Source organism: Pelodiscus sinensis, chromosome 7 (assembly GCF_049634645.1).
Source record: "Pelodiscus sinensis isolate JC-2024 chromosome 7, ASM4963464v1, whole genome shotgun sequence".
Taxonomy (NCBI): Eukaryota; Metazoa; Chordata; order Testudines; family Trionychidae; genus Pelodiscus; species Pelodiscus sinensis.
Window position 1 is genome coordinate 65,890,667 of NC_134717.1, and position 144,179 is coordinate 66,034,845.

Genomic DNA, 144,179 nt, shown 5'->3' on the forward strand with positions numbered 1-144,179 from the left:
GAAGATGGGATATATAGGAGGGCAAAGCCTCAGTGAAGGGCTGGGGCAGGGGCAGGGCTTTGGCAAAGGAACAGGGCAGGGGTATTTGAGTCTGAGGTAGATCCTCAACTGACTTAAATTAAAAAAACTTTTAAAACTATGAATAGTCAGGTATCATCTTAAAGACTAACAAAACCTGTAGAGGAGCTTCATGAGGTAGCCAAGTTAATCTGATACAGGAAAAAAACAGCAAGCAAATGGTCTGGTAGCACTTCATAGGCTAACAAAACATGTAGATGGTACCATGTGCTTTCGTGGGCAAAACCCACTTGTTTTGTTAGTCTTTAAGGTGCTACTAGACTATTTGTTGTTTTTTTTATATTTTTCCTGTTAGACTAACTTGGCTACCTCTCTGAGGTTATGTCTAGATTGCATCCCTCTGTCCATAGAGGGATGCAAATCAAGCACTTCGAAATTGCTAATGAAGCCGGGATTTAAATATCCTGTGCCTCATTAGTATAAACATGGCTTTTTTCTGAAAGGGAGTTTTTTTTTTTTTTTTTTTTTTTTTAAAGGCAGTTTAGATGCGGATCTGTTGAAAATAAAGTCTGGTTTACAGGATCTGTCAAAAAAGGCTTTATTTTTGACAGAGCCGCGTCTAGACTGCCATTTAAAAAAAACAAAACAACCCACTGGTTTTGAAAAAAGTGGTGGCCATGTTTATGCTAATGAGGCATGGGATATTTAAATCTCGGTTTCATTAGCAATTACGATGTGCCTAATCTATATCTTTCTGTCGACAGAGAGGTGTAGTCCAGACACACCCTAAGTTTTTAAATTCAAAAAGTGATGTTGTGTTGAAAAAGGTTGGACACCACTGACTTAAATGTCCCTTGCAAATGCCCAAATAGTCCCTGCACCCCACACATGTTGCTGCACATGGTCAGGAGGCCACATCTCCACTTGCCAAGCCAGAGACTGATCTTCTGGTGTTTGATTTAGTGGGTCTAGTTCAGGATACTGGTGGAGGGAGGGGGCCAAGTGAGAACTTTTAGAATCATAGTACCATATAATCATAGAATCCAATGGTTAGAAGAGACCTCAGGAGGTCATGAAGTCCAGCCCCTTGCCTGAAGCAGGACCAGCCCTAACTAAATCATCCCAGCCAGGACTTTGTCAATCTGGGAATTAAAATCCTTTTAGGGATGGAGATTCTACCACCTCCCTAGGTGACCCATTCCAGTATTTCACCACCCTTCTAGGGCAACAGTTTTCTTAATATCCAACCTAAACTTCCCCCCACTGTAACTTGAGACCATCGCTCCTTGTTCTGCCATCTGTCACCACTGAGCACATCTTTGCTCTATTTTTTCTGTAACCTCCCTTCAGGATGTTGAAGGCTGCTATCAAATCCTCCCACATTATTCTCTTCTTCAGACTACATAAGCCCAAAACCCTCAGCCTCTCCTAGTAGGTCATGTGCTCCATCCCCCTAATCATTTTGGTTGCCCTCTGGAGGACCCTCTCCAGTGCATCCACATCCTTTCTATAGTGAGGGGTCCAGAACTGCACGCAATATTCCAGATGTGGGCTCACCAGAGCCGAATGAAGGGGAATAATTACTTCTCTAGATCTGTTGGCAGTGCTCTTTCTAATTCATCCCAATATGCCATTAGCTTTCTTGGCTATAAGGGCACACTGTTGACTGACTCATATCCAGCTTCACATCCACTGTAATTCCCAGGTTCTTTTCTGCTGAACTGCTACCTTAGCCAGTCGGTCCCCAGCCTGTAACAGTGTTTGGGATGCTTCCGTCCCAAGTGCAGGGCTCTGTACTTTTCCTTGTTGAACCTCTTCAGATTTCTTTTGGCCCAATCCGCCAATTTGCTTGGGTCACTCTGGACCCTATCCCTGCCCTCCACTGTATCTATCGCTCCCCCTAGCGTAGTATCATCTGCAAACTTGCTGGGGTTGCAATCCATTCCCTCATCCAGGTCATTAATAAAGATGTTGAACAAAACCAGCCTTAGAACAGATTCCTGGGGCACTCTACTTGAAACTATCCTCCACTCAAACATCAAGCTGTTGATCACTACCCGTTGAGCCCGACAATTTAGCCAACTTTCCAGCCACTGTAAAGTCGTCCATTTATCCAATCCATACTTCCTTAACTTGCTTGCAAGAATATTGTGGGAGACCATATCAAAAGCTCTACTAAAGTCAAGGTATATCATATCCACTGACTTCCCCATGTCCACAGAGCCAGTTACCTCGCCATAGAAGCTAATCAGATTTTTCAGGCATGACTTACCCTTGGTGAATCCATGTTGACTATTCCTGATCACTTTCCCCTCTTCCAAGTTTCTCAAAATGGATTCTTTGAGGATCCCCTCGACTTTTCGAGGGACTGAGGTGAGTATGACTGGTCTGTAGTTCCCTCCATTGTCCTTCTTCCCTTTTTTTAAAGATGGGCACTACATTTGCCTTTTTCCAATCACAGAATCATACAACACTAGAACTGAAAGGGACCTTGAGAGGTCATCGAGTCCAGTCCCCTACCCTAACAGCAGGACCAAGCATCATCTCCAGACCATCTTTGACAGGTATCTATCTAACCTGCTCTTAAATATCTCCAAAGATGGAGATTCCACAATCCCCCTAGGCAATGTATTCCAGTGTTTCACCACCCTGACAGGTAGAAAGTTTTTCCTAATGTCCAACCTAAACCTCCCTTGTTGCAGTTTAAGCCCATTGCTTTTTGTCCTACCATCAGAGGCCAAGGAGAACAATTTTTCTCCCTCCTCATGACACCCTTTTAGCTACTGGGACCTCTCCTGATCTCCACAAGTTTTCAAAGATAATGGCCAAAGGCTCTGTAATGACATTTGCCAACTCCTTCAGTACCCTCAGATCCATTAAATCTGGACCCATGGATTTATGTATGTCTAACTTTTCTAAATGGTTTGTAACCTGTTCTTTCTCCACCGACGGCTACCCACCTCCTTCCCATACTGTGTTGCCTAGTGCAGAAGTCTGGACCTTGACCTTGTCTGTGAAGACAGAGGCAAAAAAAGCATTGAGTACTTCAGCGTTTCCCACCTCAACAGTAGGTCACCTCCCTCATCTAGCTCGGGGACAAAGGCAGCAGGAGCCAGCTCCCTCTGAGCACCGGCTCCCAAGGAGCTGCCTTCCCGACTTCATGTGAATTTTTCAGCGGGTGCACCTTTACCAAGATAAACTAATTTGAATATCCCTAGTAGCAACCCAATTCTGAACCACAGCCTCCAGAGATCAACTGCTTTGGGTGCCCAAAAGTAAATGAAACTGAGTTCAAGTGGCTTATTTTAGAAACTTACACTAGGACTTTTTCAGGTTTACCTGAGCTGCCTGCAGCTGAATCACTGCCATCTGCTCGCAGCAGGAAGGAGCCCCATTTGTGGTGCAGCAGGGGACACTCCCAACACAGGTGCTCTGCTCTAGGCAACCCAAGTTTCATTTTTTCCCTTGGCAGGCTACCAAAGCAGCATGAGAGAATTTGCTACACTTATCTTCTGCACACCTGCAATGCCCACCAATCCCATCTCCATGGAAACTGTACTCCAGTTCATCACTATAGCGTAGTTGAACATGCTCTTTAGTATAAGGCACTCAAATGGTGTTAAACTTTAATTTGCTGTTGAAGATTAAGATTCAAAATAAAGGCGAGTAAAAGAGTTTGGAAACATTAGGTTATTACAGTAACCCTTCTCCACATAAGATGGAAACTATAGCCTATAATTAATAAGTTACTGTCCAATCCAAGAAAGTATTACTTACCCAATGGTTAAACCTTCCTGTGCTTGTCTAGCACAGAAAGATGAGATCTACTTTTCATGACACACCCCTGTTGACAGAGCAGTCTGTCCTATCATGGATTCTTTGGCCATTTTTTCTGCTCTTACACAGTCATAAACTATTGTCCGTTAGCTCAAGGAGTCCAGCTATTCAGAGTTTCCTGAAGGTCATTTTTCCTTGAGTATGTTAAAGGTTGCATCTTCCCCAGGCACTAAATGTAAGCTGGCTTTAGGGATGCTCAGTGTTATGTTCCTTGTATCACCTCTCCGACTCCTGTCCTCGGGTGATTGGTTTTACTCCTAACAAACAGATTTAGAACGTAACATATACATTCCATAACTCTCAAACTTCTTCCTGTACAGACATCTCAGAATAACCATGACAATCAGCTAGTTCTTACCTTTCAGCAAAGATTACACACAACTCCTATCACGTAACTGGATTTTAAAGGGAGCAGCCAGATCATTGCTGCACCCACAGGGTGGGGAAGTGTTTGCCCCAAAGACTGTACAAAGGGGGCTGTGTGAGGTTCTCCTTAACAACCCTACTCTCATTCTTTTCTTTCTTTTAGTAATAAATCTTTAGATTTGAAATTCTAAAGGATTGGCCCAATGTACTCTTGTGGGTAAGATCCAAAGTGTAAATTGACCGGGTATTTGTGGCTGGTTCTTTGGGACTGGAAAGACCCGTTCGGGGTAGGTGAAATTGGATTCTGTGAACCCTCACCTGTGTGCAGGACCAGGGCTGATTGTGGCACAGGGAGAGCTAGGCTGTCAAGAGTGCTTTTGCTTGTGAGGCTTTCAGCAGCTGAAGCACTTGGTGTGACTGGTTTGTGGCCTATTTAGGAAGGGCCTCTAGTCAGGGGCTGTAAGGCGCCCTGTTTTTGAGCAGTTCGCCCTGAGCGGATGCCTTCAGCGGTGCCCAGACCTGACCTGGTCTGTCACAACCCCCTTCAGGGTACTATCAAGGAAAAGATAGGACACAGATATAATAGATCCCTCAGGACATGCTTATACATGTCTGTGTCACGTGCATCACGTTTTTGGAAGATTTCTCCCCTTACATGTGAGACAGGTTAGTGTTATTCTGAACAGGGTCGGGAGTATAGCAGGGGTGGACAATAATTTTGGATGGGGAGCCACTCTAAGAATTTGTAAAGTGGTCAAGGACTGCATTCTTCCATGATATTAATGGAGGAGGTACAGGGTCTGGGATGGAGGTTGGGTGCAGAAGGAGCTTGGGATAAGAGAGGGAATTAAGTGAAGGAGGCAGTTATGACCTGGGGCACTGGACTGGGGTGGTGGGGGTTGGATTGTGACCTAGGGCAAGGAATTGGGGTGCAGGGATTTGGGTTGTGAGCATAGGGCGGGGGAGGGGGGGACTGTGATCTGGGGTAGCGGACTGGGGTGCCGGATCTGAAAAGGGATATGGGTACAGGAGAAGTCAGAGGATTTGGGTATGTGGGAGGGACTTGGGTGCTAGAGGTAGGTTCTGCCAGACTTACTAGCCAGCAGTGGATCCTGAATATGCTGCCCTTCCCTGCCCCCGCCTGCAGCCATGTGCTCTGGAACCCCTTGTGCTTATTAAAACAGGCAGCTCCCATTGGCCAGTTTCTGGCCAGAAACTGGCCAATGGGATTGTGCTGGGGGCAGAAGCAACTCCTAAAGCTTCCCCACTCCCCTCTGGACTTTGTTTTTAAAAAGAAACTACCCCATAGCTGCATTTCTGAGTGGCGTCTGGGTGGGGCGAGGCAAGCAGAGAGCCTGCCTGGGTTCCCTGCGGCATCCACAGGCCAGATCTGGTGGCTTGGCATGTCGGATCCAGCCCATGGGCCATATTTTGCCCATGCCTGATCTATGGATATGCTTTGAAAACCATCCACATCTCAAAGATTTGGTACGTGAAGATAGAAACACTTTCCCAGGTGTGAGTTAGTACGTTAGATTTTACTGTTGTGAAAAATAAATATTCGAAGAGGGTACATGCAACAGTGCTACTTCCTGCAAAATTAGGACCACAGTGCGGTATCTTATCTTATCATGGTAACTAGGACATTATTCCATAAAGAGTCCTACTGCAGTTAATGGACTACTTATGGATAAGGATGCAAGGTGCTTTATACTTTGAATAATATTATCTGATTATTGGCCCTAAATAAGTTAACATACGTACGTGAGGTGAAGAAAAAAATATTGTAGAGGTCTACAGCAACTCATACATAAAATAATTATTTAAATCATTGTTGTTATTATATGTGTACATCAACGTCAAAGGAAGACTCACTAGCTAGCATTCTTTTTATCTTAAATCTTTTCTGAAACAAGCTTCAGAGATTGTACACATGACTATATTTGGCCAATTTAAATTAGTTGAAACTGACAGCATTTTTCTACCCTCTTTCCCACTAAAGACATGATGATAGGAGAGCAGCATAAAAGAGTAAGTTCTGTAGTTTTCAACTGTTTCTATGGGTCTTCTGTAGAGATTTTAACACATATTTGTGTTGTTTTATGTTGGACTCTGTTACATGTTACCTTCACAACTGCACTCTGCTTGAAAGATAAGCTCTTTGGCTGAATTTTATTACGCATTACAATGTAAGGCATGCTACTGACACTACATGAAGTTTATATAAATATTTTAAACAAATCACTGTTAACACTTAAGTTACTTGTATCCATGCTGCTTGGTAGAATGAGGATCTATTTTTCTGGGTCCTCTTCCTTTTTCTTGTGATGTGATCAGAAGAGGTTTTTAGTCAGAGGCTGGAGGTTTGTACCAGTGATTCCATTTAGCGCCTCAAGAATTTGTTTTTCCTTTTGATACATCTATGAGAGTGGTGGGCAAAAAAATCAGTAAGTATGCTCATTTTCCCTTCATGTACAAAATTTATCATTTTAAGCATTAGACACTAAAGTGCTGTTCTAATCTGAAAAATAAAGACTACATAAAAATGGCAAATTTTTGCTCAACGGATCTGCTCATCTGTGAATTAAAAGTCGTATCAGATGTGTTATGGACAAAAGTAACTATGGTGCTAATACAGTTAAGATAGTACAAAAACCGGATTCTCTTCATGCAACTGGATTGCATCGATGTCATGTAGGACATAATTTCACTGGCAGAAAATAAAGTACTGCTTATGACCGAGTGAGAGAGCCCAACTTAATAAGTCTCCAGTGCTGGCGGGTAGGAAACCATGTCTTTTCTTGACCTCTACCCAGACAGCTGATACAGAATCAGTGAGACACAGTAAATGTAGAATGGATAAACATTTATGGGATTGGGTTTTTAGACTATCCTTACACAGACCCTTTCAGTCAAGGATTTCAAACCTCGTCTAGTGCTCAGACCTTCCAGATATACAGTACCCTTTTGCACTGCTGACTGTCCGTAGCTCCCACTGATTGCACTCACATCTAGCTGTGATTCATTAAGAAAACTGGAGATATGCTTGCAGGCATGCTACTTGTGCCTATGATCTTATCACGTCTCTCAAACCAGGCTAGGTTGAGGTTGGTCAGTCATCATATGAAACCAAAGGAAACCCAGGCAGTCACAGCTGCTTCTGCTGCAACAGGCAATTGTTCCCTCTGAGTAAATATCGAACTAATCCCCAACCTGGAGTTAGGGCACTGGGCGGTTGGAGGACCCAATTTTCAGAAAAGAGGACTAGATGGTCGTTAAGCATCTCGAAAGGATTTTTCCACAAGAAAAATATTACTCCTGATGTTCTGGCAAGATTGCAATGTGGTTATATACACCTGCTTTTGGAGTTAGTGTACATATTTCAGTAGTAAGAAGAGGGAACTGGCCTACCTAGGTTCTGTTCTCCACTCTAAGTAGTCCTGTGTGGGAATGTGCACAAATAGTTAAAACTCTTTGTCTCAGTTTTTACATCTGAGAGAGGAGGATAACACCTTTGAGATGCTTTGATGGAAGGCTATATGTAATAGCACAGGACTGTTTTCTAAAATTCTATCTATTGTTTCAATTAGATATTTTTAAACCACGTCCTTTCCTAAAGTATTGTAGCCTTGCAGAGTTGATTACTGCCCCCACGGAGGCACAGTTTGTCTCCACAGTGAAAGCTGAAAGTGTTCATACTTACCCCTGTTTATGAACCTGTTCTAATTTTAAACATGTAGTTCTTGAAAGGCACTATTGCAACTTTGCACTATTACTTTCATGGTCTGAATGTGTGTATGATGAAGATCTGAATGTGTGTATGAATGACTGGCTGCAAAGTGCTCCTGAGAGCACCAGGATTACAAGGTTATACCATAATATGTATCAATAATCAGGAAAATGTCTCTGCTTTTACAAGAAGGTTTTGATTTGATATACCATCACTGATGTAATTTGGGCATTTTTAATATATCTATCTCAGCTTTGTCAAGGACACCCCTTTACCTGCTTCCACTCTGCTTCTGTGTTGTGCTGGTATCCCAGCAAATGGCATAGCCCATGAGCTGCAGTCACCTGTCCAAAGAAGCAAATGGATGTATTATTTTATAAATCTCTAAATATTTATTATACATGTGTGCATCACTACAGTATATAGGTGCTGTCTTGTAATATTTAGCATAGCTCTTCTCTAATAAAGTGTATCACTTTTACTAGACAGCACACCAAGATCAGTCATCTAAAGCACACAGAGTATTCCTGTAGCAAATGCACTAGTACTAAATAGGTAAAATAACTTCGACTCCTATGAGAGACCCGTATTTATGCATCCAATATTACATTAGTCCTTTTGCCAGTGTCACACTAGCAGTTGATGTTAAAATCACTAACCCCCAAGCTCCCTATCTTTTTTTAAAGTCACTGCTTTGCCAGACAGAGTCCTTTACTTCATAAACATAACCAAAATTCTTTGTCCTTGGATAATTTTACTCCTGAATTTAGCAAAAATTAATGATGTGCATGCAGAATTTCCTTTCCTTGACAGAAACTTCCTGCAATGCTGCTGTTTGCCACTAGAGGCTGCTGCAGCAGACAAAGCCCAACTCACATTTAGAGGCTTCAGGGGGTAGCCAGTTAATCTGTGCAGGAGCAGGTCTCTCCCTGACCAGGGCAGCTCCATGCACGGCAGCTCCCCTTTGCACTCAACTTCCATCCCAGACTCTGCATCTCCTCCATTAATATAATGTAAGAGTGTGGCCCTCAACCACTTCCCAAAATCTTGCAGTGGCTCCCCATAAAAAATTATTGCCCACCCCTGCTGTAGACTAATTCCCAGCCCTCAATGGAGCCAGGGTGAGTAAGTTTTCTTTTTGACTAAGTTCAGTGGACCTAATGATTATTGAGAAAAGTATTATTCTACCACTCAGTGTATCCTCCAAAGTTGTAACTGTGCTGAATATCAGACACACCCTAGCTGCATTTAAGAAAAAACTGCAGTTGGAAATGTCTTTTAGCATGACTTCATACTTTCTGGGTGTATATAAATTTAAATTCTTGAACATTATAGGTTTTTTATTCAGGACATTATAAAGATTCAGCTACAGAAAAATTTCCATAAACTGGCAAAACATCCCTCCCACTAGTGAACATTACCAGGGCTCGACAAACTATAAAATCTACTCACCCGTGGTGAGTAGATATCAGCCGCGCACCCCATTCATTCGCGGCATGCACATGCGCAATATGGCTCTTGCGCATGCGCAGTATGGGGCTGGCGAGCAGTTTTTGCCGTCATTTGTCAAGCCCTGAACATTACTATTATTTCAACCATGGTTCCTAAATCAAGTCTGTGATGAGAAATATGTATTACTAAGCAAACACTCACAGTAAGAATGTTGTTGTAATCCTCTCCATTTTCTTGGCACTGCTGATAGATATATTCTACTCCTAGGAATATGTCACCGAGATTATATTCATCTCGGAAACTAGGCTGCGGCAGCTCACCTGCTTTCAGATTCTGAAATACATAAGTCCTTCCAAAAGTTAACATGGGTGAGAAACTGGTTATATAGAGTACTTTTTATTCTTAAGGCAGTGGTTTCCAATATGGGATCTGTGAGGACACTGCATGGGATCCACAAAGTTTTTAAAAGTAAGGATTGGGCCAACCACAGTGGGCCTGATCCTTGCTTTTCTTTTCCTTTTTTCTCTTCCCCCCCACCCCCCACCCTAGAGCGCAAGGGGGCAGCAGCCATGCACACCAGGACGACTTGCTTTTCATCCCATTCTCCAGAAGCTAAGGGAGTGTGGGGAAAGTGCTTGCATGCTGTGCATGCCTCTCAAACCTGGCTGATGTGAGAGGCATGCCTGGGATGCAAGCACTTTCCCCTCGCTCTCTTAGCATCCAGGGAACAGGATCAAAAGCAAGCCATGTCCTCGCATGCATGGCTGCTGTCCCTCTCCTCCCCCTCCATGCTCTTGAAGTTCCATCCCGTATCCTCCCGAAGTTCCACCCTTGAGGAGCTGGCAGCTCCAGTGCTCCCTTTGGCCACAAGAGCCCCATACTCCATGGATGGGCAGGGGATAGAGGGGACAGGAGCTGAGGAAGCAGCATGTGTGAACAGCAGCCAATGGGACTCAAGAAGCTGTGCCCTGCAGTCTGCATGTCACTCAGCCCACCCTGAAGCTGACAAGCTGTGACTGCACTCTGGGGTCAGCATATAAACAGGTCAGTCACATTGTACCATTTTTCTCTCTTATTTGAATACGTCACCCCACTCTAAGCATTCAAAAGCTATTAGAGTGGCAGGAAGGGTTTGTTGGGCCCCTAGCAAAAATGGATGGTGGATCCAATAAAATTTTATTCAATAAAAATATTTGGCACCTCAAAGTTGTTACATTTCAATGTGGACATGCTGTATTATATCTCAATGCTACTATATTGGTTTTGATAACATGAACTATTATACATTCCAAATGATTATCAAGAAATGGAATAATAGAATCCTAGTATACTAGGACTGGAAGGGACCTCTAGAGGTCATCGAGTGCAGTCCCCTGCCCTGATGGCAGGACCCAGTACTGTCTAGACCAGTGGTTCTCAGCCATGGGCCATATGGATCCCCAGGAGCCACGCCCTACCTCTAGGGGGCCACATGGAAAAAACGGAACATTAGGTAAATTATGTACCTTTTTTTCCAACTAACAGCGGCTATGAGAGAGGCCGCAGAGGTAAACGAGGCTCAGAAGGGGGCCATGAGCAAAAAAAGTTGAGAAACACTGGTCTTAGACCATCCCTGATAGACATTTATCTAACCTACTCTTAAATATCTCCAGAGATGGAGATTCAACAACCTCCCGCAGCAATTTATTCCAGTGTTTAACCACCCTGACAGGAACTTTTTCTTAATGTCCAACCTAAACCTTCCTTGCTGCAGCTTAAGCCCATTGCTTCTTTTTCTATCCTCAGAAGCCAGGAAGAACAATTTTTCTTCCTCCTCCTTGTGACAACCTTTTAGATACCAGAAAACCGCTATCATGTCCCCTCTCAATCTTCTCTCTTCCAAACTAAACAAGCCCAATTCTTTCAGTCTTCCTTCATACGTCATGTTCTCTAGACCTTTAATCATTCTCGTTGCTCTTCTCTGGAACTTCTCCGATTTCTCCACATCTTCCTTGAAATGCAGTGCCTAGAACTGGTCACAATACTCCAACTGAGGCCTAATCAGCGCAGAGGAGAGCGGAGGAATGACTCTTTGTGTCTTCTTCACAACACATCTGTTAATGCATCCTAGAATTATGTTTGCTTATTTTGCAACAGGGTCATACTGTTGACTCATGTTTAGTTTGTGGTCCACTATAACCCCTTTCTGCCATATTCTTTCCTAGACAGTCACTTCCCATCCTTTATGTGTGAAACAGATTGTTTCTTCCTAAGAGGAGCACTTTGCATTTGTCCTTATTAAACTTCATCCTGTTTACCTCAGACCATTTCTCCAATTTGGCCAGATCATTCTGAATTATGACCCTAACCTCCAAAGCAGTTGCAACCCCTCCCAGCTTGGTATCATCTGCAAACTTATTAAGTGTACTCTCTATGCCGATATCTAAATGGTTGATGAAAATATTAAATGGAACTGGTCCCAAACAGACCTCTGCAGAACCCCACTTGTTATGCCTTTCCAGCAGGATTGTGAACTGTTAATAACTACTCTCTGAGAATGGTGATCCAACCAGTTATGCACCCACCTTATAGTATCCCCATCTAAGTTGTATTTGTCTAGTTTATTGATAAGAACATCATGCGAGACCGTATCAAATGCCTTACTAAAGTCTAAGTATACCAAATCCATCGCTTCTCCCTTATCCACAAGACTCCTTATCCTATCAAAGAAAGCTATCAGATTGGTTTGACATGATTTGTTCTTTACAAATCTATGCTGGCTGTTCCCTATCACCTTATTATCTTCCAGATGTTTGCAGATGATTTCCTTAATTCCTTGCTCCATTATCTTTCCTGGCACAGAAGTTAAACTGACTGGTCTGTAGTTTCCTGGGTTGTTCTTATTTCCCTTTTATAGATGGGCACTATATTTGCCCTTTTCCAGTCTTCTGGGAATCAATCCTGTCTTCCATAATTTTCCAAAAATGACAGTTAAAGGTTCAGACACCTCCTCTATCAGCTCCCTGAATATTGTAGGATGCATTTCATCAGGCCCAGGTGACTCAGACATCCTATCAGAATGTTTAATTCATAACTCCCATTTGCTTTTGCCCCCATGACCCACTTTTGAACAAAGCCCATCAGCTTGTGAGCAAACTCCACATATGTACACTCACTGAACATTTTAAAGCTTCTAAATTTCACCCGGTGAGATTCAGAGGTAACCCTGAACTGTTTAAGTGCATAGTCTTTAAACTGCCCATAGTCTAATGCTTCCTCCTCTCCCAGATCATTTAAATACCTCCTTACCTTGCCAGTCTGTCTTACCATCAGGTCAGGCATGCGCTGGTGTCACGTTACTGGAATTTGAGGGAAGCAGCCAGATCATGGCTGCACCCATAGGTGGGGATGCTGGCCCCAAAAATGATATAAAAGGGGGCCCTGTGGGGTGTTGAGTGGGAGCTGTTTGCTGATCCTGTGTATGCTATTTATGTGAGTGTATAATGTCTGTGTGTGTAGGTAGGAATCTGTAATCTGTGCGGAAGCTGAATATTTCTCTGAATGTGGTTGAGCATTGGGCAGAGCCTGGCCTATGGACATGCTAATTAGCGAGGCCCTGTTGGACAATGGCACTCGATGGGCCAAGGACATACCTAAAGCATGAGGGCGGAGACCTAAGAGCTGCCAGGAGAGAGAGGCTGAGGGCCAGGTAACCAGCTGCAGACAAGAAGAGGCCAGGAAGGAGGTATAAAGAGGCCATGTGGGGGATTCCTTTTTGTCTTCAGCTCAGCACTTCATCCCAGAGGCAGCATTGCAGGGATTGAAGAGCCCGAAGGACCTGTGGACCCATCCTGATTCTAGGATGCGCAACAAGAACTTTTAAACCAGAAGCGGTAACATCTCTGCTACAGCCTGCATCGAGAACTGGGAGATTCGGTGCATGTAATGTATTATTCCTTTAACAGCCTCTCTCTCAGGCTTTTCTTTCTTGTGATAATAAACCTTTAGTTGTTAGATGCTAAAGGATTGGCCCAGCGTGATTTGTGGGTAAGGTCCAAAGGGTAAATTGGCCAGGGATCTGTGGCTGGTTTCTTGGGACCGGACAGAACTTGTTCGGAGTAGATGGGATTGGGTGCTAGGACCCCCCACCTGTGTATGAGGCCCGGGGCCATCTGAGGCACGGATATTGCTGGGATGTCAGAGGGGTTTTGCTTGTGAGGCTTCAGGCAGGCTGCTGAAGCTCTTTGTGGGACTGGTTTATGGCCTGTTCAGAGAGGTCACCAGTCTGGGGGCTGTAAGGAGCCCCGGATTTGAGCAATTCGCCCTGAGCAGACGCCCTCAGCTGTGCCCAGACTCGGCCCGGTCTGTCACAGCTGGTCATCTGGGATCCGGTTCACATGGCCAAAAACTCCTCAATATCCTCATTATTGTTGTAGATGGGACAGATCCTTTCCCAACTCTTGTTCGAAAGTGGGGGTGAGCTTTCTGGTTGTAGTATCTTTTGTTGCTCTTCCAGTATTCGGAGTCGCTTGTAACTCTCCTCTGCCGCCAGCTCTTGCTTTCGCGTGCGTGGTCTGCCTCTTTTTCTTCCATTCGCCATGCATGGGCCACTCTCTCCTCTTCCGCTGATGCCTCCTTCTCCTTTCGACGTATCTCGGCCAGGGCCCTCTCATGTTCCAGCTCCATTTTCTTCAATGCCTGCTGCTTTCTAATTTCTTCTGCAACAGCATCCGTGGCATTGGGTGGGAGCCGCTCTATTGCCCGCTGGTCCTTCTGCAGTAGCAAGATGTCAGCTGCTGCTTAGTAGCTTTCTTCCTAAAGTCAATGCCTCTCTCTGAGCACAAATCCTTCAGAGCCTCTCTGTTCAGACTTTCATACCGTTGCTGACTCATTGCAGTTGCTCTTTAACCAACCAAACTCTTAACACCAAAAATCCACTTTAGACAGCGTGGGGTCCTGATCCAAAGCTCAGTTGACCAAGATCTGTGGATCCTGCCGACTACGCCACTGTGACGGACCGGGCTGGGTCTGAGCACAGGTGAGGGCATCAGCTCAGGGCCAATTGCTCAAATTCGGGGCTCCTTACAACCCCTGACTGGAGGTCCTTCCCAAAGAGAACACAAACCAGTCCCACAGAGCACTTCAGCTCATGAGCAAAACCCCTCTGACACCCCAGCTCTCTCCGTGCCCCAAACAGCGCTTGGCCTAACACACAGGTGAGGGGTTATAGGACCCAATCTCACCTTCCCCGAATGGGTTCTCCAGTCCCAAGAAACCAGCCACAGTTCCCAGATCAATTTATACTCTGGATCTTACCCACAAAATCATGCTGAGTCAACCCTTTAGAATCTAAAATATTATTATTAAAAGAAAGAAAAGCATGAGAGTAAGGTTGTTAAAGGATAATACATTACATGCAACGAATCACCCAGTTCTCGATACAGGCTCATAGCCAGGGCTCGCCAAGCGGTGGAGAGCCCTGCTCACCAGCTGCACAGTTCTGCAAGCTGCGCATGCGCAGATCGCGTGGCGTCGGCTATGCCGTCTTGTAATCTACTCGCCACGGGCAAGTAGATTACATGATTTGTCGAGCCCTGCTCACAGCAGAGATGTTATAACTGCTGGCTTAAAAGTCTTTGGTGTACATCCTAGTAAGGATGAGTTCACAGTTCTTTCTGGCTTGTGGTTCCCTGCAAGGCTGCCTCGTGGGTCGAGAGCTGAGCTGAAGACCAAGATGGAGGGTGCCACATGGCACTTATAACCCTCTCCTGGCATCTTCTTGGCTGCAGCAGGTCACCTCGTCCGTGGCCTATCCCTGTGTTCCATGCTGGTAGCCCTTAGGTATCAGTCACATTCCTGAGATGTGTATTTGCACCTAGAGATTCATTGTCTCCTTGCTAATTAGCATAGCCATAGGCTGAGATTTCCTTGCAGAGTACATGTTTATAACTCCACATACAGATATTATACAAGTACCTGAATAGCATACACAGGATCAGTAGAACACAAGCTTTCATGTAACATCTCACATGGCCCCCTTTGTATAGACTTTTGGGGCAAACACCTCTCCAGGGGGCAGCAGTTATCTAGCTGCTTCCCTTAAAATCCAGTAACATGACAGATGGGCACAGAACTTCTTAAGCAAAATGTATTTAAGTGTGAAAATACAAAATTGTGAGATGGAAATTCCGTGTCCACTGTGCTTGGAAACTGTTGCTTGGATGGGAATTTGAATGTGTCCCACTTTCCTAGGTTTCAGAGCCTCCACATAAACCACAACTTCAAAGCACCACCTTTAGGCTATGTCTACACTCACGGCTTCTTGTGCAAGAACTCTTGCTCAAGAAAACGTCCACACTGCCATGTGCGAGCTGTGCTTTTGCACAAGAGCACCCATGGCAGTGTGGACGCTTTCTTGCGTAAGAAAGCTCTGATGGCCATTTTAGCCATAGGGCTTCCTTGCGCAAGAAATCCCTGTTAAGCGTCCACACTGCCCTCTAGCGCAAGAGCTCCTGCGCAAGACGGCTTACACCTGTCAAAAAAGAGCATAGCTCTTGCTCAAGGAGCCCCCTCTTACCACGCCGTACTGTAAATTTACTTGCGCAAGAGGCAGCAGGCACTGTGGATGCTCTGCAGATTCTTGCGCAAGAACGGCCGTACTTGCGCAAGAAGCTGCGAGTGTAGACATAGACTTAAGAGTGTTAGCACAGGCTCTGCTAACCCATGTCTGTTAAATCTGACTGAAATACTACCTTTCACAGGCTGAGTAAAAACACCATCAGAGGCCAAATTTTGCTACAAACAAAAAAATCACCTTTACATCACCAAAACAGCACAAGTACTAAAAACTGTAACTAAATGTAGCAAAAAAGGAGAATTCTTTAGCTAATTATTGATTACTTAGAAAATCTTTTTTTCCACTACTAGGAAACACGGTGTGCAATTATATGGCTGTCTTGTCAGCAGAAATGAAAGGGGAGCCATAAGTGAACTTTAAATGTGGACATTGGTTGTAAAAGTTATATTTCCAAAGCCTTCTTTTCCTATACCTATTACCTGACACTAGCTGAATGGTAGCCTAGACCTTTTTCTTTCTAGAAGTCTTCCATAAGAGAGAGACAGAAAGAAACTGAGTTACCACCAACCAGTTACCTACTCATTACTTTGATATACAGGCAGTCCCCGAGTTACGTACAAGATAGGGACTGCAGGTTTGTTCTTAAGTTGAATCTGTATGTAAGTTGGAACTGGCGTCCAGATTCAGCCGCTGCTGAAACTGATCAGTTTCAACAGCGGCTGAATCTGAATGCCAGTTCTGACTTGCATACAGATTCAACTTAAGAACCCCAGGCGTCCCCAAGTCAGCTGCTGCTGAAACTGATCAGCGGCTGATTCCAAGAAGCCGGGGGCAGAGCAACTCTGCTTCGGGCTTCCTGTAGTCAGCCACTGGTCAGTTTCAGCAGCGGCTGACTTGGGGAAAGCCTGGGGCAGAGCAGCTGGGGTGCTGCTGGGTTGCTCCAGTAGCGCCTCTCCTCGGCGCTACTGGAGCAACCCAGCAGCACCCCAGCTGCTCTGCCCCCTGCGTCCTGATTCAGCCGCTACTGAAACTGACCAGCAGTGGCTGAATCAGGACACCTGGGGCAGAGCAGCTGGGGTGCTGCCAGGTTGGTCCAGTAGCGCCGAGGAGCGGCGCTGCGGGACCAACCCAGCAGCGCCCCAGCTGCTCTATCCCAGGCGTCGTGGGAGAAAAGCCTGGTCTGCTAGGGGGGAGAGGGCACTAGCTGCGCCCCAGCCCCCCCCCCACAGCAGACCAGGGAGACGCGGAGCAAAGCCACGGAGGACGCCCGCAGCGGGACAGCCCAGGCGTGCTGCGGACGTCCTCCGAGGCTTTGCTCCCCGTCTCCCTGGTCTGACCAGCAGACCAGGGAGATGGGGAGCAGCTTTTCTCGCCCCGGAGGACGCGGGCAGCGGGACCGCGGCTCATCTGGGCATCCCGCCGCTCCCATTCTCTGGGGTGAGAAAAGCCCCGTTCGTAACTGCGGATCCAACATAAGTCGGATCCACGTAACTCGGGGACTGCCTGTACTTAAATATAACTACAAAAATTAAAAAAAAGACAAAAAAAGCAGGAACATAAGAACCACCAGCGTGGTCAGACCAATGATCCATCTAACCAAGTATGCTGCCAATAGAGGTCAATGTCAGGTGCTTTAGAAAGAATGATGAGAACTATCAAACTACCCTTCCGCTGCTGTCACTCTCAGGTTCCCAGGAGTGATACTAGCTGCCTTATGGAAGTACAATTTCTGAACTGGACAACAGGCACGAGTATGTATAAACTAAGTCATGGCTTTGTTTTCATGCCTTTTATGAGGCCATGCAAGAAAGAACATAAAAAACTCTCTGAAAGCCCTAAAACACATCCCAGCTCATTATGAATTTCCCAAAACATCTAGGATACTCTGAAGCACCACTGTATCCTCATATATCACCACACAAGGCCATGATAGTGAAATATATTAAACTGCATCTGGATTTAATAAGAGTTATGGTGCATTATAGAAGAGCATGCAAAGAAGTCACTTGTATTATGCAAACCAAGCAAGTAGCTGCAGAAAGAAAGGGGGAAAATTTACCTCATAAAAGGGAAAGGATAGCACATCAGTGGGAACATTTTTTTGGCTGTAGGTGCTGTTGAGTAGTTGAATGTTTTTATTGTTGACACAGATAACAGCCAGATCAAACTGTTGCACATTCAAAATCTTCTGAAGGGTTTCTATACTTCTGCGAAGTGGGATGCGCCTGAGGGGTATGATTTTCTGCAGATTGCGAATGATTAAACTCATTTTACTGGAAGCTATTCAAAAGGTGGTTTGAGGGGGCCCTGCCACTTAATGTGAAATATTAGGCACTGATCGTAACTAACAATCCAGTAGCAGATACCAGACACTACTGTTGCTTGACGGTCCGGGCAAACGTAGATACACACATGACGGAGAGCAGCGGCACGGTAAGGTAAGGAACTTGTACACCCTAGCGCCAGTCCGCTGAAGCGTTCAACCCCCTGGCACCACTGCAAGCCGGGATCCCGACAGCGCGAGGAGCCCCGCCCCGCGTGCGCCCACTGACGGTCGTTACAGCCGGTAGCGCGCGCAGGCAGCTGTCGGGCCTCCCGGGGCGAGCTCCGCAAGGACGCTCGATGTTAACGCTGGAGCCTGAAACACCCTCTGGCGCGCGGCGGCGGCGGCGCCTCCCCTACCCGCTGCAAGCACGTGCGCGGGCCGCGTGAGGCCGGGGCCCGTCTGTCCGGGCGGCAGCTCTCGGCCGCGGAGGAGCCGGGGGCCGTTACAAAGCGCTACATGGCGGGCTGGACGCTCGTGCCGCTGCCGCTCGCCCCGCGCGCTGTGACCGGAAAGGGACGGACGCGCCTGGGAGCGCGCGCAGGGCGGAGCTTCCGGCGGGCGGTGCCTCCCGAGCGGCACAGACCGGAAACGGCTGAGACCGCCCCGCCCATCGGGTGCGCGCGCGCGGAAGGAGAGGACGGTTTCTCCCCGCGAGCGCGATGGCGGCTCCGCTCGTGACCTGGACCGGTGAGAGCGGGGGCGGGGCCTGGCCCACTGGTACCGAGCCCGGAGCTCGCCCGTTTCCCGGGCAACGCCCTGCGGCCCTTGCCCCCCGGCCCCTCTCAACCCCTGCCCCCCCAGACGCCCCCTGGCCCCCCCTCTCCTGTTCGCTGCCCCCGGGCACCCCCCCTGCTCCCCTTTCCTGCCCCTGGACACCCCTGCATTTCCCTCTTCTGTCTCCTGCCCCTGCTCCCCCTCTCCTGTTCCCCTCCCACTCCTGTTCCCCGGGCACCCCCCATCTCCCCTCCCACTCCTGTTCTCTGCCCCCTAGCACCTGTCACTCCTGTTCCCAGACCCCTACCCCTGAGCACTCCCTTTGCCCCCTGCCTCCGAGCACCTCCCTCAGAACCTGTTTCCTGCCCCCCCCATTCCCCAACCCTGCCCCCGAGCACTGCCCTGCGGCCCTTATTCCTGATTCTCCCAGTCCTTCTCCTTGCCCCGGGCTCACACTTGGCCCCCTTGTGTGTTACCACTATTCTTGGTTCACTTTATATTAGAAATGTACAATTCTGGTTAATTGGCTAACCTGCTAAACCTGTTGTTTAACTGGTTAACTGATTACAATGGATGAGCAGGGGGCTGGTACAGCCTGGCTGGAACATCTCCCCGCCCCTGCCACAAGTAAGGGCTGCTCCAACCATGCCAGAACAGCCCCTGTCTGACTTGTGCCCCAGAGTAATGGTGTGCAAGCCATGAGAGGGTGGCGGATGTCTTCCCAGGAGGTCGTGGCACTTTGATGCTGCTGGCCGGGGGCTGGACCCGGCCTTTGGGAGCTGCGCTGTGCAGCGCTTAGATCTGGCCGGCTGGGTGCAGCCATGCAGCATGGCAATTAGATCCGGCTGGCCAGGGGCTGGACCTGGCAGTTGGCGGCCCCAGCAGCGCAGGGGATCGCAGACCAAAAAAGGCTGAGTACCATTGCACCAGAGGGCTGCAACAGCCTCTGCCAGTGGTTGGTGGGGAGCTGCTCCAGCCTCCGCCAGTTAACTGGTTAAACCTTCAGGCTGTGTCTAGACTGGCAAGTTTTTCCGCAAAATCATCTGCTTTTGCGGAAAAACTTGCCAGCTGTCTACACTGCCGCTTGAATTTCTGCAAAAGCACTGCCGATCTCATGTAAGATTGTCAGTGCTTTTGTGGAAATACTAGGCTGCTCCCATTCGGGCACAAGTCTTTTTTCGAAAAACTTTTGCGCAAAAGGGCCAGTGTAGACAGCAGAGATTTGTTTTCCGCAAAAAAGCCCCGATTGCGAAAATGGCGACTGGGGCTTTTTTGCGGAAAAGCGTGTTTAGATTGGCCACGGACACTTTTCCGCAAAAAGTGCTTTTGCGGAAAAGCGTCCTGCCAATCTAGACGCGCTTTTCCGAAAATGCTTTTAACAGAAAACTTTTCCGTTAAAAGCATTTCCAGAAAATCATGCCAGTGTAGACGTAGCCTCACATTCTTACATTTACCTTCTGTTTCTGAACAGCTGTTCCCATTAAAATTGGGTGGGATGCACGGAAATGAAAGTGTAGGTTAGGCTATGCGGTCAGGACTACAGGTGTTCCTTTGTGCTTTGAATTATGGCTTCTGTAGTATATTCAATCAGCAGGAATTTATGGAAAATTATTTTAAGCCCCCCAAGTTCAGGTGTGCCCCCCTTTTGGGACTATCTCTGTTCCACATGGAAACATGAGTTTCAGAATAAGGGTATTGGTTGTGGCCCAACTGTAGCCTGGCTGCTTCTTGGAGTGAGTAGTTACGGTATATTATTCTGGGAAAACTTAGGCTCTGCCTTAATTTCCTTTTTCCTGTGCAGCAGTCTCTTGAAAATAGCATACAGTAAATGGTTTAAAAAGTAGCTAAGCAGTTAAGTATCAGTAAATGCAGTAAAATTAATCATAACATTTTCAGGGAAAGGGTAGTACCTAAAACACTGCAGTAGATTTTTTTTTTTTTAAAGGCAGCTAGTCATAAAGCCTTTAAAGTTAAAAGTGAAAAAATATCCTTAGCGTTGATGTTAACAAATTAGGGCCTTACCATGCATCTGATCTGTATGGGCATACAGCCGCTCCCCGAGTTGCGCGTTTGCACTTATGACCAAAGCTCCCATGGAGCGGTCGTAAAGGCAGTCCCCGACTTACAAATGTGACCCACGCTTACGAACAGTGCAGTCACGTGTAACTCAGTGGGGTCTGAGTTACAAACGGATTGTTACGGCGAAGTGTTTGGTCCATAACTCGTTTGTAACTTGGAGAGAGGGTATACTTTTATACCCACTCAGAACCTTTTCATTGATGAAAGTGCCTGCAGGTGCAGGATCCAGGCCTTCATTGTCACGGTCACATGTATAGTAGGTAATTCCTACTTTATGGTTTAAGAAGGCTGAGGGATTTAGAGAAGCAGTTGGAAAATGAGCAAAACAAACAATTGTTCAGGATAAACTTAAGAAACAACAAATAATCTGGTAGCACTGACTAACAAAACATGTGGTGGTATGAGCTTTCTGGTCTATCAGAACTAGGAATCCTCTAAAGAAATTAATGGTGCACTAGACTACCAGGGACTGAAAGACATTAGGGATGTGAAAGACTAGTCGACTATCTGATAAGCAAAAGCTTATTGATAGTCCATACTAGTCGACTAGCCACCCTCCCCCCCCCCCCTTTGCCTCTATCAGAAAGAGGCAGCAAAGGGCTGGGGGAGGGGAAGTGGCTGGGTGTTGCTCCTTTAAAATGCTGTATGGAGCTCTATGCTGCGCTGCCACTTTGAAACTTAAGCAGTCCGCCGCTGGCCCAGAGCTCCCTGCATCGCTTTCGTCTTTGAGGTGTAGCTCCAGCACTTCAGAGGCAAGGCTCCCTTATAGACTAATCAAATAGTTGATGCAAATTGCATTGACTATTCGATTAACCTATTAATCTAAATTTAACATCCCTAAAGGATACTGCAGAGAAGCTAAATAATTTTAGTATTCACAACAGAGGGTGTTAGGGAGCTAGCTATCCTGACCTACACTTTTCAGATAATAAAGAACAAGGCATTGTCAGAGACTTAGTTGTCAAAAGAATAAGGTTTGGAACAAACTGATTAAATAGCATCAAGTCATAAAGACTGTATGGTACATCCAGGAGTTTTGAAGAAAGTTAGTAAAGTAACTGAATTGCTAGCAAAGCAATGCAATCTATTATACTATTCAACTACTGTGTGTCTACATTGTCCCGTTCAGCTACTTATCTTTAAAAAGAGCAATAGAAGCAATCCTAGTATATGCTACTATGGTTCTAGGTTAAATAGTTGAACAATAATTACAGATAATTTTAATGGGCCTATGAATATGATATAGAAGGGATGAAATGGTATGCCTTCTGTAAAGGGAAGTTCTCTTTCCTCAGTATATTCAAATTGTTTGAGGTTATCAGCAAAATAATGAGTAAAAAATTGGTACATTAGAACTTTTAAAAAGTCCTTCACAGGACTGTTAAGAAAAATAATTAATCATGGGATGAAGGAGAAAGTTAGAGTAATAGTGTTTAAGGCCTGAAGGGAGCGCAAGGAAATGTACTCTTACCTGTACAGTAGAGACCACCACAAATCCAACAACAGGATAACCTTGGATGCTTAAATGAAAGGGAAAGGAGTCCAGGAGAGCTGGCAGTATTTTAAAGAAACCTTATTAAAGGTACAGGAAGAAACCATCCCGATGTGCAGCAAGAAAAGCAAATATGTTAGGCGATCAGATTGGCTTACCGGGGACATCCTTGGTGAGCTTAAACACAAAAAGGAAGCTCACAAGAAGTAGAAACTTGGACAGATGACTAGGGAGGAGTATAAATATATTGCTCGAGAATGTAGGGGAGTTATCAGGAAGGCGAAGCGCAATTGGAATTGCAGCTAGCAAGGGATGTGAAGGATAACAAGAAAAATTTCTACAGACATGTTACCAATAACAGAGTGATCAGAGAGGGTGTGGGGCCCTTACTGGATAAGGGAGGTAACCTAGTGACAGATGATGTGGGAAAAGCTGAAGTACTCAATGCTTTCTTTGCCACTGTCTTCATGGACAAGGTCAGCTCCCAGACAAATGTACTAGGCAACGCAGTATGGGAAGGAGGGTGGGCAGTCCTTGGTAGGGAGAGAACAAGTTAGGAACTATTTAGAAAAGCTAAACATACACAAATCCATGGGTCCGGATTTAATGCATCTGAGGGTACTGAGGGAGCTGGCAAGTGTCATTGCGGAGCCTTTGGCCATTATCTTTGAAAACTTGTGAAGATTGGGGGAGATCCCTGATTACTGGAAAAAGGCAAATGTAGTGCCTATTTTTAAAAAAGGGAAGAAGGACAATCGAGGGAACTACAGACCATTCAGCCTTACCTCAGTCCCTGGAAAAATCATGGGGGGGAATCCTCAAGGAATCCATTTTGAGGCACTTGAAAGAGAGGAAAGTGATCAGGAATAGTCAACATGGATTCACCAAGGGTAAGTCATGCCTGAAAAATCTGCTTAGCTTCTATGGAGAGGTAACTGGCTCTGTAGATACGGGAAAGTCAGTGATGTGATATACCTTGAAATTAGTAGAGCTTTTGATACAATCTCCCACAATTTTCTTGCCAGCGAGTTAAGGGAATATGGATTGGATAAATGGACTAAGATGGATAGAAAGCTGGCTAGACTGTCAGACCCAACGGGTAGTGATCAATGGGTCGATGTCAGGTTGGTGATTGGTTTCTAGCAGAGTACCCCAAGAATCTGTTCTTGGACTGGTTTTGTTCAACATTTTTATTAATGACCTGGATGAGGGGATGGATTGCGCCCTCAGCAAATTTGCAGATGACACTAAGATAGGGGGAGAGCTAGATACGCCAGAGGGCAGGGATAGGGTCCAGAGTGACCTGGACAGATTGGAAGATTGGGCCAAAAGAAATCTGGTGAGGTTCAACAAGGACAAGTATAGAGTCCTGCACTTGGGACGGAAGAATCCAAAGCATTGTTAGAGACTGGGGACTGACTGGCTCAGTAGCAGTTCTGCAGAAAAGGACCTGGGGATTACAGTGGCTGCGAAGCTGGATGACAGTCAACAGTGTGCCCTTGTAGCCAAGAAGGCTAATGGCATATTGGGATGCATTAGGAGGAGCATTGCCAGCAGATCCAGAGAAGTGATTATTCCCCTTTATTTGGCTCTGGTGAGGCCACATCTTGAACATTGTGTCCAGTTCTGGCCCCCCCACTATAGAAAGGATGTGGACACATTGGAGGGGAGACAGCGGCAGGGGACCAAAATGATTAGGGGTTGGAGCGCATGACTTATCAAAAGAGACTGAAGGATTTGTGTTTATTTAGTCTGCAGAAGAGAAGAGTGAGGGGGGGGTTTGTTATTCCAAAAATATTCTCACTGGAGACCACCCAGGGTTACACTAGTATGGGTTTATTTCCACTAGGTAAGACTAAAGAGGAGAAAGCAGCCACCAAAAATTTAAACTAAAGAAGATAGATCGATCTCTCTCTCTCCATTCATTCACTCATTCACATCCATGCATTCCTGCCCTCAGGCACTCACATACTTACACAGACATATGGGTTGCAGAAGGAGCCAAGGCATGTGGATCCTGGAGGGTTTGTCTGATCATCATGGCTGGGGAAGCTGGTCAGGAGGGGAGACCATTGTGCTCCGTCTCTTTATATAGTGTCTGAATGTCTCCTGTGACTCATTCACCTTGCCATCAGGGAGCATGCCCAGACTCCCCTTTATCCAGCAGAGAGCATGCCCAGACTGCAATGACTCATTGAAATGTGCTCCATTGTTCCCAGTCTTCTTCAAACACACTCACACTCTCTCTCCATTCACCCAGGGGGGGAGAATGCACTTTAGGGAAAGTTACAAGCAAGGTGGCTGAGAGTTAAAAAGATTACAAAGTTGCACCTTCAGTAAATTTCTGAGAGTTACACAGATTACAAAGTTTGACAAAGATCACAATGAGTTGCAGTTTAAAACCTTAGATCTTATAATTTGGTGTAGTTTCAGAAAATCCATGTATTTAAATCAAGTAAGCTCAGGCGAAGGCTTTTTTATGCAACAGATTTGATAGCAGCCTTCAACTTCCTGAAGGGAAGTTCCAAAGAGGATGGAGAAAGGCTGTTTACAGTAGTGATGGATGGCAGAACAAGGAGCAGTGGTCTCAAGTTACAGGGGGAGAGGTCTAGATTGGATATTAGGAAAAACTATTTCCCTAGGGAGGGTGGTAAAGCACTGGAATGGGTTAACTAGGGAGATGGTGGAATCTCCATCCTTAGAGGTTTTTAAGTCTTGGCCTGACAAAACTCTGGCTGGGTTGATTTAGTTGGGATTGGGCCTGCCTTGGGCACGGGGCTGGATTTGATGACTTCCTGAGGTCTCTTCCAGCTCTGATTCTATAACAGTCATTTCTTGGATTGGAAACCACAGAAGAGAGAGAACAAGATGCAAGCATATTTTTTAAACATAGTAAAATGTTATTAGGATGTTGCAAAGATATAGGATAAAGCTGTTGTTAATTTGCTTGGTTGAACTTCCCTGTTATAAATGGAAATCAATTAGAAAATTTAATTTAATGTACACATTTGTGTTTCAGATTGCTAGAATGGCTGGCTGGAAGGTGAAAGTAAATGGATGTTCGAGGCATGAACTCTCGTTGGAAGATACTTGCTAATTTTTATTTTTGAAGATGAACCCTAACAGTCCTTTTCGTGGACAGCAGCCTGCTGTTTTCCAAGCACCTTCTAATAGTTCTGTCGGAATATTTCAAGCTCAAACACCATTTCGATTTGGTCAGCCATCACTGTTTGGACAGAGCAGTGGAGGACCTGTACAGAACCTTGGGTTTGCCCAGCCATCCAGCTTTACTCAGCCTTCAGGATTAAGCCAGGCCACTTCAGGGCAAGCTGTGGGATTTGGGCTACCCTCTGGGTTTACACAGGCTTATGGTCTTAGACAGCCTACTTCTTTTGTGACTACTTCTCCATCACCTAACTCTTCTATTGTTGGAAACCAAGGATTCAGTTTTAAACCACCTACTAATCTTGGAACTTTTCAGAATGGTTCTAATTTTGGAGTTGCTCCTGGAGAAGTTTCAAGTAGTGGCTTTGTGGGATCAGAATTCAGTTTTAAAACTCCAGAAAATGCAGTGTTTAAACCAATCTTTGGTGCTGGTTCTGAGCCAGAAAAAACACAAAGCCAGCGCATGCCAACATCTTTTACATTTTCCCATCCGGTTAGTAGTGGGCCTGGAATACTGGCCCCTTTTGGACTTTCCCAAGACACTAGTAGCTCTAGCACTAGTACAAACTTCAGTTTTTCAAAACCAGCTAGCAGCAGTAATTTTTCATCTTCCTTTGCCTCTTCTGTACTAAGCAGAACTGTTGAGGATGACCATAAAGGAACAAAGACACTCTTTGGAAGTCCTAGCAGCAGCTTCACTACTTTTCCTAGCTCATCTTCTGGGTCCTTAGATTTGGGAGGAAACTTCCAACTCAGTACAGCAACTAAATCAGAACATGATGACGCTCAGAGTGAGCCACTTGACAGCCATGTTAAAGGAATGAAAAGAAAAGAAGAACGAGATCGTTCCCCAAGAGGACGGGATTATGATGTTGCAGAGGAGTCAGAGATTGCATCTAGGAATGATTATCCTCCCGATAAGCGGCCTGTTCGGTTAAACCGGCCACGTGGAGGAGGAGGCTTGTTTAGTCGAACGTTGCAGGATGTGCTGAAAAGCAATAAAGACAGTGGACGTGTTAAAAAAGAGCCAAAAAAGGAAAGATTATCCATAGAATCTGGAGAAAATGAACAGGTGTTGGGCACAAGTCCATCTGTGTTTGCAGGACCACGGCTTTCGACCCCATTAAAGGAGGAAGAAGTGACAGAGCAAATTGAAGAGAAAACTAAGCAAGGTAAGTGCTAGAAATCAGTGCTACTCAGTAAATCAGGTATTGGAAATGAAGGCTACTGAGAGCTGAAGTTAGCAGGACAGGCTTGCTCTCTTTAAAGTTTTGTGTTTCATAGGAATTCTTTGTTTTCCTCTCTGAAGGCCTACTGCTTTCTTATGTCCTACCCTGGAGGAGCCCTTTCCAATTGTTGTTCCCAACTGTGATTGTTGCTGTTGTGATTAAGGACTGAACAGCACATACTTTTGAATACATTGGTGTTGCTTCTCATTAGAGATACTTCTTCCTTTGGTTAGTCAAAAATCACAGTATAATAGAGACTTACCTCAGTGGCATTAATCAAAAGTTAATTACTCTTCTCAGGGATTGGAATTTACTGACAAATAGTAGACGTTGTGGACCAGTAAGGAAAACGTACAAGTTGGGCATTGAGGAATGTATAGAACACACATCTCTTTTCTCAGTTCCTTTTGTGGTTGCTATTGTATTTATGTTTTGTTATGCTTAGTTTATTTCAAGTGATACATAATTGTGCTGCTCTTCAGGCAGAAATTTCTGTAAAATGTACTCGGTGTTTGATTTTTGTTTTGCAGGGTGGATTGTTTCTCAGAGTTCCTTCTTATATTCCCTTTTCTTGTCTTCCATTCTCCTTTATGTACTTTTTATCTCATCTTCCTCTTCTCCCTTTACCTTCCATGCCACTCATCATGGTTCTGTACATGCCATTCCCTCATTCTGGAGTTTCAGGAATACGAAAACTGAATTCTTACTAATCCATTGATACATACTTTTTAACAAAAAAGAACCTGTTTACATCTCACCTTATTTAGTGTCATTTCATAACCAACTATTTGTGGTGGTGTAGTTCATAGTCCATTTTCATGCCGCCACATAACTGAACCATATTTTAAAATTACATAACTGCACTAAGGATGTTAAATTGCAGTTAATTGACTAGTCGAGGGAATTGCCATCCATTACTTGACTAGTCGATAGGCACTTCCACATTTCTCCTTGGAAATGTACAGGAGCCCCTGCTGGAACTCTTGTACGTTCCCAAAGAAGAATGCGGAACTCTGCGTGCAGCCTGGGGCCAGCGGGAAGACACGCTGATTCTGGGCTGCATGTGGTGTGCCAGCTTTGAAATGTACGAGCATCCCCAGCGGGGGCTTTTGTGCATTTCAAAGACGCAGCACAGCATGGAGCCTGGGGTCAGCACTGACCCCAGGCTCCATGCTGTGCTGCCAATTTGAAATGGCGTGTGGTTTTTGGGTCTTTTGGGGATTCCCCAGCTGATCCCTGGCTCCCCGTGGCATTTCAGTGGAACCCAGGATCAGATGGGGACTCCCAGTACTCCACAGCTGACCCCGGGTTCTGCAGAAATCTCGGAGCCCGGGATGAGCTGGGGAGTCCCCAGCTCAGCCCAGGTTCCACAGAGCCACTTTGAAACGCTGCCTCAGGCTCAGCTGTGTGGGGCTGCCCCCTTGAAATGCCAAGGTGGAGTTCGAAGGGCAGCACTGCATGGCTGAGCCGGCAATAGAGGCAGCAAGGAGGGGAAATCGACTAGTTGATTAACTATCCGATGAGTTTTTGCTTATTGGATAGTTGACTAATCCTTAACTTCCTTAAACTGTATACTAGCAATTGCATAGTTTGCCGGTTGTAATAAAGGATTCTTAATTATAGGGATTGGTTAAAGTTGCCATGAAAACTTTTAATGTCCTTGTTTTAATTGAGAATTTCATTAGTTAATGAAAACACTCTGATAATTCAATCTGCAATGTAAATAAGTGCTGCAGGTGTCAGTATTCCTGCTTAATACAAATTTCTGATTTAATATAAAAATTTCTGAGATCCAAAATAAGAAGGCACAGTTTTAGAGCCTGATTTGGGGATTCTTTCAACACTTTCAGATTCTGCTATAGTGACCCCTTCACGTCGAAATCGAAGCAGTGAGAGTGTGGACAGCCTTGGTGGCTTGTCACCAAGTGAACTCACAGCAATCCAGTGCAAAAATATCCCTGACTACCTTAATGACAGGAATGTTCTTGAGAAGCATTTTGGACGGTCAAAAGTCCGGCGCATCTTTACCAGGCGCAACAAAAAGCTCGCTATTATTCATTTTTTTGATCATGTGAGTATTTAATGTAAATTTAAAAATATATGTGTAGTATCTAAATATTTGTCCTTGATGTATACAGCCAATCACAGTAGTGAAGTAAATGGATTTCTGCTGTAACCAGTCAATTGTCTAGACGCCAGACTATATTCATAGAACACCAGAACTGGAAGGGACCTTGAGAGATCAAGTCCAGTCCCCTGCTCTCTTGGCAGGATCAAGCATGGTCTATATCAGTGGTCTCCAACCTTTTTATACCCACGATCACTTTTTAAATGACAGAACAAGCCAAGATCTACCACCCCGCCTCTTCCTTGAAGCCCCGCCCCTTCCTCTCTATTCTCCTCATCTCCATCACTTGCTATCCCCAACCCTTATACTGCTGCTTTTTTCCCCCAGTTCTTCTGTAGGAAGAGGTTTTTCCAACATTTGGCCTGTCTAGACTGGACCAAATGTCAGAAAAACCCCTGATTCCTTGTGGAAAGAGGAATAGAGGGATTACTGAAAGAGCACGTTTGCTCTTGCACTAAAAAAAGCGGAAGAAGAAACACATCCCTGGATGCTGAAGTGTTTTTCTGGGATATCTCCAGAATCCTGAAAAACTCCTACAGTCTAGCCTTACCCGCTCTGGGTTGAGGCAGGATGTGTAGGCTCTGGGGTGGGAATGAGGGATTTGGGTGTGGGAAGGGGTGAGAGATGCAAGCTCTGGGAGGAAATCTGGATGCAGGAGGAGGTAGAGAAGGGGACGCTGGGTCAGGGAGGGGGCTTCAGGCCGGGCACTGTTGGGCCCATTACTTCTTGTCTTCTTAGAGGCCAAGGAGAACAATTTTTCCTCCCTACTCCCAGCGACACCCTTTTAGATACCTGAAAACTGCTATCAGGTCCCCTCTCAGTCTTCTTTTTTCCAAACTAAAGTCCAGTTACTTCAGCTGTGCCTCATAGATCATGTTTTCTAGACCTTTAATCATTTTTGTTGCTCTTTTCTGGACCTCGTCCAATTTCTCCACATGTTTCGTGAAATGAGGTGCCCAGAACTGGACACAATACTCCAACTGAGGCCTAATCAGCGCATAGTAGAGCGGAAGAATGACTTCCCATGTCTTGTTCACAACACACCTGTTAATGCATCCTAGAATCATGTTTGCTTTTTTTTTGCAACAGTGTCACGCTATTGACTCGTATTTAGCTTGTGGTCCACTATGACTCCCTAGATCCCTTTCTGCAGTGCTCCTTCCTAGATAGTTGCTTGCCATTCTGTATGTGTGAAACGGATTGTTCTTTCCTAACTCATGAGATCCGGGTCAGTATATTGATGGAAAAAGCATGGGACCTCTGTTGCTAACATGTGCTCGATCTGTTCTGTGGTTGAAGAGACCTTCAGTCTTGCACTATCAGCCTGATACAGTACTTAAATAGGGCACCACAGAATTCAGTTCTGTGTAACTACCAAGCAATCTTTTGTTAGGAAGGTCTGCTTGCTCTTTGTTATTTGAGCTTTTATAGACATGTAGGAGATTGCTGAACTCCCAGTGCAACAAACACATTTTTATACAAGCTGTGTAGGCTTCTTTACCTCTTGTTCTGATGCTAATTGTACCTGGTATTTCATGCTGTTTTTCAGGCCAGTGCTGCTCAGGCAAGAAAGAGGGCAAAAGGGTTACACAAAGACATAGTAACGTTTTGGCACAAGAAGAAAACAAGTAAGCCTTTATGTTCTATGTTTCTTCTAGGCATGATGTCAGAGGGAGGTGATCAGTTGATTTCAGTGAAGTAGCACTTTGTTTGCACCAACTTGGAATTGAGCTCCAGAAGTAAAACACTGTTTCTGTGGCTGTTTCTCCTTTTGTGATGATGGTGGTGAAGTGATGATGATTTTCTTCCAAGGACCTGTATATATCTAATCTGATGTCCTCTCACTTCATTTTTTTCTTTAAGAATTAAATTTAGGTCTTGAATTTAACTGTCTCATGTAAAAGGACATCAACTTTGGAGCCTGATTATGAAAAGAGTATCATCTTAAATGATTTCACTTCTGATCATTTTACCAGAACAATCTGTCTAACATACCAGACGTGTGCTGCTGCCAAAGAGCATGGACATGGCCCCAGCTTTCCACAGAATTTAGATATAATTTGTGAGGCCACGTGCAGCCGAGAATGAGTCTATGCAGGTGAACCTGTTTATACAAATGTCTTGAGAGACATACAGAACACTTAGATAAACACAGTGTAAGATAAAATTCATATATGAACATATCATAACATGTCTGCTTTAAGAGACATCCAAAATCTGGGAAATCCAAAATTGAGACAGTCAAGATTTACATTTGCTGACAATCAGCCAAACTAATACTGGTATTGCAAAATAAACCTTTTGTTGTTTCCATGTTAGATTATGTAACTATGTCGATTGTAGTGTGTCGTTCTTTCCATCTGCAACAGAATCAATAAGCTTCATAGTTCTACACTGTGGAATTGGATTTGTGCATGATACATCCTCTAATGCAAAATAGCTTGCAAACACTGTTTAAATTCATAGGACTGTGGTTTCTAAAAGCACAAGGAAATAAAATTGAAACCTTTTTTCAAGAAGTAAATTTAAAAATGTACGTTATATGATTTGGCAGATATCTGACCTCATTTGGTATGTATATTATTTAGATCATGGTAAGGGAGAATTTTTGTCTAAGGAGAAGAAGGCAGATGAAGATGAAGGAAGACAAAGCAATGAAGAACAAAACTATCAGCATTCCCCTCTTCGCAAATCTTTAATAAGATCCTCTACCAGTAGCAACCTACCTAGTAAAAGGTATGTTTGTTTCTCTAGGAGTCTGGCTGGTAGAGACTTTTTCCATGACAAGCATTTCCCATCGGAGTGTATGTCTAGTAATGACAATAATTTTGAGTATACAAGGGAAAAAAAATGTTCCTATTTATTCATGGAAGTGTTGTTTGTAGTTTCTGATATGTTCCTTTACGTGTGTGTGTGTGTGTGTGTGTGTGTGTGTGTGTGTGTGTGTGTGTGTATATATATATATTTTTTACTTTCTCATTTGTTCATTCCAGGTGAAATCTGAGTGTATGTAGAAAACTCTTGATTGTGTTTAAAATTTGAAAGTTGAGCTATGTGATGATCAGATCGTTTTTCTATATGTGGAGAAAAGTCTCTGGATATTAAGATGCCTTCTTTATTAACTAGAAGATTTACCCAGTGTTGCTTGGGTCCTTAGCTCAATTCATTTTTGCTTTTTGGAAAACAAAATTAAAATGTATGTGGTTCATTTAAATCATTGTTCTGGGCTAAGTCTGGGGATGAGAGGTTCAGTATGCAGGCTGCCCCAGAGGAGAGAAGACTACTCCCATCCTCTCTTACTGCAGCAGTTTGGGGCAAGGTGAGATATTCCTCTCCGTGGTTGCTGCAGCTCGGGCAGGCACAGTCAGGAGAGGAGTGCATGTTGCCCTGGCTGGGGCAGGTCCAGATTTGTCTGCCACCTGTGTCCTCAGCCAGAGTGAGGAATACAGCAAACTCTGCACTTTCCCCTTGCTCCCTAACCAAGGGAAACAGCCAACAATGTTCCTGTAGGAATCAGGAGAGGGAAAGGAAATTCAGCCCCTGTTGCCTACACTAAAGGGCGCCAGAAGGGTGGGAAGCTCGGGACTGGGGCCATCCCAGAAGGGGGGGGGGGGGCATGTACCTAGTGATTCTGTCTTTTTTGTGTGATGTTATGGGACACAGTCCCTTTCCAGACACATCCCATTGTCTTGGCCCAGCCAAGCCCTTATGGGGCTGTGAATAAAGATGTAACATCCTGTTTAATCACTTAACCAGATAAACATGCTTAAATGGCATGGATGGGGTGCTGCTTCAGTCCAGTTAGGCTGGAGCACCCTCCCAATCCCTGCCCACCATGGTTGGGCTGGAGCATCTCCCCCTCCTCCCACTCCCCACAGGCAAGGACTATGCTGGCTAGGTTGGAGCATCCATTCCCATGGTGCACTGCTCACTGTGGCCAGGCTTGCTGTGGACACGGGCTGGAGTGCTCCTGCTCTTGGTGTGCCAGGCTCGGCCCCCGTGGTGGACCCTTCTGGGCTCAAGTAGACTCCTGCCTGCAGCATTTGGGGGGCTGTTCCAGCCCTTGACAGTTTATCATAACCAGTAAGCATCATCCTGTAAGGGTGATGCTTACTGGTTAATCAGTTGATCATTCACATCCATAGCTTTGTGTTATATGAGAAAACTGTATACTGAATTTGGCTATCCTGGCCCTTACCATTTAGGACAGAGGTAGAGACCCTAAGGCCTGGGAGCTGGATGTGGCCCCCAGCTTGTCTGGATCCAGCCTCCAAAGCTCTGGGCTCCCCTTCAGCATTGCAGAGCCCATGCTGATACTCCAGCCCTCCACCCTACCCCCCCTGTGGAGCTAGAGCACATAAAATCTGCTAGCTGAGCCCTCATAGGCTCTGATATGCAAGGGGAATTTGGACAGAGTCTTTCTCTTCACACGGGACATGTCACTGAAGGTTATTTTTTTTGTTGCTTCCTGCCTGTGTGCGGCCCCTGACCCTAAAAGGGTTCCCCTCCCCTGATTTAGGAGTTCTTGAGCAGACAGACACGTGGGTAGACACACAAACTCTTTCAAATATCTAGTGTATTTTCCTGTTAAGTTATATAATTGTGGCTTTTTTTCCTTAATGTTATCTCACATTGCTTTGACTATAAGACCAAAGCGCTGCTGTTCTTCTGTTCTTTTCATTGCAAGGGTCTTGGATAAAAACCACTATAGTTAAGATTTCAAACCGTTATAGTCTGTGTTTTGAGAGATTCTTTGCTTGCTGAAGTTTTCCAAGCGTGTTGTCTTGCCAAAGGTGAATTTTATTTAACTAATTGAGCAAAATCTCTTCAGCCACTTCTGTTTTGTGGGGTGAAAAAAATAAAATGTACATTATATTATTGTGACAGTTTGTTTTGCTCAGTTGCATTTTAAAATAAAATGTTACCTGTCCGCCTATCCCCAACCTAGCCCCTTGTTCTCCAGTGCCAAACACCCTTTAATCCCCCTACAGCCCATGGCAACACCCTCTTGCCTTGTGACCCCACCATGCCCTCACCCAACACCCCTTTGCCTCCACTCCACACTCCTCCGAGCAAGGCTGCCCCCTCAGGGAGTATTGCTGTTACTGTCGCGTGGGCAGGGAGAGTAGCCATTGGAGACATGCACTCTGTCCTCCTTCGTGCACTCCCCATCCCCAAGTCCGTCTTGAGCCCCCATGGGTGGAGGTGGGGGGGTGCGTGGAGGTAAGCTGGGCCACTAGCTTATTTAGGTGGGAGGGGGCGAGGAGGGAAGGAGGCGCCTCCTGTTCCGCCTCCTCCAGCTGCTGCCTCAGCCCCAGTGCTGCTGCTGGGCACAAATCAGCCACCGCGATTGCTGGAACTGAGCCACTGTGAACAGCCAGCTTCAGCTCTGGTAGCCTCTGCAGCCTGGCAGCCAGCAATTAGCGGATTGCATTCGTAACTCAGGAACCGGCTTATGAACGCTTAATGGGAGGTTTGGTCATAAGTACGAATGGTCGTAAATCGACCGTTCGTAAGTCGGGGACCAGCTGTATGTGTTAAGAGGACAAATCCAGACAAAACTTCTCTTAGGCTTGTAATCCCTTTTATTTTCACCATGTACAGTAGCATATCACTGATAAAATCTGTTGTGTTTTTTCTAGTTCTCCAGCCAAGAAATCTGCTCTTACAAAGTCGTTGCAATTTGAGGCAGACCCATTTGATTCTGGATCTGAAGGGCAGAACTCTGAGAGTTTGGTAGTATCACCATCCTCTCTCAGTAACCTGATTGGTTCAGTGGCAGAGACCTCTGAAGACAAATATCGCCTTCTGGACCAAAGGGATAAAATCATGCGACAAGGTAACATTTGTAATTATGCATGTGTTGATGAGGATAATCAAAATTAATGCTCATTGTTTTAGGAAGTAGCAAGGAATTCTTTCTCTGTCAAAATGTAGCCTTTTTCTATGGCATACAGTATTGGCCACTACCAGAAATAGGATGCGATGAACCAATGGTTTGAATCTGCCATGACAAATCTTTTGTCCTACTTTTCACTCTGGAGACTACAAGTTTAAAATAAGACACAACAAATCTAGAAATTCAACATCAATTAAGGTGCATCTTGAGGCGAGCCAGCTCAACTATCCAAATGACAGTAAAATAGCTCATATCCCAAAAGACTAAACTTACCTTATTTTGCGAATATTTTTTAATATTTAATAAAACTAGTTTGATAATAAAAATGACATCACTTCTGAAACGTAATGTTGTTTTATAATTTTGTAGAGCTTTTACCATTGGTACATTTATATAGCTAGATTCTTTTTAGGCTTGTCTGCTGAGATTAACACACTATCTACTTGTGAGAAAAATTAGGCAATAAGGCAAAGTATTATGAAATTTGCTTACATTATTTAAAATCTCTGGAAAGGGTCTCTTCAGTCAGGTAAATGAGTATAGTGTCTGCTTATGAAATCAAGGAGGTTTAGTCTCTGGATGCTCAGATATAATGATTATGTGTGTGCTGTAAGATTCTACATAGAACAGCCTATAAAATAGAATGGTTTTCTCTTCCTGTCAGGGGAACTGATATGTTTAGGTAGACTTGTTTCACATGGTCCTTACAATGATCTGTGCTTAATTGCACATGAATATCTGTTGTTATCAGTATGTATCAGATTGTGTCTGTCAAAATAATGTTTATGCAGTTTATTGACATGTACAGTGTAAAAAAAAGCATTATTTTAGGAAATTTTTCTCATTTGTCAAAACACAGAATTGTATGGGAAATAACTTTTTAAGTGCAGCTACAGTGCAGAGGAGTAAAGATATGCATTACACAGATTAGAAATCGTAAAAGCATGCATTCTTAAAAACCAATCTTTCATATATCAGAAGGAATCAGGGGATTCCTGAGGGAACTATCTAGAGACTACATTAATAGATTCATATTAAACTTGTTTGACTACTGTACTTGTTTGATGTTATTAGAACATAAGACTTATCAAATAGGCACTAGGTTTTTTGTTTGGCCTGGAAATCTTACATTGGTAAGCATGACTGAATAGTGAGCACGTAGGTTTATAGTGATATGAGTCTAAATTTAATTGGAAGCCATGCATCAAAATCCCTGTACACAGCAACGCATATTTACCTGTTACGGATTGACTGCTTTATGGTTCTGGTGGCTCCATTAATTTCTGCAAGATATAAAGAAAAAATAATATGCATGTTTTTATTTACTAAGAGATGCTTTTGAAAGTGCATACCTAGGGCTGTAGTGTGATGTGATTATCTCTGGGTGATGTACATCAGTTGGAAACAAATGAACAGGACAATTAACAGTATTTTTTGTTTAACACTTGTTTAGCTCGAGTGAAAAGGACCCATCTGGGCAAAGCTAAAACATTTGTTGGCACATGCCCAGACATGTGTCCTGAAAAAGAACGCTACCTGAGGGAAACAAGGAACCAGCTTAGTATCTTTGAAGTAGTCCCTGGAACTGACAAGGTACCAGACTCTCTATACTGACTGCTGCTGTTGTGACTGTTGATTTGCTGTCATTGAATTGTTAGTTAATGTGTCAGTACTTTGCGATAAATCTCTGGTTTGATTCTGATCAAAACTTCCAGGGATCAACAACTAAATATGAACTGGGGTTTTTACTAAGAAATTCCATATTTGTTTGTAGAAGCAGATAGTAACACACTTTGAAAGGCTGCAATATAGGTATATAACATTTCCCATTACAAGGGGAAAGCTGTCTTTTAACTTGATAATAGGCTATTGTAACAATTACAGAATCATAGTGTTAGGAGAACCATAAGGGTCGTCTAGTCCAAGTCTTTTATCTTGGCAGGGGATTGTGTCTAAACCATCCAATACAGATGGCCATTCAGCCTCTTTTTGCAAACTCGAATAAAGGAGTTTCTATAGCCTCACTAGATAGTCTGTTCCATTGTCCTACTGTTCTTATGTTTAGGATTGTTTCCTGAGATTTAATCTAAATCTGTTATGCTGTAGTTTGAACCCATTGCCTCTTATCCTGCTCTCTGTAGCAAGAAAAAACATTGTTTTACTTCATTTTTTTATGGCAGTCTTTCAAGTATTTGAAGACTTTTCTCATGTCCTCAGTTAATCTCCTCGGGTATGTCTACACTAGCCCCCTAGTTCGAACTAAGGAGGCTAATGAGGGTGATGGCAGACTTGGGGAAGCCATGGGGCAGAGCAGCTGGGGTGCTGCCAAGTTGGTCCCGCAGCACCGCTCAGGTGAGGGGTGGCACTGCGGGACCAACCCAGCAGCACCCCAGCTGCTCTGCCCCGCTGCTTTCCCAAGTCGCCACTGCCACTTGCAGCCCCAGCTGGTCTGTCGCCAGCAGCTGCGCAGGGCTTCCCCCCTCCTCCCTGCAAAACGACGTAGGGTTCGCCCCATGTCGCGCCGTTCCCTGCCAGTCCCGCCCCTGCCCCCCTGCCGGAGTACCTCCTGATACTCCGGCATATCCGATAATCCGGCACCCCCAGGTCCCAAAGGTGCTGGATTATAGGCAGTCTACTGTAGCTCCAATTTACAGGGTAATAGCTCAGGTGTTACACAATGCCCCACACCTGCCATAAATAAAGAAAACATTGAAACCTTTTGTGTTGGACATAAATTAACATTTTGCTTCAGTTAAATAAGTTTGATAAACTAACATGAAAAAGTTAAAATGCTTAATTTGTTTAATAATTTGAATTGAACCATTCTCCCTAGCTGCAGCACTAGCAAAATGGGTTGGGCATATTGAATTAATGGTCAGTTTCCATTAGCAACAACTCATGGTCTGGGGAAAGGTTCACATTGAGCCAGGTAGTCCATGGGCCAAAAAACTTGAGAACCACTGTGACAGAGGGATCTCAAAATCATGAATGGTATGAGAAAGTCAATGGGGATAGTGTTTGTTTATCTTTTCAGTTATCTTGGGGTCACCCAATGAAATTAATAGACAGCAAATTTAAAACAAATGGGGAAGTACTTCTTCACACAATGTCTAGTCAACCTGTGGAACTCATTGCCAGAGGATGCTGAGAAGGCTAAAAGTACCTCTGAGTTCAAAAAAAGGTCCATGAGTGGCTGTTAGCAAAGTGGCAGCCCAGATGTCTGCCAGAAGCTGGGACTGGTTGACAAGGGTGGATCTCTGTAAATTTCTCTGTTATGATAATTTCTTCTGAAGCATCTGGAGCTGGTCACTGTCCGATACAGATGGGGTAGGTGGATTGTGGTTTTGACCCAACATGGCTGTTCTTATGTAAAAGATGCTGTCCTCCACAGCAAGGGTTGATAGTGATTTGGCCACTAATGTGGACAATTTCATACTCCCCCCCCCCCCCCCCCCCAATTGCCTACTCTGTTCTGAACCTAGGTATTGGCAATGGTTAAGTAAGCACAGTCAATTTAGTACTAAGGATTTTAATGTACATTCCATATTTATTTTCATTGCTTTCTTCCTGTTCTTTCAGGTGGATCATGCTGCTGCAATAAAGGAATACAGCAGGTCTTCAGCAGACCAGGAGGAGCCTTTGCCCCATGAACTGAGACCTTCAGAGGTGTTGAGCATGACCATGGACTATTTAGTTACCCAGATCATGGACCAAGGGGAAGGGAATTACCGAGAGTGGTATGATTTTGTTTGGAATAGGACACGTGGAATAAGAAAGGTAACCAATGACACTTGGACCCACTTGACAGCTAGCATGCAAAATACACCTGTGGCAATTTAAAAACTAAACAAAATGTAGAAAAAGAAAAAAAATTGTGATCCTTTCTAAATTAAAATGCTTTCTATACAACAGTTGTGTGAAAATAGAATGTCTACCTGGATGGACTTCAAAATGATTTATTTAATTGACTTTGTTAGTAACTATTGCTAAATTTACAAATGTTTTGGTTTTTGTTTTGGTCAGGATATAACACAGCAACATCTGTGCGACCCTCTAACTGTATCCTTGATTGAGAAGTGCACTCGCTTTCATGTTCATTGTGCCCATCACTTGTGTGAGGAGCCCATGATCTCCTTTGATGCCAAGATCAACAATGAGAACATGACGAAATGTTTGCAGAGCCTGAAGGAGATGTACCAAGACCTGGCTACTAAGGATATTTTCTGCAAGAGTGAAGCAGAGTTCAGAGGCTACAATGTGCTGCTGAATCTCAACAAGGGGGATATTCTCAGGTGAATTGTTACCTTGTAGCACCTACCTCATTTTTTTCCTCCTGAACATTAGTATAGTATAGAATTCATATTCAGGAGCTCTTAAGTGAAGGCTTTGCTGTTAACTTTTAGAAATACAAAAACTTGCCTCTCCCTGGTAAGAAACAGCTTATGCTCTAATCTTTCTAGCCTTTGAGCCATTCCCATTAAGTTGGTTTTCCCCTCTCTGAGGAGGGTGAGGATCCAATTTAATTTTCCCTCTAAATTGTGCACTTGCACAAGAATCAGTGAAGTCTTGTGCACTTGATAGCAGAGCTGCACATGTCTGATGACTTGTGTTGGTAGAATAAAGTAAAACATTCGGAAATGTGGCTAGTCCCACGGAGGCACAGAAACAGGCAAACTATTACTAAATATCTTTTAAACTTTTATTAAAGGACTTCTACATATAAATTATTATTTTATCAATTTTGTACATACGTAGGCACCAAATAATTATTAGAATGACTAATAAGCAAAATGCATTACAGTAAAGAAAATTCTCTGAGGTTTTTCTAAATCCCAATAGTTGTTAACAAGGGACCAGGGATTAACAGTTACATTTACATCAGTCTTACTTATAAGACTAATCATTTATCTAAAACTCTTAACACTACTACTTAACAATACCTCTGAACAATTGCAGATAACAATAGTTACATTTAACAGACACACAAACTACAACAATAAGAACAACATATTTGGTATACGTTACGCTCTACAGGAACTTGTTTGGTTTGGTGAGCGGGAGGTGGCCCTCAGGTGATCAGTCCTCGGACCTGGCTCATATTCTGCCTTCCAATGTTTATATGGGATTCCTCAATTTGATACAAGAGGGGAAGCTGTTAGAGAGAGAGCTTTTGCACGCTTTTTGTGATAGGCTAGCAGACCCTGTCTGTTAAGTGACAGGAGTAAGGGGGTGAGATGGTTTCCTGTTTTTCCTTTTCTGCCTTATCGGGCATGGCACAGTCAGCACAACCAGCACGAACTTTACATGAACTTTTCAGGTCTGGTTTTTGTTCCTGTTCTTTGCTGATCTTTAAGTTACATAGTGTAAGGGTTTTTCATCAAGGGGAAATTGACCTTTTGCTTGGTGGCAATATGCACGAGAGGCCTGGCCAGCAAAGAGCCTGCTTTCACAGTGTTCAGGTGCCCTTTCCCCCCTCTGCCAAGCTTGCTGCTTCTGCCCTCTGCCTCAGAGTCCCTGTCCAGCTGCTTTCTGTGCAGATCATGGGGACAAAGTGGGTGATGTTGTGCAGTCCCCTTAGGGTTATGGGCGCACAGCTCAGGAGTTAGATGCAGCTGCTGCAATGAATGCTGCTGAATGAGCCTTCAGACTGGTGAGTTGAGCTGTGCTTTAAGAGGGAGTTCACAATTTGTCATACACTTTCCCAGCAGCCAGCTGACAGACATGTGTGCACTCTGACCCTGTCCTCCATTCACTCTGCCTTACACATACACAGACGCACTCTGTTTCACTCACTTCCCAACATGTATTTGTGTTATTACCTCTTGGTCCTTCCTGCAATGGACATAAATTCTCTGTAATTTTAATATTTCAAAGTGTGTTATTTTTAGTGTTCTTAATTGGTCTATGCATTTTAAAGTCTATTTATCATGCTTATATTTTTTGGAGTACTGAGTTGTAAACTGCCTAACCTGTTCTGCCTAGAGTATATCCCTGTGGTAACTTTTAAAAAATATATATTATGTTTAGGTTTTTTGTTTTTACTGGTGGCACACACCTGCACATTACCTCAATACTGCTGCTAGTAACAAAATTAATTCTGCACTTGGATGGAAAAAATTAGAGAACATTGGTCACATTCACACCTTTACTGGGAACAGTTGGACAGGAGGCAGTTTTCTCTGTCTGGGTTGGCAGGGTAGCATCACAATTAATTTATATTGTTAAGGCTGTGTTGTTGCCAATGAAAACTAGGTTTGTATTGGTTAGCTTAGAATTTACTGACTATGGCAGAATGGAACAAAAATGGCAGAAGTACTCCAAAACTGCTGTCTCACTGCAATTTTTGTAATTTGCATTTTTGCTGATGTTAAGACACTAGTCATCAGTAAGTTGTGGAGCTATTTTCCTCTATATGTTCCAATGCAAACCTCATGCATCCTGACAAAAGCAATGCAGGGTGGCTGGGCGAAATTTGTAGAGATATCATAAAAGGGGCAGGACTTCCTTACTCTGCAGATCCTCCGTGAAGATGCTCACATTATTTTTTAGTTACATAAAATATACTAATTTAAAATGTCAAACTACAGCCATTTTTCCTGGAGTATGTCTCAGTGTTAGCTTATTTTAGTAATTTTTTTTACCCACTCCCAAATAGGGATGTACAAACAGGTTAACCAATATGCTCATGTGCCAGCTGCTCCATGCTACAGGCTCTGCCAGCCCTACTATTGGGGCACCAGCCAGCACAGGGCAGCAATTGGCTCCTGAGGAGTGGAGCTGGTGCATGCTTGCAGAGCCCACAGTGCAGGGAGGTGGCCAGCTCCCCCAAGAGCATGACCAGTGCCCCACAGATGAGGCGGGTAGGGCCTTCAGCACAGGGCAACAGCCAGTTCCCTGGGAGCAATGCTGTCCTGTGCTTGCAGAGCCTGTAGCGCAAGGCAGCCAGTTCCCTGGGAGCAGAGCCCACAGCTTGGGGCATCCAGTGTCCCAGAAGTGGCGTCGGGGCACGGAACATTACAAGAGCAGCCACGGGGGCAACCCTCCACCGTCCTCCTTTCCCTTCCTATTCCATCAGTACATCCCCAGATAAAACAGTTAACCATGTAACCAATAGAATTTTTAACGGTTACACAGTTACTGGGGAGGAAGGGGGGGGTTAGATTTTTTTTTTACATCCCTACTCCCAAATAGGATGGATGGAATTTATTAAAATGTTTTTCCCAGAAAAAAACCTAACTTTTTGAATATAAACATTTGAATAAATATTATTTTTTAATATGTAATTGCTGAAATAAACACAGGCATATTTTAAATGCATTAGAAAAACATTACATTTTAAGTGCCTCAGTGCTGTCTTTAATTTAACCATGTGTATGTAATTCAAAACTCATTGTTTGGGCTGAAAAAAACATGAAACTTTAGTTACAGGGGATTCTTTTTTCAGAAAGCATTTACATAAAATTTTAAAATGAATTTGTTTTCCCAGATGCCATAATAATATCTTTGTTAATGATAATTGAATTATTACATAAGAACATAAATGATCAAAATGTATTACTACTAATTTAATTTACATGCATTAAAGTTTGCCATCAATACTAACTTGAATTGTATGAGTGTTTTTAAAAGTGGCCATTAAAAAAAAAAAAAAACCACTCACAGAGATTGCTGTTAAGCTATGGTCATTAATGTGTAGATGAAAAACTCCCATCTTTCTTGTTTCAACAGAGAAGTGCAACAGTTTCATCCTGCTGTTCGAAATTCAGCTGAGGTTAGATTTGCAGTTCAAGCCTTTGCTGCATTAAACAGCAATAATTTTGTAAGGTTTTTCAAGTTGGTGCGAATAGCTTCCTATCTAAATGCCTGTATCTTACACTGTTACTTTAACCAGGTAAGAAAAAGGAGATTTTATGTTCTGTTCCACTATGTAATAATAATAAAGTGTGTGGTAGGGAGGTGGAGAGGGGTTTCAAAGAGCTCCAAATGTGGCAGGTATCTATTAAACACTCATGTTTCTCCCTGCTGTATTCTTTAAGAAAAAATGCAGGTTTACAAAGGAAACAACCAAAAAGCTTTTCCACCGAAATACAAAATAGAAAAGCATGTAAAATACAAGATTTGTTTGCTGAGTGCATAACTTTTAAAAAACTTGATATTCTTACATCCCACAAAATATCCAACATATACTTTCTGATTTTTTTTTTAACTGGGGAGGGGTCCTCATTTTTCTTATTATTTATATTGTCTTAGGGTGTGTCTAGACTACATGCCTCCTTCGACGGAGGCATGTAGATTAGCCAGATCGGAAGAGGGAAATGAAGCCGCGATTAAAATAATCGCGGCTTCATTTAAATTTAAATGGCTGCCCCGATCTGCCGATCAGCTGTTTGTCGGCAGATCGGCGGAGTCTGGACGCGATGCCCCGACAAAGAAGCCTTTCTTCATCGACACAGGTAAGCCTGGTTTCACGAGGCTTACCTGTGTCGATGAAGAAAGGCTTCTTTGTCGGGGCATCGCGTCCAGACTCCCCCGATCTGCCGACAAACAGCTGATCGGCAGATCGGGGCAGCCATTTAAATTTAAATGAAGCCGCGATTATTTTAATCGCGGCTTCATTTCCCTCTTCCGATCTGGCTAATCTACATGCCTCCGTTGAAGGAGGCATGTACTCTAGACACACCCTTAGTGTGTAGAAGTCCAGGTCACAGATCAGGGTCCCCATTGTGGTAGGTGCAATGCAGATTGTTCTTGACTTGTTTGGGAAAATGTCAGTGCTTTAATGTTGGAAATCCTTAGGCTCTTGGGCTAATGCAGGACAAACAAAAGAAAACACGCGTAAGAGGGCAGGCTTGATTCACTATCCATAATGAGCAAAAGCTAAAAAGCAACCAGTGTGTAAAATGAAAAGAAAAACAAACATAATTCTTTCTTTTTGAATGATTGAAGATGGTGTTAATTGTATAATTTTTCAATACTGATTTTCTTATTGACTGTGCCCACTTAATTTTCTAGGTGTAAAGAACAGCTCTGTCTGATCCATATTTTATGAAGTCTGACTGAAGTTCAATAGCTATTTGGCTTTTTTTTTCCTCCTTAGATTCGCAGAGATGCACTAAAGTCTCTTAATATTGCCTATACTGTCAGCACGCAGAGATCCACTGTCTTTCCTCTGGATAACTTGGTTCGCATGCTGCTGTTCAGAGACTGCGAAGAAGCAACTGATTTTATAAGTTATTACGGCTTGAGTGTATCTGATGGGTAAGAGGCAACGAGAATTTATATTTTGTTAGTGCCCAGAACCTTCATGCAGGGCACTGTTGTGCTCACTGCTGTAAAACACATCTGTGATCCAATATGAGAGCTGCAGCTTGGTACAAGGAGAGAAACATGAATTAAATCATGACTGGATTTTTTTAAAGACTTGTTCAGTTTTAAAAGAATTGCTTTGGGGGGAGTTATATAGCCTTTGTTATACAGGCAATCAGACAACCTGATCACATTGTAGTCTCTTCCTGTTGTGAACTCTAACCCTCTGGTGATGCTGCTGCCATTTAAGTCAGAGAGAGTTTTGCCATTGACTTAAATGGAAAATAAGTTAAGCCAATGCCGAGCACTTTGTGAAATTCAACCTTTCATATAATGACATTGGGGCATTAACTCCACAGTTGTTTAGTGCATTTGTTGTTATAACTTATAAATATGTGCATTTGGGGTTCTCCTTTTGAAGCACCATGTGCTGTGAGTGCTGTGAAGGCAGCATGCTTAGCCTAGGGAGAGAGTGCCTTTCATAAATCTCCTCCACAAATCTAAGGGCTGATCTAGTGTGAGTTAGGCAAGGGGGAGAGAGCTCTGCCTTGAAGCTGGAGGACATATGGCACAAATAGAAAGCTCTAAATTAGTGTTTTAATGTAGTTTAGTTTACATCTGTAAATTACTGAATTAAGCGTTAAACACATCTACTTTGCACGTTTGCATCAGTTTAACTAGATAGGGAAACATCCACTCTGTGCAGCAGCAGTCAAAAAAGCAAATAGAATGTTAGGAATAATTAAAGGGATAGAGAATGAGAGAGAAAATATCTTATTGCCTCTGTATAAAACTATGGTACACCGACATCTTGAATACTGCATACAGAAAAGGGCAACAAAAATGATTAGGGGTTTGGAATGGGTCCCATATGTAGAGAGATTAAAAAGATTTGGACTTTTCAGCTTAAGAGAGGAGACTACGGGTATGTCTACACTGCATTCCTCTTTCGAGAGAGGAATGCAAATGAAGTGCAGATTTGAATTTCCCATGCTTCATTTGCGTAATTGCATCCAGCCGCTTTTTTGAAATAACCTATTTTGAAATAAAAAACGCTGCGTAGACGCGGTTATTTAAAAAACAAACCCTTCTTTCGAAATAATCCTTACTCCTTATAAAATGAGGTTTAATGGTTATTTTGAAAGAAGGGTTTGTTTTTGAAATAACTGCGTCTATGCAGTATTTTTTATTTCGGGAAATTCAAATCCATGCTTCATTTGCCATTTCGCTCTGCTGCATTTGCATTCCTCTCCCGAAAGAGGAATGCAGTGTAGACGTACCCTGTTAGGTGGGGGGAGATAGGATAGCGGTCTATAAAATCGTGACTGGTGTAGAAAAAGTGAGTAAGGAAAAATTATTTACTTATTCCTACAATATAAGAACCAGGGGGTCACAAAATGAAATTAATAGGCAGCAGGTTTAAAACAAACAAAAGGAAGTTTTTCTTCACTCAGCACACAGTCAACCTTTGCATCTCCTTGCCAGAGGATGAGGTGAAGGCTAGGACTTTAACAGAGTTCAAAAAAAGAGCTAGATAGATTCCTGGGGGTTAGGTCCATCAATGGCTATTAGCCAGGCTGGGTAGGAATGGTGTCCTCAGGCTCTGTTTGTCTGGAAATGGGTGACAGGGGAGGGATCTCGTGAGGATTTCCCTGTTGTGTTCCCTCCATTTGGGGCATCTGGTATTGGCCACTGCTGGCAGACAGGATACTGGGCTAGATGGACAGTTGGTCTGACCCAGGGTGGCTGTTCTAATGTTCTTAGCTCAAATTCAAGTGGATTTGTAGTGCAACTTTTGTAATATATACAACACCATGAGAACTAGAGTTTTGTTTTCTAAAGAAAGCTGAGATTGACTTCTTATTTCCCACAATCTTAAAAAAAAAAAAAAAAACAGAAGTGGAGTATGAAGAGAACTAAATTGCCAACCTGATACAACCCTGCTCCATCTGAGCCCTGCTTTCACTGAGTTAGAATTTGGAAATTGTCACAGCGTTGCATATGCTTTGTTTTTTTCATTTTAAAGCCCTCTTTGAGCTGCGATAAGGGAAAGACATTTCATGTGGCATGTAGTACAATTCAAACACTGTGTTTGGGCCAAGTAATAAGTGTATAGCCTCGTAGAAAAGTTTCTTTGACTTTTTTAGTCTTTTCTGAGACTAGATCTCCTCTAATGGGAAAAATGAAGTTGCAGTCAATATCTGCTGTAATAAATGCAAAAAGTACTTTTATATTCTGAGAGTGGAAGGCTTTCATTAAAACGACTTGTTTTATGTTTATCATCCTATGTCATATTTTAAGCTTTTTAAGAGAAACAAAACAGAAATAATCTTCAGAGAAGTTAATTGTATTTTTTATAATTGTTATGGAATTAGGTGGGTGGAAAGAAGAGCAGAATAATAAAAAATCTGAATGCTTTATCTCATTCCCTGTCTCTTGGGTTTGTATGGGATACTCGTTGATTGTGTGTTTGGTTTTTTTTTCACTAGATATGTGGAGCTGAATCGCTTAGCTTTCCTGGAATCTGAAGGATTGCCCAAACCAAGAAAATCATTGTTTATTAAGCAGAAGCTAACTGCATCTGTTGGAGAAATTGTAAATGGAGGAGCATTACCTCCAGTAACTTGCCATGTACCTATCTGTAGCTTCAGTGGGCAGAACAGGTACATAGGAGCGAGTATTGCTGGGGAGCCAGCCAGCAGTATCCAGAAAGCCCATGCGAACGTGCTAGGTAAGAGCATGTGGACAAGGCCAGCATCTGAAATGCTGCCCAGAAAGTTCATGTCTTCTCAAGTTTGTTGCTTTTTCCCATTTTGTGAGAATTTTGCATAGATGTTAAATGAAATAGAAACCACAACTTGCTTCAGGGGTCTCCATTCCACCTGTATTCTAGCAAACAAAATTTGTGTCCTCAAAACAGCAAATGTATTAATGGAAATCAAATTTTGGGCTACCCACCATGAGCATTTGTAGTGAAACCTGATCTAAAATGTTTCACTCAGCCAGTTATTGAGTAGGAACCACACCTTGTTTCCATTCAGAAACAAACCAACAAAAGTAGAACCTTCAGTCCTGAACATGTGCAGCAAAATGTTTGTGAATCATTTATAAACTGAGATTTGGTTCAAGAATAAAATGAACTCCTTGCAGACAAGTTGCACGTAGAAAGTGAGGCCCAGTTAAATAAATGTTATAATTATTTGCCCATTTCTAAAGTGAATGCATTTTGTTTCAAATATTTTGAGTTTACACCTCTGCTGTGTTGGACAAAATGCAAATATTGATTAACACTTAAAACAAGCTGTGTGTTTAGTGCGCATACAGCACACTAGAGTGCACATGGAATTCTCAAGCTCATTCCTTCCTAGTCTTTAAAATAGTCTTTGTATCCTAAATAAATTGTCAGTTAGTAGAGCATGTAATCTGATGCAAACTCCAATGTTTACTATTTATTACAGTGCACTGGGCCATCATAAGAGCTCATTTTTCTGATTTAATGCAGTTTATCAAGTATGCCAACTTTTGAGAGAAAATACTGCAGTCAGTTAAGTTACGCAGACTGATGCTGTTTGGTTTTGATGTTTTCCTGTAGAAGGAAGGACGGAAGAGAAGGGCATGGAGCCTGATGGGACAGTGATGCAAGTCCAACCTCCAGCTCACCCTTTGCCTCCACTGTTCCCTCGTCCTCCAGCATCTTTGCCTGCTGCTGTACAGTCCCCCTTTCAGCCTGTTGTGCAGCCTGAGCTTCCACCTTCAGACCCTCTGCCTAGGTACACAGACATGGTAAGAGACATTGCTCCTAAAAACAACCAGCTCTGGAAAAATGCATATTGACTGTATAATTTCAGTTGTCCTTTTGTGACATAATTGTTGATACTGGAATCGGATAATGTCTTCACTGTTTGTGAATCTTTGTATTAAGATAAGAGACCAGAGAAAGTTACTGGTCCAGAGATCTAGGTGGTTAAATGAATTATTATCCTGCACTTTCGTAGAGAGAAACTTGGGTTCAGTTTCATTGTGCCATTTGGGGAAATTTGGTTCCAGTTAATAATGGCAGCTGAATATCTGATGAGTCATGCAGAAAATGTTACCTCCTACTATGACTGTCAAATATCTAAGGCTAACCACGATTGTGTATGGCTAATGTTTAGATGGGAAACCTCTAATGTAAACTTGCAGTGGTGCAAAAACTATTGATTGTTTTTCAGAGTAGGAATGTAAAATTTTGATTATTTAGCTAATCAAATAGTCAATGTAATTTGCATTGATTATTCGATAAGGGCACTTCCACCTTGGAAGTGTATCAACAGCCCAAGGCTGTTGATATACTTCAAAGGTGAAAGGCCTGCGGGGACCACAGGGCTAGTGGGGGACTCAAGCAGTCCCCCCTGGCTCCATGCTCCCCGTGGCATTACAAAGTGGCAGTGCTGCTTTGAAATGCTGTGGAGAGAAGCACCCCTTTCTCTTCCCCCACACTTGCTTGCTGCCTCTTTCTGCTAGGAGCAGCAAGTACTGTTTCAGAGGTGGCACTTTATTTTAGTGAATCAATTACTAAATCAGTCCCCAGAACAGCAGCATGTCCCTTTTTGGATGAGACCTATGACAGGGGGGTCCTTTTCACAAGGATATTGGTGTTGACTTGCAGTCATGGACATACAGCAGTTTGGGTGATTATAAACTATTTGCCGTCATATCCTCTTGCAGTTTTAATTGGATTTGGTGATGTTCTTCAATGAGTATCTTAAACTGTTGTGTAGTACTGCATGGTATAGTCCTATTGCCCTGTTCTTCCTCAGATGTGGTTGCATGGATACAAATTTCTATTCATTGATGTGGATATCTGCTGATAGAAATGAGTATCCTCTGATCCATGGGGCTCCTCTCTTAAGAGCCACAGCAGTTAAATGAGACTATCGTGCGTCTGCTCCTAGGAGCCAGCATCTCATGCCATCAGCGCCTTCCAGCCATGCTTCTATTCTGCCCCTAGCCTTATCCCAAACCATGTCTCCTGCTTGCGGTCAGTACAGCTAAATGGCCAGGAGGAGCTGCCAATATGGGGCACTGGCTCCTGTGAGTGGCAGCATCATGTTATTCTCATTTAGACATTGTGTTTCTCGAGAGTAGAGCCCTGCAGATCTGTGGATACTAATTTTTCTATCTGTGGATATCTGCATCTGCGGAGAGAATTGTATATCCACGCAGGGCTCTATGCATTGAGATGACAATTGCTATTTAATTAAATAAGATTGATTTTATTAATGTTACCACTGAAACTAACCCTTGAATGAAAAATTATACTTGAAAATATTAAACATTTGAGATACTAAGAAAAATCAGGGTTTTTTTCCCGATTTAATTTGGGAATTGCTTTTCTTTTTTTGGTGGAGTTAATGTTTTGCACTTCCATTATATTGAAAGAAACTAAAAAAAGGCCGAAGTGGAGTTCCATATTGTCTTGACTTCCATATTGTTTCCTTTCTTTAGAAGTACAAAGATAGGTTTTCTAACTATGTATTTGTGAACATATAAGTTCACAAATTCTAAAGATTCCTGCCTCAAAATTACACATGTGTGCAATCCTGTGTAAATATCAAACATTGTTTCTCAATATTTTCTCCTATGTGTGTATTTTAAGGACATTGCAGAAGTGTTGGAAAGTCTGGTGCATGAAGTTCTCAAAGGAGAGTGCAAAGAAATTGTCAAGGCAGGAGCAGCATATGCAACTGCAGCTGTGTGGTAAAGGCAATTATTATTACTATTATTGACAATTTAAGGGGCCTGTACCCATCTCCGTGTCACTGTGCATTACTAATAAGTAGCATGAAGACTTCAAGCTTTCATTTATTTTATGGAGGGGGAAGTGTCCCAAGTAGCTGGATATTTTCATTCTATTTTTATTAAAAGCAACAATGTCAGGATTGATAGGGCCAGTATTGGCTCCCTCCCCATGCTTGAAAATTACACTTTCTCTCCTGAAATGTATCCTGGATGTATATTTAACAATAAAAAAGCACCTTTATAGGCCTTCCAAACTGTGCAGTATGATGGTTTTAAGGTCCAAGTGATTAGGCTGACTGAAAAACCATGGTTTTCATATGCAGTCTCTTATGCGCTACTCTGGAAAAGACTATTGAGTTAATTCCATCCATTCAAGGTAACAGAGGTATATCACTGATCAAAATTCTTGGTTGCTGAACAACTTTCATATATTGTCTAGGCTACTGTGTTTCCATTCCAGTCTGCTCTTTCTGTGGTCCTGCCATGGGGGCAGGGGACTGGACTCAATGACCTCTCGCGGTCCCTTCCAGTCCTAGTATTCTGTGAAATAGCTGTTGGTTCTGTTTTGATCTGTTAGTGAAGGGCCCTTAGGGAATTCTTTAGCACTTGTCCCGTTCTTTCACTACTTGTCCTCCTTTCTGTTGCCTCATGGTCTCTAGGAGCCATGGGAAGTAGGGAAAGAAGTTTGGCGGGGTCAAGCTACAACCCCAGGGCAAACTAGTAATAGGCCCCAGTGTTTACCTCTGTAGCTGCAGGGGAACTGTGTTTTCCACTATTGTCCCCTCAAAAATATGTTGCTGGAAGGGAAGATGCCCGGTTTCCCCCCATTTACAGTTCTGTTACGTCCATGCTGCTTAGTGAGCAAATGTCTCTTTGGTGCACCCTTATTTGTTGAGGAAGCACAGAAGAACTACACTTTTTGAAAACTCAAGTCTTCTTGCAGGATCTCTTCATCAAACTGGGTTTTCAAAACCAGTGTTTGAATGTTCTCGTGTTGGAATAGTGAACTATATTAGGGGTTCAGTCTTGCTTGCCGAAAGTGGCAGCTGGCGCTATGCACTAAATTCTGCGTGGGTGAGATTAGCTTGGGGAGGGTCAAAGTGGCATTTGAATCACCAGCTGTGGACAAAAAGATTATCAGAAGCAGGTGATTTTGTAAACATGCCTTTTTGGGGAGGTTGTAGTGACAATCTGCTGGGGTTCCCAGAAATGAGATATGGATCATCCCCCTTAGCCTCAGAAAGCGAGAGTTTTGCCTCTATGGAGTGATGTGTTGGCCCCCTGACACACTAACCTCTTGAATTGCCAGTCAGCTCTTCAGCCTGTCCAAACTATGTATAGCAGGTAGCCACCGGTAACGCCCAATTTTTGAGTTCCTTAGAGGTATCTCCCAGCAATATTTAGCCTTTCTATATTGTAGTACCCACAAAACCCTGTCAAACTGGCTGCTCCTTTAAGGAGACACTCCAAAGCATCTTATTATCTCAGCTAGCATGAACACTCTCTGCTTCAGTTAAAGCACAGAGTTGGTTCATAGTAAAAGTAAAATAAATTTATTAATAACAGAACAGTTGGAGTGGTATCAGGTAGAAGGAATAAAGATAGAAATTATTACAAATAAACAAAAATAATAATAAACTTCTCAGACTTCTCTATAACCTAACAAATTAGTTGTTTATTCACAGAAGTTTTCTCTCACCACTTTTCTTCCAGTATGGCTAACTATTTAGCTACGACCCTTCACAGACCTGTGTGCTTAGTTCATTTGTTTCCTTAGGTGAAAGTTAAATTAGGGGTTCTCTTCCTCTCTACAGACCAATAAACTTCTGAAAGGCCTCCCAGGAAAAGTTCTTTTTCCCTGCTGGGTGTAAATGAGGGATGTAAAATCCTGGTTAATAAGTTAACCATATAAATGGAATGTTAAATGTTCAGTCTCACTGGTTAAGTGGGATCCCACAGATGGGGGACCGCTCCCCTCTGCAGCATGGCACAGTGAACCCAGCCAGGTTGGAGCAGGGCCCGCCCCCCCCCCCCAAGGTGTGGTGTAATGGGACTGGCTTGGTTGAAGCAGCCCCCCTGCTGTGGTGTAGCGGGTCCAGCAGGGTTGGGGTGTCCCATGGCACGGCGTGGCAGATCCAGCCAGGCTGGAGCAGTCTTGTATGCATGTTGGGCAGGAGGCTGCTCTAGGCCACTGGTTAACAGCTTACCCAGAAGCATTACCTGGTAAGGGTGATGCTTACCATGTAATGAGTTAACCGGTTACCCGTTAACTTCCCTAGAGTAGATTCTTTGCTGTGTGGTATAGGCGCCAGGCTGGATCCTCCACTGCTGGTGAGATTTGGCGAATAACTTTTCTGCAGCCTCTGATTACAAACGAATAGCCCATTGAATTTGGCCATTCTTGGTTTGAGATAGTGGCCTCTTTCCTTTGGAGAAAATGTGTCTCAATCCCCCCGACATGCTTTATTGAAACACATTTTAGTTACATCTCCAGCTTATCTGTGAAGCTCTATGTGGGTTAACTGTCCCTACATCGTGCAAGTATATTGATGATTAGTTTCTCAGTGATATTTCAGTGCCGCTTCTGGATAAATATCATAAGAGTATGCCATCTCTCACTGCGGTGTTCTTAGGGTCATAGCAGTATGATAGGAATACCTTGCTCACATTATTTCAAAATTTGGACCACTAGGTCTACCCTGTATTTTAATGAGGCACAGCATAATTCAAGACAATCGAAATTAGCATGTGGGTTTTAGAGCATTTACAGTAGTTGTCTTTTAAACATTGACACAGTCTTAGTTAAGACAGAACTTAAGTTCCACCATCACGAAATCCTTAAGGGTGAAAGAGACGTTTTCTTACCATAAATCATTTTATTACGGAAAATCCACTAGTCTTTATCAGAGTTACCTCTAATCATCTCCATCCATGTTCAGAATAATAGTTTATGTGCACCAAGGCATATGCAAATGTACCCCACCAATAGAAACCAAAAACCTAGTTGTGGGTGCTCTGCTAATCAGCCGAGCAGCATTTGAATTTCTCCTGAGTGGCCGCACAAGTTCACAGCTTAGAAGGAACACTGATCCTTACTTCTTGCCACCCTTGTTATTGTAGGCTGTCAAGTCATAAATTGCAGCTGATATATAGTAGCCAAGAATGTGGATCACTGAGTTGCCTCTTGGATGGAGAGTCATTGAGTGGATTGTCTTTGATATGCCTGATATAAATAGATTTAGGGAGTAAGAATGGGTTTGAGCTGAAGTATGTTATTAATAGAAATGAAAAACACAAAACCTGCTGCCTTTCTTTATGTAGTGCCTCTGATGCCACCATGGAGGAGCTCTTGACTGAAGTGATGATGGAGATTCTCAGGCAAGTCGCAGCAGATGTGGTCAGTGTAGAAAGAGAGCGAGTCAAAGAGGAAAAACGCAGAGCAGAAGAAGAGAAGTGAGTAGTCTTGGTTCTTATCAATGAATTATATGTAAGATGAACAGGTGAAAACTTGAGGGACTGGATTTTTCAATGAACTGGTAATAGGTAGGGATGCAATAGTGCAGACAATTAAACGGTGAACCAATAAGCAAAAGCAAATTTTTTTAGAGGGCTGCATGGTTCAGTCCTGGTTAGCGCCTGGTTCCTGGAGCTATCCCTTCTGTGGCTTTGCAGGGGAAGTAATTTTGGAGCCAGGTGGGCAGGCAGCCTTGCTTAGTCCCGGTTTGTGTCGTGTCCCAGAAGCTACCCTCGCTGTAGCTCTGCAAAAAACGTACTTTAGGAGCCAGGCAACCTGCCCACTTGGCTCCTAAATTACTTTCAGTGCACAGCTGCAGCATGAGTAGTTGACGGAGCCAGGACTGAGTGTTAGCCCGTATCAATTAATTGTGTAGTCAACACAATTTTTCTTCTTAACATCCCTAGTAATAGGCGTACCGGTTGTACCTCCCTAAACTGAGACTCTCTGGTCTGGCAACATCCAGATGACAGATGTTGCTGGACCACTGAGCCCAGGGATAGGGAAGTCTGGCAGCAAAGCTGGGAGTGCATCGGGGGACCAGCAACTTGGTGGGAGCCCCTTGGCAGGCAGTTCAGTGTGAGCCCCATGCCAGGGGGCAGGCGGCACAGCAGGGAGCTTTGGCCCCAGCGGTCAGGGAGCTCTGGCCCTAGGGAGCCCCTGCTGGGCTGGTGGCAGGGGGGCTGGTGCTGGAGACTGAGTTCAGGACCATTGGGGCCAGCTAGAGGTTGGAAGCAGCCAGCATTAGGGAGGTGTGGGAGGCATGGGAGGTCAATAACGGAGGCCCTCCCCTGGTCTGGCAAAGCCCCTCATTCTGGACCAGGAAGGTCCAACCTGTACTTGCCCTTACTTTCAGGTTGTTAGCATGAATCAAGTCGCAGGATGGTTGGTACTCAGATGGCTTCTTTATGTTAAAAGGCCTAAATTTACCTAGGAGTGTGTATTTTTCTCTTTAAGTATTCTCTAATATATTCATATATTTCAGTTGTAAATTGTAAAATCTTTTTTTATAAGGTTATTATATTATATTTATTTAAAACTGATTGAATTAGAGTGATACTTAATAATGACACCCAAAGTTAAGAATATGGCTACCAAGGCACAGGGTGAGCTGTACCTTTGCCCTCTCATTATGACATTCCATGTGCAACGCTTCCAAGTGACAGGGCTAAGCACGGTACCCCACACCTCACCCCAGTCTGAGACTGGGTCTGAAGGACACAACATCTCCGCCCCATGTGAGTTCCCTGAGCAGATCCAGCTATATTTGTAACCTATAACTGACTTTCTGGTGAGCCTGTGACTACTATGGAATGGAATAAACAGAGAGGATGAGGTTAAAGAACAGAAACCCTATCTGCATATTCCTTAAACCTTCCTTGAAAATTTAGTTGGGTCCTGATTGTCCTAGTCATTTCTTCAGCCTTACGACAGGACAGAGCAACCTAATGTGTACTCCTGCAACCTCTTCCTCTCAGTCTGAGCCTCAGTCACTGCCTTGATTTGAATTCACAGGCAGTCGTTATCTATTTCAAAGGTTATTTATTTGACTAGGACCCCTGAGCATCTTACTGGGCAAGGAGGTTGCACATAGACTTCCAGCAGTAGTGTCACTGTCTTGTCTGTTAAATACTGTCAGTGATCTTTCTTCTTGGAGTGTTACCTGCGCAAATTTCTCTATCCCTTCCACACTTTAGGAACACACACCTTTACCCAGTTCCTAGGGCTCAGGGTGTAACTCTGTTAATTTACACACCCACCCTTACCCAATTCCTAAGGCTCAGGGCGTAACTTCTTGACGGTTTGCAGGATATTTTGCCACTGGAGGAGCCTTACACAGTAATATTCTTATTCTCTATTTATTGACAATTCCCAAGCAAACAGAATACACATGCTAAGCACACTATGTCATGCTCACGAATTCTGATAAAGGCAGGCAGACTTCTCCTACTGGCCAGGCAAGATAAGTCTCTCTAGATCTTAGCTGCTCCACATCACGGTTGTGCAGAGGAGTCTGGCTGCTCTGGTCTTAGGCTGTGTCTTGGAGGTGAGTAGTTCTTCTATGTCTTCCCTCTTCCTTCTTAGTGTTCCTTTTTCTTTCCTTTTCCTTCTTTCTTTTGCTTTTTCCTTCTTTCACTTCTGCTTGCTTGTCTTCTTCTTGGACTATGTCTAGATTACATCCCTCTGTCGACAGAGGGATGTAAATGAGGCACTTCCAAAGTGCAAATGAAGTGGGGATTTCAGTATCCTGTACTTCATTTGTATAATCGCGGCATGGCGCTCTTTTGAACAAGCGCCATTTCTGAAGTAAAACCACAGTCTAGAGGAGTACAGGATCTTTTGAAAAAGCCTGCCATTTTCGAAAGAACCGCGTCTAGACTGTGGTTTTACTTTTGAAATGGCACTTGTTCAAAAGAGCGCCATGATGTGATTATGCAAATGAAGCGCAGGATATTTAAATCCCTGCGTCATTTGCACTTTCAAAGTGCCTCATTTATATTCCTCTGTCGACAGAGGGATATAATCTAGATATAGCTTTGGACTCCAGTTTATATAGCAAAACTTGAGTCCTGCTTAGCTATACTATAACTAATTATTTTAGTATAATTTTACCAACCAATCATAACATATTGTAACAGAATTACCTAGCCCATCAGACCCAACCACCTTAGTTGATTTACACCTAACAAAATTAATTATACAGTGGACAGAAACAGTTACAAACCAGAGTGAGATATCACAGACAAACAATAAGAAAGTGAGGACAATAATCATATAATGAGGATTCCACAACTATTGATAAGCAGTTTTTCCAGATGAAATGCTGTTAGCTAATTAACATTTCTTTACCCATTTTGATTTCTTTATCTGGTGACAGTAGGGGCCGTTAGGACAAGATCCCCTTCTCAGAGCCTAGTTTCACACTATTTTAATGCAATTTAGATGGAATATGAGTATGCGACTCTGGGCTTTACAGCTAATGACTGCTGCTCTTCAGTCTGGCTGCAGAGGAAGGCTTTAGTTTAGGCCTTCCAATATGGCTACATGCTTTCCAATATGGCTACAGAAAAACTATATTGTTACAGATGTGTAAAATTTCCCAGGATTGTGTTAGCTCTTTCTCTGCTATGTAGCAAAGAGCGTGAGAAGAATTGTGTAGGTAGAATCTCTTGGTGCCAGCTGCTGCTTCTCCTAGCACTATGAACCCCATGTTCATCACCCGGCAAGGGTGATGCTTATTGGGTATCGAGTTAACTTGTTTACTCATTCACATCCCTATTCGGGACCTTCACATCTTTCTATCCTTGACAAAAATAACAGAGCAACGGTCTTGCCAAGTACGTTGGGATGTACTGGCACTCCTTTTCTGGTTAACGTATCTATAGTTACCTCTTAATTATTTTGTTTTATACATTTGTAGAATAAACATTCCCATAAAGAAACCAGCCTACAGTAATTCATAGAACAGTACAGACAATTTTCATCTTGTCCATATATTATATGTCTTCTCCCTCTAGAACACACTGGGTGGATATGCAGCAGGAGTTGTCCCCTGCCTCCACATGCCACTGAGTGTGAAACTGGACCCTGAAAACTGGGCTGCACCTTCCTCCTCCTTTCTGGCTTGTAGGGGCTGAAAAGGATTGCAACCCCTTATCTCTCACACTGCCAACTGTCCTATCAGTAGCTTAGCAGTCATCTCCCGTGAAGTATTGTAAGAGGCAGTCTCTTGATCAGTCGGTAGGGGAGAATAGGTCTCACTCCCGCAAAGCTGGTCATGCTGCAGAAGGTTTGCCTTCTGCTTACAGAAAGTAAATCATGAAAAATTCAACTAAACAACATGGAGGTTAATTCTGTGTCTCAATCATCAGTGGTGTAGATGTGGCACGTACGTGTTACAGATCATCAAACAGGTTTCGCCAGTCCTTACTTGTGTGTAATTTGTTTTCATCCTTTAGACAGAAGCAGGAAAGAGAACAGTTGATAAAACAGTTGAGCCAATCACTGGGTGCGGAGCTGACAGAAGAAGTACTAAAGGAAGGTATTCAAGAAATTTCGGCTAGTGAATTAAAGTAAGTGTGATATTAGCTATGTAGAATGAACAGTATGGTGTATAACACAATGCCTGCATAATACACCTTCTTTCCTGAGAAAGCAAGACTCTGGCAAGCAGTGGCGGACATCTCGCTGCTCTTTTTGTTGGACCCAATACATGGTGAATTGTAAAAGACATCAGTTGGTTAAATTTTCAAACAATTCACTGTGCACAATTTAGTTCATCAGTAGGTTCTAAAAAAATAATAAAAAAAAATCTATTGTATGTTTAAATATCTGCAAAGGGATATGGAAAACATGAAGGCTCATCCTTTTTACTTTTTAGTGACATATTGGGAAGTTTGGAATTTTTAAAAATATTATATATCGTTAACTCTCAAATCTTTAACTGGGGGCTAGGATGTCAAATCTTTGATACAGACTTCCTGGATCAATTAACATTCAGGAGAAAGGAAGATTGAGCCTCTTAGATCTGCAAGGGAAGGCACTGTCCCTTACTGCTGCAGCACTGATTCTTTCTTCTTTGCTACTGGAATTGATCCAGAAAGAACTTGGCTGCCATTGGCTTGCTTTCCCTTGTGATTGTTCAATAGCAGTCTCAAAGGAAACGTTAGAGGTAGTTTATGCAACTCCAGACTGGAGCTCAGTTAGGGTATGTCTACACTGTGCCACCCTAGTTCAAACTAGGCTGGCTAATGTAGGCATTTGAACTTGCAAATGAACCCCGGGATTTGGGCTTCATTTGCATGTTCCCAGGCAGGCGCCATTTTTAAATGCCCGTAGTTCGAACTATCTGCCCGCGGCTACACCCGGCACGGACTAGGTAGTTTGAATTAAAGCTCCTAATTCGAACTACTGTTAAACCTCCTTGCAGGAGGAATAACGGTAGTTCAAATTAAGAGCTTTAATTCGAACTACCTAGTCCATGCCGCGTGTAGCCATGGGCAGGTAGTTCGAACTACGGGCATTTAAAAATGGCGCCTGCCTGGGAACATGCAAATGAAGCCCGGGATATTTAAATCCCGGGCTTCATTTCCAAGTTCAAATGCCTACATTAGCCACCTTAGTTCGAACTAGGGTGGCAGTGTAGACATACCCTAAGTGCCTTTGGTCTGTATCTTTGTGGTGTGTATGTAATTACATCTGAAGCTAGACTTCTGTAGAAAGCAAGTGCAGGGTGAGGGCAAAGGGTGGCCATGTACCAGAGGAAAATGCATGTTCAGCTTCTAGTAAATTTTGAATGTTTTGTATCTGTCAGTAGCAATCTCTCTATCCAATAAAGAAGCTAACTTTCGCTAGATGTAATTAATGATGATGATGGACTTAGCCGTTGATAAATGGATCTCATCTTCTATGATGCTGTTGGTGAGCAACTAAGCCAATCCTAGATTGGCAAATCTGATTGCAGATGTGTCATAAAAATCTGCCATCTGTGGATGTTGTGCATTCTTTATGAATCATATGTTGTGCATTCGTTATGAATCATATGCTTTTTACTTGTAACATCTGGATACATCGAATCTTGAATCCACTTTTGTCGACAAAACCCTGTAGTCTAGACACACACCCTAGATAAGAGAGACTTATGCTTTTGTTTTCAAAGGAAAAACTTAGAAGTATAGTGGTTTAGAAATCTTGTGGCTGTCATATTTAAAATGATTACTTACCTGTGCTGTAAATATCTACCTTGTATACTAGAACTGTTTTTAGCATTTACTCAAGTGTGTTGCTTAGTGGGCATTTCTGCCTTGGAATCTCATTTTGTTTCATTCTGTATCAGGTATGCTTTGGAAAGAGACCGTAAAGCCCGCATTGCCCGTTGTTCAGAGGAAGTCTGTGCTAATGTAATGCAGCTGTTTATGGAAGAGGAGATTTTCCAGAGTGCTAAGGAGACCCTCCAAGAGCTCCAGTGTTTCTGCAAATATCTGCAGCGGTGAGTTGTCAAACCATACTATGCACCCTGTTTTTGATAAGACCATTAAGTGGCCTCTAACAAGATCAGTAGTGACATTTGCTAATAAAAATACATAGTGTTCGTTTCTGGTAGTCCCTACTAAGTGCTTTCTAGACAGAGAAGATGGAACAGTTCCTTTAGTCCTTGTAGAGTGTATAATTCCTTAAAAATAGTTAAAGGCTTTTACTTTCCTGGTAATGTTTATAAGACTCTTTTCATCAAGATGGAAGATGGTTGATAATCCAGAGAAAAGCAATTAAATGGATTATATACGAAATGGTACACAAACACAAGAGTAAATTTAAGGGGAATATTTATCTAAAGGTACAATCTGATTAGAAATGGGAGGCACAACTGATGAATCATTCACAGGATTAATCAGGACAAATCCAAGATCATTATTATAGTGTCCACATGGCTCAGCGAAACATGTTTTCAGTACTTGTCGGATGGCAGTGAAACTGCCTCAGACCCTTCTCTTAGTACTTCACCTTCTGTCACAAGATGCAAGAACTGTCCATCACAGCAGCCTCACCGTACTCCACCTTAAGGCCTGGTTACTCCATGTCTGACTGGGGGTCAAGAACGCCTGGTTTGAGGAAGTAAAAGATATATTACGGAACAATTGGAGAATAAGTACAGGAAAGACTTATATATCCATAAGATGCAAATGATTTTGTATCTGGTGTCAAGATCAACACATCTTGTCAGAGTTGTCCTCCCTACTGAGGATGCTAGACTATGTACGAGGACTTAGCCCCGATTTTTTTTATCTACAAACTCCATCAGAGTACACTTGGCTGCTATTACCTCGTTCCATGACAAGGGGGATGGAGTTACTGTATTTGCTGATTTGACAACTAAACACTTGCTTAAAGGTGCTGAAAACACTTTTCCCATATTAAAAAACCTTACACCAATGTAGAGCTTAAACCTTGTTCTATGCAGATGCAAGGGAAAGCTGTTTGAAAATCTTGCAACTCAATCTTTGTTGTACTTACCCAAGAAGGTGGTGTTCCTCATTGTCATCAGATCCACTGGATGGTGGGAGAATTAGGTGCCCTAATGGCACACTCACCTTACACAACATTCTTTAAAGATAAAGTAACCCTACGACCACATCCCAAGTTCATACCCAGAGTCACTTTCCCCTTTCTTTTAAACCAACTTATTTACTTACCTATAAGCCACGTGCAGATGGGAAGGAGCTCTCGCTCCCCATATTGGATGTTTGTAGAGCATTAGCTTTCTATATTGAAAGAACAGAAACATTTAGAAAATCACCTAGACTATGCAGAATGTTCAATGGGAGATTATGCAAATACACATCAAGGTGTATCCATTAGAGCTACCAAAACAACTTTCTCCAACCTTCACTGGGAGTTTGCACGCGCTCTTCCGGAGCATTGGCAGCATCTGTGACCCAGCACTGATATTTGCAGAGTAGCTACTTGGTAGCTACAAAGTAGTCCCTGCTTTCACTAAACACTATGCTTTAAAACAAGGCTACCCAATATGCAGCCCGTGGGCCACATGTGGCCCATAGCCCATTTGTTTGAGGCCCATGGTATGGTTTGGGTTTACGTGGGGCTCAACATGCGGCCCGCAGCTGGGATCATTTGAACATGGCCTCCACTGAGAATACGGCCCCCACGGAGGGGGAGCCGGGGCATTGTGGGAAGTGCTTTGTATTCAGGCCCGTCGGTGTAAAAGAAGCTATTTGCATATACACTTTCATGTCTATGGAACCACATTTAAGTTGCGGCCCTCGGCATGTGCTGTGAGTATCATTCTGGCCCCCGGGGCTTCCAAAGTCGAGTAGCCCTGCTTTAGAACATCGGTCAGCATCAGATGCTCTCTTCGGACTTATGGTGTTATCTGTTGTCACTAGTCCAACTTCTAAGCCCTCCCCTCCATATAGAGGCACTGCTCAACAGTCACCTAAAGTAGAGTACCCTAGGGGACATTTTCAAAGAAGAGGAGACCGTTACCTTGTACAATAACTGAGATTCTTCCAGATGGTTGTCCCTGTGAGTGCTCCACTGCCCTCCCCCCTTACCTCTACTTCGGAATTTCTGAAGGAACAGGGAAATGGTTGGCTGCAAACTGCTATGTAACCAGCAGAGCAGCGCAAGATGGCTACAGCATGTGCACTACTACCACAAATTGATTACATGTGCATGAAAATGTTAGTGCTTACATGTTTACATGGTGGGAGGGTGACTCCCGGGAAGCTGCCTGCCATGCTTCCCCCCAACAGCAACAGCACGGTGGGGAGGGCAGATGTCTCCCCAGGAACCAGTGCCCATGGGGAACTGGCTTAAAAGCCTGCTTCCCATGCACAGAATCTCCTGCTTCTCCTCCTTCTCCTATGTCATGCTGCTACTTCTGATACAGGTGTGGGAGGAGGGGCCCTGTGTGTACACTTCTATGCCCCTATATTCCACTGGAGGAAGTGCAGGACAAGCAGCGTCCACTTGTGGACATTTCTCACTCCTTGGTGTAATGGGCAGTGTTGTCCTCAGATCAGCAATGCTATTCTTCATCCAGCTTGAACATTTTGGTATACCCTAGCTGTTTGCACACCTCCCTGTCCCCAGATGATGAAAAGAGAAGCTTTGTACTAGCCCAGAGGTAGGAGGGTTTTGGTTTTTTTTCCACACCCTCTGCCCAATTCTGTCTTGATGCAGGCTGCAGCAGAGCCCTTCAGACAGCAAAACCCTCAATCTACTCTCATAGATAAGGAAATAAAGCACTTGGATCTTCTGTGCCGTAAGGTCTTTTCTTCTGAAAGTTTCTAATTCTGATTTTTAAATTACCAGGTCTCATTGGCCACATATGAATTCATAAACTATGGCTTATGAGAGGACTTTGCTGACAAACTGCCTTGGCAGTATCAGGCTTGTTTCCAGTCTTTGTTGGATGAGGGCAAGCTGGTGGCTAGAACAGTTCTTCAATTGGTCAGTGGCATAGGAGTTGCCATGCAACAAGATTTGTGATGACTTATCTCTTTTTTCCTGAGAAGCGTAGGATGCCATTAAAGATCTTTTCAGTGAGCCACACCTGTTTAATCAGAAAACCAATGCATCCAGCCAGTCCCTCAAGAACTCCAGGGCCATACTGAGATCACTGGGTATCAATGCATCAGCACCCCAGTGAATGTTCTACTGCCATCTGCTGGTGTGGTGATTCAGCACTCGCTAGTTCTTCCAGCAGAGGCCATACAAGCCTCTTTGTAAGTGCCAGAAAACCCCACAATTCTGCCTCCTGGCCTGCCTTCACAGTCTTCATCTTCTCACTTGTCGTGCTCTCCGAAGCAATATTTCTGAGTGCCACTAGAGAGGATTCAATCATTTTGATTCCTGCTGTATATCCAGTCCACCATCTTTGGAGGGGAACCAAGCACTCCTTTTCTCAGCTTGGGGTGTGGTTATGGAAAAGTGAGTCTTGAATGTCATTCAGCATGGCTATACAAGCAAGTTCATGAAGCTGCATCATCCACCTCACCTGTCCCAATCCTAACTCAGGGACCACTCTGAAGACAGCATTCTCAGCCTAGAGGTGGACTCCCTACCAAGGTTCCCTCTAATTTTTTCTATCCATGTGCAGAATTAATTTTGTTACATGCAGCATCAATATCAAGGTGATGTGCACCACCAGTACAAACAAAAAACCTAGGTGATTCTCTATATTTTAGAGAGTTTGTGTATGTCTGCCTTTGAGTGCGTCCATCTGTTCAATAATTCCTAAACAGTAAGAGCTAGGACCACCAAATTTGTTAAGCAGCTTCCTCTTAACATAAATCAAAGCAAGGCCAGAGTTTGGTTGTGTCAGGAAAGTGGGAAGTGCCTGGAATGGGACTGTTTTCCATAACATGGAAAGGGAGGGGGCTGATCAGAGGACAGTGATACTGCTGAGTGACCATTGGGGGCATCAAGCATGCAGGACAGCTGTTCTGCAGAGTGACGACCGGTGCAAGCCGCACCAGCAGGAAAGTGGCCAGCTGGAAATGGGATTCCATGTGGCTGGCCACTGGACCAAGTAAGGGTCCCCCTCTGCCCCAAGAAGTGCCAGATGGGGTGGAGGAGAGGCCTGCTAGTTGGGGGCTCTCCCCGGACCACACCCAAGCCAGGCAACATGCTATGGCTCCCCTCATAGAGAGTCTGGGGCGGGGAACTCTGCCCCCTCCTGAGGAGACACCTGGACCTAGACAGCTGCAGGCGAGAGGCAACTGGAGCTGGCTCCCAGAGTCCTGCCACCCAGATCAACTGCAGGGCAAGGGGGCTGCTGTCGCTCCTCACCCTCCAAGACCAACTGCAAGGTGATGGGGGTAGCTAGAGGCCAGGGTCAGCCCCTGGAGCCCTGCCCCTCTCAAACTAGCTGCAGGGCATGAGTAGAGCTGAAGTCTGGGGCCAGACTTGGCCCCCCGGGGGGAGCCACCAACTTGGGAGTGCAGCCCCAGCAATTCAGGAAGAGCTAATGGCTGAACAGTGCAGCCCCAGTCCCCTGGGGGAGCTGCTGCCAGAGTAGCACCAGCCTTGCCGTCATGGGCGGCCCTGGTAAACTCCTCCCCCCAGCGGCCTCCCAGTCCCCTGCCCTTGAGTCTTGCACTTCCCACACCCTGTCCTGACTGTAGCACCTCACCCCCTGCTCTGACTCTGGCCCCTCCACATCCTGATTGGTGCACTCCCACTTCTTACACTTTGCAGTCTCCAACCAAGAGCTCACAGGCACATGGGGCAAACATCTCGAACTCAGAGTACTGTAAGGTAAGTGATCTCTCCTTTCCTGACTGCTAAAGTAAGGCCCCAAAGTAGCTGCAGGAAGTTAAAAATGAAGAATAATTCTGAATATGAAATCTGTGAAAATGTGAGAGTTAACTAATATAACATACATGAATTTTATCTTTTCAAGATGGAGGGAAGTGGTAGCGGCGCGGAAGAAGCTGAAGCATCAAATGAGGGCGTTTCCAGCAGCTCCCTGTTGTGTGGATCCAAAAAACAAACTGAAAGCATTATCCCCCAGTGCAGAGTGTCCTATTGCTAAGGAGAACCTAACTAAGAGAATTGTAAACTTGGGACATGCAGGACAACTAGGAATCTCTTGCACCAGGTATGAGTGTTCTCACCTCTAAGCTGAAGTCTAGTCAGTTTCAAAAGATAAGTTAAAAATAATTTCACATGATCATAGTTTTCTGACAACATAAATTTTGTTTTAAACACACATTTTCTTATACCCTTTGTCCAATGAAGAACCTTCACAAAAAAGACACTGTCAGTACACATTGTACTCAGATATGTACAAGAAACAAAGTGAAACCCAGAAAGAATTTTACTTTGCTCTTCCATTATAGTAGGTCTTCTAAGTGTTTGTCTGGCTTGCTTGGTGCTCAGATGAGCACCCATAGCTGTTGCAGACCTACATGTGTGATATGGGGGATTCACCCTGACCAGACTTTCTTTGTTTCCAGGTTAAGGTGGCTAAGAAACAGGACAAAGCATCAAATGAGAGTTCAGTACTTTTACCAGCAGTTGTTATGGTAAGTTAGGGGGTTTCATTAAAGCTACCTTTGCACCAAGATGCTGATTGCTCATGAAATGTTGGTGCAGGGTGGTGTATTGAACTCCAACAGCCTTTTCAGACTAATGCCTATGAATATGTCACTTAGCCTAAGTGAAGGGTGGATCCTCCAAAAAGTGAGAACCATGATCTTCTGCACCTATTGACTGCAGTGTCTGACTAGTACTGGGAAAGTGTTGAGTGGCACATGGGACAGAATCTAGTGTGGCTCATATGCAGAGAACATTAAGTGAGATATGATCTATGGCCTGTAACGTAAGTGCAGAAGATGATCAGATCTTTGTCTTCAGTGGGCTCAGACTGTAGTTTAAATGCTAGACTTCTCTGTGAGAGAATAGTGATCTCAAGACCATAGCTGAAGGTCAAACAGTAATGAGGATTGTAGAGGAGGTGGACAGAATTTCCCGAGTTTTATGAGGCCACTTCTTCTTGAGTTTGGTGTCTAGAAACCTGGTGTCACTGGAGACAATACTGCTCAGAGCAGAGAGAAACCAACAAAAAAGAGAGCACTTACAAGTGTGAAACCATGATCCCTGTGGGTCTGTGTGGAAATTTTAAGTAGTCATCAGTGTGCAGACATCTGTAACTTCGATGTATATAAAGTAGGATTCATGAACTCTGTGATGTGTCCCTCTCGTTGATAAAAGATAATTCAGTAATTCCCAAACTAATTGAAGAAAGTGGACAAAAATAAAAGCTTTCATCCTTGTTGAGGGGGACAGAATGAATCAAGTTGGAGTTTGTAAGCAGATCTGAGACATGGCAAAAAAGCTAGGAAACTTTTGCTAATTAGTAAATGACATTTTGAACAATCACAAAATCTTGTCCAGTTAGCACCACAACTTATCAAAAAAAATTTTCTTTTGCAAATAAATCACTCATGAAATTTCAGGCAATTTGATGTGTCGAAATCTGAAATGTTCTGAGGAATTGACAAATGATAAATACAAAATTTTGGTAGGATGCTCAAAAGTTGGATCAGTGAGTTTAAAGGCTGCTTAGCTTATTCCTGGAAACATGCCATAAATTAACATCCAGTTTGCTCAATGTTGTCTAAAAATATGTCAAAAGAATCTAATTTATTATATTATCTAAACCTGCACAGCCTTCTCATGAACGTCAATCCCTGACCTCTACAAAACCAGAGTAGTCAGGCAGATGAGGGAGAGAGAAGGAATGTGCATGTGATCCCACAAACCAAGACACATCTCTCAGGCCAGATCCTCTGCCAGTGTAAATCAGTGTAGCTCTTGAAGTCAGCTGAGCTATGGCAATTTACATCGGCTTCATATCTAGTCCTGTAGGTCTAACTTTAGACTTCCTATTTTTGACTCTACATTTAACTCCTTGTGGAAAGCTAAAAGTTTTAAGAAATCATTTACATTAGCTCTTGACAAATCAGACTTACTGCATTCATTGATTCAAAGTCTGTTGTCTGTGTTCACAGCTTCAAAATGTTGCTTGCTTTAGCATGCAGGTGCACAGACAGCCACTCTGACCTTTCCAGAACATGAGAATAGCCATATGTGGTCAGATTGATGGTTTTGCTCAGTGCCGTGTGTTCCAAAAGTGGCTGATGCCAAGAGTTTCCAAGGGAATAAACAGAATAAAACAAAAATCTTTTTTTAAACCTAGGTTAGGGTGAAAAGAAAGACTGATTTAAAAAGTTAAAGATATTGACTGGTACTTATTTTTCATAAACTTTTCACTCTCTTTTAAGTGATGCAGCATGGACTCCCCTGGATCTACCTTCACTGATCATTGAAAATATTCCATTTCAGCGAGAACACATATTTTGGAAGGTGCTCTTGGTGTTGCCAAGTTATGAAGGAAGTCCAACAGAGGATTCCAGCAGGTAAACAAAGGAACCAATCAGCATTCCTGTGCATGTCATACAGACAGTATGAAAGAGTTGGAAATGTCACTGAAATCCAAGTCTCCATGTCCTTGTGTCCTGGGTAGAAAGAAAGGCAATGAATGACCGAGCAAATGGGTGAAAGAGATAGAGGTGAGAGGCTATGTTCAGTCAGTGCAGTAAAGTATACAGAATTATCAGCAGCCAGGGAAGGCACCTGGTTCCCAGACGAGCACACTTTGCTCTAGGTCTAAGGTGGTAGAGAGCAGTGCTGCTGAGCCTGTGCCCCTTCTTGACCACTAGCTGTGCACTTCCCATTGAGGAGAATGAGTGGAGCTTATGAGGATGCTCATTGAAGCTGGTGCGGGGTTGGAGTACGCTTATTGTGGAAGGAACACTTGGAGATTTTAGTAGCAAGCTTCCAAAAACGTCAACTGGTCATCTCCAAATGGCATTTTCCAGAGGGTTATAACTGAGATCAATCTGAATGGATTTTCCTGGGGACCCCCAGAACTATCTCTTGGCTAAACTTAAAGTTGGCAAAACTACCCATTTTCCCTTATTTTCATTCACAGAAACAAGCCATTTTGCTTGCAGGAATGAACAAACAATGTAAGGCAGACATCTAGCATAGAAAGCTTTAGCTGAAATAGTTAAACTTTGGCAACGTTCTAAACAATTTTAAATTGGGGTTTATAATGGAACATAATCGCTTAACAATAACCTTTGCTGACAGTGCCACCTATAATATCAAATGAAAAAGATGGTTCCTTTTTTGTTCACAGAGTACTAGCAGACTGGTTGAAAACCAAATTTATGGGAGATAAAAGATCAGAAGATATGATTTCCAACCCAGAGCAGAGAGTCCAGACACTTTCATTGTTGAACTCTGTTGGTATGCAAGGAGATCGAGCTGTTTGTGTCAACGTGTGTATAAAGGTACATAAGGGTAGTCTGTTAGCTGTGCATTGCTCCCCAGTCTCATCTCTGATGCTAAGGAATGTTTTGCCAAGGCTATCTCTGTGTGGTGTCGTCTGCAAGTTCATCACCGTTGACAAATTTGTACCAGTCAGTGGTCTCAAAATTTAATTATTTTAACTGTATTCAAACCTTTAGAGTCCATCTTAGCAAAAGTCAGTTTTTATTTTTTCTTTTGACATACCCTGAGGGTATGTCTCCACAGCAGCGTTATTCTGGAATAACATCAGTTATTCTGAAATAACGAAGAGCACGTCTACACTGCAAGCCATTATTTCGAAATAATGGCGAGCTGGAGGACTTCTTACTCTGACTCCTGTAACCCTCATTTTATGAGGAGTTGGGGAAATCGAAGGAAGAGTGTTTTCCCCCCATCTTCTTGCTGTGTAGACAGCACCAAAAGATTAATTAAGTTTGATTTAAGCTACGCAATTGACATAGCTACACAACTTGAGCTTCATTTGACTTTTGTCCTGCTGTGTAGGAATGCCTTTAGATGGATAATATCAATGTTTATTTTTAAGTTTTTTAAAAAGTTTCATCTCTTTAAATCTTCACAGTTGTCATGTGGAGGTTGAACAGAAAATAATTATGTAATGACTGTAGACATTGAGACTTAAAACATTATAATTACTGAAATGTAAGATGTTGGCATCTTATTTAAAAATGTAGCCTTAAATCAAATTCTAGTAAGTTCTCAGCATTTTTCTTTCATGTCTGTCTGTATATTTTGATTATCGATAGATATATTTTCCCATCAGCTTATGAGTGTGTGTACATGGAAATCATTTTTATCAACATTTATTCATAAAAATCTTTTTCTAAATTATTTTTTGCAAAGAATGGTTTGAAATTGATTTATTTTTAATTTTTGTCTTCCCTATTTTTTTCCTTTTCTTTGCCTCTTTTTTTCCTTTCTGTTGTAATTTTTCTTGATTTTTTTTTTAAGTCCTTTTCAAGAATTTAAAATTACAGTGTGAGGGTGCCAAATTAAGGTAGCAGCTTTACTCCTAGAGTTACCTAGCTTTTGATTGCTTGACATGGCAACCTAAATACAATTAATTTTATGAAGTTTTTATGAGATATGTGCATGCATATATGTTCATGAAGTGCCTGTATTCAATGTCTCGCTCATTTTTCTCTTCCTGTCCCTACAAGCTTTTTTTGTTTCTTCTCTCCCCTAAAGTTACCAGGAAGAAGCCTCCTGTCATTGCTAGCTTGATCTACAGCATTCAGCATGTTCTTCTTTGGGCAATGTCCCTGTGGGTGCTGTGTTGCTGATGGGTGGCCCCTGAAGCTGCAGATGAGTCTTTTGAAGTAGTTATTGGTTGGGCCACACATGCGTGAGAGGCACCTTGTGCAATCGCACGTGGCCCAACATCCCCTTCAGTTCCTCGCTTACCGCCCTCAGTTGTGGACGGAACTCGTCTCTTGCCTCAAGTGTTTGCTCCTCACGCAGTCAGCGCAGTGTTGTTTCTTCTCAGATAGTCATTTAGCAGTTACTGTTATTGTTTGCGTTATCTGTTTAAACAAACAAACACACACAAGGTTTTTCATTTGAGAGGACCGCGGGGCCTCCTGGTGGGAAAGTCCAGCTACTTGACTTCCCATCCTCCTATGTGGTGTTTAAAAAAAAAAAAAAAAAGAGAGACAGAGAAAAGAAAAAACAAGAATGAAGGAGACAGGAAAGGCATGCTAGGCTCGCCAGGGTTTAAAAAGTGCGATTCATGTTGTGAACCCTTGCCTGTGTCAGAGGGTTGGTTATGCATCCTGTATTCGCTGCTTGGGAGAGGCTTGCATACCTCAAAATGTGAACATTGCTATAGGCTCATGGCCCATGCCAGGAAGGACAGCGAGTTTGGGCTCTTCATGATTTTATTTGAAAAGGCCATGCAGCCCATGGATGGATCACAGTTCCCTCAGCTGGAGACAGTGAAGAAAAGATCTGCCTCACCCTTGCTACTTAAGGCCTCGAAGAAGAGAGCTTCTCCAGCTAAATCTCTTTCTCCGACCCAATCTCCCAGAGTTAGCTGGGGAGGTGAACCTCTGGTACCACAGTGCCAAGATCATCTACTGGCACTGCTTCCTCTGGGGCTTGCGCCTCCTTGGTGCTGACCCAAACATGCTTGGTACCGGAGGCCACACAAAGACAATCCTCGGAAACACCAAGAACTGGTGCCGATAAAGCCACCAGCACCGCAGACTGAACACACCCCTCATAGGTCATTCATTTCTGCCATCAAATCACATGGCAATGGCTACAGTACTGGCACCGGCATCTGCACCGCTGCAGGCCTGCCACATGGTGAGCCATCAGCACCATGAAGGTACGTCTCTGAATCACCGGTGTTGATTGGACATGGCGCTCGGCATGCTTCCTTTCCGCCATACAGGGATCATTTGCTGGTGCTGTTCTCCCCCTATGCTTCTCTCTGGTCCATCAGATCACCAGTGCTGTCTGAAGCTCTGCCTTCCCAGATGATGACCAGAGGACTGTCTTCTCCTCGCAGCACTCTTATCCTACAATGTCCAGCAATTACTAGAGTCACCAAGAGAGAAAGCACCACCCTTCTTCTTATGCTCACAGGCCAGATGGTCTTGCTGCAATATCCACCTCACTGGGCCCCATGGGAGCATTGGGTTGCAGGTAGACACCGTTCCCCAGCAGCATCCACCCAAGCTAGGAGGCCTTCACCAACTTCACCTTCTCGCCCACTCCGGACTACAGCCGATTTGGAGGAAGAGGAGGGCCAAATTCAAGATGAGGAGTCTAACACGCATGCTTCCAGTGATTCACCTACTGATAAGTCATCTTCATCACCAGATGAGGCTGTGATCCAGGAGGATGCATGTCCTTCTGACAACTCGAAGCAATTTCAAGAACTTTTAAAAAGGCTGGCTACTAGCCAAGAGGTTAAACTTCAGGAGGTTAAAGAAAAGCAGCACTGCCTTCTTAAGAATATCTGTCCTACCTCTCAGGCTAAGATTGCATTACCCATTGATGAGACGATATGGAGGTATTGGATGAGATATGGCAAACCCCTGCTTCAATCCAATCGATATGCAAAAAAGTGTACAGAAAATACTTTGTCCCTCCTAAGGACCTAGACTTTCTCTTTTCCCACCCACAGCCAAACTCCCTGGTTGTGGATGAGGCAAATCACTGGGCCAAAACTCTGCAATTCAGATCAATGCCTAATGATAAGGCACATAAGAAACTGAACCTATTTGAAAGAAAAATACATTCCTCTGCCACTCTCCAGCTTTCCATCACAAATTATTCAGTGCTCCTAGCCAATCATGACTTTGATAACTCCTCTAAGTTGGCTGACCTAATGAAGCACTTACCAGATTCCAAAAGACCTGTCCTTCGGTCTGTGATCCATGAAGGACATACTATACTATTGCGCACACAACCTTACAGTCCTTGCTTGATGTAGTGGACGCAGCTGCCAGGGCAACTGCTACGGCTGTCTAATGCGCAGAGTGTCTTGGCTCCAACCAGCTGGGGTACCCAAGGATTTCCAGTTGAGGTGGAGGACCTCTCCTTCGATAAGTTAAAGCTCTTTGCTGCCAAGATGATGAGGTCCTACACAGTAGTAAGGACTCAGAATCCACACTACATAACTTGGGCACCGTACCGATGGAAACACTACACCCCTTACAATAAGAACAAGGACAGTTACTACAACTAGCCTCAACAGAGGTCCTACGACTATAACTGACCCAGGCAATGGGCTCAGAGGAGGCATCCACTTCAGTCATGCTCCTCCACTTCTGAGGTGTCAAAACAACAAATCTGAGCATTTGGTCAAGGGCCAATCCAATGCCAGTAAATCACAACCATCTTTTTGCCCACAGACTACATCACTTTTTCCTACAATGGGACTCCATAACATCAGACCAGAGAATCTTGGAGACTATCAGTACAGGATACCCCATTCCCTTGATCTCGCTTCCCCCTACCCTTCCCTCCACCCTGTCCCTTTTCAGAGACCCCTCCCACAAGACTCTTCTCAGAAAAGAAGTTGACTGCCGCTTTCTCCTAGGGGCGATAGAGAGGGTTCTGGATGCATATTGAGGGACATTTTTTTCCTAATTATTTCCTGATCCAAAAAAGTATGGGCAGCTGGAGACCGATTTTTAGGTATCTGCAAATGAAACAAGTTCCTACGCAAAGAGTGATTAAAGATGGTCACGTTGGAATCAGTCATCCCAGTACTGGATAAAGGGGACTAGTTTGCAACTCTTGATCTACAGGACACACATTTTCACGTCACCTTACACCCGGCCCACAGACAATATCTAAGGTACCTGTGGGCGAGGACCCTTTTCAATTCAGGGTCCTCCCCTTTGGCCTATCATCCGCCTCCCGCATTTTTTCAAAAGTCCTTGCAGTGGTGACAGAACACCTTTAGCAACATGGGGTAGTGATATTTCCTTATTTGGACGATTGACTTATAAAAGGTCAGTCATACGCAGAGGTCGCCAACATGGTCTGCAAGACCAGACTTGTGTTTCAGTTTCTAGGGCTCCTAAGAAACTAACAGAAATCAACTCTAGTTCCCGTTCAGGACGTAGAGTTCATTGGGGCTCGCCTCAACTCTGTTACTGCCCAAGCTTATCTACCAAAACTCAACGCTTGTCAGCCATACAAGATCTCAGCCTTGTTAGCCGTAACTCCTTCCACTATGGTTCATACCTGTTTTCAGCTGATGGGTCACATGGCAGCCACCACATACGTCATGTAGTTTGGGTGCCTGCACTTTGGCACTCTGTAGCATTGGCTGGGGTCAGTCTCCACACCCTCCCACCATCCACTTCACAAACCGGTCTCCATTCCAAAGAAAGTATTGGATTCTCTCAAGTGGAGGACATCATCCAACAACCTCCTAGTAGGTGTTCCTTTCCATCAGCCCAAGCCAACGGTGCAAATCACTACTGACACCTCCCATCTGAGCTGGGGAGTACACCTCCATCAACCTACGTCTCAGGGCAAGTGGCTGCCCCACAAAACCACAATCCATACCAATCTAATCACACTCAGGGCTGTAAGGAATGTATGTGCACACTTTGCACACATTACCAACTCCGCTGTCTGAATACTTACAGACAATATGACCACTATGTTCTATATAAACAGGCAGGGGGGTTCCTGTTCCTGAACCCTTTGTACGGAGGCCATCCATCTACGGAATTGGTGCATTTGTCATGGGGGACACCTTAAAAGCAGCATACCTTCCGGGGGTGAACAGTGTCACAGCGGATACCCTGAGCAGCAATTTCTTCACCGACTACAAGTGGGAGTTAGATCCCACGGAGCTTGCCGCAGAGCTGGGGCTATCCTTCCATAGACCTCTTCACCACTCGGCATAATGCCAAGTGCCCTTGCTTCTGCTTCAGGCCAGTCTTGGCCAAGGCTCGTTGGGAGATGCTTTCCTGATACACTGGGACCAACCACTGTACTACATATTTCCACCAATTCTGCTCATCCCCAGAGTCCTGCTCAAGATTCACTCCGACGGTGCCCGGGTTATCTTGATAGTCCCATCGTGGTCCAGGCAAACATGATTCCAGTATCTCCACTGCATGTTGCTAGAGCTGCCACACCAGTTTCCTCACCGTCACAACCTCCTCTCTCAGAACCAGGGGAAACTACTTCTCCCTCAGCCTCGTACTCTTCACCTACACGCGTGGCTCCTCTCTGGTTCCACGAAGCTGAGTCCCAGTGTTCTGAGCACGTCAAGTCTATTCTCTTTCACAGTAGGAGGCCATCTACCAGATATACTTATTCCAGAAATTGAAGCGTTTTCCCTTTTGGTGTCAACAAGCTCACCTTGATTCCCACACTGCTCAGCTTCCCTGTGTCCTAGACTACATTTTACGTTTAAAGGTGGGAAGAGGGGTCTATCCCTTTCTTCCAGCAAGATACAGTTGGCATCAAAAGCAGCCTTTCACAAACAAATAGAAGGGTCACCTGTCTTTGTATTCCCTTCTATGAGATTTCTTTGAGGTCTTCTGAATCTCTGCCTCCTGCATAGGCCCCTGGCACCCTCATGGGACTTGAATTTGGTGCTCCTTTGTATTATGCGACCCCCATTCGAACCTATGGCCACATGCCCTCTTCCTTTCTTTATCATGAAAGTGCTGTTCCTGTTAGCTATTACTTCGGCCAGAAAGGTCAGCGAGATAGAAGCATTGATGGCCAATACACCCCTATACAGTCTTCTCAAAGGACAGGGTGATTTTACAACCACATCCTGCATTTCTGCCGAAAACTGGTACCTCATTCCACATTAATGAGCCCATACTTTTGCCCACTCTTTACCCAAAACTGCATACATTCCCCCAGGGATGCAATGCTTTATTGTTGGGACATTTGATTGGCATTAGTCTTCTTCATAGACAGGACTCATGCTTTTCGTAAATCTCTGCGCTTCTTTATTTCCATCACAGAGTGATCCAACGACACACCGATCTCAACCCAGTGGATCTCCAAAAAGATCTCGTCCTGCATAGTACGATGTTACTCTATCTGAAACAAGTTGCTCATCTCTTCACCAAGAATAAACTACACTTGTGCGATGGCCACCTCTACGGCCATCTTGAACAATGTACCCCTCAATGACATCTACCAGGCAGCCACTTGGTCATCTGACCATTCCTTTGCCAAAATAGCTGTGCTATTTTCTGCTTCCAAGCAGTGACTCTGAGTCCCACCATCCACATTGACTACTACATTGTAGTCACCAATAGAGGAGCACCAATGGGGATATCACCTGAAGAAGGAAAGGAAGTTACTCACTCTGTGCAGTAACTACTGTACTTGGAGGTGTATCTCTCTCTGTGGGTGCTCCACGACCCTCCCTCCCTCTGCTTTACTCGGCGCCCAGCTCTCTTGGGTGTACATGAGGAACTGAAGCGGGGGTTGGGCTGTGCATGTGAGGTACCAAGGTGCAAATGGCATGAGGTGCCTTTCATGCATTCCTGGTGCAACTGATAACTGCTTCAAAAGACTCTGATCTCCAGCTCCGGGGGCCACCTGTCATCAACAGTGGAGCACCCACGAGGAGAAACACGCCTCAAAGAACAGTTGTTACTGCGCAGGGTGAGTAAATTTCTTTTTGAGCCCATGTTTGCTGTAACTGAATGGTCTGCTTTGTACTTGTGCAGGTGGCCCATGGTACCCTCAGCGATTTGCAGCTTGATGTGGCTGAGGCACAGAAGGATCTGCTTGGAACTAGTGGTCTAGTTCTCCTGTTGCCCCCTCGAGTGAGAAGTGAAGATGTGGCTGAGGAGGATGTTTACTGGCTTTCGGCTTTGCTGCAATTGAAACAACTCCTTCAGGCGAAGCCTTTCCATCCAATTGTACCTCTGATGGTTCTCGTCCCTACGCGGGGAGAAGAAGCCACGGAGAAGGAAGTAGAAGAGGGTGTGTCATTTTGTGTTTGAAATAACTATTGATATTTAGGATTATTGCTCATTCTGTTTTAGGCATAAAGGCAGCATTTAGCTACAAGCTATAGATGTGAGATGAAAGGCTCCTTTGATCTATAACAGGAATCCAGAGAGCCTTAGGAAACACTGTAAACTGAAAAGAGAAACCAAATACAGGCAGTCCCCGACTTACGCGGATCCGACTTATGTCGGATCCGCAGTTACGAACGTGGCTTTTCTCGCCCCGGAGGACACTGACTGCGGGACCTCGCAGTCCTGCCGCCCGTGTACTCCAGGGCGAGAAAAGCTGCTCTCCGTCTCCCTGGTCTGCAGACCAGGAAGACGCGGAGCAAAGCCGCGGAGAGGCTCGGGCAGACCAGGGAGACGGGGAGCAAAGCCGCAGAGCACGCCCGCAGGGGGACAGCTCAAGCGCGCCCGGGCTGTCCCGCTGCGGGCGTGCTCCAAGGCTTTGCTCCCCGTCTCCATGGTCTGACCAGCAGACCAGAGAGATGGGGAGCAAAGCCTCGGAGCACGCCAGCAGTGGCACAGCCGCGGCGCGCCTGGACTGTCCCGCTGCCCGCGAGCTCTGCGGCTTTGCTCCGTGTCTCCCAGGTTAGCAGACCATGGAGACGAAGCAAAGCCATGGAGGACTTGGGCATCCCCACCCCCGTCTCCCTGGTCTGCTGGGGAGGGGGTGCAGCTAGTGCCCCCCCCCCCCCAGCAGACCAGGCTTTTCTTGCCTACCCCTGGGGTAGAGCAGCTGGGGGCTGCCGGGTTGGTCCCGCAGCGCTGCTCCGGACCAACCCGGCAGCACCCCAGCTGCTCTGCCCCAGGAGTCCTGATTCAGCCGCTGCTGGTCAGTTTCAGCAGCGGCTGAATCAGGACGCCTGAGGCAGAGCAGCTGGGGTGCTGCTGGGTTGCTCCAGTCGTGCCGAGGAGCCGCGCTACTGGAGCAACCCAGCAGCACCCCAGCTGCTCTGCCCCAGGCGTCCCCAAGTCAGCCGCTGCTGAAACTGACCAGCGGCTGACTACAGGAAGCCCGAGGCAGAGTTGCTCTGCCCCAGGCTTCCTGGAATCAGCCGCTGATCAGTTTCAGCAGCAGCTGACTTGGGGACGCCTGGGTTTCTTAAGTTGAATCTGTATGTAAGTCAGAACTGGCGTCCAGATTCAGCCGCGGTTGAAACTGATCGGTTTCAGCAGCGGCTGACGCCAGTTCCGACTTACATACAGATTCAACTTAAGAACAAACCTACAGTCCCTATCTTGTACGTAACCCGGGAACTGCCTGTAGTAGGATTTTCTTTTCAATGATTTCAGTTTTACTTTGCATGTAATATTTTGTTGTTAGAGAAGTAGTAAATCTCTGTTGTCAGTGGGATTAGGTTGAATAGGAGAATTTCATTTTTTTTATACTGTCTGTGAATAATGAAAAATCATGCTATTTCAGCTATTGCTTTTCCTGTAAAGGTTTGATGCTGCAGGACTTGATTTCAGCTCAGCTCATTTCAGACTACATTATTGTTGAGATTCCAGATTCTATTAGTGACTTGCAAGGCACCAACAGGGTAAGAGCAGTAGTTTCAAAATTAAATATTTAGAAACTTATCACTAACATCTCTACTACCTTAACGGTTCACATCTGATGGGGAATGTTCTTCACATTATAAATAGCTCTTCATTTTAAGATGCTACTCTGAGTTTTGTGAGTTGTTTTTCCCATTGCTAAAACTGAACTTTCTCATAGTTTATGTCCAGAAGACTTAGGTCCTACTAAAGCAACTTTTGGCCAGAGCGGAACTTTGCTAGAGTAGTTTCAGAAGATACTGTTCTTTAAAATATTAGTAAAATAGCACAAGCATTTTCAGCTAAGTCTCCACTCTCAACTTCAATTCTGCCCTGCATTTTGGCCATCCACCATTATTCCTGCTGCTTTTCTGTTTGGTCTGGAGACCCACACCATTAATTGTACAAAATCTGCCCTGTCTGGTATTTAAGCTATAGCACTGTTGTCTTCAGTGGCAGGATAATATAATCTATAACTGTCTCTAGCTTATATTGGCTAACGGGGATGTCTCTGCTATTTAAGCAAGCAATGTTACAGTGGATTCAGGGCAAACATTTCTAACATAGAACTATAGTAGTGAAAGGGACTTGCAAAGGTCATCTAGGCCAGAACCCTAATACCTGTCCTCGTGGCTAAGTATTATCTCTAGACCATTCTTTACTGGTGTTTGTTTAACCTGCTCTTATAAACCTCCAATGATGATGATTAAACAACTTTCCTGTGCAATTTATTCTAGTGCTTAATTACTCTACCAGGAAGTTTTTCCTAAACTAAACCTCTCTTGCTGCAATTTAAGCCCATTGCTTCCTGTCCTAACTTCAGAGGTTAACGAGCTATTTTTGTCCTTTCTACTTGCAACATTTTATGTACTTGGAAATTGTCAGATCGTTAGGATCTGGGTCCTGAGCTGGAAAGGATCCTGTACGTCAGAATGTCGTGCTCAGTTGATTGCTTTGCATACTCTATCCACCTCCCAATATCCTGTACCTTGAATTGGAGAAGAGCTTTGGTCCTTCCCACACATGGGAAAGGGGAACTAGTGTACTGTTAGGTCTTTGTTTGGCAACTTCCATGAGAGGGTCTGAAAGGATCAGAATGTACCCAGTATATTTCCTGTTCTTCCAGTTGCATTTTATATAGAAAAAATAGATTCTGGGCGTAAAAGGACCATTAGAATCATCTCATCTAATGCCTTTGGTAACACAAGCCAGAGGAAACCACCCAGTGGTTCTTGCATGAAGCCCAGGAACTTGGGTGGAGCTAGAGAGTATCTTTAGAAAACACACTCCATCAAGTTTTAAAGACTCCAAGTGACAGAGGATCCCCGACATGTTGTTATAATCGGTTCCAGGGGCTAAATTACCTTTTCTTTACATCCGTACCTTTATTTCTGTTGTGACCTTGGCTGAGTTCAGATTTCAGCAATGGGATCTCAGAATGCTCTTGTCTTCTAGAGCCCTTTGCTGTCAGCTTCTTTCTGTTTGGGGAATTGCAGATGAATCCAGTCACCACGGCCAAGGCTCGGGGTGGAGCCACGCTGCCTGAAAAGCAGAATTCAAAACCCTATTCTGGAAAACAATTGGGAACAGTCACCAATGGATTCTGTGCCAACACCCGTTTTCATTTCTGACTGTGATATGGTTGTGTGGGCTGGGAAATAAGGTGGTTTCATGGAGATAGAGTAAATTGATGATGCCACAAAATAAAAGCATAAGAACGGCCATATTGGATCAGACCAAACGTCCATCTAGCCCAGTATCCTGTCTTCCCACACTGGCCAATATCATGTGCCCTACAGCAGTGTTTCCCAATTTTATTTGGCCACGGAACCCTTTTCAGCTTAAAAGAATTTCAAGGAGACCCTGGGGTTGCCAGGGTAAAATTTGTCAAGCAAAAAAAACCCCCGCCAAGTAGACTCTGCCTATTGAAGAGGGGGTGGGGGAGTGCCGCATTCTCGCGGAATGCTTACTTTGGCTTCGCAGAAGCCCGGGGTTCCGCGGAGCACCAGTTGGGAAACACTGCCCTACAGGGAATGAACAGAATGGGCAATCACCAAGTGGTCCATTGCATCATCCAAAATTGAGCAGTTGCTTCTGTGAAAGTCGCAGTTGTTGCTGTGGTATCTGTTTGCAGTGTGTCATGGACTTATTCAGGGGCTGCTCTGTGAAACCAGTGGAATTGCAGGATCGAGTCCTCAGTGTCATTAGTTAATATTGAGCAGAGCTTCTGAAATGTCCTGGCTGAAATAACTGTGTCAATGTTTGTATCGTAGCTCTCCGAGGCAGTGCGATGGCTGCTCTCCCAGTGCCCCAGCTCTGCAGAGCTCAGCTGCCAGACCCTCCAGCAATTCATTGAGGATGGGCTTAGCCGTGAGTTCAGCGGGCGCTTCTACCATGACCAAAAGGAGAGACGTTCGGCCGGCCTGGCCTCCCAAGATCCCAGTGCTATCATTGAGCTGTACAACAGTGTACTTCAATTCCTGTCTGGTGTGGTTTCCTCAGAACAGCTCTGTGACCAGTCCTGGCCTGTCACTGAGTTCGTGGAGTCAGGAGGCAACAAGCTGCTTCCTCACCTCATGTGGAACACACTGGAACACCTGGGCTGGCTAAGGAAGGCAGTGCTGTCCTTCCAGATCCCACACATGGACCTTCCTCCTCAAGGGGGTATGTAGTTCACAGTGGGCAGAACAACAGCTGCATCTCATGAGGCTTGTGTAGGGATACAAAGTCTGTCCATCTACCAACAGATCTCTTCTCCGCCTTTAATACTCTTCAGCCTTTTTGTATCAAGATCTATCTGTAAATCTCAGTTTGTTCTGCAGCCTGAGTGAATGTGTTTCCTGCATTATTCACATTAGCTTGATCATGATCTTTGCTCAGACTAGGCCCTGCCCTGGAGAGAAGGGATTGTAGCAGGTTCAGGCTGAGGTGTATCAGCAGAGCTGAGTTTGGTGACCCCTCCCCCAGAGTGTGGTGGACTAGGCATTGCTGCTCCTTCCTGATTGTAGTATCCATTGCTGGACACAGTCGCTCAATGGAGAAGATGCTAACCAGTTGCATATGCTGTTTTTGTCCAGCTCCCTGGCATCCTGTCTGCTCCATGATTTTCCAGTATGTTTCCCAGATCGCCAGCTCTCCCCAGACCAAGCCGATACTTCAGTCTCAAGTGGAGAATTTGCTGAGCAGAACCTATTGCAAATGGCAGAGAAGTCTGTTGGCAAGCTCAGGAGATGAGGGACCTGCAGTTGACGAGATCCCCTGGGATGAGATCTTTGCACTGTGCATTGATCATAAGCTCAGAGACTGGAAACGCCCCCGGCTGCCCGTCATACCAGGTATTCAATCTGCACTTTGTTGCAATCTGTCCATGGTCTCTAGAGGCAGTTTATACCATTAAAATGGCAAATTGTCTGGGATGATCATGAGTGTGTTGGCATTTTCTGCACAGCCATTGACCAGCCATAGCACTCATTCTTCCTGAGCCCATGGCGGGTTAGAACTCTCTGAAGCATTGCTCCTTGTGCTTGCATGAAAGAACATGTCCAGAATCTCTCCGATCTAGTGAAAATTCAGTTAAGGTATAAACCCATTTTGGCTTTACACAAATACATTTAGTTCATTCAGATTAGCAGAGGTTCCATGCACCTGTCTGAATGCAGAATTTGGCCCCACTGTTGAAATGACCAGGCATTATTTTGCCCAGTGACATTGTCCAGTTCTTGTTCAGACTTGTTGCCAGTGATCATGTATCATGCTTCCCTGCATCTAATTCCTGGGTTCAGGGTTTGAGGATGTTCACTGAGAATTAATTATGGATATCCAATATTAGCACAGTCTTAGAACTAGTGATTAATATTACTGTTTTGTCATATTCCTGAAATCAGAAATAAGGCCAGAATGTGGGTGATGATTCAATGAGATAAGCAAAAGGCAGAAATAATGATTCATTACTGTTACTGTGGTGAGCATAGATATGACTCTCCTCTCAGGCTTGAGATGGTTGATGATTACTTTGCGGGGTATTTGAGAGCACACTGTGGACACATCTCAGACTAAGGGTTAAAGCAGGTGGGTAAACTCTAGCAACTAGTTAGCTCTAGATAAACCAGTAAAACCTGCTGCTATGTATATGCATTGCTGGCAAGAGGAGCGAGGTACAAATCTCTTTGGGCCGACTTACTTCCAAAGAAATTATAGATGGATTCAGTGTTTTCTGCATGAGAAACAACAGTCTTCATTTCTAAATTGAGCATTGATGCATTGCATGGTGTGTGGTTTGGTGCATGTTAAAAGTAAAAATAAATCAGTTAGGTATGTTAAAGGTTAACCAGTTAATGGGTGATGCTCCACCCCATAGGGCCTGCTGTGGGCAGCAGTGGTCCCTGGGGGGCAGAGAGCACAGGCAGGAGGGGCTGGAGCAGCCCCTACCTGCAGGAGAGGGGTGTAGCAATGTAAAGGACTGGTTGACTAGTTGCTCTTTTCCCACCTCCCCCCCCCCGTCTCCTCCCTGCTGCCTCTATCAGATGGAGGCAGCAAGTGGGGGGACAGAAGAAGGGGGTATTTAAAAGCATCCAGCTGCCACTTTGAATGCCTCGAGGATCCCGGCATCAGGCTGCTTGTGGCATTTCAAAACGGCAGTGCCACGTGGAGCCCGGGATCAGCTGGGGACTCTGTGCGGTGTTTCTAAGCGGCAGCACTGCGTGGAGTCTGGGATCTACAGCGCTGCCGCTTTGAAATGCTGGATGGAGCCTGGGATCAGCTGACCCCGGGTTCCACAAATGTACAAGAGTCCCCAGTGGCCACTCTTGTGCATTTCAAAGAGGAAGCGCAGGATGGAGCCTGGGGCCAGTGTAGGAGCTGACCCCAGGCTCCATGAGGTGTTTCTGCTTTGAAATGCACAAGAGCCCCCACTGGAGACTCTTGTGCATTTCAAAGCGGAAATGCCTGTGTGGAGTCTGGAGTCAGCAGGACTTCCCATTGGCCCTGGGCTCCTCACGGCGTTCAAACTTGGAAATACACAAGAGGTGCCCCTGCCCCCCGCTAGTAAATTAATTGCTACTTAATATTCCTAGAGGGCTGGCCCTCCAGTCCAGCCAGGCTGGAGCAGGGCCCTCTCCCACCTCCACTTTAATCGCTTACGTGGTTAAACACTATATTTAACTAGTTGACCAATTAAACAGGATTTCACAGTAACCCCCAACAATTCGATCTGGAATTTGCGGGATATTAGATCAGTCCTAAAAATTACGGTGCTGCAGTTGTCTTTTCAACAGATGTAACTCCTTACAATCTTCAAAACTTGTATTTTTCTTGAAGCTGAAAGCCTGTTTTGATCCAGACTTGTTCTTTCTTTGTTTATAGAAGCAGTGAGTGAAGATGGCCAGATATATGTCTATTTCTTTAAGGAACATTTAAAAACTTTCACTCTTCCTTTTTCCTGGGAGCAAGCCAGAGTGCAAACTCAGAAAGAGATCCAGCAGGGATACAAAAGGCAAGATGATTTTTTAAATTTGTCATAATGACTGTTGCACCAAATTAGCTAATTTAATAGGCATTGTGCAAAAAGGGGAATTGCATGGGGTCTTCATGATGGCATAGAATGGGTTTTTTGTTTTCCCAATGCTCTTCATGTGTCTGTAATGAAAAATAGATATTTTATTTGGAGTTCCATCCTATATTACCTCCCTATCCAGAGATCACAGAAAAGACTTGTTGGGTGTTTCCAAAGCTTCTCTTGTGTGTTGTAACGAAATAGATCAAAGAATTTTAACTTGTACTAAACATGAAATGATTTACTTCTGGAGGCACAAAATATAGAGGAAGATAATGTTAATCAGGTCTTGTAACATCATTTACCAGGAGGGTAATAGCCTTGGATAGAGGGCTAATAGTATGTTACTGTTGTATCCAATTTCATTATCCATTACATGTCTGTTAGACTGTGCTGGGCATAAAGGAACAGCCCGTGCTGTCTTCTCCGTGAAAATTAATTTACAAGTTGTGTCTTGCAGCACTAGAGCTCTTTACCCTATTTAGAAGAGTGAATGCTTTTAATGAAATGGTGGAAGGCAGGTTACCATTGTGCTGTTGGTCAACTTGGATTAAAAGCTGCTTTTATTTACATCCCTTATTTTAAATGCATTTCCCAGCAGTTGCATTCTAGGGGAGGTTCTGTTTCTTCTTGCTAGATGGAGAGGGAAAGGGCCCTTTGATAAGAAGAGAACCAAGGGAGTGATTGTAGAAGCAGGTATGTCAAGGGAACAAAGCTAGTGTTTGTGGGGGTGGCATTCCTCTAGTGGAGTGTGTGCCTCACACCTTACTCACCACTATCTTCTTCTCTCCAAAATGGAGAGGATGAAATCAGTGGCTAATCAACCTAGTTGTGCATGTTCTTATCTTTAAATTTGTCTCCCATGGATGTAAGCACCTCATTAAACTGACATAGTAACACCACCTCCCTGTGTAGCCTAGGACCATGGCCAATGTACATGAGTCAACAGAGTACGAGTGTAGACACCGTGACTTATGTCAACCTTCACTGTCCTCTAGCAGCTGCCCCACAATGCTCTGCACTGACTGCTCTCGTCACCATTGTGAACTCCATTGCCCAGGGGTCATATAGACTGGAAACCCCCCTTCTCCTGCCACCATTTGAAGTTCTACTGATATTTGAAATTCCTTTTCCTGCTCACCTGGCTTGGCTAGCACCCTGAACAGGTCCAGACTTGCTCCTGCCTAAAGTAGTCAGGAGATATTGTATCTCCTGCACCTTTCAGGGGAAGAGGCTGTACAGGCACATTTGCGAACCAGGTGCAGAAATGTTGATATCTACAAGCAGATAGTTCAGGGGATGAGAGAGGAAAGGGGTATGACAGGGAGTAGTTGGAGTGCCATGAGAAAGTCAAGAATTTGCATTAGGCTTACCAGAAAGCCAAGGTCACCAGTTGATTGTGTGGAACTGCAGACCTGCTACTTTTACAAAGGGCAGCACATCATACTTGGCAGAGACCCAATCACCATCACCCCAAAGTATCATGGGTACCACCGAAGAGCCCAAGTCATAGGCCCCTGCTGTGAACAGATGTGAAGATCTGGTGGTTGGCAAGGAAGATTCTGAGTGCGTGGGACTGGCAACCAGTGATACAGCTGTGCAGTGAGCCAGGATCTGTTTTTGACTCCACTGCAGTAAAGCCGTGGGTTAAAGAGGCTCCATGTATGCCATCAACAACCTTGAACTGGATCGTGCTCTGTCCTACAGCCACATGACCTCCAAGGAATTGCAATGTTCTTCACTGGTCCAGTGATTCTTCCAGCTTTGCAGATACTCCAGGATCATGTGTCCTTGTGTTCAGAATGCTCATGACTAAACTGCACAGCTGTGCAAACAGACATGTCAGTGAGGAAGGCCATGTGTGTTTATGGCATGTTGAAAAGTGCAGACATTATGGGAAACAGACAATATTGTGGAATATTGCACACGGGGAGATGGTTGCACACGGGGAGGCCCCTCTGTGGCATGTTTTGGTAATGCGCAGTGTAGATGCGACCTCAGAGTCCAAGTAGCATGCGCTGCCTCAGGGGTATCTTTCCACTTGTGTAGAGAGGTCCACCAACTCCTTGCCCCACTCAGATCCCACGTACACTTTAGCTTTAGGGCTTACGTGGCAGGTAGGTAATGCAGAGGCCTCCTGCTGAACCCACCATATGGGGCAGTGGGATTTAATTCCCAGAGAATGTTGTTTCCTTAATTCCTGCTGTTTCTGATTTCCAGCAGCCAGAGAAATACCGGCTCTGGCTTTCCTCCATCCCTCTAAAACACTTCCCTCTTCCAGGTCAAGGATACGCTCTCCTCAGTCATTTGCAAAACATGATCCCATTGTGCTGCCTCACAGTGAGCATGTTGCCAGCCTGGGGGATCAGAAAATGAGGATTCCCAGTACAGTCGATTTAACACACGTGGCCTCTGCCCAGGAGCTCCTACCAGAGCGCTTGGCTTCTAATCTGGAGCTGGAGAAGAGAGAGCACCAGAGGTAAGTGACAGGAGCAGCTGCCTAGACCCTTGCCTTGAGGATACATTGCTGGCTTCGCCGGGTGCCGGGATTCATGAACAGGCTTTTCTGTTGTATGAAGCTGGGTGTTAGTGGCTTCATGGAGGAATCCAGATTATTGCTGACAATCCCCTCTCCTTTGCATAAAGTTGCTGTGTCCTTCGCACCTCTAGTCCTGTGCTCCTCAGCTGTCAGAAACTGGGCTGATTCTAGGGGCAGACAAGCAGACCTCAGGCACCCATTTTTTTGGGGGGGAGGGGGGTATAAAGCCAAACTGCAGTTTGACTTGTGTCTCTGACCTTGTCTCTTTCTAGGTTTGAGGAGCAGCTACACCGGTGGTTAGCAGAAGACACTGAACAGCTCCCATGCTCCTTGTCTCTTCCCCTCTATCTTCCTCAGAGCCTGGTCTGTTCACCTCAGGTTATCCATCCTCTGAGTGAAACACCTACGATTGCATCCTCACAGGTAAAAAGAGAGTTGTATTGGCAAGAACATAGAGCTTTACCTCTGCTGAGCTCTGGGCAAACACTAAACACATTGATGTTCTGAACTTGCCATGGGAATAACAGATGTTTTAAATGGTAGAATATCAAGTGTGTGACTTTCTCTAGAGAAGTTCTCCCTTTCTGGGAGATGGGCTCCAGCTGTCCTGGACAAGTGGGCTGCTGGGAGCATATTGCCCAGAAACACAAGGTTAGTTTTTTGTGTGTGTTCTTCTGATCGGTCCATCATGCTGTCGCTGTCCCCTTTGCTATTGTGCATAGTAACAGTAAGGTGTGGCACAAGAGATCCAGCAAGCCAGCACTCCCCCAAGTTAAAGGTGGGAGCTGTGTAGTGAAACTGCTAGCTGTACTCCATCTTTCTGGGAAGGGAAGGGAAGTGCTTGGCCTGCACCACCAGCAGATTGCTGGTTCAGAGCCTGGGCTGTCTCCAGAGGTAGCAGACGAATTTAAAAAAAGCATCCCTCTGGGACTAACTTTGCTTTGTTCCTGTTGAGCAAGTGATTCTTTGACAGTAGTGCATCTTTCCTTCTGAATAGGCTGGAAGTCATGAGCATCTGGTGGAGGAGACTGGCACTTCTCTGTCAGACAGACTGAAACATTTGCAACGGCTGATTAGAGCTAACAAGGAGGAGGAGATTGCCTGTGAGCTCCATCTATCTGCCCTGTTGGACATGGTGGATGTTTAACTGGGGCCCACAGCAGCATGTAGAGCAAGATTTCCCAGGACGTGGGGTCAGACAATAAATGTCCCAGGAGCAGGTGCCTATGCTAAAAACTGTCTCCTCTCTGGAGGAGTAACGGGAACATACATTAGACAGACATGGAGCTTCTACATCAATCCCTCCCCCAACAGAGGGAGATCACTCGCCTACACAGTCCTGTATTCTTTGCAAGCCCAGGTCTGGATTTTGTCTGGTGTCCTCTAGCACTATGATTCCTTCACACCAAGCTGCTCTGATCCATGAGCGGGGAAACTGGTTATATCATGGCAAGTGGTGCTTCAGACTTAGTCTTAAATTAATGTTCTAAATTCCCCTCACTTGTGTCCGTATCACTGCCCCAGCAGAGAGGGGTAAACGGCTGTTCAGACATTCAGTGCCAGCTCAGTTTCACAGCTATAAATGAACAAATCAGCTGTCACCCTATGACTGTCAGACTCCTGGCACCTCGCTTCTGATAGTATGGGAAGGCTACTGAGTAAACTGTAGACCAGGATGACAGATGACACAGAACATTTTAGGCCTGGAACTGGATTTTGGTCTTTGCTGAAATGAGAACAAGAAAATTCTGCCAGGAATAAGAGCTTTTCTGTTGGAATCATGCCCTCAATTTGCTTTTACTAAATGAACGTTGTCAAGTATTTTAGGCCTGAAGTCAGTGAGGATCCTTAGGTAGAAGGGAACAGTGGGACTAATCTAAACACTGTCCCAATATAGGTAGAAGTCACAGGCTGAGCAGTTTTGTAGTTTATAGAAGCTATTCTGTTTGGGTTTTTTTCATTATGTTGTTGCCTTTTGAGCCTCTTAGCTGCCCACAGATATTTGCTTCCTGTTTAAGAAACAGTTGGAGCATTGTTCTTGTTTTCAAGAATCCGTAAGCTTCCTGGTCTCTGAATAATGCTCTGTAGAAGGGGATTCTGTCTTTTCTGGATTAAGTTTTGTTATGTTGACTGTTTAGGGAGATATACTGAAAGAGCTGCTCCCTTGTTATGTGGAATAAAATATTGCAGATAGCCAAGTGTATGTATTTTTGTTTTTAAATAACACAGAAGCATTGAGGAATTCTTGAGCAGGTGCTGTTTTTCAGCTTCTAACAAGCTTCTTTTTTTGAAAGTTGCAACTTTATTTTAAAATAAAAGCAGTAATATTATCTGCAGTAGGTATTACTACTCGTGGGTGAATGTGTTCTGTGGCAATATTCCAATTGAAGCATTTGTTCATCTAAGGAAATCAGATTTTCAGGCTTGGATTGATCAGGTATGGTAAAACACGTTTATTGACAAGGTTAGCCAGGAGCAGCTTCTCTTTGCCCACCAATCAGAATCAGTTGCCTACTTGAACATGTTTATTTAAAATTCTGACTAATCCCCAAGTTCCCACATTTTGCCCAGTTTCTCTTTTTAAAGTAAAGCTTTTTATTTATCCTTAAAATGTCAATAGTAAATGTGGTTTTATGTTTTAAGTTAAAGATCTGCTGATTAATATTGGAATAAGAGGGTTTAAGAAAAGTAAAGGGAGGTTGTGCTTAAAGGCTGTACTTGCTAGCAAACTCTTTTGCAGAACCATGCTAGTTTGAGATGGTTTTTGAGACAGACTAAAATGGAAATGAACCCATCCACATGCATTGTGCTCTCAGCAGTGCCTCACTTGTAATGCTGTGGTTGATCTGCTTTGCATTGTTATTCTTTTAAGACTATGAAATGGAATCAAGAAACTTTGGCACTATTTTAGAGATGTTTTCAGCTATGTACCAATGTAATCTTTCTGTTTATATAATAAATGTTGAGTGGCTTGAAGGATGTTGTCAAAATTTTTGAGTACATACAAATGCTTCATATTCTATCATAAACCTGATGTATTTATTTTGTATTGAAGACTTGCAACTTCTCTTCTATTTGTTGTGATGGATGTTATGTCTGTGCAAACCATTAACGTCACTGGGGCTGATGGGTAATTGGGTGAGAGTGAAGTTGCATCTCAGGGTCTGATTTGTCTTTTATTACTTGGACTGCTGATAACAAAGAGGAAGAAGAGAGCCCAATTTGACTCTCAAGACCCAAATCATGGCTAGCTGGCAGTTATGAAAATCTTAGTTTTAAAGTCATGTCACTTTGTTTGGGATGCTTTGAGAAAAATATGACATCCCACCCACTCTGCTAGCTGTGCAACACCTGTGAGATTGATTTGATGTACAAAGACTTGCTAGGAGTTGCCACCGTTATAAATGCATCGGTGTGGAACAAAAGTTTGCAGGTGCACTGGTTGTACTTGACATCCTGGGGCAAGCCTGCAGGAGCAGGTCCAGAGCAGGTCTCAGGAGACAGGAGCAGGTCCCAGGAAGCAGGAGCAGGAGGCAGGGGCAGGTCCAAAGGCAGCAGGAAGGTCCAGATCCAGCGGAGGAGATCCACAGCCGATAGCAGAGGATCCAGTGTAGCAAAAAGGAGAGAGCAGCTGTTGCTTTAAGGCAGCAGAAGAGCCTCCACCAATAGGCAGTCTCAAAAGACGTGCCTGGGTGGGGCCTGAACAGCTGATTGCAGATCAGCTGTAGAGTGGCCGGCAGAAAAACCGCGGTAGGGGTTTAAATCCCTTCCAGGCCAAAAACAAAAAACAAAAACTGCACCACAACTGGAGGCTTTTACCTCCAGAGCGGTTTCCGAGGTGCCTAGAAATAAGGCTGTTGATTGCAGAGTCTTGGTGTCGGAAGCCCTAAAAAGGGCTGGATCCCATCGGGTCCCACGGAGCAAAGGATTCGATCCCACGGCGGTTGCTTAATCAGGCGATCTTCAAACAGGAACCCGGTCCGGATACTACACTCGAGCTTACCTCACCTCACGGTGCACACAGACGTACTCTCCCCTCCCAAGACGTCCCCCAGCGCGGAGGAATAGAAATTTTCTAAGTCCCGCCCGCTCACTCACCGCCCGCCACCCTCTCCTCGCTCAGACCGACTCACCGACCCCGCGCGCCTCCTCCGGCCTCCCCTCCCTCGCAGCAGGGAGGCCCGGGTGGTGGTGGGGCGCCGGGGGCCCTCTGGGCGGCGCCCCGCTCGCCTCCCTCCCTCCCGCCTTCCTTCCTCCCTTCCCAGCAGCCTCCGCCAGCCCCCGGGCTCATCTGTATGCGGGCTCCGCCCCGTCTCCCCGCAGTCTTTCTGCCTCTGCCAATGCTCTTCTGAGCCCTGACTCCATTTCTTGATTAAAAAAAAATAAACAGAAAATTAAAATGAAAAAAAGCGGCGGCTTGCCAATGCTGCCTTTGAAAAAACCTCCCCCAGGAGACCAGGGAGATGCGGAGCAAGGCCGCGGCGAGAAAAGCCGCTCCGCGTCTCTCTGGTCCACTGACGGTGCTTTAACTTTGGAAAAACCCTTTTTCAAAAAAGTGCTCAGATGCCATTATGCAAATGAAGGGCGGATATTTAAATCCCCGCTTAATTTGCACTTTTGATTTGCCTAATTTACATCCCACTTTCGAAAGACGGATGTAGTCTTGACAGCCATTGTATAAAATGCTTGAACAGTCTTTGGGCCAGAGGAGGAGGGAGAGGGAACGAGAATGACTTTGTACCTTGCTAGTTAGGCACTCACCTGAAAAAGATGGATGTGGAAAGTAGGGATGTCACAAGGAGGCGCTGTGATCCAGTTGATCAAGCATATTACAATACGCATATGGTTCAGCATTCACAGAACAAAAGAGTCTTCCACAGTATCTTAAACATACTTTTAACAAGTTTTATTGCTCGCAATTCAGGAGCAGTTTTAAAAACACTATATATATATATACATTTTGTACTAAGCAATTAAAACAGCATTAAAAGACATTATAAGCATCACAAGCATGAAAAGGCATTAAAAGCAATATTTAAATGGAATAATTAACAATCTACATCTAATCCTTAACCCAATTATTACCCTAATTCTTAATTCAATTTAACACACAGGCTGCGTCTAGACTGGCAAGTTTTTCCGCAAAAGCAGGTGCTTTTGCGGAAAAACTTGCCAACTATCTACACTGGCCGCTTGAATTTGCGCAAGAGGGCCAGTGTAGACAACGCGGTATTGTTTTGCGCAAAAAAGCCCCAATCGCGAAAATGGCGATCAGGGTTTTGCACAAAACCACGTCTAGATTGGCACGGACGCTTTTCCGCAAAAAGTGCTTTTGCGGAAAAGCATCCATGCCAATCTAGACACTCTCTCCGCAAATGCTTTTAACGGAAAACTTTTCCGTTAAAAGCATTTGCGGAAAATCATGCCAGTCTAGACGTAGCCACACACACACACACACACTTGTGTGGCTGGCCAGATCCCAGGTAATGTTGGTTAATTTGGTTGAGGCGGAAGTCTGATGTGCACGTCATCCCAACATGCCGAATCAATGGACTCCAACTTGTGGGGCAAAATGGTGTGGTATATATTCCCTCGGCAGGGTCCAGTTGAGTGGGATGCCATCCACTGGCTGCACACAGTCCAGATGGGGTGATGTCCATTAGTGACACCCCTTTCTTTTTACTGGTGTGTCCACAAACAATCCAGAAGCACCCAGTTTCTGCACCACCCAATTTTGCTTGCCTCACCACGAGTGAGAAACAATAGTCTGTCCTTCGTTAGATTCTTCCCTTGTTACTTTTTCTTATCTGGAAATGCTGCCTCAGCACACATACACAGTTCTTTCATTTCACACAGTCCTTTTTCTTAAAGATGTAAACAAGTCCATAATCCTCCGGGGCTCTTGCCTGGACCTCAGAAAGGCCTCTCTTCAGCTCACTTACTGTTAAATTACTTGTGCACTCATGCACACTGCCCATGATTCATAACAGGGATGCAAGCAACTAGTTGAGCAATGGACTACTCAACTACTCACATTTCCTCTCCACCTTTCTGCCTCTGATACAGAGGCAGCAAGGAAGGGTGGGGAAGCAGGAGCCAGTGCTGGGGGGAGCTGGCTTAAAAGATGGCTCCGCACAGAACCATCTCTGGTTGCTGCCTGCCCCACTCCCCATGCTGCTGCCTCTAGGCAGTAGCATGTGGGGAGACAGAGGAGGCTGCTGCAAAAGAGCATCTGTCCACGGCAGGCCCAGTTTCACCATGCGCAGAAGCTGCTCTGCATCACACTTAGGAGCCTCTGTCCATGATGGGGTGGAGTCCTATCAGAGAGCTGGGACCTCCCACCCCCCATGGGCAGGGGCTGCTGCCGGAGTAGCTTGTGTTCACAGCTGGCTCTTACTACATTTAAAATGCAGAGTAGCAGAGGGGGTAGCTCCTGGACCCGGTGCAAGCTAGGACTAAGCAGTCCCGGCTCGCGCAGGGTTCGGAACCATTGCAGCTCTGCATTTGAAATGTAGTAAGAGCCGGCCTGGCTCTTACTATGATTAAACTGCAGAGCCACAACAGGGGTAGGTCCCAGACCTGGTGCAAGCTGGGATTGAGCCAGGTTTGCTCAGGCAGCCCGGCTCCTACTGCATTTAAACGGCAGAGCAACAATAGTGGTAGCTCCTGGACCCAGTGCGAGCCAAGTCAGAGCGCCTTCCCTTATTGACTAATCATGTAGTCGATACAAATTGTATCGACTACACTATTAGCCAATTACCCACTAGGGATGTTAAATTTAGATTAATTAACTAATAGAATAATCAATAAGGGCTATCCCGGAAAGGTATCCCAGAAAAACTCGGCCGTGTCCAGAGAACACATTTGCTCTTCCTCTTTTTCTGCAGAAGAGCAAACGTGCTCTTTCAGGGAGCCCTGTATACCTCGTTCTATGAGGAATAAGGGCTCCTCTGAAAACGGAGGTGGGGCCAAATGATGGAAAAGCCTCTTCCGGAAAAGCGATAGGAAAAGCGCAATTTATGTAGCTTTTTCCAACAAAGGACTGTAGTCTAGACCTAGCCTGAGATAAAGATGTACCTAGCAATGTGGATAATGACAATTCTATACCACTTGGTGGTTCTCATGTTAAATGCCAGAAGTCTAAGATGAGCAACATGCTATTATTTTCTTTTAAATGGCTTTATAGCATTGTGAGGGAATGAGCAGAAATTCTCAACATATCTAAAAATTACACTCTTCTGTGGGACATGCCAGTGAAGCAAGAAACATCATACAGCTACATTCTGGCCATGACATGACATCAGTTATCAGTTGTGTCATATCCTTCCCATAGTTTAAAATCAGGGAAAGGATATGCCTCAAAAATAACTGAAAATCCTCCATCATTATCCCTGCTTTTCAATTTCAGTTTATTATATTTTTGGGACACAGAGCAGTAACACAGAAGAATCCTACCTATTGACATTGAAAAGATAAATACTAAAGGTCGTTCTGTTTGTTCAGCATCTGTGAAACGCTAAGTATATAGTATTTTGTTCTTTCTACTCTTACACTGCTGCAGCTGGCTTATCCATTGCACTGATCATCAAACCATCTTTGTGATTAATGACATTTTTGGTTAGTTCTGCCTGGGATGATCCAGCATGAACAGATTTTCCAGATTTTTGTGGTATTATGGTTGTTTTGAATAACTACAGAGGCTCTTCACACAAGCAATTCATGGTTATGCAAACTATGAACTTTCATGTAAAAACATTAATAGGGTAACCTTTATATGCTGTGAAGCCAGACCCTGAATTAACAAAAAATGCCCTGACAAGGTAAGTTATGCATAGAGCACTGACCATATGTTTTTGAAGTGTGGATTTCAAAACCACCATGAAAGCTGTTCAAAAGTGATTGCTTTTTCCACTTAAAAAAAGCAGATTGTGACTCTAAGTAATAAAAGACAGATCTGACAAGGATTAAAAATAAAACGATCACACAACTTATTTCACTGCAACTACACCTTTGAGGATAAATAAACTGCAACTTCTAGACATTTTTTTTAAATGAAACAGGGAGGGGGGAATTGTCAGTTGATGCCTGCATTGGGTCGTGACCCTTCATTGCATTTTTAGGATAAATGAGTCCTAAATCTCACACTTATTCTTAATAAAAATATAAATAGAAAATAGCATGTGAAAAAAGGGTTTAGAGGATCAGATCTTTGATTTGCATTTTAATGGGGTTTCTTTTATTCCTAGGATGCAAAATGTGTAATTTATTGTCTTAAAAATATGAATGTGGTGAAAAATGAGACAGTGCAAGGGTTAAGGAAAGATGGGAACAGAACTGAAAAAGGGAAGAGAAGATAAAACAGGGAGAAAAGGGCTGGTCTATACTAAACAAGTGGACATAAAGCAGCTTATGTTGACCTAATTATGTTAGTGTCTACAGTACAGGTAAAAGTGCCCCACTACACTGACATCATAATTTCACCATGAGAAACATAAGACTTAAATCTCTGTAGCACAGACACTGCATTACTTACATCAGGAGCCATGATATTGGCAAGAAAGCTGGGCAGCTACAGCCAAAATGCCCCACACCTCAGGAGTGAGAAGCCCCTGGCAGATTCCAGCCTGTTCCCAGAGGAGAGATGAGAAGCAGGAAATGGGGAGTGGAGGTGGCAGGCAGCCTGGGATCTTGTGAGAGAGCTGGGCTCCCAGCAGGAAGCTGCCATCGGATTTGAGCATCCAGGCTTTCAGCTCCCCACACTGCCCCCCATGGGTATCTGGAAGTGCCCTTGATGAGGACGCCCACCACCAACCCAAGGCAGATAGGCTATGTCTAGACTACACGCCTTTTTCGAAAGAGGTTTTTTCAAAAAATACTTTCAAAAAAGCCTCTTTCGGAAAAGAGGGTCTAGATTGCACTAAGTGGATCGAAAAAGTGATCGGCTTTTTTGAAAAAGAGCATCCAGACTGTCTGGATGCTCTGTCAGAAAAAGGGCACACGGAACAACTTCTGCCGGGACATGGGGGCAGCCTTTATTTCCGGGTCCTGCAGCATGCTTTTTGCAGACACACATGCTTAAAGGGACCCCCCTGGACAGCCTTTCCTCTGCTGCTGCAGCTGGCTTGCCTACCTCCTAGAGGGACAGCAAAGCTTCTGCAGTGCTTGCTTTGAGTGTCCTGCTTTCTGGGACACTACAGAAGTGTGATTTTTGATTGGTATTTGTGTTTTACAATTTTTTTTTTTTTTTTTTTTTTTGCCATGGAGCCAGAGCTGCCCCTGGGCAGGCGATGGCCCCACACTGTAATACTTCAAGTTCTGCTATACCTCCATGAGACCTTCATGATGCTCATGCCAGGTCTGGATTCAGAACCCAGCCTTGAGCCCCTCGCTCAGGCTGCAGCAACACTGTCCTTGCCACCGAACTTCTTCCAGGAGAGGCGATTTTGGAGGCTGGAGACAAGTTCACACTGGTGGGACTGGCTCGTCATGGAGCGGTGAGATGACCAGGCTTGGCTCTGAAACTTCAGAATGCATGAGGCCACCTTCCAGGAGCTGTGTGCCTGGCTTGCTCCTGCCCTGCAATGATAGGACACCCACATGCACCCCACCATCCCCCTGGAGAAGAGGGTGGCTATTGCCCTCTGGAAGCTGGCCATCCCCGACAGCTACCATTCGGTGGGACACCAGTTTGGCATGGGAAGATCTACTGTTGGTGCTGTGTTGATGGAGGTAAGACCCTCTCGGGAGACAGTCCATGCGAGGTAGGAGGAGTGTAACAGGAAAGGGCAGAGGGAGTGGGGGCGAGCTCCTGGCCTCACCTTGCCCTACTGCTGGGAGGGCCGCCTGAGAGGGGAGCCCCTGGGGTCTTGGGGGTCTGCAGGCTGGAACATTCTTCACACAGCGAAACTTTGCTGTTGGGGACGTGGAGATGCCAATCTGCATTGTGGTCGATGCAGCATACTCCCTTATGCCCTGGCTCATGAAGCCCTACACTGGCCATCTGGACGTGAGCAGGGAACAATTTAACACTCACCTAACCCGGGCACGTTTGCAGGTGGAATGCGTCTTTGGCTGGCTGAAGGGGAGGTTTAGGTATCTGCTCATTTGCCTGGACATGGGGGAAATGCAATATCCTTGAGGTGGTGGCTGCGTGCTGTGTCCTCCACAACCTGATGGAGGGCAAAGGGGAGGCCTTCCTCCCAGGGTGGGGGACACAGGCTGATATCGAGGGGAGGCATTTGAGCAGCCCCGGACAGCTGCGGGTGGGGGTCTGCATCTGGGAGGCCCTGCATGAGAGTTTCTCAGCAGGATCCCAATGACTCTCCCCAGGGCCCCCCCCCCCCCATAGGGCCTGTGGCCTGAGTCCCCCGCAAGATCTTTCCTCCCACAACCCATCCCTGCACCAGTCTCCAGACAGTTCACACACACACACACCTGGGTTTCTGTCAAAAACATTATGTGTATTAAAAAACCATCAAACAGTGTGCAAAGAATAGCATTTACTAATAAAATAAAACTGTTTTCAAAATGTTATCAAGAATAAACTTTCTTGTAAATATAACAAAGTCTCTTTAATTGGAGGAGGGAGGGAGGTTTAGGGCTGAGGGTGTCGCCTGGCCCGCAAAAGTCTGCCACCTTAGGTCCGTGGTCCTGGATGTGCTCAGTTTCGAGTGGGGCCTGGGACAGTAGAGGGCTGGGGAGAAGGGGGAAGAAATAATGAAGCATCAGCTTTCTGGTTGCTTATTTTTAAAATAAATTACGCTTCACACTTCTTGTAATAAATTCTTTTTTAGAGCCTCTTATTACCTAGCAGTTAGACCCAAAGGATCATTTAACTGTAAATTATTAAAGAAAGTGGGGAAGTTTGCTTCAACACACTTCACTGCTTAGTGATATTTTAACAAAAGGAGCAATGCTTTTAATCCTATATTAATTTGACCTTGCTTCATTTATCTCTGATCCAGGGCATGCACATGTTTTACACATTTGAGCTTGGTTATATGTAGCCCGTTCTAAGCTTTGTGCCTACAACTGTGTTACTTTAACAGGACTTAATTGATTATATTCTGGGTAATGCTTTCCAGAGCAAGTTCCTATAAGACCATGCATAAAGATGCCTAGATACACTGGGAGAGCTTCTCCCACCTATCGGATCAGGGACTGCCATGGAAGACCTTTGACCTAGGGATGTGAAGCACTAGGCGACTGTCCAATAAGCCCTTGTCACTTCCCCCTCCATCCCCCCCCTTACTGTCTCTCTCAGAAAGAGGCAGCAAGCCGGGGGTTACTTCAAAGCGGCAACGCCACTGGAAGCCCGGGGCCAGACCCTGGGCTCCATGTGACGCTGCCAGTTTGAAACACCGCGTGCAGCCCGGGGCCAGCTGGGGTGACCCCAGGCTGCATGTGGCGTTTCAAGGTGTCAGCGCTGCGGGAGCCTTGGGCCCACGGGGGGCTCCCCAGCTGCCCCTGGGCTCCATGGAGCGCTTTCACCTTTGGAGTGTAGCAGCAGCCTTCAGTCTGTTTGTTGCTACACTTCAAAGGCGGACTCGCCCTAGCAACTAATGGGACAGTCCCTGCAAAACGCATCGACTATTCGATTAGTCCATATTTAGCATCCCTAGGCTACAGGGATTAGGTCAATAGAACCAGGGCGGAAGGGTTGCCTCTCAGTTACCATAGCAACCGACCGCGCGCACCACGGCAGCAAGGACGCCTGCGCTTGTCCTCTGACAGCCGCTGCTGTCCTCTCACCACACCCACTCCCCCGCCTTCGTGCCCCGCCCCTCACCCATCTCCTCAGGCGGAAAAAGCCAAGCGTGGCGCATGCGCGCGCTCACCTGTGACATGCTAGCTCTGGAAAGGATCATTAAGAGTTTCCGGTCCTCCTGTAAACTAAGGGCGGTAGTGCTCCGAACGCTGCCCTGTGTGCTTGAAAGGAACGGAGGGCGGCCCGTTTGCCCATAGCTAAGATGGCGGAATGTCTACCTACACGCGCGCGCGGTAGGGGTGAGAGGTCGAAGGCGGAAGGTTTCGCAGCGGCAAGATGGTGGTGCAGGAGCCGCTCCGCGTGGTGCGCTGCGGCGGCAGCAAGTTGAGCGGCGCCAGAGCGGCGTTCTCCGCCGATGCCAAGTGAGGGCGGGGGGCGATTCGCGGGAGCGGGTGGCGCGAGGCTGGGGGTGGGAGCGCGGTGTGTGGAGGCCGCTCCGCCGGGCGCCACACGGCCCAGGCCCCGGCGGGGAGCCCTGGTGGCCCGCGTCTAACGGCTCCAGGCGGGGCTCGCCAGGGGCTGCGAGTGGCGCTCTGAGCCTGCGTGGGCCCCCGGCGCGACCCGAGCAGCCGGAGCGAGGGGAGACCCGCCCTGCCTCTGTCCCGAGCCGGGCTGGGCGCCCCCAGCTCCGGGCAGCCTCGCCGTGCCGGGGTCTTGCAGGTTCCTTGCCGTGGCACCCGGCAGCCCTGGGGACCTCCGCTGGAGCTGCGTGTTTCCCGCGGATGGGGGGTTGTAACCAGGAAGGTGAACCGATGTGTCCAGAGGCGGAGGGAGGCGGATTCTGGAGCCGCTATGGGTGTGGAGCCAGCTTTTAAGCTTCTCCCCTCCCTGCTGTAGCTGATATAGAGTCAGCAACGTAGGAAGATGTGGGTAGGGGAGAGCTAGTGGGTGAATGGAGCCACCTTTTAAGCTTGCTCCCTATACGTACTGTCTCCCATGGAGCCGCAGCCTCCCCACGTGTAAATATGTAAACACTTGACATTTTCAGTGGTTACATATTTACTTAAATAACATCACTTTAGCTTTGTCCCACGTTGGCTGGTGCCAACTTTATCAGGCAGGTGTTAGCAATGAACCCTTTAGGAGTTTACTTTTTATGCCCTTTAATGAACAAGTGATGTCATTGCCAATAACACTTCAACTAAAAACCAGTTTGAGGCCCTGTACCTCTGTTTCAAATTTTAATCCAGACAAGATTTGCAACTTCCCCCAAAGCCTATTCTCTTTATCTCTACCCTCCTTGCTGATCAACAGGTTAGTTTTGTTTTATTTTTTTGTTGCACCTGGTAGGCTTAATGCTTAAGATAACTTTGGTATGTGGGATGGGGAGGTACATGTTGACTCTTAAAACAGGTTCTTTCTGTCATATTCAAAACTATTTTTCTGGCACCTCTGTTGGTCAGAGGCCTTTATTAAAAATTTTCCCTTATTCTGTTAATTTAGTTTTTGAACCTGATAGCCTCCCTACTCCATTCCTCCTTGTCCTATTTGCTAGTCAGGGTCTTTCTTTACAACACACGTTTCCTTAGCCAGATTTAATAACAGGTTTTATCCATAACCATATTGAAATAGTTATTTTGAAATGTAGTGGGCATGTCCATTCCAGAACCGGCCTTCTCTGCCCACTCCTTGGCTGAGTATGCAGCCTTTGGCAACATATTATCAAGGGCTGGAAATCAAAACGTAATCATGAATGTGTAGGCACATATTGTTTTAAGCTTGTCTGCTGATTTTCCTATTTTTAGTGTCACATGATCACTTTATTATATTCTGGCCTGCAAAAAACTAAAGAGGGTGGGAAGAGTTAAGGAGACTTGTAAAATAGACTTGTTTCAGAAGTATGGGATGGAATAGCATAAATGAAATAGGTCTTCTGCAGCTGTTAAGAGTGGCAAGCAATTGTGCAGAGTAGCTATAAGAGTTGCATGCATGGCTTATTTTGACTTTTAGTTGGAGATAATGAAACAACCAGTGACAGTATCAAAAGAAAATTGATGGAGCATTAGAAAATAGTTTAACTGTAGCATGCTGAAGTTTCATAAAGAACGAAAGAATGCCCTTCTTCCAGTGCTTATAAATTCTGTATAGAAATGTCATTTTTGTTTTGATATTTTTTTTTAACTTGTAAAATACAGGTGCTGAGAGTGTGAGAGTCTTAGAAACTTGAGCTTTGGAGAAAATTAGTTGATCTTTATTGTTTGGCCAAAAGCAAGACCAGGCAAAGTACTATACATTTAGCAGATACTGATATTATCAAAGGGGGAGATGTAAATAAATAGCATACATATTTTATCTGTTCTGATACAGGTTTTTCAAGGTGATCAAACCAGCAGCACCTTTAACAAGAATTAAAATATATAAAAGAGTAACTTTCCTGCCTTTGCAACTGCAGGTTAAATCTGGTCTATTTGTTTTTCCGCTACATTTAATGATTAAGTAAATAAATCTGTACAAACAATGGAAAGCAAAGTTCCAAAAATGGAGTCATCTCTGGGAGAAAAGGCCTACATTTTTCATGTTCAGTACTTTGTAAATTCAAAGTAGTCATGACCCTTGATAAACCTAAAATGTAATATTTTTATCCAGAATTATCATATTAACCTTTTGTTTCATCATCTTTTCAGGTACCTTTTATGTGCCTCAGGAGACTACGTGAAAGTGTACAGCACAGTTACTGAAGAATGTGTACACGTCCTGCAGGGTCACTCAAACCTGGTGACAGGAATCCAACTTAACCCGCAAAACCACATGCAGGTTATTAAATCTTTGTAATTGTGATTCCTGTCTAGCTAGGTACAGGCAGTCCCCGGGTTACGTACAAGATAGGGACTGTAGGTTTGTTCTTAAGTTGAATTTGTATGTAAGTCGGAACTGGTACATATTGTTGGGGAAACTCTAGCCAAACATTTCTCCAGAGCTCAGTTTTATTCTCCCACACCTCACTTCCCTTAGTCCTTTATTCTCAAGCTGAGGTGTCTGTTGAGAGAAGCTGCTCCGTGTCTCCCTGGTCTGCGGGGGCAGGGCGGGGGGCGCTAGCTTCGCGTCTCCCTGGTCTGCTGGGGGGAAGCAGCTAGAGCGGGGTTGCCTCACCCTGTTTGTAAGTAGGGATCCGATGTAAGTCGGATCCATGTAACCAGGGGACTGCCTGTATTTGGTTTTTTCCTGATTTATTTAAGGAAATAATATTTGAATGTTGGCAGTTCAGGACACAAAGTAATGTATTTTATGAGGTAGCTGGGAATAATTATTTCTTTTAAAATTATTGAACTAGCTGCTGTTTACTTAGACTGAAACAGTAAATACTCATATTAGTTAATGGATTTATTGCTATAACCATCAGATTATTCTAATTTACTAAGTGGAAGCTTTTTCTAAAAGCAGAGATGGTTAGATCACTCACTCAGGTCAGCAAACCAACAATGGTTCCTTTAATCTAGCATGTGTGCATCTTTGATAATTGCCAATATTAGCAGTAGGACTTGATTCATCAGTGTCCTAGGGCCCACTGTGCCAGCTATATAAAAAGGATGGGAGGAGAAAAGTGTCACACGGCAGCTATAAGGTATACCCTGGTGCAGGACACATGCCAGGGTTATATCTGGAGTAGGAGCAGGCTTAGCTAATCCCCAGCTTGTTCTCAGGAGGTATTGTGAGCAGTGCACAGCTTAGGGATTTCCTAATCACCACTCAAGTGCCAAACTCTGCATGGGCTGCATGGTCCATAGCACTTGCAGTGAACCCAATTAAACTGTGAAGAAACTTATTTCTGATCTGTTTGTGCGATGCCATTATGCATACATATTGGTAACTCTAATAAACTTTTGTCCTCATTACACATCTCTCTCCCTACATGTACACACTACTTAGTATAACTATAGAGTGTGCGTATCTTTCAAAACTTGGGTGCTTGACAATATATTTGCATTATCAACAGCACTTTAAATATTTGAGTTAATTCTGATTTTTTCTTCCAAGTACACTATTTATAGTAACCCACTGAGGAACTTGAGGGTACACATTATCTCCACCCATCATCTTAAAGCAGTGTTTCTTACTGCTTTCCGTGCACCCACTCTGAAAGAGCTGCTGCTGGGCCACTCCGGTTTGTTTACTTGCTGCTTCCACATCCACAGAGCCTCATGGCTCCCATTGGCTGCAGTTTGCCGTTTATAGCCAAGGAAAGCAACAGTATTTACGTAAACCAACCGGAGTGTCCTGATAGCAGCTTTCTCAAAGTGGACCCACTGACCACTTTGAGAAACACTAACTTAGAGGATGCAGAGGCAAAACTTAGAGATGAGATTTTTATCTTGTGGGGTTAGGAGAAAAGAGTGGAGAATGCTTCAATTTTCAGCTTTGAGTTACATTATATATCTAAAAAAGAAAAATTGAGGTGGTTTGGAGTTGGCTTTGTTTTGCATTTTTGTTGCTGTTCATAAAATCTGGGCCCACTTGTAGAAGCGGACTGTGAAGTTCTGTGCATCCACATGCCTGCATGTGAATTGTAAATGTGTATAAACATTCACATGCTAGGTAACTTTTATGTGACATTGAAATACGAAATAAGAACACAGTCTCAAACCATATATTTCAAAATTGTATGTCAAACTAGAATAGCAGAATGTGTATTTTGTTAGAAGACAACTGGATCTTGATCCTTAGAACTTTTCAAAAGCCAGCCACTTATGTGCCCAAATAAAAATCTAAGACCCTAACTTGAGGGTCTTGTTTTGTGTAAAATTGTTGTCCTAGTGTTTTGCTATTTGATTTCTGTTTATAACTTTTGTTTTTCCTTTCCAGCTGTATTCTTGCTCTTTAGATGGCACCATTAAACTCTGGGACTTCACAGACGGAATTCTCATTAAAGTATGTCAATAGTTTTGGGGGTTTTTTCTGTCACAGATGTTTATGGATTTCAGAATTGTTCTCTCGTGAGCATCAATTAAATAAATACTAGGGCTGAACAAAACACACAGGTCCAAATTCAGCTTAATGATGCTTTTAGTGGAGTTAAACATAAACCTTGGCGTCAAAAGCAGCGATTGTTAATTCAATTTATATTTTGTCCCTGAGCAGGTCTTTCACTCTAAGGGCAAGAAAAATTTGCTGACCTCTTGCTAGAGCCTGAAGTGGCATTTTTGATGACCCATACCTAATGAAGTATGCAGTCCCTTCTTAAATATTAGTACACTGAACCCACGGTTATCGGAAAGTCATCAGTGTTACTTGACACTTCACCAGTTGTGTGAAGATGAAGTCTAGTCGAGAAGCTATCCAATATTTTTTCCTAAAATTGGTAGGCCAAAGAAAGGAGGGAGGAAGAGTTATATACACAGAGGCCTGTGATTTTTTTTTTCTGTGCAGTGTAGCTCTTCTTCCTGCCTAATTTTAGGTAGTTGATTGACTCTGGCAGTTCCTCCCTCTGTCTTTGGCTGAGAGTTTGCATGTTCTTCCCTGCCCCATTGGGTGGAGAAGAATGGGGAAGGACAACTTTTAAGTAATTGAAGTTATAGCCTATTATTTCATTTTACATGGCTTCTCTCATGAACCACCTCGTCTCTTAATATTTCAATTCCTCCACTGCTTACTTCTCAAATGTTTATTTCTGAGGTTAGTGAAGAGCTTTACAGGTTATCTTTGGTCCAAAGAGAACAGTTTGAGGGCTGCTGTTCAAATCCAAGGCTTGGGACCAAAACTTTACTGGGAGCAGCTGTAAAAAGATGCAGACAGATGTTTATTGTGGGATGCATGCTGAACTGTATTTTGCCTCTCCTATAAGCAGGAACAATGAGGGTTTAAGATTGCATTTACACATATTGCAGTTTGTGATGTCAGACTCAGTGCTGAATGTGCCCCTTGGAAATGTAATCTTGGGTTGTTGTGATTGCCAGCTCTATCCTACTGTTTCTGGGCTGAAGAGAACTCCTGCCTTGGAAAGTGAAAGAGGAATAGGCACACTCTGGCTTTCTTCCACCTCACTATGTAGCAGAGGTGTTACCTTCAGCCTGCCCGGTAAAATGTGGTATTTCAAGCAATACAAATACTGCTGAACAAGCCTATTGCTCTGTAATAGTTTCTAACCAAAATAGTGTTTTGGGGGGATTTTTTACTTCAAAATTGACAAGGATAATCTACAAGCTTTTATCAAACGTTCTTAAAAAAGCAACGAGGCACATGATCAAAAAGAATCTCTGATTAAGTGGTAAACTGTTCAGTATCTGAGTGTAGGACATGGGTGGGCAAGAGAGCCTCTGTGAGCCAAATCCATCCCACCAACACAGTTGATCCAGCCCATAGTGGAGCCCTGGGGACAGGAGAGTGCATGAAGTCTCCTGCCCTCGCCAGCTGGCAGTTTTCTCTAGCCACCACATGCCCTTGGCAGAGCAGGGGTGGGGGCCAAAGACTTCACGTGCCAATCAGGTTCTTTGGACTGGGGAGCACAAGAAGCCTCCTGGCCCTGCACCTTCCACCTGAGGCCCCAGCCCAGGGCTACTTAAGAAATTTGTAAAGTGGCCCCCCCCCTTTAAAAATTATTGCCCACCCCTGACATAGGAGAACTTCAGCATAATTGACAATTGCCCAACTAATATGAACTTCTCCTTTCATAACTACTTTTTTCCAGACTTTTGTTGTTGGATACAAACTTTATGCATTCTATATGCTTGCTGATTCTGAGGGTTCAGTATTCGTTATAATTCCAAGGAAAAATGAGGATGCATCAGGTATGGTATAATTAACTTCAGTTCATACTTCGTTGCAGTGTAATTTTTAGCATGCTTGAATGTTTAAAGGACTGCTAATTCAGTTTAGGTCCTGTTTTGTAATTCTTTGCCTCCCATTCCTCCCCCCAAAACCAGAAGAAAAAAGACTTACAAAATCTGATTCTGTGGAAATGAAAATTTTATTTAACCCTTCCATTGATATAAAATGGACTCTATACACAACAATACTGTGTTGGTGCTCTTGATCAGAACTTATCCAGTTTGGTTTCACTGTTCATGCTGAATGAAATGTAAAAAAGTATGCCAATAGCAGATAAAGTAAGTTATATTGAAAGCGTCCTTTAAATAGGTCCCTTAACCATTGTTGTATTAGCGTGTTGTATCTTGTGGAAACTATGGTCATATATGTGCAATTTAGTATTTTCACTTTTTGGATTTTGATTGTATCAAAGCATAACCTTAAACTTCCAGACACTTTTGCCATACTTACCTAATGTTATAGTAGACCTAATTTGACTCTCATGACCAGTGTTCCCTCTAATTTGCACAGCTTCACAGGTGATTAATCAGGCCCACCCAGTCAGAGGCTCAGGGCTTCCTGCACAGAGCTGACTATCTGGGCAAGGCTGATTAATCACCTATGAAGCTGTGCTGTTGCACAGCTTAGAGGGAACACTGGTTACATTTACATTATTTACATTTCTAAGTTTATTCTTAGATCATGTTACTGTACTAAAAGCTACAGCTTTACAATAACCAGCATCAGGTAAGGCTGGCAACAAAACAAGAGCTTGGTTTTGTGGAAAACTTAGAGATTTCCATGTTTGTTTTCATTTTGCATTAGAACAATAACTAAACTTTTCAAAACTTTTCATGCCTGTATAGCCAGTAGCAACTCACCAGGGATATGGAAGACCCAAGTTCTTGCTCTGTTTCTATAGAAAGTTTCAGTTTCAACAAATGAGCATTTTCCTGTTGAAAAAGTAATGGTGAAAAATTGACCAGTTTTAGTAATGACATAAATTCAACTATTCAAAGTCTGAGAGAACAAATATGATATATAACTTCACTTGCATAATACTTCTATGAATGCTGCTTCAGAGGAACAAATCTATGTAATTTGGATTGGTTTCTGCTTGCTATGCAGGAAACCACTATGGAAAAATCTAGATCTCATCTGTCTGTGTAGCAGCTTGGCACAGAAACATCTCAGACAAAAATATAAAGGTGTCATAACTTCATCCATAAGTATACATCTTTAAGCATGCATCCAAAACAACACTGAAAGGAGCTAGTATGTATTTTATATCTAGGATAACAGGTGCACCCACATACTCTCCTTTTGAACATATATTTGTGCTATAACGTCATCCACAAAACTATTTTATTAACCAACCAGACTCATTATTTGACCAGATTCATTCCAGCTTGCTTCTGTGAAACTGCCAAAAACACCAGACCAAGAAGTGGAAGCCAAGGATCTGTCTTTGATTTTGGATGATATAGGCCAGTCGCCCAAATGTACTGCGTTTGGAAGAGAAGTATATTTACCTTTTTAGATGTTTTTCTTCCATATAAAATGTATTAACCACATTGTGTTTAGTCTGGTATACAAAAAAGTATCTTTAACCAAGTAATCACTCAAAGAAGTGGATTGTGTCCTTTTATGAATCCTAACTTTTCTTCTTAACTGCAAACCACTGATCTCAAAAAGCTTGCCTCAACAAATTTGACATCCAGCACCATCTATTCTTCATAATTTCATGTAAGATCAGGATTGCTGATGAGTTGGAAAAGTATGTCCTGCAACACAATTTCATTTCATTAGGGAAAAAAATTAAGGAAAATTGCAGAATTTCAACCACTTAATCCAGTAAAATGTCCTTTTCTTTGGATTGAAGATAATCACAAGTCTTGTACTCGGCATACAGTACGCTTTGGACGTAAAGGCTTTTTTGTTAGTTGAAAATGTGTGCTGAACGTGTTGGATCCAGAATATTGTCTGTTTGCAAAATTTTGGCTCTTTCCCAGTTAAAGAAAAAAAAGGTTCTGATTAGATGACCAACTTTGTCTCAGAGCAGTAGCAAAAGTCAGGTAATGCAATAACTTTTTTTAATTCGTTAGCTACACACCTTCCTCTTTTTAAAATTATGTTTTAAAAAATTATAATATGTACCAAAAAGAGCATTTGGCCTTTGGGGAAAATGGGAACAAACACATCTAAAGAATTAATATTGGGTTCTGCCCTAACATTTTTATCTCTAATGCACCTAAAGATGAACTAACATTGCATTTGTACTCTAAAAACAAAAGACTGTGAAAATAATGTTGTGGAGTTCTCTGTTTGTTACTCTCTGCTCAGATGTAAGCTTACATTTAAAAAAAAACTGTTGAGAGGTGGCTTTTTTAAGTGAGGATGAAATGTTCCAAAACAGCAATCTTACAAGGTGACCATGAAATATAAAATCAAGCTATTTGAAGGGTGCAGATGGGAGATGTTTCCCTGGGTATTGCATTGCTACAGACAGTGAATATTATACAGTTAGCATTTAGATGATTTTTCACTTGTGAAATAGAATAGAATCAGCTTGCTCTTCAGTGCCCACAGGAGTATAACTAGTGACAGAAATAAACTTTTACTATATTTCTTACTTACTCAAACCAGATTTGCTGTAAAGTTTCAGAGGGTAGCCATGTTAGTCTGTAACTTTAAAAACAAGTAGTCAGCTGGCACCTGAGGCTATGTCTACACTACAGGATAAGGTTGAATTAGATAATTACTTTAATTGCGTAGCTGAAGTCAAAGTACCCGAATTCGAATGTTGGCACTGTCCACACTGCAGGAAGTTGAAGAGAACATACTCTCCTTTTGACTTCCCTTACTCCTCATGGAAGCAAGACTACCAGCATCGACTGGAGCGTCCTCTCAGTTCAAATTACTGTCTTCACTAGACCCACTAATTCGAACCCTGGAAGATCGACTGTGGCAGCTTCAATCTTTTCTGTGGTGTGTACACATCCTCAGAGACTAACAAAAATATATAGGATCATGAGCTTTCGTGGCTAAGACCCACTCCATCAAATCAGTTGGAATGGAAATAATAGAATTCAAGATATGTACAACAACAAAAGTACCTGAGTTAAGCTAATTAAGTGGTACTTCTTTGCGTGTGTGTGTGTGTGTGTGTGTGTGTGTGTGTAAATAAAAAATTCCTGTGGGATGACAGTGACATAATCACATATCTTTCTGTCCTGCAGCCTCTCCTCCCTCAGCCACCAGGCCTCCCTTACCAGTGCTGAGGGCCCTAGCCTCCCTGGTGCTGGAGCGGAAAGCAGCCACATGGTCTCCCCAGAGCTCCGGGTAGTGGGGCAGCAGCCTTGCAGCTTCCCTGGTGCTCTGAAGAGGGGCTGGGAGCTGGGAGGCGGGAGGCCTTCGCCGTCGCAGCTGGAGGCATGGCCAGGCTTTGGTCCTCCCTCCTCAGTGTCCGGGAGAGAGAGGGGGGCAAAGACGCAGGGGTTGGGGGTGAAGGGCCTGGGAGGCCTCAGCCTCTGCTGGGGAGGATAGAAACAGGATGGCTTCAGCCTCTGTGGAGGAGGGAAGAGCCAGAATGGCCAAAGATCCTCCCTAGTGGCAGGTGAGGGGGGGTGGGGAGGCCTCCCTGGCGGCTGGGGGGAAGAGCCTGGCATGTCTTTGGCCCTATCCCCCCAGCAGCCAGAGGGAGCGAACCAGGCCAGACTTAGCCCGACTAAACTCCCCACCAGCCGTGGTGGGGAAGCTGGAGCTGAGCTGGCCTTGGGGGCTCTCAGCAGCTGGGGGAAAGATCTGGGGCAGGCCAGGGCTACCACATCTCGGCCTGGCCCTCTCCGAGAGCAGTGCGGGAGCCGGGGCTGCCACCTGTCCCCAAAGAAGGAGGTTGGCGATCAGGGGGCATTGTCTCCTAGTATACCAGTAACAGCAAAAGTACCATTTAATTAGCTTCATTACAGAGGTCCTACAATTGACAGGTACTACTTTTGCTGTTATTTAGATATATAGTATCTTGGACTCTGTTATTTCCATTCCAACTCATCTAATGAAGTGGGTCTTACCCACAAAAACTCATGATCCTATATATTTTTGTTAGTCTCTAAGGTGCCACGGAACCACTTTTTTTCAGATTTGTTATATAAGGAGATGCTATTCCTCCTCATGTTTCAGAGCCTGTGTAGCTTAATGGATCCTTTGCTTTTATAGAAGAGTTACAGAAGCTTAAGTGTATTTTTCATAGCATACCTCAAAACAGGAGGAGTATGGAAATTCAATATTTGTGTCTTCATTTGTGTGTGTTGTAGGGATCTAAAAGAGTAGTCAACTACTCACATTCCCCACCTTGTGCTTTGCTTGCTGTCTCTATAAGAGGCAGCAAGGTGAAGTAGGGATGTTAAATTTAGTTTACTCAACTAATCGACTAGTCGATTGATTTTTTTTTTTTCCCCCCCCTCTATTAGACAATAAGCAGGGGAACCGCAACAGAGTTAGCTCCCGGCCCAGTAAGTAACCCCACTGAGACAGCCTTTTAAATGTATTAACAACCTGTCAGCTCTTAATGTATTTAAAAGGCTAAATCACAGCAGGAGGGACCCAGCGCAAGCCTGGTCAGCTGATTCCCCACTTACACAGGTCTCCCGTCCTCTCTCCATCCCCCGATGCGCACCAGCCTTTTAAATGTATTAAAAGCCAGCTCCCTCAGGAACCGTTTTTGTGGTGTGGGAGGAAACGGACAGGGGAGGCAGAGGTGCAGCGGGGAACCCAGCACAAGTGGTGACCAAAGCAGTCCCCACTTGTGACAGGTCCTGACTACTGCACCTCTGTCTCCCCTGTCCGTTCCCCCACACTGCACCTCTGCCTTTGAAATGTAGCAAGAGCCGTGGGTGGCTCTTAATACATTTCAACGGAAGAGGCGCAGCAGGGATAGCAAGCGCCCCCTCTCCCTTAACATCCTTAGTTTGTCATGGGAATAAAATTAAGTATAAACTCCTGGTTCTGGCATAAATTAATGGAATTCTTATAGCACTAAACTATTTTTCTACATGAAAAAGGGCTTGTGTCAGTATCCCAAACTACCTTTCATATGCAGCCTCACAGTAATGCATATATGCACACACCAAGAGATTCCACAGACGTTTTTCAGTACATACTTCTCTGGGATTGCATGGCTATAATTAGTGCATTCCAGTAGATAGGGGAAATATCTAGTCGTTTCTTGGCCTATTATCAGTTAGTGTTTTACACTCTCAGCCCTGTTCATGCCAAGTTCTGTGAGCAGGGGCCTTTGCTTTATATTAGCCATGTTTTGTCCTTTTTTAGCTAGACCTCAGGTCTCAAACCAGGCCTGTGTGACATGGGCTTTTGTTTCAGGCCCTCATCTTACTACAGCTATATTTCTGTAACAGGGTGAATATGTGGCATCAGTGCGTGGTCTTCATCTCCTTGTTTATTTTTTCAAAAAGAAGAAGATTAACAGGTAAGACTTACGACTGTAGATGATTTCAGCTATGAACCCTCATAAATGTGTGTTCTGGGTTAGGAATGTTACATTTCAATTAGTCGATAAGAAGTGGAGTTGGGCGCTCGCAGAGGCGCAGGGGGGGTAGCCTTTTAAATGTAGTAAGAGCTGTCTATGACTCTTAGTACATTTAAGAGGCAGAGCAAGGACTCAAGCAGTCCCCACTCACCTGAGGTTCTACTGCCTCTTACTTTGAAATGTAGCAAGAGCCCTGTGGGGCTGCGTTTCAAAGGCAGAGGTGGAGCAGGGACTCAAGCAGGGAGTGGCACAGCAGTGGGACTGGCATGAGTGGGGATCCCCGCTGCACCTCTACTTCCCCTGCCCACTCTCTCCGGAGATGGTACTGGGGTGGGACCAGCTTTTAAGCTGGCTCCCTCCAGCACCGGCTCCTGTTCCCGTGCACCTTGCTGCCTCTCTCTGATAGAGGCGGTGACTAGTTGAGTCACTACTCTGCTGCCCAATAAGCATATGCTTATCAGGTAGTCAACTGTTGATTACATCCCTATTCTGGATATTAATTGGTCAACTGTATACAGATTATTTTTTCTCCATCAGCAGCCTTTGATACCATTAATTCAATTGCATAGGTAAATGAGATTCCTTGTGAATGACTTTGTTTTAATTTCTGAAATCCTAACAAGTAATGCTGAATAACTGCTCATCCACCTGACCAATTCTTTCTTGTAAAATTCTTCAAAATTTTGTTCTGACCCTCTCTCCTGGTTTAATGTGTGTCTGTGGTTGTTGGGAAGAGGGAGAACAGAGGCAATTGGGGCTGCAGTGTCATCGCTTGTGTGTGAGATTCAAAGCATCTCTTAGTTTGATCCCAGATCGTAGTGTCATCACTTTTCTATTGCTTGATTGAAACAGGGACTTAAATTAGGTTGTTTGCCTAAGTTCTGGATGAGATGCAAATGCTGTTGCATGTGTGGATTTTTTGTTGTTGTTGGAAGAATCTAGCAGGTTAAGTGGGGATGGTGTTTGTCCTTTTCTTAGGAAGGATGCACCTAACTTTTATCAACTGTCTTGTAGCTCACGGATAGGGATCTTAAATATCGGTTAATTTTCTAATAGATTATGAATTCTTATTCGTTAGTCGACTATTCTATAGTCCCCGGGCAGCCTCTAGGTGGGAGGGGCTTGAGCTCCCGGACCCAGTGCAAGTCGAAACTGAGCAGGACTGCCTGCCCACCTTGCTCCTAATACACTTTAAATGCAGAGCCACGTTTAACCGGGGGTAGGATCAGGATCCAGTGCAAGCCGGGACTGAGCTGGCCTGCGGACAGCTTGCTAAAAAATGTACTGGCAAGGGTTGGGGGGCAAATATGTGTAGTCTATAGTATTAACCTATAAGCTTTTGCTTATCGGTTAATTGGTTAACCAGCTATACTATTACATCCCTAGTCAGAAGTGCTTCAACAATTGCTCACTCCTTGGAATCCCATGTGCAGACAAAGCTATCTTTTTAATTTGTATTTGTGCAATGATTGTGCTGTCTTTCTTTGACATAGCCCTAGCTGCAGCTAGAATACATATGAAGACCATCAAGTTTCATCTTGCATTGAATTATAATTAAAACTACTCTTTAATTTTTGAAGGTTTCCTTTAAGTGCAACAAGTAGAAAAGGTGCAAACAACTATTTTACTTGTGTAGCTTGTCACCCTAAAGAAGACTGTATAGCCAGTGGACATAAAGATGGCAAGATTCGTCTCTGGTATGTTAAACCTGATACCTACCCAGTTTTGACTTTCTAGTTTAATAGAACTCGAACATAATGAGTCACGAAATTAGGCACAGGACTTTCTGCTTGTCAGTAGTGATCAGGCATTGACATAATTCTCTGTAGTTAGCATTCTCCCTTACCATAATCAGAAGTGATTATAATTAGGAGGTTGTCAGGGACAGCCATCCTGTGGCCCTCAAACCCTAAATTGTGACTGGCCTCTATTTTGACTAATTGGCATATGATCCAAAAATGCCCCATAGTTGCACCCCGCAACTTTAAAACTGAAGTGTTTGAATTGGATTTGTTCCTGTTATCTGTGGAGATGAGACTTCTTTACCAGTCTTTTGGAACCCCAGCAACAGCACTCAGACAAAGCTAGTCATTGACTAACAGAGAGGCTAGTTCCTCTCTCTTATGTAGCCACCCAGGAGATATAGAAAAGAGAATTTGAGAACTAGCGACTGGTAACAGCTCTCTGCTTCAGAGGTCCAGTTGAGGGACAGGTCTAACTTGCCTCAACTGGCAACAATTCCCTAGGAACCTTCTGCTAGCTTGGGTCACCTAGTTCATAGTTTGTGCAAGCAGATGACTTGCACGTAGCTTCCATTCACTTTGTATAACCTAAACATATAAGAGACCTGCATTGGAAGGATTATGTTAGATGTTGGCAGACTTACCTTATATTTTATTCAATTTGGCATGCCGGTTTTTGTTTGCTTATTTTCCCTTACACCTATTCTGCTACTAAAGTAAATGTTTTCTTCCTAACAGGAGAAATTTTAACCACAAAAGAGAATACACTTTCTCCACGTTGCACTGGCACCATGATCAAGTCATGGATTTAGCTTTTTCTGTGGAGGGTGAGTGCAAACGTCTTAAAATGCAGGAACAAAAAAGAAATTGCTGAAGTTTAGAGTCCTCCATCTTGAACAAATGTTTCAATTCTAGGAATGAACTCATATTTCTAGGAAAGGCTTTTTGAGGACTTTTTGGGTGGAGTAATAGAAAGGTGGAAGCAGTTGTGGCTTTTTTGTGTACACAGCTGTATACTTGTTCCACAAAAGTAAGGAAATCAGATGTGTAAGCATGTTTCATGCCAATATTTTGGCTGACAGACACAGCTTCAAAGATTTTCCTTCTTAAGCAATGTAAATCTTGAACCAGCTGTCACCTTTATTAAGTGACAATTATTTTGTGAGGATGTAGCGAAATGTGAGTTCTTATTGGAGTCAAATCCAAATTTTAAAAAACCAAGTCAAAGAAATCTTATATGGGCTCACGCTTTACTTTCTTTGAATATAGTGGAAAAACTTTTTTGTGGAACATGACTCTGCCACACACTATAGATCTTGTTTCTAGCCTTTCCTCTCAAGCAGGAAGCATTTTGCAGTATTTAATATTAAATAGAAAGTTTCTGCTGTGTTGTAGTGCAAAATATAGTTAGCTGACTGTCCCAAGAAATGAATTAAATTAGCTGTTCCTGGGGATTTATTAAAAACCCTTTTGATGATTGCAGCAGCAGCATTTGTCTTACTGAGTGTGAGAGGTCAGACAAGTTAAGAGATTTGACCAGTCTTAGCAGTGATGTATAATTTGTTTGCTCCAGATATAATTTAAAAAACTTAAATATAGAATTGGTGTCTAGCTATCCTAGTACACTAGAAATATAGAGATGTTATTTCAAAATAGTTGCTCTAACTATTGGGTTTTGTATTGCATGTGAAGGTAACAGCCTGCTGAGTGGTGGGGTTGAGTCTGTACTGGTTCAGTGGCGTGATGGATCAGATTGTAAGAAGGAATTCCTGCCCCGTTTGGGATCTACTATTGAACACATTTCTGCCTCACTAGATGGATCTTTCTATTGTACCTCTCACTCAGAAAACAGTAAGCACAAGCCTATTGTTATAGTATTAATTCCATAAGGAATTCACGAACCATAGATTTATTAGAGTTTATGAACTTCAGATTCAGTGATTGGTATTGTACACAAGTTCACAACTCTTCTGAAAGAGTAGATCTTTAATCTTTTATTTCCTATGTTATCAAGAGTTGGATTTTGTTTACAGATTGTGGAACCTTGCAATTAGTTTTTCTAGAGTGGTAGTTGGTCACAAAGATTGTGATAAGCTGGTACATCTCTCTTCTTTGAAACATCCTTGTGCTGCTTACTTTCTAGATCGTTTTCAAGGCTCTGATATTTAGTGTACATGTGTTACATTTCTAGTTTAGTAGTAGAATGATTTCTTAAAGACGAATAATAGCTGGATGCTTATCCTGGAAAAAGCTGTAGAAATAGCTAACTGTTGCTTTTTACATCACGTAAGCCTTGCTTTGTTAATTTTGTATTAATTTTTACATGCAGAAATAACAATTATACACAGCAACCTGCGCGTTTCTGCTGTAATTCAAGGATTAGTCAAAGGTATGTGCACTGAAACAGAACTTTTCTTCTTCTTAGATGGCTAAAGACATAACTGTCTAACTTCATTCATTTTCTGTTCTCTGCAGGCAGTGATGTCAAGACTGGTTTGGTGGTTGATCCTAGAACTAAAGCTTTGGTTCTGAATGGAAAACCTGGTCATGTGCAGTTCTATTGTCTCAAAACTGACAAACAGTTGTACAATGTAAGTTGCATAGATTGGTGTGGTAAGTTATACATTGTTTCTGCAGTCACTTATGTGACAGAATTACACTTGCAATATAAGGCAGGTTGGAAAGAGTAGCTCAGTGGTAATACAGCATAAGATTGGAATCATTAGAGCAGAGTTCTATTGAGGGATGTAAGAGACTAGTTGCCTATCCAATAAGCATATGCTTATTGGATAGTCGACTAGTTGCTTTCCCCCCTTGCTGCCTCTATCAGAGAGAGGCAGCAAAGGGGGGGAGCCAGCTTAAAAGCCGGTTCCCCAGCTTTGTTTGGGGGGGGTGGGCAGGGCTCTTACTACATTTCAAAAGCAGAAGCGCCACAGGAGCAGGGGGTGAGCAGGGGACTCAAGCAGCCCCCCGCTGATCCTGCGCTCCCTGCTTTTGAAATGTGCAAGAACCCTGGAGGGGGACTCTTGCACATTTCAAAAGCAGGGAGTGCATGGCCAAAGGGGACTGCTCGAGTCCCCTGATGGTCTCATGCTCCCTGCCATGCTTTCCCCTTTGAAATGTAGCAAGAGCCCTGACAGCTCTTGCTACATTTCAAAGACAGAGGTGTCCTTATCGACTAATTGAATAGTTGATGCAAATTGCATCGACTACTCAATTAGTTGATTAATCTGAATTTAACATCCTTAATTCTGTTCTCAGCTTTGCAATAGACTTCCTCTGTAAACTTAGTAAAATCATTTCTATGCCTTGACTTGCAGTGTTGCAATGTGATGAGAATATTACAGAAATGCAGTGTTCTAATATATAAACAAAGTAGGATTTGTTGAATTGTTTCTTTAAAGCTATGCCTTAGAAAACTAATCTCAATTCTTACTGTGATGGACAATCTGGAACTGAGTGTAATGAGAATAAGATTGTCAGGTCTCTACAGAAAATGATTCTCGAGCAGGAGTTCAGGACCCCTGGTGAGATCTTGAGCATGTTTCAGGAGGTCTGTCAAAAGAACTAGTGTTAGATTTGCTGGGGTCCCGGGCAAAAAGCCAAAATCCCCCTGATGGAGCAGAAGCTTGGTGCCCTGCGCTGACCGGCCTGGGGCTGAAGTGGAGGCCTGAGCAACTTGGCTTTGTGTCTCCCTGTGTGGCATGGGATACTGGGTAGTTGCTCTGATTGCTACCCCATTACATGGACCCTTTTCTATGTAGAAACCCAGTTGTGGCACAGGTCGATGATGGAATATTTATAGCATGTCGGGAGGGCCTCAGAAAGAAAAGGTTGAGAACAACTGTTCTACATAATGGTGATTGGTGCCTTTATGAGCTACCTATTGAAATCAAACTGTATTTTGGTGTGGTGTTACATCTTCTGAATTGGGGATACTTCATGGCTTTTCCAGGCATTTTTCGTGTATTAAAGCCAAGTTTGGCAATCAGTTCCATGATTCAGTTCAGTATGCCATCTAGTTTTCTATGGTCCTGATAATTTCCAGAACATCTTTCCTTTCATGGTTGTCCTTTGTTCCATGACTGATTTTTTTTCCAAACTCTCACTTGAAATTTAAAATTAGTTTTGCTCTTGTGACTCCTCCAGCTCGATATTGTGCAGCAGGAATATATCCATCAAGTAGGTCTAAACCAGGTTGAATTGGTGAAGGCTGCATTTAGTACTCGAGGCAGTTGGTTGGCAACAGTGGAACAGCGAGAAGAAAAGGAAACGGAACTTGAATTACAGATGAAACTGTGGAACTATGATGAGCAAACACAAAGGTACTGATACCCCTGTGGGTAAACTACACTTCTTGTTAAATATTGTGCAGATGACTATAGTGTGTATATTTAAATAGCACTTTCGCATATGAATTGTTCATCACACTTATTTGAATTCTAGTTCTTGAAATTAACAGTTTAAACAATTTTTATGCTCCAGTAGCAGTTGGTTTCTTTACATGTTAATACTATCTACTTGAATCTGTTTTATCATTCTAATCTACTATCCCTGTGGCCAGATACATTGTATGAAAATGTAAAATCTTGAAACAGTACCCTAGTGCCAATATTTACCTGATCTTCTTGGGCTGGATTTGTTAATCTTCTGAGCAACCATAAAGCTCACCTTTTTTCTTGCTCATTTTGGAGAGCACTGAATAGATGTCACACACAGTTGTTTGGCATGATAGTTACAGTATTGGAGTAAAAACTTAAATTAGAAGTGGTTCCCAGAATTTAGGGCAAGCACTTCTAGTGGGTATGTTTCTGAATTACTTTGTAATTGAGGAGAAGGGGAATGAGGGAGTATAGACCTAGTAAACTAAATATGAGTTTACACGTTGACTGACAACAAAATTCTGGTCAAACCACTTTTCCTTTTTCCAAATCACCATCTTTCTTCTTCCTCCCTCTTGATCTTCCCCTCCTCCCCCCCATAAAAAAGAACATAAACTTGATGAAAAATCAAAATGAGACAGTGATTTTTTTTCTTTGGTTTGGTCCCTATAGTTTTACTCTGAACACCAGAATAAATATGCCACACGAAGGTCATGTAACAGCTCTGTGTTTCCGTGACACAGATGAATTGGAAGATAGAACTCCTACCTTGGTAACAGCTGGCAAGGATGGTCGATTTAAAGTCTGGGTGTTAGAGAATGACTCTGACGCAGAGAGTGAGTATGGCCAATACATAATTTACTTTTATTTGCTACCTGTTGAACATGTGGAAATAGTGACTCCAATCTTCTCCATCCATACACGAGTGCACAGGATCAGTGCCTCACAGTACATCATTCTCTTCTGTGTGCCCAGTACAGAGTTCAGTCACATTTTGCATCATTTATCATACTTAGGAATGTAGGCAAGTTAGAGGTGTGATAGGAACATAAATGCATGGATCACACTAGCCCAAAGCCCTCTACCATTGGTTCCCAACTAGGGATATGCATACCACTCGAGTATGTGGCAGTCTTCCAAGGAGTACATCAACTCATCTAGATGTTTGTCTGATTTTACAACAGGATACATAAACAATACTAGCAAAATCAGTATAAACTAAAATTTCATACAGTGAGTAATAGGGATATCAAGGTGTAGACTACACGCATTCCCTCCCCCACTGCCTTGCTGCCTCTGTATCAGAAGCAACAGAGGGGCAGGTGCTCCCTCCCCCTTGCTGCCTCCTTCAGAGGTAGGAGGGTGAGGCAGGAGCTGCCTGCTCTCTCTCTCTTTTTCTCCACCTTCCCCCTCTCCCCCCTCCCAACACACACACACACACACACACACACACACACACACACACACACACACACACAAAAATATGCTGCAGCAGGGTGAGGTGGCAGGCGGAGCAGCTCTCACCCTGGCACCCTGTGTTGCTGCCTCTGATACAGAGGCTGCAGTTCAGCATGGGCGGGAGGGTTCCCTGGGAGTGGGGCCAGGAGCACGCTGGCTGCCAGCCCTACCTCCAGGGGCTATTGAATAGTTGTGTAACCGCTAAAATTTCATGCAGTGACACAACTATCGAATTATATGCTATTTAAACATCCCTAATGAGTGAGCAGTTTCTAAGTATTAGTGTATTGTGATGCTTTTTTTGCATTTGTATGTCTGATTTTGTAACCAAGTAGTTTTTAAGGGAGATGAGGCTGTGGGGTACAAAACAAAAATCAGATTCCTGGAAGGGATACAGTAGTTTGCAAAGGGTTGAGAGCAACTGCCCTGTGCGGAAGGAAACTGTGACCTCCATCCACAGCTCATGTGAATGACTGCAATCCAGCCTTTACTTTGTTGATGGGAGGACTTTTTTTGTTTGTTGGGCCAAGTCCTCGTATACAAAGCTTTGCTCATGAGTGGTATTCTTGTTTAATTGACTTGATCTGTTCCCACATAATAGAAAACTGAGTTTACAGTACCTTGTAGTTAAATTCTCATTCATTCCTGCGTGCATATGTTAAACTCTGCATCCTTAAAATGCAGATAGAATATATTTGTGTTGATTGCATGGATGAGAAAATGTGAAAAACTGAAGACACTTCACCCACCAAAAATCATGTTGAGACTCATTGTAACATTAATAAAAGCTAAGGACTTCAGGGGGTGTGTAACATCCCATAACCTTTCTAACTCATGGATATAAGGGCATCCCATTAATGCACTTCTTTGTATAGATTGAACCTCTCTAGTTTGGCACCCGTGGGATCTGACCAGTGCTGAACCAAAGAATTTGCCGAGCCATGAGAGATCAATATTAGCTAGTAGCATTAGCAACACTTCCATGCTTACTGGGATGTTAGAAGACATTTAGGGATAAATTAGAGCTAAATAACAGGTTATAACACTAAGGGTGTGTCTAGACTACAGGGTTGTTGACAAAAGTGGATTTTGTCGACAAAGTTATACCTGCATCTACACTTGCGCCTAGTTCTGGCAACGTTATATCGACAGAACTCGGCAGTTTTGTAGATGGTGGTAAACCTCATTCTGCGAGGAATAACACCTTTTGTTGACAGAGTTCTGTCGACAGAAGGCGTTATTGCATCTACACCATCCTTTGCGTCTACAGCTTGCTTTGTCGACAGAACTGGATGTAGTGAAGCTTTGTCGACAGTATCTGTCGACACATACTCTGTCGACAAAAACCTGTAGTCTAGACGTACCCTAAGAGCCAGGACTGGTGGCTGTAAACAAACTTTATGGACTGCAGGAAACTTGGCCACACTCATGATAACTAAAATCATGCCAGACTAGAGAGGTTCAGCCTGTACTTGTGTTGCCATAATAGTCAAAATGAAGTATGTGTAACTTTCCTGACAGTCCACAGGTTCTCAAATATGAGTTTTCCACAGCAACCTTTCAGCAATCTGCTTGCATTTTGATTGTGTTCATTTTGTTTTAATTCTCATGGATAAATGGAGATTTTTTTTTCTGATACCATTAGATTACATGGATTACCTTTTTTCTTGCGCTGGTTTTTGTTTACCGTAGTAAATTTTTCTGAATCATTGGATTTAGTGCTTGTACAATGCCTAAATATGCTGACATGGGTATAATCTAAGAGCAAGTTCCAAGGGAGCCAGGGCTCCAGGCAAGCACTAGGTCCCGGGGAGCAGGACTGCCAGCGGAGCCAGTATCACCAGAATCAGGCTTAAAAGCCGGCTTACAGTGCACATCTCTTCTGAGGGAGAAGTTAACTCTGCAGGTGCATTTAACTGCTGAGATTTTCAGTGGTTATGCAGTTACCCAATTACCTGCATTTTAACATCCCTAATGTGCAATAAGGTTTAGTAAAAATCAAGTATAGGTAATCGAACACTTATATTTTAGAAATAGCCTCAAGTTTCTTTAGCCTGAAATGTCTGGTACTTTTAAAGAGTGTTCATTTTCATTGATGATACTGATCACCTTTCCACATGGTGACAGGAATTAAAATGAGATATTTCTAGCACTCACTTTTTAAAAGTTCTATTTTCTGTAGTTTGCATATTGAACCAAAAACATTGCAAATGTGCAAATTCCATGATGTCTTGAATTAGTGGTAGAAGTATAGAATCTTAATAATGGAACACTTTCTGGGCATTTTCTAGAGTGGCATATGAGAGAGCTTTTTAAAACCCTGTAAATATGTACAGCTTTCAAATGTAAATAGAGAATCTGAATGGCTTCTTAACAGAAATGCTGCTCAGTTCTGTTTAGAAGTTTTAATACAGACAACTAATAAACAAAAACATGTTAATGATTCAATCTAACAGAACCAAGTATGGGATGGAGCTGTGATTTTGTGGGCAGTTATCATAACTACCCAGCTAATACCTGCTGCTTCTCAGAAGATGGCTCTTTGCTTGCTGTTAGCTTTGAAAGAACAGTCACTGTGTGGGACTCGGATACCTGGGATCTTAAATGCACATTTTGTCATCCTCCTGGAAAAATACGGTATGTGACAATTGTTTATCATTTGTCTTTTTTTACTTAAAGGTATTAGTTGAGCACTGGTATGTATTCATACAGAGATTAAATATTTGCGTTTGTATAAATCTACTTACGAGTTTTCAGAGTTGTAAATATTAAAAACAATTGTTACAATATTTATTTAAAGCTGTTTTGCTAAAAGTTTTTTCAGTAACTTCTCCCAAGTGAAGATCAGTGCACCTAGCTCCATCTGCTGTTTTTTACCCTTTCATCTCTCTTGTGTGACTCGTATTCCTTCACTATCTACTCCTGCCAACTTCGCTTGACTCAGTGCACATAGCTACTACTGAGTATTTTTGTCTCTGCTTTATTCCCATTATTCTGCAGTAAGGAGCTAAGAGAGAAGGGGTTAAAGTTCATCGCCCGCCTCTTTTTTCACTCTTCAGGCCCTGTTATTGCCCAGCAGGACAGCAGATGGCACTGCACACCAAAATGAGTTACCTGAGTCCTCATGCTATCATCTACATGTTTTGTTAGTCTTTAAAGTGCTACCAGACTATTTGTTGGTTTTTAAGTTTATCCTATGCAGACTAACTTTGCTACCCCCTGTAGATTTTGCTTTACCTAAGTCTCTCATGGAGAAACAGGATGCTCCCAGCCAGCTTCCCAGCTCTCTGGCCTTGCATCCCTAGTGGAGTATAGACTCAGAATTATGCTATCATGTACTGAATATGGATTCATACAGTGCAAGTTCGTTAATTAATATTTGCTCCCCCTCAATGTGGGGAAGATAAGCAACAGCTTTTGTTTCAAGAGCTAGGATTTCCAAACACTTCATTCAAAAACTCACTAGTAAAATAAAACAAGTTTATTAATTACAGAAATTTAGATTGTAATTGCTTTTAACTGCTAGCAAACAGTTGAAAGCAGATTGGCTAACAAATAAACAAAAACACAAACAAAGCCTAATATACTAGATAGAATTTGAATTGGCAATATCCAGTTCCCCTTATTGATGGTCAAGCAGTTTATCAAGTTTCCATACATAGGCTGGCAATCCTTTTAGCCTAGAGCCAGGACTTTCCCAGTTCAGTCTGTTCCTCCAGTGTTTCCGGGTGTTCTCTTGGGAGGCATTTGGTGGCAGCCATGTCAGTTCCTTTTTCAGTATCTTATTCCCACTTGCTAGAAAGCTCTTTTGCTGTAATGTGTGCCAAACAGTTCCCATTGTCTAGTGCTATCTCTGAAAGTTTTCTGTTGTACCTAGTTCCTGGGGTAATCCTTGTACTTATGCATATTTTATCTGTAAGCTTATCAGCATTGGCCTTTTTATTGTTGTACCTGAAAAGCTGCTTGTAGGTGTTCTCAACTCACCAACAAGTTTTAGTAGCACATAGCTAAACTCCATAATTTCATGTACAATCCAGCAAGACATTATCTAACAGATCAAGACTTTTAGAATACTTCACAAAGCATACTTTGTACAAAACATCTCATAATTATATGAGTGCTGAATATGTGGTTGCCAAAGTATCACACTTCTGTCATATGGGAACTTATATTCTGTGAAGATTGTCTAAAACTGACATTTTTCTTGGAATTATTGTCTGTCAGTACTTGGGGATGGTAGCATAGTACTGCTGTCAAGTACTCTTCTTGTTGAGGTGTAACTATTTTGTAACAAATTATTGAAAATGAATATTTTTATGGCTCTATTAAAGGGGCCATGTCAACTAAATGCAAAACTCAATATTGTTTTTACTTGTTGGTGTTCATGAAATACTGTAATTGCCATTTTCACTTTTTCTAGTCAATGTCATGTTTTCTATCTGTATAGTCCATTTCATGTGGGTTTCACATGATGGGGAAACGAAATTGAGAAATATGTGGCAGTAAAATGACAGAAGCTGGCAGGAAAATTCAGGGACAGGTTACCCACACTGTTAAACTCTCTTTAAATAACTGACCAGCTTTCAGGTTAAATCTGTAATCTGTTAACCCAGAACATTTTTTTTTCTTTTTGGGTGTACTAGAACCTTTATGGTCTGCATGCTGCTACAATGGTAAATTTTCTGCAGGCTAGTCAATCATTTGTATGTCCTTAATTGTATATAGTGGACAGTTATGTTGTAATTAAAGGGAACTGCCATTTACATTAGACCTAGAATAATTATTTTTAAACTCACAAACTTTTAGTTTCTAATTAATATTAAAAAGCCTGTGTAAGATTTCTAAAAACAAAAATACTTGAAATCAAGATTTTCTTTAATTGTATTAGTGAAAGAGAACCAGAAATTAATATTGACTAGAAACAGACCAGCCTAATTTTACTCACCAGTCTGAAAGATGGAAACAGTATTAGTGGTGAAAAGTAAATTAGAATAGTAAAACTGAAAAAGAAAATCTTTAGTAACCGGAGAAATGCTTTAAATATTTTTTTATTATACTGTGACTTTAATACCCATGATTGACTTATTACTTATAGCGACCATTGTAGGATGAGATTTACCATGACCTTTCTTTTATATCAGGGTGTTACAAAGAATATTGTAAGTATGTCACAGCTGTTTTTCTGATGAGCTTTTTAAGACTATAACACTTTCAGAATGTTTACTTTTATTTCTTACTGAGCCACTAGAGAGGGATCTAGAAGGCTAAATTCTGTTACAGCAGATAACTTAATGAAATTTGGCTTAATTTAAAAAGATTTAAGGTTTAACAAAGTGTGTTTTGTGGTTGCTTGTAGTTATAAATCTGCCATTATACAGATGATCAAAGGCTTATTAATTTCATTTTGGCTTTTATTCACTTAGAAACCTGTGTTTTGGGAGACTAAGTTGTTCCAAATACCTCCTTGGTACCACTGATAATGGCTTTCTCTGTTGCTGGAACCTGCTCAGCTGTGCATGTAAGATCAGTTTTATTATATCAGTGAGTGTTACCCACTAGACCAGTACAGATAATAATTAGCAATTACATTTTTGGTGTAGTCCAGAATACCTGGAGTTTTGATTTCAAACTGACCTGCCACTTAACGGCATATGGAACTATCATTGGCACTTAACCTATTTAAGTTTGATGTGATAATGTAGTCCATCTTTGCTCCACTATCTGACACCATTCCATACCGTAAACTCTGCAGCAATCTTGGCTGAAATGTTTGCACTTACATTCTTATTCATAAGAGAATTTTTGGAGTTGGAATATGATTAGGCTTGGAAAGACTAGATTTTTATCAGTAAATGTCAGTTAAATTGAATTCACTGTATATCAAACCAGCAAAAAAAACCTCAATTGGCAAAATAAGAAAAATGTTACTTGAAAATGTATTCGTTTTAAGGGTAGTTAAGTTGTATATTTTGCCATGTGATGCTGACAACGTGTAACGATTATAAAGCTAACTTTTTACATCTTCATGTTTGCTGTTGCCAGAAAATTGTCTTATTCTCCCATAATTTCCAGCAGCTGTGAACATTTAAGTCAGTTTTTTAAAGCTTAAAACAGACACAAAATTGCAGGTTTTAAGCTTTAAAAAACTCATGCTTCCAAATATTCAATATGGGTCATTCCTATTCAGTATAGGTATGACTGGTTTATGCAGTTCAGATCTTAGTATTTTTGTAAAAAGCCTTCCAGTCCAGAATGCATTCATATCAAACTCCAACTGACTAGACATTCAAATCCTTTTTCTCTTCTGCTCATATAGCAGGACTGATACTTACTTGTGTTTGTACTCACCTGTGAACATTAAAGTTTGTCTGAGTTTTCCAGGCAGATGTATCACTATAGGTGCATTTTCCACATTTGGCTTCTTTTATATAGTAAAACATCTGACTTCCTTTCATGCCTGGTGGTTTATTTTTTTTAGTGGAATGGAGCGCACAGCTCAACATAATGGTTCTGCAGCCAGACCCCCTTTCAGAAAACATTGCTGCATTCTCACGGCTCGTGGACAGTTCTGACTGTAAGTACAAAGGTTTCTTCATTAGCAAAAGATGATGAAACCTGTAAGATTGGAAACATGGTTTCTAGACTGTTATATTTGATTACTGAAGACCTGTTTTTAAAAAATCATAAAATAGACTGTAGTGCCTTAAGTTTTGCCTGTAGGAAACTGTGCCCTAGCAGGTATGTAGGGCTCCCCTGCCACACATCTTTTCCAGAGCACTGTTGGCTGCTGCTTTGGCAATGCAAATGTGGGTCAGTCACTTTTTCCGCATGAACTGTTCTTAGTCCTTCCACATTAGGTGTGAAACTGCCTAAATTTAGGGCAGATGGAGCAGCCATAGGTTTCACTGTGTATATCTTGTAGGTCCAGCCTTAATGTAACATTTGTAGCTCTTTTGCTTTGCAGAAGGAGTTGTTTGTTTTTGCTTTTTGGCTGGGAATACCATGAAGGCAAATGTGAGTTCTTGGGGATGAGTGCCTCCTAGCATGCAGTAATATCTTAGCCATTCAGTGTGCATTTAGTTGAATGGAAATGACATGTGTGGCCTTGTCCATCCCAAGAAGGATTGGGAGGGAACAAATCTTTTGTTTACTAAAAACAGAAAATATTTGTTTTGCCAGTGTTTATATTTAAACCAAATGAGCCAAGGCCATTCTGTATCCAGAGAAATCTCTGTAGAGAGCGAGTCCAGTGGGCTGTCTTCATTCCAAGAGATGTCCCTGAATCAGTTGGCTCAGAAAAACACCAGTGGTTAAGCAGATCTCAACTTTATGTCCTGACTGAAACACAGGTAAGGAGAAGTGACTGGCAGGGAAGAAGGAATAAGAGAACTGTCACTTTAAAAATTGTTCTACTATCTGAACAAGAAATAAAAATCCAGGCTTCTGGCAGTCAGTGTTATGGGCTTCCTCTTGTATTTTGTGGTTGTTGTTCCTGCTTTCAACCAGTATAAGATACAATGTCATTAGTTTTCAATTTCTAAAACAGTTTACCTTAACTGATTATTATTGATTCTACTTCAGTTGCTTTTAGTTTTTACTGCCCCTAAGCCAGGTGAAAGAGCAATACTATGTTTTCTGGAAAAGAAAATTACTGTTATTGCCTAACACTTATCTGACTATCATATGAGCTATTTATAATGTGTATGCAAAATATTTTTTTAAAAATCATTGTTATTAAATCAAACTACTAGCTTCCTGCAATTTTGTCTTGCTCTTTTCCTACTCCCAAAAAGACCTATCTTAACTTTAATTTACCTCTTGGGCTCTGGTTTTTCCCTTTTATTGCTTTGTTGTATAAAATATGTAGTAGGGGATGTGTGTCTGCTTTTGTTTTACAAAAATGGCAGCTTTTCATGCAGTAAAACTATTTTGTAAAATAATACACTGAAGTCTTTCCAACACTTTGTTCCACTCTCTAATCTGGCTGCATCATTCTGCATGTTTTAGGATCTACTGACTTTTAGCACAAAGTCCGCAGAAGAGAGGCTTACGCCGTCAAGCAAACAGGTACGTTTATAGTTGTTCTGATACTGGAGATCTGTAAAGGACTTTAAAGTTCATTCAGTTGGACACTTACTTGTGAGATCTAAATTCTGCTCCATCATAAGTGTTCAGATAACCTTGGCATGGAGCCAGAGGTGGCTGTCCAAAGGTGCAGTGCTGTGCAACTCAGTTGTTGCTTATTTCTTAGCAGCATTGCTTCTTGTTAAAAGTTTAAGTAACAGATGGCCGTCCTTTCTCCTGGCAAGAGTGTTACCTCTGTACTAAAAGCACTTAAAAGTGATATCTTGATATTTTAAAGTACTATTACAGTAAACTTCCGATAATCCGGCACCTTTAGGACCCAGGGGGTGCCAGATTATCAGATATGCTGGACTATCAGAAGGGGAGGCTATCAGGGGTCTGGGGTGAGGTGGATGCCACCCCAGACCTCTCATAGCCCCCCCTTCCGATAGTCCGGCTCTGCTGGTCAGTTTCAGCGGCGGCTGAATCGGGGATGCCTGCAGCAGAGCAGCTGGAGTGCTGCTGGGTTGGTCCGGTAGCGCCGACCCTTGGCGTGGCGAAACCAACCCGGCAGCATCCCAGCTGCTCTTGGGGACGCCTGGGGCAGAGCATCTGGGGTGCTGCCGGGTTGGTCTCGCAGCGCCGCTCCTTGGCGCTACTGGACCAACCCGGCAGCGCCCCAGCTTCTCTGCCCCAGGTGTCCCTGTCAGCCGACGGTCAGGGCAGTGTGTGCGTGTGTGTTACACCCAAGTCTTCAACTGCTGAGACACAGTCTCGTTGCAGCGGGCAGCCTAGGAGGCTGGAGGGTGCCCCGAAAAATAGTTTAACGTCCGTGACTTTACTGCTAGGACCGAGGTCCTGTCGCAGAGGGTAGCCAAACAGGCTAACAGATGCCCCAGTGTGTACAGGAAGAGCTTATTACACCTTAGATTTCAGCTGCTAGAATTCGTAATTCCTTCGCAGCGGGCAGCCTTGGGGAAAGACTGAAAGGCGCCCCAGTGGATTGTGCCACCTGGGTGTGACACAAATCCAAACGCCCAAGCTCTTCCTATAACTGTCCCTTTATGACCGGCTGAAGTTCTTTTAAATTGTGCTTGGTTCTATTACAGCAACTGAAGGAGTCAGGTTAAAGCTTAAACAGTTACAGGTTTATTGAGGAAGCTTATAAATCATGTGGTTACAATGGCTATTGCTCTATTTCTTAACTACTAGCAAAATATAGATCTTAAAAATGGTTACAAAGAAGATAAAGATAGAAAAATAGAAATAATGGTACCAAGTAACAGCTTACTCTTTCTATGTGTACACTTAAGACAGGGGACCACATCCAGGTACAATTTTTACCCCCTTCTGTGCCTCTTGACTCCAGCATGTCAGGCCAGGGCCAGTCCCTCAATTCCTAGGAAAGACGAAAATACGAGGTGGGCGTCCCCATTGAACCTCGGGAGGTCAAACACCTAACCCGACCAGCAGGTAGAGGGTAGAATGACACTCAAAAGAGAGTGTGCTGCTGTACCACCTTTATACTCATGGGGTCATTCATTTCTCTTTCTTGTCTATCATGCCAAATGGGGCTGGTCTGTCTTTTGTGAGACCAGTTCTTACAAGGGAGTTGTGAACTTAATTTACACTTGTAAGAGAGAATTGAGATGATTAAATTGGAAGTACTGGACATTCTTTTCTCAGTGGGGGATTCCTCTCCCGGGGACTGTGTGTTCGTATCAACATGGGTGCCAGCCTCGCATATCCTGATCTTGCATCAAAGCAGATCAAAGCTTAATGGCTATGCTGATTGCCTTAATCGCTCTCTCTCTCCACATATCTGTGTTTTCAGCTTCTCAGGATCAGATGAGCCAGCATAGACTATGCTGATTTTACTGCTCCTTCTCTGCCCTATATGCTTCAGGAAGGCAAATAAGATGGATGAGTTGGGGGGGGGGGCGGGGGTGGACGTCCGTCTGGCTACAGTCCCCAAGTCAGCCGCTGCTGATACTGGTCAGCGGCTGACTCCAGGAATCCCAAGGCACAACTGCTCTACCTCGGCCTTCTTGGAGTCAGCTGCTGGTCAGTTTCAGCAGCGGCTGAATCTGGGACAGCTGGGGTGCTGCCGGTTTGGTCCCGCAGCCCCGAGGGGCAATGCTACGGGACCTACCTGGCAGCACTCCAGCTGCTCTGCCCCCGGATTCCCTGATTCAGCCTCTGGTCAGTTTTAGCAGCAGCTGAATCGGGAAAGCTGGGGGCAGAGAAGCTCCAATGGTCTGGCTGCCCGGAGCATATCCGGATTCCTGATGGTGCCGGGCCATCAGGATTACCGGACCATCAGATGCCAGACCATCGGAGTTTTACTGTACTTCTAATTGGCATTGCATCGCAGCTCTTCAGTTTTGTGTTAACTATTTTTTCATGTACTTAATAATGGAGGTGCTAGATTCGGTGTCTTCTGAAAATGCTTTCTAATATAGTGCTAAGAAAATGCAAAAAATGGACACTGTAGAAGTCAGTTCATATTTTGTAAATTATACATAGTCCTATTGTTAGTGGCCCTTTGTTTTAAGTTTTGTGAAAATGTGGTTATCTTTATGAACACCACTGGTAATAAATTAATTTCAAAATTACATAAGCAAATATTTTAAATTCGCATATAGAAAACACTTATACGAGGGGAAGGTCTATACTAGTCCCTATAGCGCGTCTTGTGAAGAAACTCTGTGCTGATAGGAGAATGCTTCCCACCAACATGGCGCCATTGTGTATTTTAATCATTATTTAAATCAGCAAACTTTGATTTAAATCCTTGATTTTAATTGTTTGCATTTGTATTTTTTTTATTTTTCTAAAGAAAATAAAATTCCTATTGGTTGATAACTATTAAAACATGTCAGATTGCAAGTAAATGTAGCTTTTATGCTAAATTTGGTGCTTCTTTTTTTAAAACAGGAATATGCATTAAATCTATACATTTATTTAAGCAATTATGAAGTTTAATTTGAATTACTTACTTACTAGATTATTTTTTTCTTTATTTGTGCAAAGCTTTACTTGAATGGAAATTTAATTCAATGTGTGTGCGCACAAAATTTTTAAATAAAACTACCTTAAATGTACTGGATACTAAACTTTTCTCAAATTCAGCAAAATATTTGTCGTCATTTAGCACTTGATTAAATAAAGGAAATACCTGTTAGTGAAATGAACTGATTTTTCTGTTCATTATATCCTTTAAGATTTCAGAATTAGTAGATCTCATCCTCTCACACCTAGATTTTATTTATAAATTAAAATATGAAAACAAGTATTCCTGCCACTTCAGCTCCCAGTTGGATTCTTAATTTTGAACTAGATAAACTGAAATAAAGAAAATATTCTCTTTGCCTGCAGAAGAGGCTCCTGTTGTCAAACACTTGCTTAGCATGTTAAATTTATGGTTCCAGGTGCTTAACCAGTAATTTGCATCATTCCAGTGGTTTGACTTTCTTTAATACTTGGCAGCAAACATGTACTGCTTAATATTTTTTAAATTAGATTGTTTGGTCTTTACCAATATATATCCATGTTCTTGCAGAAACAGAAGATAATACACTTTTGAATAAGCAATCAGATCTTATTTCGAATGTGCACAGAAATCAGATATCTTGTATAGGAAGGTGCTTTTTTTGTTACAAAGTCTCTTGTATAGTGAAGTGGAGTATAAAAATGTAAAAATTAAAGTAGAATGCTCACCACATTCAAGTGAATTAGACTGTATTTGAACTTTATTGCATATCTGTATCTGATTGTAATTAGACTATTTGAACCATGTCTTGGCAAATTCTAAAAGTCTTGTTGCAGAACATGAGTTTGTCATTAGACTGAGATTGGGAATTCAGATCCTTGGCACTGAAATATTATCGTTTTCTTCTGCTCAGAAACGAAGAGCTCTTTTCACCTACGTATTCTGCTTTTTACTTTTCAGTTGGCAGTAGAGGAGAGTCTCCTTGTGACCCCCTTTTATTTGCTATTGGGAAAACACAGACATCAACAGAAATCAAAAGAGAATGCCACTCTTGGGACAGCCGTCTTCCAAAGTCACGTAACCCAAGATTCACCTGCAATCAAAGAGGTAGGTATAATCAGAGATGTGTATAATACACATGCCTATGTAAAAGCATGAAAAATGGAACCTTAAAAGGGATGCTAGTGAGTAGTTGACTACTCAGCTACCCAATAAGCATAAGTACTTGACTACTTACTTCCCCTATCCCCTTGCTACCTTTGTTTGAGACACAGCTGCGAGGGCGGGAGAGAGCAGGAGACAGTGCTGGGGGAAGCTGGCTTAAAAGCTAGTTTTCCCCCAGCATCTTCTCTGCAGTGCTGCTTCCCTTCCCTCACTCCTGCTGCCTTTGTCAGCAGTGGGGCAGGCTGCTCCGCCAGCAGCCCCTGGCTGGAGGGTCCAGTGGGGAGCTGGGGCCTCACATGTACAGGGGTTGCTGCCTATCAGCAGCCCCTGTTTGCGGCTGGCCACAGACAGAGGCTACTCTGACAGTGGCCCCCTGGCCACTGAGAACAGAGGCTGCTAGACTCATTGTGAGCCAGGACCAAGCAGTTCCAGCTTGTGATGGTCTGGGGTGTTGCACCTCTGCATTTTAAACGTAAGAGCCCAGCCGCTCTTACTACATTTAAAATGCAGAGCTGTTGAGTGGGGGAGAGAGCTCTGCAGAGTGGTCCTTGTTGACTAACTGTAAAGTCAATACAATTTGTATCAACTACACAATTAGCCAGATAATTGCAATTTAACATCCTTAAACCTTAATAAAACTTCTGTTTTCTTGTCTTCTCAGCTCCTACACACTCCTGCACATGTGTTGCCATCTGCTTCTTTCCTGTGTTCCATTTTTATTAATTCAATGCTGATATCCAAGGAGAATAAAAGGTAAAAATAATCCAGGCTGATGGCTTAAATAAATCAAATATCAGTTGAAAAAATTTCAACTGGACCCTCTTACATAGTGTTGAGACAGTTATACTTTTTTATTCATTCCATTGCTTGCCATAGTTCATAAGAATGCTTTTAATTAAAGTGTCATTTTTGCAACCGCTTAATTATCTTGTAAAACTGCTTTTTAAACATGTAACCTTCCCCCTAAAGCTGTAAGATTTTGTTAGATTGATTCCAATAAGTTTGATTGGTGAATGGGGATACATTTTCTTGGCTTCATGTAAAAAATAAACAAAATTGCCTTGTGTTTAGCCTTATAAATTGCCTTGTAAATTGTGTTTAGCCTTAATTCAAGTATCAACTCTTCTTTAAATGAATTTTTTTATCATTATCTAAGTCACTTTCCATTGCTAATATCACTAACTGAACTTTGAATCTGTTCATTTCTGCATACTACTCATTTTTATGTTAGGACTTAATTTGTTAGCGTTGCATAGCAAGCTTATGGGACTAATTGATTTAACAGTAATGTGCAACAATTTATGTCTGCGATACCTTCATTTATGAAGCTTGCTCCTTTGTGAGATCAATGTATACGTTATAGAAAATAATTCATGGGTTGGTGGCCTATGGTAGTTATTTTGTAATAGATTTATTAGCATGCCAAGTATACTGAAGCCAATAAAATACTACGTATACTAAGATTAAATTTTAGACAGCCTGTTCTTGAGAAGCTTTACCATAAATGTGGACATAAACAATGAGTTAGCTTTCTAGAAAGACAAGAGGGTTTTTTTAATTATTCATATTGTGTTAGGATCCAGACATACAAGAGATACTAGAAATCTTTGCTGGTACAGCAGTGTGCGGTAGTGTATGCTCGTGTGTGATGTGCCAGCGGGCAGAGAGGGACGAATTTGTTTTTGCTGATACAGAAATGCTGCAATGGCCCTCTTATTGGCAAAAGGAATGTTTATGCTGATATATCAGTTTCTATATAATTGACTTAATTCACTAAACCACCTTGAGCTATACAGGCAACAGCACTTTCGGCTGGTATAAGCTATATCTCCATTGGCAGGGCCTATCAGTAGGCCTGGTCAGAATGTCTGCACATATACTCTAACAGTTTATCCTAGAAATACTTAAACATGTAGCATTACTCATCTGAAATTCTATTGTAATCACTGGGTCTGTCAAATAAAAGTTATATTAAGAGTGTTAAGCATTTGTAGAATTGGGCTCTAAAACGGTAGTGATATTCAAATATATAAGAATTGTATAAATACATATACATAAAATTATGCACTTTATCTTGATGTGTTAGTATCTGTCTCTGCCTGTCAGTGGTATATAATTTGCATATATTGTATGTGTTGTAATTTATATATATACTGGGTGTGTAGTGCAGAACGTGTAAATCAGTGATGAGTGTAGGGTGCCCATGTTATTCACAAGCAGTGAGTTATGCAGGTCACAGCAGACAAGTTCCAATTAAACTTTCAGACATGAAGCTGCATGTATTCTGTAGGTAACTATTTCAAACACATTATCAGGACTCTTAAACCCATTCTACCTTAATATCGTGAGATCAGCAGCACAAGTCTGAATGTGAAAGAGAGGACAGCTAGAAGCAATAACTTTTTAGAGTTTCTCTGAAGAGTGAGCTGTAAAGCTTTTTCTTTACTTACAAATGTCAGCACTTTAAGGTTTGATGTTGCTGAATTTTACAGGACTGAAAGACAGTAATGTTCCCTGTTCAGAGGGTGGAAAATTCACTGTGCCAGTGGTATGAAATACCTATTTTTCTAGTCCTGTAACATCATTAATTTATAACTATTACTGTTGCAGGACTGAATACAGTCTGTCCACTATCTTACATTAATATAATATTCAGAAAAGAAATATCTCATTGACAATTGATTTCTAATAGAACAGTGAGTATTTCAAAAAGTGTTCAAAGGTTTGGATTATTATAATGAATTCAGGACAAATGGATTAGTGAGTGAGATGGGCAAAGATGGGTGCTAAATGGCATGTGTGATATAGCAGTTAGTAAGGGATTGTTCTAGTTCTAGTGTCCATTAAAACCTGTGGGAATTTTTCCATTGACCTCAGACTATACTGGATCAGCCCCAAATATTAGGCCTTATTATAGATTTGGTGTGGGGGTGGGGGTGTGTGTACACACGTGCTGAGTGTAAATTGTTTCAATTGTAAGTTCTTTGGGACACATCTTTTCCTCTTAAGTAAAGTATCTAGTGTACCGGTAGTCCTACGTGAATAAGTCATGTAACATTTCGTCCTTTTACTTTGAAGTGCTGAAGAAGTGGTGGATGAAGTTGAAATGGACAGTGAAAAAGCAGAGGATGAGTCAGATGAGGATGTAGAGCTTAATGAGGTGGAACAGGATATAAATACTACAGCGTTTTTGGGTGAAATTACACCTAAACTGTCTAAATCTCAGGAAAAAGAACTGCGAAAGATAAGAAGAATGGACTACAGTTGGATAGCTGCTCTCTAGAAACATCAGTATATGCATTTTATAGTTTCATATGAATTTAAATATTAATGTTAATGGATTAAATACTGTGTTCTCCCAAAAAGGCTCTTTCAATCATTCGTCGTGTTTTTTTTATTGGATTCCTTTATTGTAAAGGGTATTTCAAAGCATATTTTTTTATTGATTGGTTGTTTGGTCTGGTGTGGTGTGGTGTGGTCCGGTCCAACAATATTGGAAGTGCCAGGAATGGGTCTGTTTTCCATAACATGGAAAGGAAGGGGCACAGAGAGGAGGGATATGATACTGAGAGTGACCACTGAGGACAGACATGCCACCAAGAGAGTTGGCAGCAGGACTGAGGCTCTGCCATCTTGCATGCTCCCAGACCAGGTAAGTAGCCCCTCTTCCCCTAAACTCTTCCTCATCCCACCCCCACCCCGCCCTTGGCTGCGCTGCTGTAAGGGAGGAGGAAAGGCCTAGGAGGGCTTGGGGAAGAGAGAAGGCCCCGCCTGATGGGACCCCGCCACCCTCAGCTCTTCCTCACCCCTCCAATTCTCTCACTTCCAGCCTCCTGCCCTCTCACGCGTGCATGCACACCCCCACACCTCCTGACCCCTCTATCGCACGCTACGCCCTGCCCTGCACAAACTCATGCTCCCTCCACACTGCCAGCATCCTTCCCCGAAAGACTTTGGCTATGCCAAGTTAGCCATTTTTTAATATCTTTGAATTAAGAAAGGAAAGCTAGTCTTGGAACTGAAGTACAGGACCTCCAACTTTCTCTCAGACTGTTACCTCAAACAGCTGTTTATCTCTGTTTGCATGTAAAATGTAGATGAAGGACTTGATTCAATTCTGCATTACATTGGCTGATGCCCACAATTCTGTCAGGCAGGAGATAGCTTCTAAAAAGGGTCCCATAACCACTGCTCTGATTGGGGTGGCAGAACAGTTGAGCAGAAAATCAGATATCTCAACCAGCCACTCCACGGTCAGAATCCCTGGGAATTCAGCAGTGCAAACCCTGACTGCCCTAATCCCCTAGAAATAGCAGTTTACCCCACTACTTCCCTTGCCAGCATGGGTAAATGCAGCCTAATATTTCATAGGATAGAAATACATCCCTGACATTTGCTGAGCACTAAGAAATCTTTAGAAGTATCAGGTGCTTCAGATGTTGCTATATTGACACACAGTGTAACATTTCAGAAATCACAACGATCTGAACTTCACTGGAGGAAAAAAGGGAAAAAAAGTACAGCTGCTATATTGCAATGGCAATGAACACTTTAATGAGCGTCTGTTGCATAAATGAAATGCATATTAATCAAAGCTTCTACTAGTGTACACCACAGTGCTCTGCTTTAAGCAAAAACTGAAGCTGACAGCAGAATTTGAAACCTGATCCACAAGCAGATACATAGCTCATTGGGTTTTGCAAAACAAAATTTGACAAGTCAACTGGGTCACTGGGTAAAAGGTCATGCTGCTGGAAATCATTTAACTTTCAAAATATGCAAAATACATATTTTATGTGGCTTTTCAATAAGAATAGATTTTTGGGAGAAGTAGGGAGAACTGTTAAATCATTGATTGTTGCCCTTAGTAATTATTTTAAAACTCTGGATGACAGTTTATTTTAAAACAGATTTGAGGAAAAAATGCCAAAAATTGAAGACAAAAGTCCAATGTCTCCTTGTCCATTCAGAGAGACAGTGGGCTTGATAATATCTTTTATTGGACCAACTTCTGTTCCTGAAGAAAGAAAGGTAGAAGCTATAGCAGCCTGATTTATATTAATACAAGTCCCCATAGTCTTTATTTACTTTAACCCAGCTAATAAGCAAAGGTGTCTAAGAGGAAGTAGAAAGTAAATATCAGAATTCAACAAGGTAGACAAACTTTTTAATGAGTAAAGAATAATACGACTGGTAACTGTACAGGAAAAATTTTTAACCTCTTATTTAATGGGCATTTTGTTGCTCAGTCCCCAGCTCCCACTGTTTAACCCCAGTGTTAGCTTCACCCCTCACTCCCACTATAAACATGCCCTTAATCACTTAATTGTAGGAAGATTTTTTTGAAAAGCTGCCTTTCATGAACTCCAAGCAAGTCTCCAGAACCATTTGGCTAGTTGTATCACTTCTACCATTTCTCTAAAATACAGCTATCCTTGTACAGTCAATTGTTGACTTTAGAATTTTATTAGCAAGTTATCCAACACTCAGATTAATTAACTTTAAATAGTTCAAAGGTTTAAAAAGCAGGAATCTCAAATGTTCAAAGATTATCTATAGTATGGTGCTTAATGTAGTTTTATCTGCCTAAATCAAGCACTGATGCAACTTTCCATTTTGAAAGCCAGAGAAAAAATGCTCAGTACTTCTTGCTGAGCTACTAAATGTATAGAAATGTTGAGAAATATATGTGGGGCTCTAATGGAATCTCAGAGGCTTCCAGAAGTATTCAGAGCATCACACAGAGGGACAATGATGTAGGCAGAACCCACTTCTCTTCCACATAGATGGGAAGACTGAACCAGCATGTTGGAGACTTCTGCAATGGACTTAGCCACCTGTACGTAAGAAAATAGAGAGCACACAGTACTGCCTTATGTCTTTTTTAGAGTATCATTTATTCTGCTCTATTGTAACAAATAGAGTAAATGCTCTTGTGTATTAAAGCACCTTATTCTGAGTGCTGCAATACAGGGTCCAACTGTCTAGCTCTGTTATCTGTGACTATCCCTGAAACTCCCCCCAAAGCTTAAACACACCCTCTCCCAACTCCAGGCGTAGGCCTTGTGAATCCACTGGTTTACTCTTCAAAGGTAAGTATAATGTATAGCACAGAGAGACTTTGCAGAGGATTCTAAACACCATTGTTCTTTATGTAATTGCATGAGAAATGTACAGATCTATACAAAGAGGATAAAACCTAAATGCATTTCCCTGTGTCAGTTCCTCTCCTTTCTAGTTCTTTGTCTCTTTTTCCAAGTCAGCTTGTTTTGCCTTTGGTTGGTCTCCAGCTAAACCAGGTACCCCTGCTTTGAAAACGTGCCATTTCTTCCCCTCCTCCTGTCCCAAACTTCCCGAGTGGCTCCTTGAGTTTCCACTCTCACAGCCAGCTGCTGGTTTTTAAAGTACCTACACTTTGGATTCTTTAACCTGTGCTTGGGGATTTTCCACTATCCAAATACTAGCTTCTTTAGCTAACCAACCTCCTTAGCATATCCACAGTGTGGTCAGGATGCAATAACTACACTCTACTGGCCCTAGTTTGATGGTTAAAATCTACAAACCTTGTCAGCCTTTGATCAAGTCCACATTTATGTAGAAGCATTTGGTGAGCTAAAAGAAAATAATCTCACAGCCCAGGTTTTAAATAGATGAGCCTTGTTTGCTTCTACATATAAACCAGAGGCAGTTTAAGCTAATCTACAGGGACAGGCATCAAATTTTATGGAACATGGATTTCTTATACAGACTTTCTCTGTATTGAGGCCTACACTGAGGCCATGTCTATACTTACCCATGAATTGATGCTCTGGAGATGGATCTTCTGGTGTTCAATTTAGTGTGTCTAGTAAGGACCTGCTAATGCTCATCGATGCCAGTATTCCTACTCTTTGTGAGGGGTAAGGGATTCCCTATGTCACAAGCATTCTATGCTTACCATAGACGAAGGTTCCAATTCTACACTCAGCTTTGTGCATGTGGACCATGTGCCTACAAAGAGGCCCATTCAGCATTTGTCTACACACAGCTTAATTGCAGGAGCAGGGTCATTTTCCCCAATGGAAACTTGTACTAACCCTTCCTACCAAAAACTTACCGATTTCTCTTTACCTTTCAAAGAGGGTAAATTATGACTTACTAGGTAGCAGTTTCTATTATTATAATACAGTGAACCCTCGTTTATCGCGGTAGATAGGTTCCAAACCCGACCGCGATTGCTGAAAATCCGCGAAGTAGGGACACCATATGTACGTACTGTAAATAGAAACCGATAGGTCCCCCCACCCCCTACAAAGTTTCCCCTGTGATTAGCCTATACTGTATTGTAATTCCATATCATTCTTTAATGCTGCACAAAAGCCATCTGTAATGATGAATGATATGAAAGTATAAAGACAATAGGCAAGCACGATATGATACGGATATAAAAAAAGTCCGCGAAGTCGTGAATCCGCGATGGTCGAACCGCGAAGTAGCGAGGGCTCACTGTACTTTTGTCTTTCCCCTAATGTCTTTTACTTGTTTTTGAAAGGGGAAAAATGAGAGAGAACATGCCAGAATTTGTCTAGAGAAATGTTCTGTCATCTAGAGCTGCATATTTGATGTCCCATGTAATGTGTATATCTGGCTGACAATCATTGAGCTATTTTCCACTCGGGTGTTCTCCATATATCTCCATCTGCCAATACCCAAAGATGTGATTTGCCTGTGATGATCATTTTTTACTCTTATCCATATTTTGAACTATGAATTAAAGTGGGAGCAACTTGAAATGGTGTGAGCCTTCCTTTCCAAGTATGTGTTTTCTGTAACTATTTAATCCAAAAACGACAGATATCTGTTAGTCCAGTGGTCCCCAACCTTTCAGGGCTGCTGGGCGCCCGGGGGGCAGGGCCGCCCACGCGCCAGGCGTCTGGGGGCGGGGCCGCTCATGCACCGCGTACCCAGGTGCGGGGCCGTTTGTGCCATGCACCCGGGCCAGGAGCCGCCCATGAACCGTGTGCCCAGAGCTTGCACTGCGCATGTGCCACATTCCCGCAAGCGGGGCCACCCATGCGCCACGTGCCCGGGGCCGGCACCATGCAGGAGGGAGGGAGACAGGAGGACAGCTTTCCCTGTCTTAGAGACAGCACGTGACTTCTCTCAGAAACTGTCACTGTCACATACATCCAGTCTATGCCCCTCACACACTGCCATACAAACTCTACCAGTCTCTGTGCCTACACACTGTCACAAAGGCCGTCTCTCGCACACAGAGTGTCTCTCTTTCAGACTCAAATACTCTCTCTGGCTGTATCTACATTGGCAAGATTTTGTGCAAAAGCAATTGCTTTTGCGCAAAAACTTGCCGCCTGTCTACAGTGGCCGCGAGTTTTTGTGCAAGAACACTGACGTTCTAATGTAAGAAATCAGTGCTTCTTGCGCAAATACTCTGACGCTCCCACTCAGGAATATAGGGGAAGGGGGGTAATCGAGTGGGCCCAAGCCATACTACTGTGGTGTCAGCTGGGCTTGGGGTGGAGGGCATGGCGTGTGGGGACAGTGGCCGGGCTGTCTGACTGACCTGACCCATCCTTTCTTCTGTTCCATGCAGTGGGACCAAGCAGGAGCAGGGGACCTTCCAGTCCTGCGGCAGCAGCAGCACCCCCAGCTGCCCAACCATCAAGCCGGCGGGTCTGGCAGCGGGACCAGCTCCTTTGGCAGTACGTGCAGGCCGTCGAATGGGTGGAGGTGGACCTGCAGTGGTGCCAGGAGGCCTAGGGGCCCTTACAGGCCCAGTGTGTGCGCATGGCAGATGCCTTCTCCACCCTCACCGTGCCTATTGGCCATGCTATACATTATGGCATGGCATTGCCCCATGCACCTGCCATCCCTCCTGCTCCTGCCCCTCCTGCTTCCGCAATGCCCCCTCCTGCTCCTGCTCCCACAATACCCCCTTCTGCTCCTGCCCCTCCTGCTCCCACAATACCCCCTCCTGCTCCTGCCCCTCCTGCCCACCTCCCCATGGTGCCTGCCCTGACACGGCATGTCATGTGCAGGTCTGCCCCTGCAGAAGCAATCATAGGGGCCACCCCTCCCAGCAGTAGCTCCCCCCTCCCAGTTAAGAGCCTCCTCCCCCTCCCACTCTAAGTCTCCCCCCTCCCCACTGTAAATAAAAAGTTCAAAAGTTGTGTTCCAAAAAAAAACCTGTGGTGTTGTTTATTGGGAGGTAAGGGCACAAGAAACAAGCAGAGAAAAAAAAATCAGCCAAAGGCACTAAAAGGCCCAAGGCAACCACAAATAGAGCTGCTACATCTGTCAGTCCCTGCAAGAGGTCCTATAGCACGCAGCAGGAGAGAAAGTTAAAAGTATTTGCACAAAATCATGCCAGTGTAGACGTAGCCTCTCTGTGTGTAGATCACAGTCCCACTCCCTTCTTTCCGAGGACCTAGCCCTTGGTGGGTGGGGGTGGGAGAAGTCCAGAGCTGGTTCATACCCACGTACCAAAATTCATGAAGTGCCCATCCCTCCCCTGATATTGCCCATCCCTGGTCTATGGGATTGGAGTTTTATGTCAATGATGGCAGATTTCTGATTATTTTTCAAACTTCTGTACAGTAATATATAGGCCTGCATTATTCTTTGCACACACAAATTACTTCGCCTGCTCAAATGTCATCATTTCTGGGATGGCACACAGTGACTGTTTAGCTGCCTTCAGCAACACTGTACAACAGAAGGAATAAAGATGGTGTAGGGTATTGTACCCCGTTGAAATTGTAGAGGGGATGCAGGTAGTAGGCAGATGGTAATTTATGTAAATTGGAATTTGGCTAGTACTCTAGAATTACTTACCTCTCGTTCTTGTAAAAGGCATTTAAGTCACATTTCTGCATAGCTCAGGGCTTTAGCTAGCCTATTAACTGAAAAAAGAAAGTAGCTTTCCACAAAAGCTGGGTATCTGTGTACCATTTGATAATCATTTCTCAGTGTACAACACTGATTATATTTGCATTACTGTTAAGAGACTCAGCGTGAAATCCTGACCCTAATAAAATCAATGACAAAATTCCCATTAACTTCAGTAATGTTAACAACCACAAAGAGGTTAATTTTCTATTTCTTGTCTGGATGTATACCAAATTCTAAAAATAAACCTGAAGCCAGTTCTCTGTTTGGTATAACTGGCTTGGCAGCATTTACTACTATATATATTTGTTGTCTTAAGATTGTGTTTCTTTGTATTTTGGATTCATTCACTAGACTTAATCCTTCTGGTACATGAGGATATACACTGCACATCATAAAATCCAAGGAGAGGCCCTCATAGCTCTGGAAATGTGTGCCTTATCGGTCAATCTCTTCCACTGCAAGAATAATGGAAATGTTTTTAAAGCTCTTTGTATGCTCAGTAATAAATTGGGATTCTCCTTTCTATGTAGCAACATGTAAAATATATTGGGTCTAATATAGCAACTCCTAATTACCCTGATACTAAAGGGCCTTCATTTTTTGTTGACCTTTATACATTTTGTGTGTGGCCAGGAATTAGACGTATCTAGCAGGAACAGACATTATAGCCATAAAACTTGGCTAATTTCTAGGGGTGAAGGAGAATAATTCCTGGGAGTAAGAGGAGAGGTGGTCTAGAAAAAGAGTAAATGAAGTTATTTTTATGACCTCGTATTTCCCTTGATTTTTTCCTCTGTTTCAAAAGAGCAGTAAATCTTTAATTACGTTAGGTCAAAATATATGATAAAATGGACTATCTTAAATTGCAATGCAAACAGATGTATAAAGGTTTGTTTTATCTTATACTTTTGATTGCATGAATGAGACTGCAGATTTGGGTTGTAATTTTAAAAATCTCTTCTAGGAGATCACAAGAGTTTTCATTTCTTCCCCCTCCCTCCCCAAACTAAACAATAAAATTGCACAGTCTGAAACTTAGCTTTTCCTGCCACTTGGCTAGCTTTTTCATAAATATAAAGGACTGAGTAACTTAACAAACAGCAGAAAAACTGCCCTTAGCAAGAGGTTTTTACATTTTCAAACTGACATGCTTATAAAGCTGGCCATTTGAAAATTTTTTAAATAGCTGTTTTGTTTAGGTTCTCCTTATGATTACATGGTTTTTGTAAAGTGTCCTCCTCACATTATCTGAGCAGCTAGAATTTCAGAGGGCCTCCTTGAACCAAAGGAAATACAAAGTTTTAAGCTCTCTGTGGGTTGCTTTCTAGACCACATCAGTGTTTTTAGGATTTTGTTTTCTCAAGAGGAAAATGAAGCTATCGGGGATTTGTAAACATTTTAATAACTCATTTGACAACTATGACAATTTGGTTTGCTGATAACTGGTGGAAAATAAAACCAGCCTAAAATTAACTTTTACTCTCAACTTTTAACCAGTATTTCTTTGCTTTTAATAGCTTTTCCTGTTTCTCTGAACAAATTTACTTAATTACAGTGTTTGTCTTCAAGATATTTGTGTCCATGTTTTCTCTTTACATTTGTGACAAAAGTTATCATCTGCAGCTTGACACTATATAGGTGAGGGGCTTTAAGAACTGTGATGATGTCAGCAATGTAACAGCCAACTGCTTCCTACTTATTTTCAGTATTAATGACTTCCTGAAGCAATCTGTACAGTATCTGTTGCTCTCTGAAAAATAAAAGTGATGTTCCCCATGCTTGCTACATCACACCCAGCAATAAAGATTTTACAATTGGAACTCAGCTGGTAGTTTGTTTAACAGTGCATGAAACAGTCAAAACATAGCTTCCTCCTCCCTTGTCTGTGTTGGCTGTTAGGAGGTGTTGACCACAATAAGCAATTGATATAGTAAAAACCATTTGTTCTATTAGTTTTTCAGATGTGAGTAAGAGAACATGCCCAGTAAAAGACAGCTGAAGAAAGTAACAAGGATCCATTTTTAAAATAATCATTTTTCTGACTATCGTTGTAATATTAATACTTTGTTGCAGAAAACAATTCTGAATTGACAGGGGGAGAAACTTGATATCCTTCCGATTTTTTCCATATGACCTTGGAAATGTCTCCCATTACCTTGGTACAGGTTGGGCTGCCCAGGCTCCAGACTCAGTTTATTATTATGAGGGCAGATCAGGATTCCTACTGGCTGTCCCCTCTCCCCTGTCCCTCAGCTCCGCTCCAGGGTTGAGGGAGTGAGCCAGTCAGTGAGGAGGGAGTTGCAGGCCACCTGGCCCAACAGAAAATTTAAGGTAAGTGGGACTGGTGAAGGGGGGAACAATCCTGATTCAGCCTGGATCTTCTCCAAGATGTGTGTGCCTATCGCACAACCTGCCTGCCTGCCAAGGATCCAATACAGGATGCAGCATATTACAAACCCCAAGAATGAGGGTCAAAATAATTATTCCTGCAGAAAATTTGAAATATGGTAGGACTAATTTCTTTAGTATAAAGAACACTTTCTACACCCTCAGTTTCACGTTTGTGTGTCATGTAAATCATTTTGCCAATAAAAATTAGAGGATGCCATACTTTCATGCAAAGCCAATAGCTTTGGGATTACAATGAAGAACGTGTGAAGGTTATATGTGAGCGGTATGTTTTTGTGTATTTGTGGCCTTTCCCATTAAAATTCAAAGGTAGGAAAGTTTTTCCTGGTTTTCAATTTGTTTATTTGAATTTTTCACTGTTCTAGTTTAAAATTAAATGCCAGCAATAGTTTAATTTTATATGGGAATGAAAGAACTTGGGCAAAATTGGTCTTCTCCTGCAGCATATTTTATGCCAGGCTTAGAGCCAAAATAATTGCATTTCAAAATAACTAAGATAAAAAAAGTCCCAATTTTTGCTGGTTTCCTTTCTCTCCGTTTCCATTTAAGATACAAGAGATTGAAAACTGCTGTTTCCCACAAGTCACTTCAAAATCACAGTGTGTGTAGTGGAGAGACTATCTGCTTTTAAAGTCTACACACAAACACAAGAAAACACACAATGTTGGCGGCAAAATGGAAATAGAATTGTCCATATTAAAACAGCAGCCTTCCCACACAGCACTCTGAAAAAGGAAAATGGAGTTGCAGTAATTACCCAATGTGCTGTGAATGGAAATTTTGTGCAGCACTTCCTCCCTAGTTTGCTACAGTTACGTTATTTCTGGACTGCATAGCCTATTAGCAGCTTAGATCTTATGCTGGCTGGGCTACATGTCTGTGCCAGTGACCATTAATCTTTCTTTTCCTGTGTGGAATCTACTAGGCAGCCTGAAAAGTGAAGGGGAAAAAAGTCAACATCGCTTGCAGAAGATAATCCACTGTTTAAGGTGCGACTGATAGGCCACCCTGATTAAATCCCAAGTCTTCAAAATAACATAAAACAGATTCCCAGTGAATCGGTTAAGTGTAAGCTCCAGGACCACTTGGGCTCTATATAATTCATTTTTCCTAAAATGATTTATTACTGAGTGGGGAAGATCAGAAAGAAGTCTTTTCTGCTTTTTGTGTATATCAGGCACATTTATCATTTTGTTGTGAAGGATCGAGTGAACTAAAATTGATTCTTTAGAACAGGAAGTGCATAATACATTCTCTAGTTTAAGAGAATTCAGAAATGCAGAATGTAAAAGGATTAATGAAGTCAGAAGAAGGCAATTTAGAAAACAATAAACAAGATATCAGTGGGATGGAAATGTAACCAAATGAAGCAGACATGATAAGAGAAGTGATCACACTTCACCTTAAGTGGTGATAGGGGGATGTTGTCTGGCTAAGCACTTACCAGATGACGAGTCACAGAGGAAAAGAAGCTGCTGCAAATGTGAAGGGCAGCATTGTCAGCCAATGGTCAGGGCAGCGTGTGTGGGTGTTACATCCAAGTCTTCAACTGCTGGGATGCAAGGTCCTGTCGCAGTGGAGTGTTGCTGGCCCCAGGCTTCAGCCACACTGAGTCTACGGATGCTGGGGCAGTGCGCCCTCCTGAGGCTCTGGGGCAGGGAGGCTGGGACCACGTGCCACCTGCCCTCCCCGTGCTCCGGGACCGGGGAAGACTAGGGGCGCATGCTGCCTGCCTTCCTTCTGATGGTGGGGAGGCTCCCGTGGGGGGCTGACAGCTCGCCTCTGTAGTGATGGGTGGCTTGGCTCCTGTGGGGAGCAGGCCTGGAGCAGAAGGAGCAGAGCTGGATGCTTGCCTACCTCACCCCTAATTCATGCGCTGCCTATGCTAGGGCGAGACCTGCAGTGGTCATCTCGCTAGTCGCTTCTTTCTACGGTGGCAGAAAAGGAATTTTTCCCTCCCCCCAAGTTGACCAAGGTATAGGAGATGGGAATTGCCTTCCCACAGCGGATTCGGGGGGGGGGCTTTGTTATGGTGAGTGGGGAAGGGAGTTAGGTGATGAGGTTACAACTGGTTAGGGAAGTGTTGCGTGGATATCCAGTTGCTTCATGGGGAAAGGGACACAGGAACCAGATAAATGGCTTGGTAAGGGACTTCAAAGAGTATTTTTAAAGAAGTGGAGGTGGTGGGTCCGGGCTGGTTTGAATGGCATGGCAGAGAGCCACCCCCCCTTTTAATAGCCCACCTTCACCCCAGTGTAAAGGGAGAAGGTAAGGTCCCAGCAATGGGTTGGCTGGGGAAGAGGCTAGAAAAAAGAGGGATTGGCAAAAGCTCCTAGGTGGATATTGAAGTGATTATGGAGTTATCTGCACAGTACACTTTCATCTGCCAGGTAATCCCAAACATTAATACTACAGTTGAAGCCTCATTAAACCATATCCATCATCCCCTTTCCTCCTTTCAGTACAGCCAGACAACAGCACGTGGAAGGAAGAGACTTGCAATTCTTAAGTAAATTTTCTGGAAACAAATATTAGGCCTAAAAATTCTTCAACTGATAATCATTGATATGAAACCTGATAATCCTAAGGCAATGAAATAGTTTGAGAGAAGTAAAATGACTCTGCAGGCAAATATAGGCAATATCTGAGAAATATTATTTAAATTTTCCACATATAGTTTTTTGTGGTCACCCCTTCTAGTAAATTTGATAGGATGGCTTAAAGCTGTGTGAAAAGGTAGCATTTTTGTTAAATTCAATAGGATTTAAATAATTATTTTTAAAAATAGAATCTGTGAAATAGAAAGATGCTTTTAATTTTTTCTCAATCCATTTCAAACCTGAATTTGGCTATGAATGTTAATTAATATCACATTGAGTAGTTACTCTGTAAATCAGCCCAGTCTGCCACTGTTTTGCA

General features: G+C 43.5%; 3 protein-coding genes across 4 annotated transcripts; 2 read left to right on the forward strand and 1 right to left on the reverse strand.

Moving 5' to 3' along the window:
* Positions 1-6,374: 6,374 nt before the first annotated feature.
* YBEY (ybeY metalloendoribonuclease) lies at positions 6,375-18,791 on the reverse strand. The gene is made up of 4 exons (XM_006113335.2): positions 18,019-18,791; positions 9,605-9,736; positions 8,227-8,295; positions 6,375-6,641 (listed from the first exon to the last, which is right to left on the reverse strand). Exons 1-4 carry the CDS (start codon positions 18,226-18,228, stop codon positions 6,555-6,557), a joined length of 498 nt encoding a protein of 165 aa, XP_006113397.1. The 5' UTR covers positions 18,229-18,791; the 3' UTR covers positions 6,375-6,554.
* Positions 18,792-18,820: 29 nt separating this feature from the next.
* MCM3AP (minichromosome maintenance complex component 3 associated protein) lies at positions 18,821-88,081 on the forward strand. 2 transcript variants are annotated; one of them, XM_075934166.1, is made up of 29 exons: positions 18,821-18,972; positions 25,590-26,907; positions 28,815-29,035; positions 30,642-30,720; positions 31,681-31,828; positions 34,735-34,931; positions 36,445-36,584; positions 38,571-38,768; positions 39,015-39,283; positions 42,720-42,882; positions 44,089-44,249; positions 46,787-47,028; positions 47,890-48,080; positions 49,936-50,036; positions 53,400-53,531; positions 57,552-57,665; positions 59,429-59,581; positions 64,517-64,714; positions 65,073-65,141; positions 66,903-67,037; positions 67,823-67,976; positions 75,189-75,447; positions 76,920-77,017; positions 79,289-79,679; positions 80,093-80,350; positions 82,377-82,506; positions 84,848-85,045; positions 85,378-85,528; positions 86,103-88,081. In XM_075934166.1, the coding sequence occupies exons 2-29, from the start codon at positions 25,683-25,685 to the stop codon at positions 86,250-86,252; spliced, it is 5,925 nt and encodes a 1,974-aa protein (XP_075790281.1). In that variant the 5' UTR covers positions 18,821-18,972; positions 25,590-25,682; the 3' UTR covers positions 86,253-88,081. The 2 variants fall into 2 exon arrangements, with proteins under 2 accessions (XP_075790281.1, XP_075790282.1); XM_075934167.1 differs by lacking the exon at positions 18,821-18,972 and adding an exon at positions 23,308-23,460.
* An 8,984-nt stretch (positions 88,082-97,065) lies between these two features.
* WDR75 (WD repeat domain 75) lies at positions 97,066-132,325 on the forward strand. Its single transcript, XM_075934168.1, has 21 exons — positions 97,066-97,234; positions 99,497-99,626; positions 101,673-101,738; positions 103,495-103,594; positions 105,011-105,135; positions 109,028-109,098; positions 110,739-110,855; positions 111,639-111,727; positions 112,593-112,751; positions 113,230-113,289; positions 113,376-113,491; positions 115,050-115,225; positions 115,955-116,118; positions 119,197-119,377; positions 122,164-122,258; positions 123,219-123,314; positions 123,920-124,089; positions 124,748-124,807; positions 128,757-128,903; positions 129,622-129,713; positions 132,039-132,325. The coding sequence occupies exons 1-21, from the start codon at positions 97,149-97,151 to the stop codon at positions 132,241-132,243; spliced, it is 2,505 nt and encodes an 834-aa protein (XP_075790283.1). The 5' UTR covers positions 97,066-97,148; the 3' UTR covers positions 132,244-132,325.
* The last annotated feature ends 11,854 nt before the right edge of the window (positions 132,326-144,179 follow it).

Bases quoted from the DNA above. Each gene is read 5' to 3' on its own strand.
- YBEY (XM_006113335.2), bottom strand. From the start codon at position 18,228: ATGAGTTTAATCATTCGCAATCTGCAGAAAATCATACCCCTCAGGCGC. The intron at 9,737-18,018 runs GTAAATTTTCCC...TATGTATTTCAG, and splicing joins TATCCTTTCCCTTTTATGAG to AATCTGAAAGCAGGTGAGCT. The intron at 6,642-8,226 runs GTAAAGGGGTGT...CCACTCTCATAG, and splicing joins CAGAAGCAGAGTGGAAGCAG to ATGTATCAAAAGGAAAAACA.
- MCM3AP (XM_075934166.1), top strand. From the start codon at position 25,683: ATGAACCCTAACAGTCCTTTTCGTGGACAGCAGCCTGCTGTTTTCCAA. The intron at 48,081-49,935 runs GTAAGAGACATT...GTGTATTTTAAG, and splicing joins TGCCTAGGTACACAGACATG to GACATTGCAGAAGTGTTGGA. The intron at 50,037-53,399 runs GTAAAGGCAATT...TTCTTTATGTAG, and splicing joins TATGCAACTGCAGCTGTGTG to TGCCTCTGATGCCACCATGG.
- WDR75 (XM_075934168.1), top strand. From the start codon at position 97,149: ATGGTGGTGCAGGAGCCGCTCCGCGTGGTGCGCTGCGGCGGCAGCAAG. The intron at 115,226-115,954 runs GTACTGATACCC...TGGTCCCTATAG, and splicing joins TATGATGAGCAAACACAAAG to TTTTACTCTGAACACCAGAA. The intron at 123,315-123,919 runs GTAAGTACAAAG...TTGTTTTGCCAG, and splicing joins GCTCGTGGACAGTTCTGACT to TGTTTATATTTAAACCAAAT.